The sequence below is a fragment of the Heptranchias perlo genome, chromosome 20 (assembly GCF_035084215.1).
Source record: "Heptranchias perlo isolate sHepPer1 chromosome 20, sHepPer1.hap1, whole genome shotgun sequence".
Taxonomy (NCBI): domain Eukaryota; kingdom Metazoa; phylum Chordata; class Chondrichthyes; order Hexanchiformes; family Hexanchidae; genus Heptranchias; species Heptranchias perlo.
The window spans coordinates 19,140,486-19,284,664 of NC_090344.1; the positions used below are offsets into that span (position 1 = coordinate 19,140,486).

Genomic DNA, 144,179 nt, shown 5'->3' on the forward strand with positions numbered 1-144,179 from the left:
ACAACGGATGTGTTTGTTGCCGCGGTTGCCATGCTGTTTAGAACTATAGTTATTAACTGAGGCAGCTCTTCAGGGTCCTTTAAAAATCTCTCACAAATCAACAAAAACCAGTCGCAATGAGTAGCTTTGAGAGGAGATTTCTGCACAGGCAGGGCAGGAAACTGAAGTGAGGGAGATATATTTTCGGTATCTGTGGAATGTTTGAGTGTGTGCAGAACTGGACAGAGAAAGGAAAACATACCGGTTCTGTATTTTATTCATATTTCACTGCAGAGTGAAATCTTGCGTTTTTTCATATTTATTGATTTTTAGTGGATGACGTTTTGAAAATGTTTCCGCCCGGTTTCGAACCGGGGACCTTTCGCGTGTGAGGCGAACGTGATAACCACTACACTACGGAAACTCTGCTGTGCAAACGGTTATACGAAATGCTCGGAAGATAGTTGCCGTCTTCAAATGTTCTCAGTGCTGGGAGACGGGGCCGGGTCCCATTCAGGGGATTGACTTTTACAAAATAGTTTGTTGTATTAATTTCGCAAAACTCATTAAACTCAGTAAAAAGACGAATAGTTGTTCAAATCGCCATTCCACCTCCTTGAACCGCTGAATTCCGTGTGGTGAAGGTTCTCCCACAGTGCTATTAGGTAGGGAGTTCCAGGATTTTGACCCAGCGACGATGAAGGTACGGCGATATATTTGAAAGACATGGTAGTTTGTGACTTGAAGGGGAACATGCAGGTGGTGTTGTTCCCATGTGCCATATGCCCTTGACTTTCTAGGTGATAGAGGTCGCGGATTTGGGTGGTGCTGTCGATGAAGCCTTGGCGAATTGCCGCAGTGCATCCTGTAGATGGTACACACTGCATCCACGGTGCGCTGCTGGTGGAGGGGGTGAATGTTTAGGGTGGTGGATGGGGTGCCAATCAATTGGGCTGCTTTGTCCTGGATGGTGTCGAGCTTCTTGATTGAAGCTGGAGCTGCACACATCCAGGAAAGTGAAGGGTATTCCATCACACTCCTGACTTGTACATTGTAGATAGCAGAAAGACTTTGGGCAGTCAGGAGATGAGTCACTCGCCGCACAATACCCAGCCTCTGACCTGCTCTTGTAGCCACAGTATTTATGTAGCTGGTCCAGTTAAGTTTTTGGTCAATTGTGACCCCCAGGCTGTTGATGGTGGGGAATTCGACGATGGTGCTGCCGTTGAATGTCAAGGGGAGTTGGTTAGACTCTCTCTTGTTAGAGTTGGTTATTGCCTGGCACATGAATGTTACTTTCCACTCATCAGTCCAAGGCTGAATGTTGTCCAGGTTTTGAGGGGTTGCGAATGGAATTGGACACTGTGCAATCATCAGCGAACATCCCCATTTCTGACCTTATGATGGAGGGAAGGCTATTGATAAAGCAGGTGAAGATGGTTGGGCGTAGGACACCGCCCTGAGGAACTCCTGCAGTGATGTCCTGGGGCGGAGATGATTTGCCTCCAACAACCACTCCCATCTTCCTTGGTGCCAGGTCAGATTCCAGCCACTGGAGAGTTTTCCCCCTGATTCCAATTGACTTCATATTTCCTAGGGCTCCTTGAAGACACATCAGTCAATGGCTGCCTTGATGTCAAGGGCAGTTACTATCACCTCACCTCCGGAATTTAGCTCTTTTGTCCAGGTTTGGACCAAGGCTGTAATGAGGTCTGGAGCCGAGTGGTCCTGGCAAAACCCAAACTGAAATATACACACGTGAAGTACATCTCACTGTATATTGTGCGAGTGCAAGATGTTTTCTGCTAAAATTCGTGCATGTGACTTAAACAATGCCACCATAGCCACACGGGCGACTAGTCAGCAATTTCTCTTGGACAACACTGACATAGAGCATGGCCGAGTTCACTGAGTCCGGTGAGCATCGGTGAGCAGGTTATTGGTGAGTAAGTGCCGCTTGATAGCACTGTCGACGACACCTTCCATCACTTGGATGATGATTGAGTGTAGACTGATGGGGTGGCAATTTGCCGGATTGGCTTTGTCAAGCCTTTTGTGAACAGGACATCCCTGAACAATGTTCCACTTTGTTGGCTTTCCACCTTGGTTACCAAGTGACTGTCCAAACTTTAATGAGTTTGTTGTGTTTTCCCTGTGTTGAATTGTCATCCGTTCTCATTTAAAGGCGGTATTTTGGGACTTGGTTAAAAATGTTCCGTGCTTGTGATGCAATGTATCTGGTGCAGCCTTTGTTAAATCCCCCACCTTGGTAATACAGAAGGGCAACGTCTGCTCCACTCTATCATACAACCCCAACTAGTGTCGCCTCAGTTAAAGTACATTAACTAGTGCCCCCACTCTTGTACAACCTCAAGTGAGTATATACAAAGAGTGTGTGTTTGTTTGACCGTGATGTTTATGCAACAGCAGCCGCCAATCTTTCCGTTGCTTTGGTAAGTATGTTCGAGACGAAAATGGAATTCCACCCTGACAGTCCTGAAGCATCAATGTCCGTGCTCAGTGCACTCGGCCATGCTCTATGTCAGTGTTGTCCAAAAGGAATTGCTGACTAGCCGTAAGTGTGGCTATGGTGGCATTGTTTAAGTCACATGTACGAATTTTAGCAGAAAACATCTTACACACGCACAATATATAGTGAGATGTACTTCACATGTGTATATTTCATAACAAGCATCTACCACCATTCAGTAACCAAGGAAGTAAAGCCCTCACAACGATCAAAAACATTCGCACACTCTGCTTTTCACCATTTTATCAACAACACACAAAATATTTAAAGTCCACATGCGAATATGAGTATTGAGATCATCGGCCGAAAGACTGTGTCCATGACTCATTTTTATTTAATAATCGCAATTGCAATTAGCCACATCTGGATTCCCATTTCGCCAGATGAGGCTCGTGGCAAAGGTATTGGAACAACTGGTCAATGCCACAATGGATTGATTCCACGGGCCGTGTTCTGCTGACCCCAAACACTACACATTCTTACAACCAATAAAAACAAACCTGCCGTGGACGGATGTCGGGTTAGTTTTCTGGAAGCAGCAAATCAACTGGGCAGAAAAATCACCTCCAGCCGAAGGCACAAGAAAGAATTTCGTCCAAGCAAAGGACTGAATGTGAAGATTGAGGATTCAAAACCACACCACCAGGCGAAACTGCGATCTGAATACAGCGCCCTCAACCGCTGGCTCATCCTGACTCCAGAATCTCGAGTTCACTGACCCCGATTTTCTCAGTGAGGCCCAATGGCAGTTTCACACTCTCTGGTTCTCGCTAACTCCTGCTGGAAGGCCGAGTGATCAGAATATAAACTCCCCGGAGTTTCCTCTGCTTGTGCTCGGTGTATGGGGACGTTTGGTCGGGCCGTGGTATCCACTTTCCCAGGGAGGGGCAATAATGCTCGGTCTGAGACTGCATTCGCTGCTTTCCCTCGGCAGCGGGTGATTTGAGAGAGCAGGGCCGGACAGGCGGCCTGAATGGTGCTGCTGTCACGGCCTCACTCACTCCGGTAGCTGGGGAACAACAAAAAACTGATGGGATTGTTGCTGCATCTGAGATGCGGCTTAGAACTGCTGTTGTTAACGGAGGCAGCGCTGCAGGATCCTTTAATGATCCCTCACAAATCAACTGAAACCTGTCGGAATGTGAATACCATTTTACTTTTCCAAAGTCAGAGGAGTGACATTCATTGCGGAAAAATAGGAAACAGTTTGCATCTCGCATCACTGCAGAAATATCCACGTCACAGCGAGACAGCTCTCCGGCAAACAGTGAGTCTCCTCTTCGGACCTGGTCTGTCAAGAAGAATTCTGATCACCTTTAAGCCAATCTCGGATTTTATATTTATTGTTCGTGTGCCTGCTCTCCGACCGCAGGCTTAATGTTGTAATATCAGCCGTGCTCAGCTGGTAGCAGCACTTTAGAAACCCAGCAATGCGAGACAACGAATGTTAAGGTAACAGTTACCCCCTGTGACTGGAATTAAACCACCAACCATTATTATTTAACAGGAACCAATTGCGCTACTGAAACACGACGTTTTGCGCACTGAACCATTAATTCACCGAGCGAAAGCTTCAGATTGCAGTTATCAATGTAACAGCTGTCTGACCATCAGTTTAATGTTCCAAAATAAAGGGTGTGCAGTTTGCACGAGTGAAAATCTGTGCTGTCTTATTTCTGAACTTCAAACTCCCCTTTCCCCTAAATGCCTGTATGTTGGAAGACTCAGTCACCCAGTGATAGACAGCATTGATTTTTCGAGCTGTGATTCACCATCCTCTATTTTAGTAATGTTCAGGTTTTTTTTATTCGTTCATGGGATGTGGGCGTCGCTGGCGAGGCTGGCGTTTATTGCCCATCCGTAATTGCCCTTGAGAAGGTGGTGGTGAGCCGCCTTCTTGAACCGCTGCAGTCCGTGTGGTGACGGTTCTCCCACAGTGCTGTTAGGAAGGGAGTTCCAGGATTTTGACCCAGCGACGATGAAGGAACGTCGATATATTTCCAAGTCGGGATTGTGTGTGACTTGGAGGGGAACGTGCAGGTGGTATTGTTCCCATGTGCCTGTTGCTCTTGTCCTTCGAGGTGGTAGAGGTCGCGGATTTGGGAGGTGCTTTCGAAGAAGCCTTGGCGAGTTGCTGCAGTGCATCCTGTGGATGGTACACACTGCAGCCACAGTGCGCCGGTGGTGAAGGGAGTGAATGTTTAGGGTGGTGGATGGGGTGCCAATCAAGCGGGCTGCTTTATCTTGGATGGTGTCGAGCTTTTTGAGTGTTGTTGGAGCTGCACTCATCCAGGCAAGTGGAGAGTATTCCATCACACTTCTGACTTGTGCCTTGTAGATGGTGGAAAGGCTTTGGGGCGTCAGGGGGTGAGTCACTCGCTGCAGAATACCCAGCCTCTGACCTGCTCTCGTAGGTTTGCTGGAAATGAGATGAGTTGAAATGAGCAAGTCCAACGAGCCGGTGTCTAACACTACGCGGTGTCTGCAAAGTTGTCTCTTGCACTTACAGTGAAACGGACGGCAGTTTTCTCTTTTAAACCAGTGGTTATGATGTTGAGAAAAAAATGTGCCCGAGAAAGACTGGATTTCAGCGGGTGACTCTGGGCCAGAGCAAAGTTCAGTTAAAATTTGTGATTGCCGAGTGGCTGGACGGTGGATTTGGAACTCCTGTGCGGCTGCACTGCGCGCTGTCCAGATCTGCTTGGATCGATATTCCCTTCAACTCATTACTAACAGGGACAGTTCGACTCTAAGTTTCTTTTCCCCGGCGCTTGGTGATATTTCAAAAATTGGATAAGACTCGTGCTCAGCCCAACCTCGTCACTTACACGCTGACAGATACAAAGCGGCCATTCTCTGCTTCAGTGAGATGAAAGCCGAGAGCAGTTTCACGATCAAATGTAATGGCGAACAAAACTCATTCAAAGCAAGTGCAGGTCACTGAGGTGCCTTTAAAGTTCTGATTGTTTGCACTGAACTTCTTCCCAAAGCGTTTGAGATTCACGTGGGGCGATTTGGAGACTTCTTTTCATTTTATGCAAAAGTTTCAACTGCAGTTGAAAAGGTTAAAAGCCCTGGGACCACTATTGTTCACAGTTTATCGATGCTGGGACCACTGCTGATGACAATTTATCGTTGCTGGGACCACTGTTGTTCACAATTTATCGGTGCTGGGATCGTTTTTGCTCACAGTTTATCGGTGCTGGGGCCGTTTTTGTTCACAATTTAACTGGACTGGGACCATTGTTATTCACAATTTATCGGTGTTGGGACCACTGTTGTTCAAAATTTACATTAATGATTTGGACACGGAAATCGGAAGTAGAATTTCAAAATTTGCGGACGACATCGAATTGGGAGCTGTAGTTAATACAAACGCAAAATGCGAAAAATACAGGAAGACATTAGTGAACTTACAGAATGGGCGTGTAAATGGCAGATTAATTTCAATATAGATAAGTGTGAGGGGGTGTATTTTGGTAGGAAGAATAAGTAGGCCACATACTGCTGGATAATAAGAGTCTACATGGAGGAGAGGAGCAAAGGGATTGATGGGTACAGATGGACAAATCATTAAAAGTCACGACACAGGTTAATAAGGCTATGAGAAAGCAAACTAAGCACTGGGGTTCATTTCTAGAGGGATAGTATTGAAAAACTGAGAAGTTATATTAAACTAGTAGAGAACCTAGTTTAGACAACATTTGGAGTATTGGGCACAGTACTGGTCTCCACGTTATAAGAAGGATACAGAGGCATTGGGGAAGGTGCAATAAGATTCACAAGGATGATACCAGGACTGAGAGGATATACTTATCAGGAAAAGCTGAACGGACTAAGACTCTTTTTACTAGAAAAGAGAAGGCCGAGGTGTGACCTGATAGAAGTAATGAAGATAATGAATGGGTTTGATGGGGCAGACGGAGATAAAATCTTTCCACTTGCCTTGTGGGGTTGTCCAAAACTAGTGATCATAAGTATAAGATAGTCACTAATAAATCCAATGGGGAATTCAGGATGAACTTCTTTACCCAGAGTGTGGTCGGAATGTGGAGCACGCTAGCACAAAGAGTAGTTGAGGCAAACAGCACAGATATATTTAAAAGAAAACTAGTTAAACACACGAAGGAGAAAGGATTAGAAGGATATGCTGATCGGGTTAGATGTGGAAGGGTGAGAGAAGGCTCGTGTGGTGCATAAACGCCAGCATTGACAAGTTGGGCCGAATGGCCTGTTTCGGTGCTGTAGACTCTATGCAACAGTCGAGGGCAGAAAGAAAAACCTCCCTGAAACTGGGGAACTCGGGAGACAGACATCAGAGCAGGGTTCTGTATAATTAGAATGAGCAAATAAAACATTCATTCTAGGACATCCAGAATCCGATCAGCTCTAAAAGCAACTGTTAGCCCCGCGTGATTTGAACACGCAGCTTTCCTGTGACACAATGAGCAATGTGGATGGATGCAGGAAGTTGAAAAGTGACGTTGATAGATTAAGAGAGTGGGCCAAACTGCAGCAAATAGAGTTCAATGTGGGAAAGTGCGAGGTCATCCACTTTGGTCCTAAGAAAGATAGATCAGAGTATTTTCTAAATGGCGAGAAGCTAGGAATTGTGGAGGAGTAGACAAATTTTAGGGTCCATGACATAAACCACTGCCAACGAGCGTACAGGTACAAAACATAATTCAAATCAATAACGGAGTATTAGAAAGGGTCGTTAGCTCACCTGGTTAGTCATAATCGCGGGTTTGATCCCCGTACGGGCCATCAGAAGCTCACTGTATTTGTATCCGTTTTTTGCAACTCTTAAAATCCAACATTTACAAGCAAATCCACACTCCGAGTCAAGGGAATTTTCTGGTTTACATCCATTGCATCTTTGCCCCTGGAGCGGAAAAAAACAGATCCTTCTTTTGACTTGTCTTCCTCTGGTTTGCAGATAAACGTTTAACTCGCGGCCTGTTCCCATTAATGGTCAGAAGCAGTAACAGACAGACAGAGGGGGACTGACCGCCCCTATATCTGGAAAAGGCAACAATTTAGGACAAATGCATCAAATCAAATGGTCACCTGGAACCGGGGGAGACAAAACCAAGAGAAAAAGGCAGAGGGGAATAGAAAAATAAAAGCTAAAGGAATATGATCGAACTTTATCCCAAACTTGATTCCTTTCTATTCCATCCCCAATCCTCCAGTGGCGGATTTAAAATTTCACTGTAAATGAACGCAAGAATCGACCCAAATCTGGTTCTGGGGAATGAGGTGGGCCAAGTGGAGCAAATGTCAATGGGGGAACATTAAGGGAACAGCGATCATAGTGTCATAAGGTTTAGAATCCATAAGGTTTATGGAAAAGAAGAAGGAACAATCTGGAGTAAAATTAGTTAATTGAGGAGGGCCAATTTCAGTGGGTTGAGAACGCATCTGGCCAGGGTAAATTGGAATCAAAGATTGACATGGAAAACTGTAATTGAACAATGGGCGGCCTTTAAAGAACTGATGGTTCAGGTACAGTCTAGATACATTCCAACGAGGGTGGAAAGTAGGGCAAATAAAGCCAGAGCTCTCTGGATGACGAAAGAGATAGAGAGTAAAGTGAAACAGAAAAAAAGAGGCGTAGGACAGATGCCAGGTTGATAATACAATTGAGAACCGGGCTGAATGCAGAGAGTTCAGAGGGGAAGTGAAAAGGGAAAAAAGGGGCATGGAGAGAATCTGAGTATAGACTGGCGGCTAACATAAAAGGGCATCCAAAAGTCTTCTTTTTGGCACATGAACAGTAAACGGGTAGGAAGAGGAGGGGTGGGACCGATTAGGGACCAAATGAGTACGTTGCATTTGTCTTTATCAAGGAAGAAGATGCTGCCAAGTTACAGTGAAAGAAGCAGTTGAGATGGGCTATAAATTGATAAAGAGGAGGTATGAGGAAGGCCAGCTGTATTTAAAGTCGATCAGTCACCCCGTCCGGATGGGATGCATCCTAGTTTGCTGAGGGAATTAGGGGTGGAAATTGTGGAGGTACTGGCCATAATCTTCCAATCATCCTTAGTTACGGGGGTGGTGCCAGAGGACTGGAGAATTGCAAATATTGCGCCCTTGTTCAAAAAGGTGTGTATGGATAAACTCGGGAATTACAGGTCAGTCAGTTTAACCTCGGTGAAGGGGAAACTTTTAGAAACGATAATCCGAGACAAAGTTAATCGTCACTTGGACAAGTGTGGATTAATTAAGGAAAGCAGCACGAATTTGTTGAAGGCAAATCGTGTTTAACGAACTTGATTGAGTTTTTTGTTGAGGTAAGAGAGATTCGATGAGGACAATGTGGTTGACATGGTATATCTGGACTACCAAAAGCCGTTTGATAAAGTGTTGCATAATAGGCTTGTCATCAAAGTTGATGCCCATGGAATAAAAGGGGCAGTGGAAGTACGAAATTGGCTAAGTCACTGGAAACAGAGAGCAGTGGTGAATGGTTGTTTATCAGACTGGAGGGAGGTGTACAGTCGTGTTCCCCACGGGTCGGTACTCGGATCACTGCTTTTCTAGATATATATAATGAATTGGACTTTGGTGTAAAGGGCACAATTTCAAAATTTGCCGATGACACAAAGCTTGGAAGTGTAATGAACAGTGAAGAGGATAGTGATAGGACAAGACAGGCTGGTGGAATGGGCGAACACATGGCAGATCAAATTTAACGCGGAGAAAAACGAAGCGATACATTTTGGTAGGAAAAACGAGGAGAGGCGAATTAAACTAAAGGGCTTAATTCTAAAGGAGCTGGAGGAACCGAGAAATCTGGGGGTATGTGTGATCAAATCTTTAAAAGTGGCAGCGCAGATTGAGAAAACGGTTTTAAAAAGCACATGGGATCCTGTGCTTCACAAATTGAGGCAAAGAGAACAAAACACTGCTTTTATAAAACACTGGTTCGGCCACAACTGCAGTATTGTGTCCAGTTGTGGGCACCGCACTTTGGGACGGTTGTGAAGGCCTTAGAGAGGGTGCAGAAAAGATTTATTAGAATTGTTCCAGGGATGAAGGACTTCAGTTACGTGGATAGACTGGAGAAGCTGGGGTTGTTGTCCTTCGAGCAGAGAATGTTGAGAGGAGATTTCATCGATGTATTTAAAATCATGAAGGGTCCAGACAGAGCAGATAGAGAGAAACTGCTCCCATAGGCGGAAGGGTCAAGAACCAGAGGACAAAGATTTATGGTGATTGCAAAAGAATGAAAGTCGACATGAGGAAAAACGCTTTTACACAGCGAGTGGTTAAGATCTGGAATTCACTGCCTGAGTGAGTGCTGGAGGCAGATTCAATCGTGGCTTTCAAAAGGGAATTGGATAAGTACTTGAAGGGAAAAAATGCAGGGCTACGGGTAAACTGCGTGGGAGTGTGACGAGCTGGATTGCTCTAGCAGAGTTCCGGCATGGACTCGATGGGCCGAATGGCCTCCTTCTGTGCTGTAACCATTCTAGGATTGAAAGAAGCAGAAATTAAATAACTCAAACTGCCGAAACCCGAGATCTTTGGACCTTCAGTCAAACGCCCTCCCAAATGAACTATTTCCACCCCACTGTTAATTGATCTTTGTGTCCTTATGTTGGAAGAACATAAAACCCCAGGGGGAATGGCCCCTCCCGGTCATTCCGCACTTCATGTATAAGCATCGCACTCATATATGCACACCCACAGTTCATATATAAACATCGCACTCATATATACACACCCATCGTTCATTTCTAAACATCGCACTCAGATATACTGACCCACCGTTCATATATAAACATCGCACTCATATATACTCACCCATAGTTCATATATAAACATCGCACTCATATACACTCACCCATAGTTCATATATAAACATCACACTCATATATACTCACCCATAGTTCATAAATAAACATCGCACTCATATATACTCACCCATAGTTCATATATAAACATCGCACTCATATATACTCACCCATAGTTCATATATAAACATCGCACTCATATACACTCACCCATAGTTCATATATAAACATCACACTCATATATACTCACCCATAATTCATAAATAAACATCGCACTCATATATACTCACCCATAGTTCATATATAAACATCGCACTCATATATACTCACCCATAGTTCATATATAAACATCGCACTCATATATATACACCCACAGTTCATATATAAACATCACACTCATACCTACACTCCCACAGTTTATAAAAGAACAGCTCATTCCTACTCCACACCCAGTTTATATGTATCCAAAGTCCTGTTTATAGTTCTCACCAAAGTCTGAACACTGAAAGTTTAACTGTTTTCCAGATACTGTACGTCCTACTTTGTATTTTCAGCATCGGATTTCCTGCAGACCGGCAAAGGGAGCGGAATAGCGGTCCTGCCGGTGCATGCTGCTTTTAACGAACGTCTCGGCGTCCAGGAGCGAGCGGGGATTGGAAAGCTCTTGTGTCACACGAAGTGTCTGAACGGCCCGTGGACACCTGAAGATCATCAGCGCGGTGTCTCCACCTCGTGCTGCAATGTTCGTGTGTCTGACATCAAACTGAAAGGCGGCTTGTTGGAAAACGTTGTGGTCACAGTTTATTTTTGTAATTGAACCTAAATCTTTCAAGATGGAATGTTTTCTTTGATGCTTCACCACAAACAATATCTTATTGCGAAATTTGATTCTTCGTTCCCCAGTGTCAGAGATAAAATTGCATGAACCCGAGCCAGGTAGGAGTCGAACCTACAATCTTCTGATTCGTAGTCAGACGCGTTATCCATTGCGCCACTGGCCCATGTGATGACCGTTAGTGTATTTTATTTAATTTTTCATTAAATCTACCGACAGGTTGACACAGAGATGAACACAGCGAAACAGACAAGAGAAATAGAAACGAAACAAACGGCCTCAAACTCCAACACACAGTGGCGAGTATCTGACAGGTATCAGTGAGAGGAGATGGTGATTTTGCAGCTTGATTTGGTTCCGTGGCTTCGCTGCTCAAAGTGCCTGTTTCGTCGGGTCCTTTATTGACTTATGCCTCCGATGTGATATTTGCCCAATTTATGAGTTAAGCAACGAAATAACATTTAAAAAAATAATATTTGTATTCGTTTCGGAGTCAACAAGGAAAGGATTCCAGAACTGCAGTGCGGAAGTGCTCCTTCATTGTACAGACGGACCTGTCATACAATGTCTCCGAAACACGTTTCGAGGATACTGTTCCAGAGGGCTGATTTTACAAACTACTTTAGTTACAACCAGCAACCCATCTCCATTAAAAGTTGCGAAGCGATACTCGTTTCAGAGCAGTTTTCGCTGTTCAGCTTTTGTAAAATTAGTAGAAACTCATTTTGAACACATCTTAGTATTAATGAGAATATCAGGCACATGACAATTGGAATGGAACCGTCTCTTGCAATAAGTACAAAGTATAATCGATTACAAAGTGAAAAAGCCAATCCAATCTCTCAGTCTCTCTCTCTCTCACTTTCTCGGTGAGTGAACCTTAACCAGCAGAAGAAGCTTAAACAAAGAACTGAGCAGTTTTGTTTGTTTCCTTTTCCTTCGGGCGAGTACAGTTGAAGAGAATGATTTATGTTTCCTGCTGGACAAATAACTGGAATGAGCTGTGTATCCGGTTCCCATGGTACCCAATGAAACATCCACGTTTCGATCTCCCATTTACACTGATACCTTCCTTCCTTACGAATTATAGGAAACTTTTGGGAAGGTTCAATCACACTTCAGAAGTCCAGAAGCGCAAAGGAACGTAGACGTCTCATGGTGACGTCACCGACAGTCGAGGGAGGTTTGCAGGTTCACCTGGAGCTGTAATTGTATAAACTCCTTCCAATGTACAAACTCCCCTCACCAACAGCAATTCAATTCTAACTGATCTGAGACTTTGATCATTTATGGTGATTATACTTTGTGGAGTTAAAGCAGCAGTAAAATCCGTTATGTGTTATACACATAGCCGTTCAGTCAATATAAAACATTGTCATCCGACTTACCATGTGCAATGCCACACGGGGTGCCTCCAGCAGTTGTTCTCCCGGTCACACATCCGGCATCACCTCTCGGTCTCACACTTCAGAGTCACTCCTGAATATAAACACATTTCTGCTTCAGACTTTTACCTGAAGGTCAACAAATCACAAGTCAAGATGGAGGGAACAAACAAATCACATATTTAAGATCGTTAACGGATAGAAATTCACCATAAATGACTGAAAAAAATGAAGCAAACGGATCAAGATGAACAATTATCAAAAGGTAACAATTAAAGAAAGGAGAAGTGGAACTGATCAAATCGCTCCAAATAGTTTTTGAAAAATCCTTTTGGTTTTCATCTTAGGTTCTCTGTTAAGTTGGGGACGGACATCTAGAAATATTTTTCGCACCATCATAAAGACAATTAGAATACAAATTTCACAAAGTCGGCCTTAATCTTACTTATACGATCGCATGTTATGTGTTTGTAAAACCTGCAATTATTTTACCATTCTTTAAGTTTAGAGGGATACTCTGAATATATGTTCTACATTGAAACGTAAGTGGATTAATAAAATAAAATGAGGAAATTTGTTTAAGAACATGAAGAGCTGCTTTCCCATGTTGGATATCGAGATATATTTATTTACACAACTGTCATTTGTGAAATGATGGAATGTATTTATTTCTATATCTGTACAGGTAAGGAAATCCCCACTGGATAATTTCCAGGAACCAGCCAAATAATAAATTAGTTTGTCAATTCCAAAGCACCCGTTGGGATTTGCTGATTGAAAATTTGAATGAAAATCGAGACCATCACAAAGCATTGGAACAAATATACCCGCTGAGGTTTCGGGGTTGTAACTTTTTTATTTATATCACTGAGTAACCTATTCTAAACAGGGTGAAGCTACAAATCTAATGATCAGAGTCTGGGTTAGAGAAAGAATAGATGAAAGTATCAAATTTAATTACACTGATTCCACAAACGCTGCACACCACATCACTTAAACATTGTTATCTGTTTCTACATAAAACTGGAGAGGGTGTAAATAGAAAGTAACAGAAAAAAAGCTCATTAATGTCTCAAACTTAATTTTGATATTGTTGCACAAACACTGAACATCCCATCACTAAAACACTGTCCTGATCCAAAATCTATCAGCAGGACCCTGAGCCACAGTGAAAATGATGTGATTTCAAACTGGTTCAAAACACGCAGCCTTCTGATTTGGAGTCAGACGCGACTGTTCTTGCACCAGGACCACAACAAGCGGCTGGAGCCGGATCCATTGGAGGGTGATCCGTGCAGACTGCCGCCGCGGCTCTGGGAATGTGAGAGGCGGAAGGAGGAGCAGCATGACCGCCTCAACCACAGCACAGGATCCCCGCTCTCCCACATAATGCATAACCGACTCTGTGGCGCAATGGATAGCGTGTTGGACTTCTACTTAATAATTGGAGGAGATATTCAAAGGTTGTGGGTTCGAGTCCCACCAGAGTTGAATTTTAGTTTCGGGAGCTGGGAAGTGAAATTTTGCAGCAAAACCGCAACAGGATCATTAATGTCCGTCAAGGATGTGAAACTGCCCCCGACACTTCATCTTACACAAGTGGCTCCAGTCACACCCGAATTTATTATTCTAAATCCACTCTGAGCTGGATTGGCGAAACACTCTCAAGGAGGAGACTCATCCTCTGCTCAGACCGAAAGTCAATCTGCTGGACTTCTGGCTCGATCAGACTGCATGTTCCTTCAGACAGGTTTCTAACTGGACACATGCATCCTGCTGCCGTGCGAGCATTGGTGCTTGAGGAGTAGAATTCTTGTTTGCTGTAATTCTATTCTTGTAAAACTACTCCTGCAGTGCAGGATGGAAAGTATCCTGGCTGAGCGGTCAAAGGTGCTGGTTTGAAGCTCCAGTTTGATCCCAAGATTTATAGATGGATCAAAATCATAGTTTGAGTCTCCAAAACCGCAGCCTCCCTCCTGTAAACAACTTACTTGACTTCGTCCTCACCAATCCACCTGTCGCAAATGCATCTGTCCATGACAGTATTGGTAGGAGTGACCACCGCACAGTCCTTGTGGAGACCAAGTCCCGTCTTCGAACTGAGGAGACCATCCAACATGTTGTGTGGCACTACCACCGTGCTAAATGGGATAGATTCAGAACAGATCTGGCAGCTCAAAGCTGAGCATCCATGAGGCGCTGTGGGCCATCCGCAGCAGCAGATTTGTATTCCAGCACAATCTCTAACCTCATGGCTCGGCATATTCCTCACTCTATCATTACCAACATGCCAGGAGATCAACCTTGGTTCAATGAGGAGTGTAGAAGAGCATGCCAAGAGCAGCACCAGGCGTACCTAAAAATGAGGTGCCAACTTGGTGAAGCTACAACTCAGGACTACATACGTGCTAAACAGCGGAAGCAACATGCTATAGACAGAGCGAAGCGATTCCACAACCAACGGATCAGATCAAAGCTCTGCAGTCCTGCCACATCCAGTCGTGAATGGTGGTGGACAATTAAACAACTAACGGGAGGAGGAGGCTCTGCAAACATCCCCATCCTCAATGATGGCGGAGTCCAGCACGTGAGTGCAAAAGACAAGGCTGAAGCATTTGCAACCATCTTCAGCCAGAAGTGTCAAGTGGTTGATCCATCTCGGCCTCCTCCCGATATCCACACCTTCACGGAAGCCAGTCTTCAGCCAATTCGATTCACTCCACGTGATATCAAGAAACGGCTGAGTGCACTGGATACAGCAAAGGCTATGGGCCCCGACAACATCCCAGCTGTCGTGCTGAAGATTTGTGCTCCAGAACTAGCTGTTCCAGTACAGCTACAACACTGGCATCTAACCGACAATGTGGAAAATTGCCCAGGTATGTCCTGTCCACAAAAAGCAGGACAAATCCAATCCGGTCAATTACCGCCCCATCAGTCTACTCTCAATCATCAGCAAAGTGATGGAATGTGTAGTCGACAGTGCTATCAAGCGGCAATTACTCACCAATAACCTGCTCACCGATGCTCAGTTTGGGTTCCGCCAGGACCACTCGGCTCCAGACCTCATTACAGCCTTGGCCCAAACATGGACAAAAGAGCTGAATTCCAGAGGTGAGGTGAGAGTGACTGCCCTTGACATCACGGCGGCATTTGACCGAGTGTGGCACCAAGGAGCCCGAGTAAAATTGAAGTCAATGGGAATCAGGGGGAAAACTCTCCAGTGGCTGGAGTCATACCTAACGCAAAGGAAGATGGTAGTGGTTTTTGGAGGACAATCATCTCAGCCCCAGGACATTGCTGCAGGAGTTCCTCAAGGCAGTGTCCGAGGGCCAACCATCTTCAGCTGCAACATCAATGACCTTCCCGCCATCATAAGGTCAGAAATGGGGATGTTCGCTGATGATTGCACAGTGTTCACTTCCATTTGCAACCCCTCAAATAATGAAGCAGTCCGTTCCCGCATGCAGCAAGACCTGGACAACATCCAGGCTTGGGCTCAAAACTGGCAAGTAACATTCGCGCCAGACAAATGCCAGGCAATGACCATCTCCAACAAGAGAGAGTCTAAGCACCTCCCCTTGACATTCAACGGCATTACCATCGCCGAATCCCCCACCATCAACATTCTGGGGGTCACCATTGACCAGAAACTTAACTGGACCAGCCATATAAATACTGTGGCTACGAGAGCAGGTCAGAGGCTGGGTATTCTGTGGCGAGTGACTCACCTCCTGACTTCCCAAAGCCTTTCCACCATCTACAAGGCACAAGTCAGGAGTGTGATGGACTACTCTCCACTTGCTTGGATGAGTGCAGCTCCAACAACACTCAAGAAGCTCGACACCATCCAAGATAAAGCAGCCCGCTTGATTGGCACCCCATCCACCACACTTAACATTCACTGCCTTCACCACCGGCGCACTGTGGCTGCAGTGTGTTCCATCCACAGGATGCACTGCATCAACTCGCCAAGGCTTCTTCGACAGCACCTCCCAAACCCGCGACCTCTACCACCTAGAAGGACTACAGCAGCAGGCACATGGGAACAACACCACCTGCACGTTCCCCTCCAAGTCACACACCATCACGACTTGGAAATATATCGCCGTTCCTTCATCGTTGCTGGGTCAAAATCCTGGAACTCCCTTCCTAACAGCACTGTGGGAGACCCGTCACAACACGGACTGCAGCGGTTCAAGAAGGCGGCTCACCACCGCCTTCTCAAGGGCAATTAGGAATTGGCAATAAATGCCGGACTCGCCAGCGACGCCCACATCCCATGAACGAATAAAAAAATACTAAACTTTGCAACAGAGTAGTCCCGAGGAACCACATGTCAATTCATATAAGTAGATGCATTTTGGAGCACACCAATTGTACCTTCAACTCTGGTCGAAATGTTCACAAGCAAAAGGATTGTTTGACTTAGCTGAGACTCGAATTAACAATCTCTCCATTTCCCGATCATGTACTGTTATATAAGGACCGCGCACTGACTGATTGCGCCGCGAGAGTCCGGTCACTTTGATCACCTGTCCCACTCTGCTGGAAAGAATCTTAAGTGTTTGAGGCCCTTCCCTGTGGAAACCTGTCCAGTCACTGTGATCAAACTAATATCTGCACTTTCACTTTCAGCTTTTTTCACATCATCTGCTCCATCGCACTACAAGCGGGTTTTCTGCGAACAGGTCAAAATGAACATTGCCAGAAATTCTATCAGTAGTCGGATTGGAACCCAGCGCCCACGCAGCGATTAGATTTATTGTCTTAAAGCAACGAGCTTTGTTCGCAAATCGCCTTGCCAGTCTTTCACGTTTTGTTTAATGCCCAAATAAATAAATTGGAGCAAATTGACCGCATTCACACCGTGCTGGGGTTGTTCTGCTTAGAACAGAGAAGGTTCAGAGGAGATTTGATAGAAGTGTTCAAAGTCATGAAGGGTTTAGATAAAGTTAATAAAGAGAAGCTGTTCCCATTGACGGAAATGTCGGGAACAAGACGACACAGATTTGAGGTGATTGGCAAACGAACCAAAGGCGACAGGATGAAAATCTTTTTTACGCAGCGAATAGTTATGATCTGGAATGCGCTACCTGAAAGGGTGGTGGAAGCAGATTCAATCGTGGCTTTCAAAAAGAATTTGATAAATACTTGAAGGGGAAAATGCAGGGCCACGGGGAAAGGGACGGAGAATTGGACCAATGGGATTGTTCTTTCAAAAGGCAGGTAAGGAATTGATGGGTCGAATGGCCTCCTTCGGTGGTGTGTTCATTCTATGATCAATATTATTTTACAAACAGTGAATGGACCACCCCTGAAAGACTGCCCCGCGATAAAACAGAGTGACACTGAAACGTTGCGAAAATGCGATGACCCCGACGTGATTCGAACACGCATCCTTCTGATCTGGAGTCAGACGCGCTGCCGTTGCGCCACGAGGTCCACAGCAAGTAGCTGGATCCGGATCCATTGGAGGGAGATCGGTACCGACCGCCACAGGGACTCGAAGAGGCGGAAGCAGCAACAGCAACAGCGCAGGAGCCCCGCTCTCCAATCCAGCCGTTACCAGCGGAGAGCTGCCAGTCCCGGCCTGAGCCCTGTCTGGGAGCCGCCTGCCATTCTTTCTTCACAGAACGGGACCGATCCAGTTTCAGCTCACACACAAGCTCAGGAATCCCACTCCTGACAGATTCACTTATTTTAACCTTTTTTAGATTCATTGAATTTGGATTTAATTCAATCCTCATCTGCCCTCCGCTCTGTCAGTTCAGGACTTTATTTAAACCGATATTGGAGCTCTGTTTTACAGGGTGCCGCCTGTTCATGCATTTCTCAGTCCCACTACAAACACTGATTGCTGCTAACTTCTGCTTAATACAAAGTGCTCAGGAACGAGGGAATTTCTCCTGGGTACTGAGTTCGAGTTAAGGAACAATAGAGGTGCGATTACACTACTTGGTGTATTCTATTGGCCAACAGCTGGTGGGACGGATATCGAGGAACAAATTTGCAGGGAAATTACAGAGAGGTGCAAACGCCATAGAGTATTAATAACCGGGGATTTCCAATATCCTCATGTAGACTGAGATAAAAATAATACAAGGCACAAAGAAGGGGAAGAATTTTTGAAATGTGTTCAGGATAACATTCTCGACCAGTACGTTTCTGGCCCACTGAGGAAGGAGGCATTGCTGGACTTGGTTCAAATGAATGAGGCGGGCCAAGTGGAGCAAGTGTCAGTGGGGGAGCATTTAGGGAGCAGCGATCAGTTTCATAAGGATTAGAATAGCTATGGAAATGGACTCTGTCAACTTTAAGTAAAAATACTCAATTGGAGGAGGGCCAATTTCAGTGGGATGAGAACAGATCTGGCCCCGGTAAATTGGAATCTAACATTGTCTGACAAAACTATAATTGGACAGTGGGCGGCTTTTAAAAAGATGATTCGGGTAGAGAGAAGGTACGTTCCAACGAGGTAGAAAGGTAGTGGAAATAAAGCCAGAGCTCCCTGGATAATAAGAGAGATAGAGAGTAAGATGAAGGGGGAAAAAGTGGCGTATGACAGGTGTCAGGTTGATAACACAAGTACCAACCAGAGATAATAGAGAAAGATCAGAGGGGAAATGAAAAAGGAAATAAGAGGGGCAAAGAGAGAGCAAAAGAAAGCGGAAAACATAAAAGGGAATCAAAAAGTCTTCTACAAACAAGTTAACAGTAAACGGGTAGTAAGAGGAGGGTTGGGGACGATTCGGGACCATCAAGGAGATCGACTCATGGAGGCAGTGGGCATGGCAGAGGTACTAAATGATTACTTTGCATTGGTCTTTACCAAGGAAGAAGATGCTGCCAGATTCTAGGTAAAGTAAGATATCGTTAAGATACTGGATGGGCTAAAAAATGAGAAAGAAGAGGTACTAGAAAGGCTTGCTGTACTTAAAATAGATAAGTCAACTGGTCCGGATGTGATGCAACCTAGGATGCTGAGGGAAGTAAAGGGGAAAATTGCAGAGGTACTGGCCATAATCTTCCAGAAATCCTTATATATGAGGATGGTGCCAGAGGACTGGAGAATTGCAAAGGTTACAACCTTGTTCAAAAAAAGGGTATAAAGATAAACCCAGCAACTATAGGTCAGTCAGTTTAACCTCGGTGATGGGGAAAGTTTTGGAAATGATAATCCGGGACAGAATGAACAGTCATTTGGACGAGTGTGGATTGATTAGGGAATGCCAGCACGGATTTGTTAAAAGCAAATCGTGTTTTACCAACTTGATAAAGTGTTTGATGAGGTAACAGAGAGGGTAGATGAGGTCAATGCAGTTGACGTGGTGTATATGGACTTTCAAAAAGCGTTTGATCAAGTGTCACGTGGTAGGCTATTGATCAAGATTGCAGCCCATGGAACACAGGGGGCAAAAACAATATGGTTACAGAACTGGCTAAATGACAGGAAACAGAGAATTGTGGTGAAAGGTTGTTTTTCGGACTGGAGGGAGGTGGGCAATGGTGTTCCATAGGGGTCGGTGCTGCGATAACGTCTTTTCTTGATATATATTATTTACTTGGGCTTGGGAGTAAATGGTACAATATCAATATTTGCAGATGACACAAAACGTGGACGGGTAGAGAACAGTGAGGTGGATAGACATGAATAGGATATGGACACGCTGGTGACATGGACGGACACGTGGCAGATGAAGTTTAACGCGGAAAAATGCGATATGATGCATTTCGATGTGAAAAAAGAGGAAAGGCAATATAAACTAGAGAGCAGAATTCTAAAAGGGTGAGAGGAACAGAGGGACCTTGGGGTATATGTGCGCAAATCGTTGAAAGTGGCAGGGCTGGTTGAGAAAGCGGTTTAAAAAGCAGTCGGGGTCCTGGGCTTTATAAAGAGGAAGTCATGATGAACCTTTATAAAATACTATTTCGGCCACAAATGGAGTATTGGGTCCAGTTCTGGGCAGTGCACTTTTGGAAGGATGTGAAGGCCTTGAGAGGGCGCAAAGGAGATTTACCAGAATGATTCCAGCGATGAGGGACTTAAATTACATGGATAGACTGAAGAAGCTGGGATTGTTCACCTTGGAACTGAGAAGGCTGAGAGGAGATTTGACAGAGATATTCAAAATCATGAAGGGCCTAGACAGGGTAGATAGAGTGAAACTGTTCCCATTGGCGGAAGGGACATGAACCAAAGGGCATAGATTTAAGGTGATTGGCAAAAGAACCAAAGGTGACATGAGTAAAAACTTGTTTACACAGCGAGTGGTAGGAAGCTTTGATTTTTGTGCTTTGCATGTGATGAAATTTCATCATTTTACAGACTGTATCTTAAGAGTGGGATTAAAAGTTTAGTGTTTACGATGCCCAGAATCTGGTGTAGCTGTTGTTAAATTTATCAAGGCAGGCAATTGTCGCCGTTTATCACAAGAACGACCTAACTGGTTATGCGATCAAGATGAAAATAATGCAAAGATGGACAATTGATACAACACGAAAGGCATCGGGCTATGACAAAAATCCCCACCGTTTTGCTTTTCCAACATAAAGGGTGCGACAATTATTCGCTGAATATAGAAACAGTGTGGTCTCGCTCACTGCAGAAATCTCCATGTCACAGAGAATTAGCCTTTCGGGACCTTGTCAGTCAAGATGAATTGTGATTTCCGTGAAGCCAATGTTCCATTCCTTTATAGGTTTAATGTGCCTGCTTTGCGATCACAAGGTTTTTTTTTAGTCCACATGGTAAATGGTGGAATATTAGCTCTGCTCAACCGGCAATGATCACGGTACATTTTCTTGCAGACAAAACACACATTACCCCTGGAACTTTGAGGCGATGAATCCTCAGGAAAAATAAAATGAGGGCTCGAATCAATCTAACCAATAGCACCATCGAGACAAGTGAAGAGTCCACCTTCTAAACCAGTAATTCACTGAGCTAAACCTTGAGGCTGCAGTGACTAATACAACAGCTGTCTCCTGTCAGTTTACTTTTCCACAATGAATGGTTGAAGCTTGCGGGAGTGAAAATCCAACGAGCCGGTTTTCACTCTTAAACCAGCAACTGTGAAGTTAAGAGAAACGTGCCGTGAAATACTCGATTTCAGCGCGCTGACACTGGGCCAGAATAAAGCTCAGTCAATATGATCGCCGAGTGGCGAGAGGGTGGATTTGGAACTCCTGATCGACCGCACTGCGCATTTTCCTGATCTGCTTGAAGCACCAATCCCTTCAATTCATCACTTACAGGGACAATTCGATTCTCGGTTTCTTTTCCCTGAACTTGACGAGATCTTCAAAATTATAAGCGACCCATATTAGAGCGAACCTCGTCACCGACATGCTCACAGATACAAAGCGGCCAAACTCTGCTTCAGTGAGATGACAGCCCAGAGCGGTTTCAAGGCGGAATGCAATTGCAAAGAAAGCTCGTTCAATGAAAGTGTTGGTCATTGAGGTGCCTTTAAAGTCCAGATTGTTTGAACTGAACTTCTTCCGACAGCGCTTGAGATTCAGGTGGAGTAATTTGTGGACTTCTTTTCCCTCTTTACAAAAGTTTGAACCACACGTCAAGATCAAAATTCGAGGGCTAAATTTGGGTTTCTCCGGGGTATGAAGTTCGAATCGAGAATTATACCCTGACCTCATCGAACCCAGAAATAAATCAAGGGGATTCAATCGAAGTAAAATAATGGTATTGGAGAAAATAATTAGATTAAAGATAGACAAATCTCCAGGACCTGATTGTGACCATCCCAGGGGATTAAAAGGAGTAGGTGAGGAAATTGTACATGTTTCAGTCATGATCGTTCAAACTCTCTTGTTTCAGGAATTGTTCCATGGATTGAAAAATTGCCAATGTCATTCCATTATTTAGGAATGGGAGGAGAGATAAAGTAGGAAATTATAGACCTATTAGTCTGACGTCTATTGTCGGGCAGTTACCAGTATCTGCTATTAGGGAAGAGTGACTGAGCACTTGGATAAATATGAATTGATCAGAGAAGCCGGCATGGATTTGTAAAGGGTAAGTCAAGTGTAACAAAACTAGCTGAACTTCTTGAAGATGTAATAATGTGGTAGATAATGCAGTGTCTATGGGTGTTATATGTATATTGACTTCCAGAGGCAATCGATAAGCGAACACATAAGAGACTGTTAACAGAAATGAGATCACATGGAAATTAAAGCAACCTATTGACATGGGTAGTGAGTTGGTTTGGAGGTAGGAGACAGAGAGTAGGGATAATGGATCTGTGTTCAAATTGACAGGATATGATTAATGGTGTCCCCCAGGGATCTGTACCGGGGCATCAGCGTTTTACTATATGTATAAATGAACCAAATGAAGAAATAGAGAGCCATATATCCAAGTTTGTCGACGACACCAAGTTAGGTGACACAGTGAGTAATGTAGATGGGAGCATAAAGTTGCAAAGCGAAATTGATAGATGAAGTGAGTTGGTAAAACTGTGGCAGATGAAGCTTACATAGAATTACATAGAATTTACATCACAGAAACAGACAATTCGGCCCAACTAGACTATGCCGGTGTTAATGCTGCAGACGAGCCTCCTCCAACCCCTCTTCATCTAACCCAATGAGCAAACTCGAATATTCCTTTCTCCTCCCTGTGTTTATCTCGCTTCCCTGTAAATGCATCCATGCTTTTCGCCTTAATTATTCCTTGTGGTAGTGAGTTGCACATTCCAGCGAGCCTCATTGTAAATATGGTTCTCTTGAATGCCATATTGGATCAAATGTGACGATCTTATATTTATGGCCCCAATTTTGGACTCCACCCCACAAAATTGCAAATACCTCTGACCTCTCAAACCCTTGCATAATCTTAAAGTCCTATTTCATGTCACCCTCAGCCTTCTATTTTCTATGGAAAGTGCCGTAGACTGTTCAATCTTTCAATATGGGAAAGTGTGAGGTCATCCACTTTGGACATAAGCAAGATAGATGAGAATATTTTCCAACTGGTGAGAAACTATGAACTGTAGAGAGGAAAGATGTTTACGGGTCCAAGTGTAGAAATCATGAAAAGTCAGTGGACAGTTACAAAAAAATAATTCAAAAGGCTAATGGAAATTTGGCCTTTATCTTAAGGGAGCTGGAATTCAAAGGGGTGGAGGTTATGTTACAGTTATATAAACTCTGATGAGACCACAGTTCGAGTCCTGCATTCAGTTCTCGGCACCACAACTCAGGGAGGATATAATGGCCTTGGAGGGGGTGCAGCGCAGATTCACCAGAATTATACCGGAGCTAAAATGGTTAAATTATGTGGACAAGTTGAATAGAAAATATTTGTATTTCCTTGTGTACAGAAGATTAAGTGATGATGTATTCGAGTTGTTGAAGGTGATTTAATGAACCAATGATGTGTGTGTGAGCTGTGAAGCAGCTTGAAATCCCAATCCTCTCCACCACTGGGGACTGAGTCTTCCAACATAGATGGATTTTCACTCGTGCAAGTTTCATCCACATTTTCTGCTCTTCATTTCTCCGACCTGCTTGTTGCGCCTTTTCCTTCAATTCAGGACTTACAGGGAAAACTCGATTCTGCGGTCAATCTTCGGGTCACGTGGTGAGATTTCAAATAATTGAAATCGACCCTTTTCAACCTCAATATCGTCACCGACACGTTTGACGAATGCAAAGCGGCTTCTATCACGGTTTTGCTGCACAACTCGATCAAAGATACTGTCGGTAATTGGAGGGTCTTTCAAGTCATGACACGAACATAACAGTTCGCACTGCCGTTTTCCCCAAGACGCTTCAGATTCATGTGGAATGATTTCGGTCTGGCGGTTAAATCCGTTCCCTTTTTACGAATCCGCCTTTGAACCCTGGACTTTAATATTTTGATAACCGATACTAAATCGCTTTGTCCTGTACTGTACATTACTTTTTAAATATTACAGATAAGCGGAGCACTTGAGCTGTCACAGCTGTGACTTTGACTTTTCTCCCTCTCCTCTCGATCTCCTCGGCAACTGCCACGAACCACAATCTTCTGTCACACTTCTCCATCAGAAAGTTCCGAGTCTCGGTTTTCAAATGAAATAACGCCCATCTCTTCAATCAACGACAGCCCAGAGAGAGTTTCTTAGTTTCAGCTCCCAATTTCTCCAATTCCTCAAAGTAGCATGAAAATAATTCTCCTGAAGTTAATAATAATAACAATATAATTAAAAGTTCTGATGGTCTGGGGTTTTGTTTCCGATGCCACGGCTTTTAACGGTCACTGCGGATGTTTAACGAATCGCCTCTTGGCTGGAGGCTTCTGTGTGGGAAAGATCAGGAAGCGATAATTGAGAGACCGAGGATGAAGCTGTTTGATGCGAGCACTGGTGACACAGACCGTGCGCGGCTCCAGTGGCGCAATTGGTCAGCGCGCGTTACTTCCACAATAATTATACGCTCGAGAAATGCTGGGGTTGTGAGCTCCAGCGCCATCGAAAGTAGATGAAACTGCTCAACATTTCGAATGGAGTTCAAGGTACAACCGGTTCATGTCCCCATGTGGGCACTGAGGCTCCTCTGGTCTCCCGTCTTGCCATAGCAGGTGAGAGTTTATTTGTTAAAAGGAGGGACAGGGGGCAATTGGCGACAGCTGAAATGGTAAAGCGGCCGGCACGACATCTTTCAATCGAAAGAACCAAACACACAATTCTTCTTTCAGTGAAGCAGGTATTGATCGGTTTGAAGTGTCGTGTAGGGAAAATTCGGGAGGCAAATCTGCTGCCTGGTGTCACGGTGCAACGGGTGAAATTATTCCGCTTTCAATTGTTGATCGGCTGAAAGGTCGAGAGGCCTTTTCCAGCTCCCGTGTGGAACAAGTTTAGCTTTGGAGCCATTGGGTAAAGTATTTTTTTAATTGCTGCTAACGAATGACAAGACATTTTGTACAAACAAGAAGAATTGCAAAATCACGAGTTCGCTGTCCATGTTTCTTTCATCATATTCAACAGAAACAAGGATTCTCCTCAACACGTTGCTGAAAATTCGATAAAAGGGACACTCCCCCGAATTCGACATCGACAGGGATAATTCAGAGTCCGACCATGAATCTGTATGATGGAAACTAATCCAACAGCGAGCCTGGATAGCTCAGTCGGTAGAGCATCAGACTTTTAAAGAGCAGGTAGTGATCTGAGGGCCCAGGGTTCAAGTCCCTGTTCAGGCGAAAACTTTTAAAAGTTGTGCTTTTCCAGCGGACCAAAATCAGCGAAAGGAGCAAGAGTTGGCCATCCAGTCTTCGCCAATTTGATGAGGTCATCGCTGATTTTCGACCTCAACTCCACTTTCCCGACCTGTCCCAATATCCCTTGAGTTCCTTCGTGTCCAGCATTCTATCTATCTCAGTTTTGAATCTATTCAATGGCTCAGCATCCACAGCCCTCTGGGGTCGAGAATTCCAATAGTTCACAACCTTCTCAGTGAAGAAATTATTCCTCATCTCTGTACTGAATGGCCGGCCCCTTATCTTGAGATTATCACCATTAGCTCTAGACTCTCCAGCAAGGGGAAACAGCATCCCAGCATCTACCCTGTCAAGCCCTCTAATAATTTTATATGTTTCAATGAGATCACCTGATTATTGAAAACTGCAGAGAATATTGGCCCATTCTACTCAATCTCTCCTCACAAGACAACCCTCTCATCCCAGGAATCAATCGAGTGAACCTTTGTTGCATCCACTCTAAGGCAAGTGTATCGTTCCGCAGGTAAGGAGATCAAAACTGTACACAGTACTCCAGATGTGGTCTTACCAAACCCGATATAATTACAGCAAGGCTTCCTTATCTTTGTACTCCAACCACCTCGCAATAAAGGGCAACATACCATTTGCTTTTCTAATTGCTTGCTGCATCTGCATGTTAACTTTCTGTGATCCGTGTGCAAGAGCACACAAATCCCTCTGAATACCAACATTTCGCAGTCTCTCACCTTTGAAAAGATATTCTGCTTTTCAATTCTTCCCACCAAAGTGAATAACCTCACATTTCCCCACGTTATAATTCATCTGCCAACTTCTCGCCCACTCACTTCACCTGTCTGTATCACTTTGCATCCTCTTTGCGTCCTCCTCACAGCTTACTTTCCCACCGAGTTTTGTATCGTCAGCAAACTTGGATACATTACACTCGGTCCCCTCATCTAAGTCATTAATATCGATTGTAAATATCTGAGGCCCAAGCACTGATATTCACGGCACCCCACTAGTTACAACCTGCCAACCCGAAAATGACCTGTTTATTCCGACTTTCTATTTTATGTACATCAACAAATCCTCAATCCATGTTAATATATTACCCACTATCCCATGAGCCCTATTCTTGTCTAACAAACTTTTGTGTGGCACCTTATCGATTGCCTTTTGAAAATCCAAATATTCTATATCCACTCGTTCTCCCTTATCTACCCTGCTATCTGCACCCTCATAACCTCTAACAGAGTTGTCAAACACGATTTCCCTTTCACAAAACCGTGTTGCATGTGCCTAATCATGTTATGATTTTCTAAGTGTCCTGTTATCAAGTCCCTCGTCATAGATTCGAACATTTTCCCTCCTACTATTGTCAGGCTAAATAGCTTGTAGTTCCCTGTTTCCTCTCTCCCTCCTTTCTTGAATAGCGGGGTTACTTTTGGTACCTTCCAATCCATGGGGACCTTTCTAGAATCATGGGAACTCTGGAAGATAAAACCAATGCATCCACTATCTCTGCAGCCACCTCTTTTAAAACCCTGGATGTAGGCCACCAGGGCCAATGAATTTGTCAGCTTTTAGTCCCATTAATTCCTCCAGTACTTTTTCATTACTAATCTTAATTGCTTTAGGTTCCTCACTCTCATTCGAACCTTGGTTCCCCAATAGTTCTGGTATGATTTTTGTAACTTCTACTATGACGACAGATACAAAATACTTGTTTAACGTCTCTGCCATTTCCTTATTCTCCAATATAAATTCTCCTGTCTCTGTCTCCAAGGACCCATGTTTACATACGCTAATCTCTTCCTTTAAACATTCTTAAGAACATAATAACATAAGAAATAGGAGCAGGAGTAGGCCAATCGGCCCCTTGAGCCTGCTCCGCCATTCAATAAGATCATGGCTGATCTGATCCTAACCTCAAATCTAAATTCATGTCCAATTTCCTGCCCGCTCCCCGTAACCCCTAATTCCCTTGTAGAAGTTCTTACATTTCATTTTTACATTTCCTGCTGGTTTATCCTCTTTCTATATTCTCCCATTTTAGCAATTTCTTGGTCATCCTTTGCTGATTTCCAAAACCCTCCTAATCCTCAGGCTTACTACTCTTTTTGGGAAGAATATAAGCCTCTTTTACCCGAATTCTATCATTAATTGCTCCACTTTTCCGGTGGTGTTTATAATCCTCAAGCAAATGTAATTTTGTTGAGAAATTATGAATTATTTCTTTAAATGTTCGCCATTGATTATCTACCATCATATTTTTAATCTAATTTCACAAACCATCTCAGCCAACTCACCCCTCATAACTCCGTTATTGGTTTTGTTTAAATTTAAGACCCTAGTTTCGGACTTAACGACATCATTCTCAAACTCAATCTGAAATTCTATCATATTCTGATCATTCTTCCCCAGAGGATCATTTACTTTCAGATTACTAATTATTCCAGTCTCATTACACAATATTAGATCTAAAATAGCTTGTTCCCTTGTTGGTTCCTCGACATATTGATCCAGAAAACTGGCTCGAATGCATTCCATCAACATAAGACAGCTTATCTTGAGTTGCTAACATGATGTCAGCACGATGGCACGTATTATGACTGGAAGACAAGGCCAGATCTGCCAGGTGAATTAGATGTTTGCTGCAAACACGGAGAATTAATGAAACCAAGACTTCCCTGCAGAGCAAGGAGTTGGAAATAAAGATGCTGGGCATTGAGAGGCGAAGGATTTTGTAGATAGCAGGATGAATGGACAAACGGATCTCAACTCCCTGCTTCTTTTCTACTCTGATAAATCTCGACAAAAATCTAATCTCCGTGCTTCTTACAGATAATGAATGTCTTAATGCTCAAGAGATCGCTGATCCAAGCCAATTATCTCCACTCGCACTCTCCTTCCAATCTTGCACACGTTGCTTAGCTTTGAAATTATGCATTTTTTCACACTGGGATTCAATTTGAAGAAAACGATGCTGTGATCAGCTGGTGTTGTTCCGGAAATAGAGTAAAAGAAGATACATCAAAGGCGAATGATAACAGTGACTGTTCGAACACTGTGAGCTACATTTAAAGGTTCTTCATCATTTAAAGTGTCAGGCAGCAGATCTTTTCCAAATCATGACAGAAATGGCACGAAAATTTCATGCAGACTTTGATCAACGACACGACTTTCGAACAGGAGGCATTTTACAGAAGGCAAGAAAGTGCATTGTGTATCGCTCTTATGGGTTGTAAAATTGAAGAATGATGGGCTGCTGGCTGTTCAGGCAGGAGCGGTGAAATTACTCATGTTGATCAGGAGCGAGCTTTGTGCTCAGTCGGGGGAATTTGGTTGGTGCTATTTTGAACCACACCAGGAAAGTCAAGTTCCCTGATCGGGAATCAAACATGGTACCGCGGCGGCGAGAGCGCCGAATCCTCAGCACTAAACCACCAGCGAATCCGCTGCAATTTTCATTAAAGCAAACAGACCAACGTTGCCTTTCCGACTTGTCCCTTTGAAACTCACGTCACTTTCGCCCAGACAAGTTGCTCGCACAAAATGGAATTTACTGTTAGAACATGAAAGCCTTTTTCTGACAACGACAGCACCAAGTGCGGGTCGGCAGGTACATGAAATGGACAGTGAGGGGAAATATTACCACAAGCTGCTGGTGCAACTGTTTCCATTTCCAAAACGCACGCACCGAATCAGTGAAACTCCACGGAAATTTACAAGGCAACGCAGGGCTGTCATGTCTCACATGAAGCAACTGACACACACAAGATTCTGCCATCACCTGCCATCTCCTTCTGTTTCTGTCACTACTTTATCTCGAGCTTCCTCTGCACCTCCACATGCCGGTGAAGTAGATGTTCAAAGTAAATACAGAGACTTAACGAGAAAAAAACCTCAACTGGAAATGAGGAGAGGGGAAGAATGGTGCTGGGCATTGAGAGACGATGGATTTTGCAGATACCAGGATAAATTGACACAACGACCTCATCTCCCTGCTTCTTCGGATACAGAATATCTTAATGCTCAAGAGATGTTCACACTGCCCCAGGCCCGTTATCTCCAGTCGCATCTCCCACCAATCTTGCAGATGTTGCTTCGCTCTGAAATTGTGCATTTTTTTACACTAGGATTCCATTTGAAGAAAACATTGCTGTGATCAGCTTGTTTTGTTAAGGAGATGGAGCACAAGAAGATACATAAAAGTCCAATGATAACAGGGACTGTTCAGACACTGTGAGTTACAGTTAAAGGTCGGCAACATTTAAAGTGTCAGGTAACAGATCTTTTCCAAATCTTGACAGAAATGGCAAGAAAAAGGAACGCGGACTTTGATCAATGTCACGACTTTCAAATAGCAGACATTTTATACAAGGCAAGAAAGATTTGCAAGGATGTTGCCTGGACTGTAGAATTTTAGCCAAGAGGAAAGATTGGATAGGCTGGGGATATTTTCTTTGGAACAGAAGAGGCTGAATGCAGATTTAATTGAGTTGTACAAAACTATGAGGGGCCTAGTGTGGATTGGAAGGACCCATTTCCCTTCACAGAGAGGATAGTAACCAGGGGCATAGATTTAAAGTGATTGGTAGGAGGATTAGTGTGGAGCTGAGGAGAAATTCTTTCGCCCAAGGGTTGTGGGGTCTGCAACTCACTGCCTGAAAGGATGGTAGAGGCGGACACCCTCATCGCATTTGAAGAGTACGTGGGTATGTACTTGAAGCGCTGTAAACTATAAGGCGACAGACCAAGAGCTGGAAAGTGGGATTAAGCTGGACAGCTCTTTTTCGGCTGGCACAGACACGATGGGCCGAACGGTCTCTTTCTGTGCCGTAAATTCCTATGATTCTATGATTCTAATTAACAGTAAGCAGGATAGTTTCGGGGTCATGAGAACGCTACTGAAGAAAAATAACTGCTGGGAACCAAGCAATGTGTCCCTGTAAACCACAGACTCGGGAAGCTCCAGCTCCAGTGACAGGGATGGGTCACAACAGTGTATAAAAGTGAGCGGATACTGATGTAAGGGGCAGTCGGGACTGGAGACACCGGAGATCAAGCTCAGGGCGCCTGAGGTTCCATCCAGAGGGATCATCTCGTGTACACGGGGGACTTGCATGTTTACTCTGGTACGGTAGAGGAAAGAGAATTTGCTCATATATTTCTTGATAAGGTATTAAAGTTGCTGACTCTCAGACTTGTTAATTAATAAGACAATGCATTGGTTAGAACCTTCCTCCCCTAAGGCTCCCTGCTCCTCTACTTTAAAACTTTGACCATTTAGTTTACATTTCATCTCATTTTTCTTCCTCTCAAAATGTATCACGTCACATTTCTCTCCATTAAACTTCAGCTGCCTGTTTCCGAACCTGTGAACGTCACAATGAAGTCACTGACTCCTCTTCACAGTTCCCCACGCTGCCAATTTTGGCGTCATCTAGAGATTTTCACCTTGTGTCCCACATACCCAAGCTCAGATCATTCTCTGTATTGAGAAGAGCAATGGTCCCAACACTGACCCTGGGGGACACCAATGTTTACATCCCTCCAGTCTGAAGAACATCCATTAACCACTACGCTCTGTTTTCTGCCCTTTACACAACTTCCTATCCACACTGCCACATTCATTTTAATACCGTGAGTATTAATTTTATCAACAAGCCTCCTGTCCGGCATCTTATCAAACACCTTTTCACAATCCATCTACACAACATCCACTACATTCCCTTTAACGGTAGACTCGAGTTATCTCAAATAATCCATGTTGGCTATTCTTAATTAATGTGTTTATCCAACAAATGTTGAAATGTTTGCTCCACCACATCTGGTTTCATCTGTTTCAAGCCACAACAGAAAGGTCGAGTTTGCTCCTGGAGCTTAAGATAAATTATTTTTTTAAATGATGCTTCAGACAATGGGGTCATCTGGGCTCAGACCCGCCCATTCAGTGCCGCAACTCACGCCCCTCACACACTCCGATTGGTTGGAGGACCAACTGTTCTCTCATCCCTGCAGTCAATTTACCATAAGACCATAAGATCATAAGAGATAGGAGCAGGAGTAGGCCATTCGGCCCCTCGAGCCTGCTCCGCCATTTAATGAGATCATGGCTGATCTGATGTTTACCTCAACTCCACTTACCCGCCCTTTCCCCAAATCCTTTGACTCCCTCGCGAATCAAAAATTTGTCGAACTCAGCCTTGAATGTATTCAATGACTCAGCCTCCACAGCTTTTTGGGGTAAAGAATTCCAAAGATTCACAACCCTCTGGGAGAAGAAATTACTCCTCATTTCCGTCTTAAACGGGCGACCACTTATTCTGAGACTATGCCTCCTAGTTTTAGATTCCCAATGAGGGGTAAAAACCTCTCAGTATCTACCCTGTCGAGTCCCATCAGAATCTTGTATGTTTCAATAAGATCTCCTCTAATTCTTCTAAATTCCAATGAGTATCGACCCAACCTGTTCAATCTTTCCTCATAAGACAGCCCTTCCACACCCGGAATCAACCGAGTGAACCTTCTCTGAACTGCCTCCAATGCAAGTATGCCCTTCCTTAAATAAGGTCACCAGAACTGTACGCAGTACTCCAGATGTGGTCTCACCAGCACCCTGTACAGTTGTAGCATGACTTCCCTGCTTTAACACTCCAACCCCCTCGAAATAAAGGCCAATATTCCATTTGCCTTCCGGATTACCTGCTGCACTTGTCTGTTGACTTTTTATGTTTCATGTACGAGGACACCCAGATTCCTCTGTACCGCAGCATTTTGTAGTATTTCTCCATTCAAATAATATTTTGCTTGTTTATTTTTCCTCCCAAAGTGCATGACTTCATATTTTCCCACGTTATATTCCATCTACCAAATTTTTGCCCATCCGCTTAACCTGTCAATATCTCTTTACAGTCACTTTGTGTCCTTATCGCAACTTGCTTTTCCACCTATCTTTGTATCATCAACAAATTTGGCCACAAGACACTCTGTTCCTTCATCCAAGCCATTATTATATACTGTAAAAAGTTGAGGCCCCAGCACTGATCGCTGTGGCACCCCACTCGTTACAGGAAATTGCAATAAATTCCTGCTGCTCCTTTTGGGCCGGATATCTCGTTAATCACCATGGCGGGATTAATGGAGAAACTGACGGTTCTGAGGTGCAGTTGGAAAATAAACATTAATTGAACCCGTCAGTTGCAACAATTAATAAAACGAAATTAATACAAGTTACCGAATAAAATATTTTCTGGAGTTCACCAAAGTGTGTGTGGGGGGGGGAGGGGGGGGGCTTCTATGCCGTGTGTTTGTGCCGGTTTAAATGGCACGAAGGGCTGGGCTTTCAGTTTATTTCATTATCCTTGATCCAAACGCGCTCTCCCTGCTTCAAATGTTTTTGCTTATCGTACAGTACGATAAGCGATGGCGGCTGTAGCACCCAGCATGCAGCGCGGTAGAGATTGTGCCCTATCTGAATCAGAGGAGCACAGTGCGCAGGCGCAATAGTGACTCATGATCAGGCAGTGTGTCCTGAGCATGCGCGGTGAGTGGAGGCTGCGGGAGGAGCGCGTTCGGTGCAGGTGAGAGGATCGGAGCAAGAGGATCAATAAACCCCGGGGCCCGGGTCCGGGCTCAGGCCCAGGCTCAGGCTTCACAAACCCCGAGTGCGGCCCCAGACCCGAATATAAAACAGTGAACATTATCCCCCCTCACTACCCGCCGGTTTCCGGTTTCTCCCGTTTCGCTCCGGACCAACTCTCAACAAAAGGACGCGGCCCTGCGCCTGCGCGGTGTGAACTGGGAACTCTCAGGGAGCGTCTGTAAATGAAGGAGAAATTGTGATCGGTCAGGGAGCGTCTGTAAATGAAGGAGAAATGGTGATCGGTCAGGGAGCGTCCGTAAATGAAGGAGAAATGGTGATCGGTCAGGGAGTGTCTGCATATGAAGGAGAAATGGTGATCGGTCAGGGAGCGTCTGTAAATGAAGGAGGAATGGTGATCTGTCAGGGAGCGTCTGTAAATGAAGGAAAAATAATGATCGGTCAGGGAGCGTCTAAAAATGAAGGAGAAATAGTGATCGGTCAGGGAGCGTCTGTAAATGAAAGAGAAATGCTGATCCGTCAGGGAGTGTCTATAAATGAAGGAGAAATGATGGTGGGTCAGGGAGCGTCCGTAAATGAAGGAGAAATGGTGATCGGTCAAGGAGCGTCTGTAAATGAAGGAGAAATTGTGATCGGTCAGGGAGCGTCTAAAAATGAAGGAGAAATAGTGATCGGTCAGGGAGTGTCTGTAAATGAAGGAGAAATGTTGATCGGTCAGGGAGCGTCTGTAAATGAGTGAAGAATAACGATCTCTGCACCTTTATTCATCCAAGGATCTCGAGCTTTGGAGGCCGTTCCTTTCCTCCTCGTTGGAATCTTTCTGCTCTGTACTCAAACCAACTCCTCCTTCAAGGCCTCCCATTGTTCAATTACTGTTTTGTTGCCAATTTTTTATTCCAATCCACCTGGACAAGATCCCTTTTTAACTCATGAAATTAGCCGTCCTCCAGTTACGAATTTTCACATTTGACTGTCCCTTGTCCTTTTCCATAACTGTTCTAAACCCAATGAGATTATGATCACTGCTGCCCCACTGAAACATGATCCACCTGCCCCACTTCATTCTACACACCGAGCCCACTGCTGTACTCACATTCACTCTCTCACGCTCACTCTCTCACGCTCACTCTCTCACGCTCACTCTCTCACGCTCACTCTCTCACGCTCACTCTCTCACCCTTTCACTCATGGTTTAGCACCACTGAAAGATGATGCGATGGGTTTGGATTTCAGCACAGGGAGGAGGGAGAGTGTGTGGGATGGGGATTTATAGCTTTGAGGAACAAGAGAGGAAAGAATGTTCCATAGAAACTAGAATTGTCTGTTCTAAATTTGTTTCCTGTACTTACAGTGATAACTTTTGTAAACTCCTTTTACAGGGTATTTGAAGGGGTGGATTTGCAGACAGGAAACTCAAACCAAAGACCACGTCAAGATCTGACAGAGTCACTCGATTAATCAGGACCTGAATATCATTGGCCTTTGAATGTGGAAGGAGAAATGTTTGTCTGTTCTGTCTTTGGGAAAAGATTTGAAACATCAGTGTGAGTGGAAAAGCACCGAGACACACACACCCGAGTGAGAGTGTTCCAGTGCACTGACTGTGGAAAGAGCTTTAACCAGTTCCAAAGCCTGAAAAAACATTGCACCATTCAAAGCAGGGAGACACCGTACACGTGTTCTGTGTGTGGACGAGGCTTCAACTGATCGTCCAACCTGGAGAGACACAAGGACACCCGGACCACGGAGAAACCGTGGAAATGTGGGGACTGTGGGAAGGGATTCAATTACCCGTCACAGCTGGAAATTCATCGACGCAGTCACACTGGGGAGAGGCCGTTCACCTGCTCCGTGTGTCAGAAGGGATTCACTGAGTCATCCCACCTGCTGACACACCAACGAGTTCACTCTGATAAGATACCTTTTACATGCTCTGACTGTGGGACGAGCTTTAAAAGCAGAAACATACTTCTGAGCCATCAGCACAGTGACACTGGGGAGAGGCCGTTCATCTGCTCTGTGTGTAAGAAGAGATTTACTCGTTCATCCACCCTGCTGAGACACCAGCGAATTCACACTGGGGAGAGGCCATTCTCCTGTTCCGTGTGTAAGAAGAGATTCACTCAGTCATCCAACCTGCTGAAACACCAGCGAGTTCACACTGGGGAGAGGCCATTCTCCTGCTCAGTGTGTAAGAAGAGATTCACTCAGTCATCCACCCTGCTGATACACCAGCGAGTTCACACTGGGGAGAGGCCGTTCTCCTGCTCTGTGTGTGGGAAGAGATTCACTCAGTCATCCAACCTGCTGACACACCAGCGAGTTCACACTGATGAGAAACCTTTTAAATGTTCTGACTGTGAGAAGAGATATAAAATCAAAAGGAATCTGCTGACACACCAACGTACTCACACTGGGGAGAGACTTTTAAAATGTTCTGACTGTGAGAAGGGCTTTAAAAGCACAAATGATCTCCTGAAACACCAACGCACTCACACTGGGGAGAGACTGTTCACCTGCTCCGTGTGTGGGAAGGGATTCACTAATTCATTCCTCCTTCTGAGACATCAACTTGTTCACACTATTGAGTGACCTTTAAACTCAGTGACCGTGAGAAGAGCTTCAAAAGCAGAAATGAACTGCTGACACATCAACTCACACCTATTGGGGAGAGACTGTTCACCTGCTCCGTGTGTGGGAAGGGATTCACTCAGTCATCACACGTGCTGAGACACCAGCGAGTTCACATATGACTGCAGGGGTTGGATTCTGCTGTTAATCCCATCCTGGACTGAACCATGTTCATTCTGACTGTTGGGGTTTGTTTCTGCTGATGTTAATAACCCCTATAACTGGGCTGGAGTTTAATATTCTGGATATCTGTTAAATAAATTAGCTTTGTTTTAAACACTTAATTGTTGATTTTGTTCTTTCCCACCTGAGTGTTTAGCATCACCTGGCTGGATCCCAGAAAGGACAATCTGGGGGGAGGATCGTCCGGTGAGAACTGAACTTCAGCCTGGACACAGTCCTTCAGGGCCACACTGAGAGGGGCAAACGGCACTTTGGTCTTTCTCGTCTCTCTTCACTGACAGTAAAGTCGCCGTGCGGGTTCATCTTGCGTGTAAGAAATGTGTCCCAGCCGCTCTCTTTCATGGTTCAGATCTCCTCGGCACGGCACAGAAGGGTCCATTCCAATGGAGTCAAGAAGGACAATGGTGAATGCTGGAAAAGTGCTGTCAAATCAGAGATTGGTGTAAAACTGTGATCGATTCCTGACTGGAAGTGAAACGGCAGGTTTAAGTCTCCAGTCTAAAAATAACTGGTAATTATTCTATGAAGATTTAAATTGTTTGTGTGACAGTCCTGAGTCCACCATTTAAGGCAGGCGAAAATAAACCCATTTAAAATCAGTGGGTTAAAGCGTGCAATAAAATAGCAGAAGAGGTAATTCACATGAGCCTGTTAACTGCTGGTACAATTATACAACAGTCATTTGATCTGTCGGTAAAGAAGGACCTGCAGTGTGTTTCCAGAATTCCCTGTTTTATTGATGTCTTTGTGTTAGACACCAGGATAACGAAAGATACTCGACCCGGACCATCCACAGGGTGGGGGCGATCCCGACAGTTACTCTGGGATCACTCCTGCTGCGGAACTCTACCACTGACCCTGCTGAAGGTTGCAGGCTCAGGGAGTGGGGCCTCCAGGAGTGGACTGTAAGAAAGCTGGGTTTCAGTATCCTGACAAATATATGCCGAGGAACCAGAGGAATCCTTACTAAGGAACCGTCTGGGGTTTTACCTGTCAGTGGAGGTCTTGTGGTGAATGATTCCTGACTCCCCGAACTGTCTTACATTTAACTCAGGTCAGGCCAGGATGAATTCAGTTCACAGGAGAATTGGGACAAATATCACCCACAATCAAGGGAGACAAAAGCAGCCATTAGCGAAGCTCAGAGATCTTTGGAAAAGAAGATGGTGCACAATTTTAATAATAGTAAAAGCTTTTCCAGCTGCGTCAGGAGTCAGAAGACCATTAAAGATGGTTTCGGGCCACTGAAAGACAGTTCAGGACAGATTCCCGGACCATGGCAGAGCTGTTAAATGACTATTTCTCATCAGCCTACACTCCTGTGGATGATGCTCAGATTCCAGCTGTGGGATGTGCTGTCGACAATAGCATCATAAATATTAAAATGGAAAGGGATGTGATCTTGGATAAAATATGTAATCTCAAAATACTTTGTGCTCCAGGTCCAGATAATATCCACCCCCGGGTGTTTAAAGAGATGGGACGGGTGCTCTGTGAGCCCCTTGGCTGTATCTTCAACTGCTCAATAGAGTCAGGGATTGTTCCCTGAGATTGGAAGGTAGCTCACGTACTTCCCATTTTCATTAACGGGGACAAATCATAGCCAGGGAATGACAGGCCCATCAGTGTGACCTCGATCAGAGGGAAGATGCTTGAAGGGATCCTAAGAGATGCTGTTTATGATCACGGGGAAAAAGAAGGAGCCATTAGAGATACTCAACACGGCTTCCGGGAAAGAAGGTCGTGTCTCACAAACTTGCTTGAGTTTTTTGAAGAAGTTACCGGATTAGTGGATGAGGGTAATCCGGTTCACATTGTCTATCTGAGTCTCAACTGTAGAAATACAGGGGCCTGTCAGTGCGGAGAGCACGGTGTGAGGACAACACAGTGTGCTGAGAGTTCGGTACGTGTGGGAGTTTGGTAAAGTGGGGGAAGGAGGTGCTGCTTTGCCTTGCTTTTCCTGCAGAGCGGTAGTGGACCTGAGAGCGGTGAGCGGCGGGAGAGAGCGAGACCAGAGCGGGGATAAAAACAGCGCGGAGAGAGCGAGAGTCCAGTCGGTGAGCGGCGGTAAAGAGCGAGACCAGATCGGAGATATAAACAGCGCGGAGAGAGCGAGAGTCCAGTCGGTGAGCGGCGGGAGAGAGCGAGACCAGAGCGGGGATAAAAACAGCGTGGAGAGAGCGAGAGTCCAGTCGGTGAGCGGCGGTAAAGAGCGAGACCAGAGCGGAGATATAAACAGCGCGGAGAGAGCGAGAGTCCAGTCGGTGAGCAGCGGGAGAGAGCGAGACCAGAGCGGGGATATAAACAGCGCGGAGAGAGCGAGAGTCCAGTCGGTGAGCGGCGGGAGAGAGCGAGACCAGAGCGGGGATATAAACAGCGCGGAGAGAGCGAGAGTCCAGTCGGTGAGCGGCGGAAGAGAGCGAGACCAGAGCGGAGATATAAACAGCGCGGAGAGAGCGAGAGTCCAGTCGGTGAGCGGCGGAAGAGAGCGAGACCAGAGCGGAGATATAAACAGCGCGGAGAGAGCGAGAGTCCAGTCGGTGAGCGGCGGGAGAGAGCGAGACCAGAGCGGGGATATAAACAGCGCGGAGAGAGCGAGAGTCCAGTCGGTGAGCGGCGGGAGAGAGCGAGACCAGAGCGGGGATAAAAACAGCGCGGAGAGAGCGAGAGTCCAGTCGGTGAGCGGCGGGAGAGAGCGAGACCAGAGCGGGGATAAAAACAGCGCGGAGAGAGCGAGAGTCCAGTCGGTGAGCGGCGGGAGAGAGCGAGACCAGAGCGGGGATATAAACAGCGCGGAGAGAGCGAGAGTTCAGTCGGTGAGCGGCGGGAGAGAGCGAGACCAGAGCGGGGATATAAACAGCGCGGAGAGAGCGAGAGTCCAGTCGGTGAGCGGCGGGAGAGAGCGAGACCAGAGCGGGGATATAAACAGCGCGGAGAGAGCGAGACCAGAGCGGGGATATAAACAGTGTGGAGAGAGTGAGACCAGAGCGGAGATATAAACAGCGCGGAGAGAGCGAGACCAGAGCGGAGATATAAACAGTGCGGAGAGAGCGAGACCAGAGCGGGGATATAAACAGTGCGGAGAGAGCGAGACCAGAGCGGGGATATAAACAGCGCGGAGAGAGCGAGAGTCCAGTCGGTGAGCGGCGGGAGAGAGCGAGACCAGAGCGGGGATATAAACAGCGCGGAGAGAGCGAGAGTCCAGTCGGTGAGCGGCGGGAGAGAGCGAGACCAGAGCGGGGATAAAAACAGCGCGGAGAGAGCGAGAGTCCAGTCGGTGAGCGGCGGGAGAGAGCGAGACCAGAGCGGGGATATAAACAGCGCGGAGAGAGCGAGAGTTCAGTCGGTGAGCGGCGGGAGAGAGCGAGACCAGAGCGGGGATATAAACAGCGCGGAGAGAGCGAGAGTCCAGTCGGTGAGCGGCGGGAGAGAGCGAGACCAGAGCGGGGATATAAACAGCGCGGAGAGAGCGAGACCAGAGCGGGGATATAAACAGTGCGGAGAGAGTGAGACCAGAGCGGAGATATAAACAGCGCGGAGAGAGCGAGACCAGAGCGGAGATATAAACAGTGCGGAGAGAGCGAGACCAGAGCGGGGATATAAACAGTGCGGAGAGAGCGAGACCAGAGCGGGGATATAAACAGCGCGGAGAGAGCGAGACCAGAGCGGGGATATAAACAGCGCGGAGAGAGTGAGACCAGAGCGGGGATATAAACAGCGCGGAGAGAGCGAGACCAGAGCGGGCATATAAACAGCGCGGAGAGAGTGAGACCGGAGCGGGGATATAAACAGCGCGGAGAGAGTGAGACCAGAGCGGGGATATAAACAGCGGGGAGAGAGCGAGACCAGAGCGGGGATATAAACAGCGCAGAGAGAGCGAGACCAGAGCGGGGATATAAACAGCGCGGAGAGAGTGAGACCAGAGCGGGGATATAAACAGCGCGGAGAGAGTGAGACCAGAGCGGGGATATAAACAGCGCGGAGAGAGGGAGACCAGAGCGGGGATATAAACAGCGCGGAGAGAGTGAGACCAGAGCGGGGATATAAACAGCGCGGAGAGAGTGAGACCAGAGCGGAGATATAAACAGCGCGGAGAGAGTGAGACCGGAGCGGGGATATAAACAGCGCGGAGAGAGTGAGACCAGAGCGGGGATATAAACAGCGCGGAGAGAGTGAGACCAGAGCTTACTCTGAGAGCGAGACTCTGAGACCAGCGGCAGAGTTCGGGGTGACGTCACCAGTCAGAAAGTGACGCGGCACAGGGGAGGCAGCTGATTGGTGAGTAGGTTCAGGTGAGTATTTCTACCATTTTACTGTAAGTAAAGTGATAAGAAAGGGAAGATCTGCAGGTTTTATAGCAGATAGTGTTTTTTTTTAGTGAACCTAGGTCCCTAGTATAGTTAACATTTTCTAATTTCAACGTAATTTAAAAGGGGTAACTCAGCTAAGGCAAATCATGGCAGCAGACCTCGCACCCGTGATATGCTCCTCCTGCAAGATGTGGGAAGTCATGGACACTACCAGTGTCCCTGCCGACCATGTGTGCGGGAAGTGTGTCCACCTGCAGCTACTGACCGATCGTATCTCGGAGCTGGAGCTGCGGGTGGACTCACTGTGGAGCATTCGCGATGCAGAGAAACTCGTGGATAGCACGTTTAGCGAGTTGGTCACACCGCAGGTAAAGGGTATACAGGCAGGAAGTGAATGAGTGACCACCAGGAAGAGTAAGAGGTGCAGGCAGGTAGTGCAGGGGTCCCCTGTGGCCATCCCCCTCTCAAACAGATATGCCACTTTGGATGCTGTTGTGGGGGATGACTTATCAGGGGAAGGCAGCAGCAGCCAACTTCCTGGCACCACGGGTAGCTATGCTGCACAACCGCTTGCTTCCTGCTACTCAGCCAATTTTGGATTCAACTTGCCAATGTCCTTTGGATCCAATGGGCTTTTACATTTTTGACAAATCTGCCCTGTCGGACTTTGTCAAAAGCCTCGTTAAAATCCATGTTGACTACATCAATCGCGCTACCCTCATCGATCCTCCTTGATACCTCCTCAAATAATTCAATTCAAACGACCATCCCTCAACAAATCCACGCTGACTGTCCTTGATTAATCCGTGCCTTTCTAAATGACGATTCATACTTCAGCTCGAGTTCAGGCCGACTGGCCTGTATTTACTCGATCGATCCCTGTCTCCCTTTTTCAACAATGGTACAACGTTAGCAATCATCAAATCCTCCTGCACGACACCTTTTGCCAGGGTGGATTGGAAAATGATGGTCAGAGCCTCCGCTATTTCATTCCTTGCTTCTGTTAACATCCTGGGATATATTTCATCTGGGTCTGCAGATTCAGGTCGAGCGATTTGAGGACTTCTTTTTCCTCTTTGCAAACGTTTGTCCCGCAGGTCAAGATCACAAGTCTTGGTCCAAATTAGGATGTCTTCCGGCTTTGAACCTCAAATCGTGAATTATACCCCGATCCCAACGAGCCTAGAAACAAGAACGTGTCCTGAAATTAACGTGTTACAGACACATTCTCTGAGAGGTCTGTCTGTGGAATGAAAGGGCGTTTTTGAACAGTCATTCTGTTATCCGTTTCCTCCTGAAACCTGAACAAATCCGAACACCACATTGTTATTTTGTCGCTTTAGTCCATAAATTAGGTAAAATAACGAGCTGCACAAGGCACTGCTGGGAGTTGAACCCAGGATCTCCTGTTTACCAGACAGATGCTTTAACCAACTAAGCCATAGCACCAATTGATGACATGGTGCCCCACCTCCTCACTAATATCTATCAGCGACACTTCAATGTTGGGGGTTCAGGCCGTTTTGTCTCTGTCCATTTCGCTTGTCCGTTCACCTGTGCATCCCGACACTGACTGCATTGCTCGCTGAGTTTATCTTTGTGTATCCTTCAGTGCGTTGATACATGGATGATTATGTGTGATTGTATTTGTGACATTAAATAAATCAGGGCTTCAGACAATTCTCGCTCTGACATTGGAGAACTATTGAGCCGAACTTTACAGCGGAGTGTTGTTTATTGTGGTGCTGAAACTAAAAAAATCGTAAGAGGAGCAAAAAGGGAAAAGGAGACAAACTTATGAGGGGAAATGAGGACAACTCTCAAGGTTTTTACGAGTATATTAAGAGAAAGAAGGGAGGCTGAGAGTAATGTGGGCTGCTGAAAGACAGATGGAGGTGATATTGTAATTGGAAATCAGGAAATGGCATAGTTGCTAAATTTTTACTTTGCATCGGTCGTCACAGAAATGGATGACGCTAACATACCAGAGACACGAGGAAAACTGTTAATAAATCAAGGGGATTCAGTCCAAGTAAAATGATGGCAATGGAGAAAATGAGGAGGCGAAAGATAGACAAATCTCCAGGAGCTGATGGTTTCCACCCCAGGGGATGAAATGGAACAGGTGACGAAATTGTACATGCTTTAGTCATGATCGATCAAAACTCTCTTGATTTAGGAATTGTTATTTAACGAAGCGCATCCTGATTGGAGGCTTGTGTTTGAGAAAGATCTCGAAGTGATAATTGAGAACAATTTTACAACACCAAGTTATAGTCCAACAAATTTATTTTAAATTTGGAATTTAAAATAAATTTATTGGACTATAACTTGGTGTTGTAAAATTGTTTAGAATTGTCAACCCCAGTCCATCACCGGCATCACCACATCATAATAATTGAGAGACCGAAAATAAAGCTGTTTGGCAGGAGCGCTGATGCTGTCGGTTGTTCGCTGCTCTCGTGTTGCACAATTGTTAAGCGTGCGTTACTTATTTATAGCAGTATGGGCTCCAGAAATGACCAGGTTGTGAGTTCGAGCGTCTTCTAAAACAACCAAACCTTTTACTCCGAACATTTTGATCGGAGTTCAAGGTAGAAATGGTATCTTCCATAACGCAACTTGTTAACAACCAGTCGTTTTTACAATACGCTCTTGTGGAACAAACGTATGGAGGTCAACAATCGACTTCTTAGTTTTCCCATGTGGGAATTTGGGTTCCTCTGGCCTACCGTCTTTCAATAGCAAGTGCCAGTTTACTTGTTCACATGGGGAGAGGGGGCTTTTAGCGGCAGCTCATATGGCAAAGGGGCCGGTACAAGATCTTTAAATCTAAAGAACCAAACACACAATTCTTCTTTTCTTTAAACCGATATTCATCGGTTGGAAGTTTCGTGTTGGGAAAATTTGGAAGAGAAATATGCTGCCTGGTTTCACTGTTTCACGGGTGAAATTATTCAACTCACAGATGTTAATACGCTGAAAGGTCGAGAGGCCTTTTCCAACTCCCGTGTGGGACAAGTTCAGCTTTTGAGCCGCTGGGTAAAGTGCTATTTTAATTGCTCCTAACGAATGACACGACATTTGGCACAAACAAGAAGAATTGTAAACTCACGAGTTCACTGTCCATGTTTCTTACATCTTGTTCAACAGAAACAAGGATTCTCCTCAACACGTTACTGAGAATTTTATCAAACGGACCTCACCCTCGTTCGACAACTGCAGGGATAATTCAGAGACCTCCCATGAATATGTACGATGGGAGCTTATGTAGTATCGAGCCTGGGTAGCTCAGTCGGTAGAGTATCAGACTTTTAAAGTGGGCAGTGAGCTCAAGGTCCAGCGTTTAACTCCCTGTCCAGGCTCCAAATTTCGGAACAGCTGGCAAGCTGTGACTTTGTAGGGGGACCTGAGATGTGTTGTCAAAGTTTCGATAGTATCTTGTTTCCCAGGGATGGGCAGTAATGCGCCGTCTGAGGCGGTTCCCGATCAGGAATTCAACTTTACTGTATTAGTTCACTGTATTAATTTCGCAAAACTCATTCAACTCTGTAAAAAAGACGAATACTTGTTCAAATCGCCATTGATCAACCAGTTACTTTCTGTTTCCGGCTGAAAGAAATGCTGACTTTTTTTATGCGTTAATTCACCAGGCCGAATTTAGGGAGTTCAGAGGAGAAGTGAAAAAGGAAATGAGAGGCAAAGAGAAATATGACTATAGACTGACGGCCAACATAAAAGGGAATCCAAAAGACTTCGACAGGCATGCAAACAGTAAACGGGTAGTCAGAGGAGGGGTGAGGCCGATTCGGTACGAAAAAGGAGGTCGACTCATGGAGGCAGAGGGGATGGCCTGGGTACCAAATGAGTACTTTGCATTTATCTTTACCAAGAAGCTGCTGCCAGAGTCTCAGCAAAGGAAGTTATCGTTGAGATACTGGATGGTCTAAAAATTGATAAGGAAGAGGCACTTGAACGGCTGGCTGTACTTAAAGTAGATAAGCCTCCCGGTCCGGATGGAATGCATGCTCAGTTGCTGAGGGAAGTAAGGGTGGAAATTGCGGAGGTACTGGTCATAATCTACCAACATCCTTAGATATGTGGGTGGTGCCAGAGGACTGGAAAATTGCAAAGGTTACACCCTTGTCCAAAAAAGGTTGTACGGCTAAACCCAGCAATTATAGGCCAGTCAGTTTAACCTCAGTGGTGGGGAAACGTTCAGAAACGATAACCCGGGACAGAATTAACAGCCACTTGGACGAGGGTGGATTGATTAGGGAAAGGCAGCACGGATTTGTTAAAGGCAAATCGTGGTTAACTGACCTGTTAGAGTTTTTTGATGAGGTAACAGAGAGGATAGATGAGGGCAATTTAGTTGATGTGGTGTATAAGGACTTTCAAAAGGTGTTTGCTGAAGTGCCGCATGGTGGGCTTCTCATCAAGATTGCGGCCCATGGAATAAACGGGGCAGAAACAACATAAATGCAGAATTGACGAACAGAAGGAAACAGATTACTGGTGAACTGTTGTTTTTCGAACTGGAGAGAGGTGTACAGTGGTGTTCCCGAGGGATCAGTGCTGGGACCACTGCTTTTCTTGATATATATTAATGACTTGGACTCGAGTGCACAGAGCACAATTTCAAAATTTGCAGATGAAACAAAACTTGGAAGGGTAGTAAACAGTGATAAGGATAGTGATAGACTTCAAAGGATATAGACAGGCTGGTGGCATGGGCGGAGACGGGGCAGATGAAATTTAACGCAAAAAAATGCGAAGTGATACATTTCGGTCGGAAAAACGAGGAGAGGCAAAATAAACTCCAGGGCACAAATGTAAAAGCGGTAGAGGAACAAAGAGGGGTTTATGTGTACAAATCGTTGAATGTGGCAGGGCAGGTTGAGAAAGCGGTTAAAAAGCATACGGCATCTTGGGCTTTAGAAATAGATGCATAGAGTACAAAAGTATAAAAGTATAGAAGTCAGGATGAAACTTTATAACACACTGGTTCGAACACAACTGAAACTTTGTGTGGGGTTCTGGACACCGCACTTCAGGAAAGATGTGAAGGCCTTCGAGGGGGTGCAGAAAAAAAATACTATCATAATTCCAGGGATAAGGGACTTTACTTACGTGGATAGACCGGAGAATCTGAGGTTGTTCTCCTTGGAACAGAGACGGTTTTGTCGAGATTTGATAGAGGTATTCAAAATCATGAAGGATCTAGGCATGGAAGATGGAGAGAAACTGTTCCCATTGGCGGAAGGGTCAAGAACCAGAGGACATGGATTTAAAGTGATTGGAAAAATAACCAAAGGTGACATGAGGAAAAACTTTTTTACACAGCGAGAGGTTCGGATCTCGAATGCACTGCCCGAGGGTGTGATGGAGGTGAGAATCCCTACGTGGTCAGTTTTCGGTAAAATATTAAGATGCCTACGTGGCAAAGAAGCAGAATGCAAAATGGTTAGAAAGGGTTAATGAGTTAGTAACTGAGATTGGTACAGGTGGCCTGGCCTCCTGCTGGGCCATATGTTTGTGTCGTCAGCAGGCCTGCATTGTCTTATCAATGATAGGTCTTTGATGTGAGTCAAGGACTGGTCTGAATGTCTCCATGTTTATGGCAGATCAATATAGGTCACGAGCTTAGCCAAAGTTGAAAGACATTCCAGGTTGGGAGATAAGGAACAGAAGGGACAGGGAAGAACATTCCAAGTTGGAAAGTGAGGAAGTATCCCCTTTGATGTCGAACAGCAGCATGATCAGCACATGGACGATTTATGATTGACCGGAAATAATGTAACCTCACATGGCAACCTATGCCCGGCTTATGATTGGTGTTGACCCTCGTTAAGTATGTTCCAACCCTATTGATTTGTATAAAAACGTGTGGATTTCTGTATGTTTTTGTTCTTGCTCTGCCAGCATAGAGGGACTCTATCAGGAGTCCAAATCAATGCTGCAGACTAAGAACCCTGCTTTTAAAGTTGTGCTGAACTTTAAAATGTATTCGACTTCAGTTATTACTGAACCAGACTGAGGGGAAAGAATCCGGATCGTCAGAGGCAGATTCAATCATGGCCTTCAAAGGGGAGCTCGATAATTACTTGAAAGGAAACAAAATGCAGGGCTTCGGGGAAAGGCAGGGGAGTGGTTCTAGCTGGATTGCTCTTGCAGAGATCTCGCACGGACTCGATGGCGCAAATGGCCTCATTCCGTGCTGTAAGCTTTCTATGATTCAATTCTATGTGTAGGTTGCAATGCAAAGGGAACAGAGCGTGCCAGAAATCGATACGACTCTGAGTATCCTCACAAGCAATGTATTTTAAGAGCAACTAATTCTGAAACGTCTTACTTGATAACTCAAGTCGTGCACTTGAAAGCAATTTGGTAAAGGGAGACTAATATTGGTGAATGGAAATAGTTGGTGCACAACTTGATATTGCTGTCCACCCGAACAGAAAACGAGATTGAATGGATCGAAGTGGTCTGAAAGGATGGTCGATCGGCTGTGAGACGCAACCAACTTTTACACTGGCTGCACAGCTAAAGTAACAGCGGCTCGTTGGTCTAGGGGTATGATTCTCGCTTAGGGAGTTTCATTGAGTGATATGCGAGAGGTCCCGGGTTCAAGTCCCGGACGAGCCCGCATGTGTTTCTCCTTTTAGTGAAAAGTCACCAATTGTCTTCTCACATCTTTTCAGTTTTGCTGTTGGTGGAACTGAAATATATCCGGAGGATGTTTGAGCTCTCGTGGACTGAATGCCGAAGTTTCGTCGACGCAATACACATGAAGCAAATAAAATGTCTCAAGATGATGAGGAGATTGAAACTGAATTTGGATTTTTCCCAATTCAGGCGGATATTAGATGACGGGATAGAAAGCCACATATCCAAGTTTGCCGATGACACCAAGATGGGCAGCATTGTAAGCAGTGCAGATGAAAGCATAAAATTACAGAGAGGCATTAATATGATAAATGAATGTGCAAAATTGTGGCAAATCGATATGAATTTCGTCAAGTGTGAGGTCATCCACTTTGGACCTAAAAGGATAAATCAGAGTACTTTCTAAATGGTGAAAAGCTCGAAACAGTGGAGGTCCAAAAAGACTTTGGGGTCCATGAACATACATCATTAAAATGTCATGGACAGGTACAAAAAATAATCAAAAAGGTAAATGGAATGTTGGTCTTTATATCCAGAGGACTAGATTCAAGGGTATAGGCATTATGATACAGTTATACAAAGCTCTGGTTGGACCACACCTGGAGTATTGCCTTCAGTTCTGGGCAACGCACATTAGGAAGGATATATTGGCTATGAAGGGAGTGCAGCGTCTATTTACTAGAATGTTGCCTGGACTCCACAGTTTAAATTACGCGGAGAGATTACATAAACTCGGGTTTGCCTCGAATTCAGTCGATTAAGTGCTGATTTGATCGAACATTTCAAAATATTAAGGGGAACTGATGGGGTAAATAGAAAAAAAAAAGATTTCCGCCCGTTAGCGTGTCTCGGACTCGGGGACGCAGCCTAAATATTGGGGTCAGGACTTTCAGGAGTGAAGTTGGGAAACACCTCTGCAAGCAAAGGGAGGGAGAAGTTTGGAATTCTCTTCCACAAACGGCAGTTGATGCGAGCTCAATTGTTAATTTTAAAACTGAAATTGATAGATTTTTGTTAACCAAAGGCATTAAGGGACATGGGGCTAAGGCGATAATATGCAGTTAAGTTACATGTCAACCAGGATCTCACTGAATTGCGCATAAGGCTCGAGGGGCGAAATCGTATACTTTTGCTCTTCAGTTCCTCATTGTTCCAGAATGATCCTGCATTGTATCGGGGATCGAACCAAGGTCTCCAGTGTAACAAGTAAGAATTCGACCCCAAGCACCATCAATGCGCGCGTTTGTAACAGCAGCATGTGTCCATTTGGAATCCGATCTGAATGAACATGCCGTTTACAGCTGCGGTGGCCGAGTGTTTAAAGCGTTGGACTCAAAATTCAATTGAGGTTTTCCTGCCCAGGTTTGAATTCTGCTCGCAGAGCTACTGTTTAAAGATCCCTTCAGTGCTGAAATAGATTAATTGGAGTTAATTGACCGCATTTATCTCCCTCCCAGAATGAGAGATTCTACAGCGAGGCCGGTGCTTTTAACTTGTGTCCAATCTTCTCTTGCAAGATTTCAAGACCCAAGAAGGAATCTCTCCCAATCTGTAACTTAAATTCTGCTAGTTTGCAAAACCTGACATTTATACTCTTTATTTTCTTTGCCTGCATCTCTCCATCTCTCCACGTCTCCGTCTCTTGTCTCTCTGTGTTGTCCCCAATGGACTTCTCAGGCTTCCTTGAACGGCGATGGCTGATCTAACTTGCAACAATAACAGAGAAGGGTAAAGAAAAAAAAGATTGAGACAGCAGGAAAAGGAAAGGTACAATCCAGCTGATAAATTCGTAGCTAATGTCTCCACATTCATGGCTCTTCACTCTCATAGTGAATGAAAGCAGCAATTTGAGTAAAGTTTACTTATGGTCGAGTGTAAACGACAATGTCGTTTCAGAGTAATTCATTCTGTAAAGTGTTACTTGATAATACAAGTCGTACATTCAAAACAAATTTGATAAAGAGAGACTAATATTGTTGATATGAAATAATTAGAACCTGATATTGCTCTACATCGTATATCGTACAAGAAAGCGAGATTGGATGGCCATAGTGTGCTGAATGGATGGCGGATCGGCAGCGTGGCAGCGAAATTTTACAGGGGCTGCACGGCTCTGTTGCCAGTTGATCTTTGTGTCTGATTCCCGCTCAGGGAGTTTTACTGGCTCAAATCCCGGATGAGCCCCGTTGTGTCCCCGTTTTTGGTCAGAAATCGCCAATTAGCTTCTCACATCTTTTCAGCGATGTAAAAGGCAGGTTTGACTAATCTCCAGCAGAGCTTGTTTGAGCACCAGAGGACAGAATGCAGAGGGTTTTTTCACGAAACACACGTGGACGAAATGAAGATAATCTTTCAAGAAGTTGTACAGATTGAACCCGGAACATGAATTTATCCCAATTCAGGCGATCTCATGGGTACAGAATACAAAAAGGTGAAGGAAGCTGCATTGGCCTGGAACCAACCCCTGGTTTCCCGCCGGCAGGCGAGGATTCCACACTGAGCCACCAATGCACACACGGCTGTCGGCTGCACGTGTAGCGTTGGATACGTGTCTGGAACATGCAGTTTGAAAAAGTTCCTGTGATAAGCCTGCGCAGTCTGCTCGACAGCCGCGTGCTACCTGTGGGTGACCAAACGAGTGGGTCAAGCATGGCCTTGAAATTCACTGGGGGTTCGAAATCGGCTCACACCGCCACTGTGAAATGGTTAAATAAATAAGAGCTGTAGTTACCAGGCAGTGTTTACTTTTTTCAGAAATAAATTTATAATCCAGCCCTATGTACACGTCTAAGATTTCACGACATACGACGAATTTCCTTTAAGCTGCAGCTTAAATTCTGCTCAATCACAGAATTGGAGATTTATACTATTTTTCTTTGCATGTATCTCTCTATCTCTGTCTGTGTTTCTTCACTTTCGGTGTTGCTCCCTAATGGACTTATCAGGCTTCCTTCAACAGCCAGGTCTGGAAATCCGGGATGGGAAAAGTCTATCGGTTCTTCGTCCAATTGTTGGATTTCGACGGGATGAGTTTTGCTATTTTCCGTCTCCGTTTTCGGAAAATATAAACCCAGATGGGATTTCCCCTGCTCGGGTCCCGTCACCTTCGGGTAATGGGAATGAACCCGATCTATCACTCGGTCTAAATATCTGTATTCTCATTGGTTAACAATAAAATTACTGGGTTACAGTTATTTTCAGGACACATTTTAGAAATTAACACATAACAGACTTATTCGAAAACTAGAAGCACGTGGGATTAAAGGGCCGGTGGTAACGTGGGCAAGTAATTGGCTAAGTGATAGGAGGAAGAGATTAGTGGTGAACGGATGTTTTTCTGACTGGTGAGAAATATGCAGTGGAATCCCCCAGTGGTCGGTATTAGGACTATTGCTTTTCTTGTTATATTTCAATGATTTGGATGTGGGAAAAGGGAGTACAATTTCGAAGTTTGCGGATGATACAAAACTTGGCAACGTAGTAAATAATGAGCAAGATAATGGCAGACTTCAGGAGGACATGGACAGACTGATGAAATGGGCGGTCACGTGACAGATTTAACGCCGATCAGTGTGAAGTGATGCATTTTTGGCAGAAGAACATGGAGAGGCAGTATAATCTAAACGGAACAATTTATGGGGGGTTCCAAGAGCAGAGGGACCTGGGGGTTTATATTCATAAAACAGGGCAAGTTGATAAGGCGGTTAAGAAAGCGTATGAGATACGTGGCTTTGTAGACAGGGGCATTGAATACAAAAAAAAGGAAATCATACTAATCCTTACAAATCAGTGGTTAGGCCTCAGCTGAAGTATATTTTACAGATCTGGGCAACACACTTTAGGATAAAAAGGCATTGAAGAGGATTCAGAACAGGTTGACCTGAATGATACCAGTGATGAGGGACTTCAGTTATTTGGAGAGATTGGTGAAGCTGGGATTATTCTCCTTACAGCAGAGATGGTTAACGGGAGACCTAATAGAGATATTCAAAATAATGAGGGGTTTTGAAAGAGCAAGTCGGGAGAAACTGTTTCCTCTGACAAGTGGGTCGGTAAACAGAGGTCATAGATTTAAAATAATTGGCAAAAGAACTAGAGGGGAATTGAGGAGAATTTTTTTCACACAGAGGGTTGTTAAGATCAGGAACGGACTTCCTGAAAGGATGGTGGAAGCAGATTCCATAGGGTCGCTCAAGAGGCAATTGGACATAATTGAAGAGGACTAATTTGCAGGGTTATGGGGAATAATCTGGGGTGTGGGTCTAATTTGGACAAGTCTTCGAAAAAGCCGACACTGGCACGACGGCCGAATGGCCTCCTTCTGTGCTGTAAGATTCTATGATTCTATGATTACCTTCTGAATCATTGCGATTGAAGCTATTCATTGTTGAGCAACCAAGAAAATTATAACGGTGATATTCGGCTTCTCCATTCCCTTATGAATATCGCAGATTATAATGTCCAGGCGGGGGTGGGTCTGAATGGGGGATAGAGTGCGGAGATTGCAATGGATGCCCAGCAGAATGAACTTGGTCTCATCAGTTTTTGATATTTTTCCCACCAGTTGCCCGAAACAGGCGGTGAACCTTCTTCTCGAAAGAGGATCGTCATTTCAGTTCAGAAGGAAAAAGGTATCAAGAAAATCGGGTACAACGCACACAGAATGATCCGGGAATTACAGCACACCCCTTTTAAACAGACACAGATACGAAATAATCCGGGACTTCCAGGACGTCCCTTTTAAACAGACACAGACACGGAATGATCCGGACATAAATCATAATTATGGTACATAATTTTCTCTTATGTTGACCATAAGATTTACTCTTTTTACAATGACACCAATGTACAATCTGATACTTCGCGACTTTACAATCTCAACACCTTCTTGGAAGGAACTGTTGCTCATTTCAGCAAACAATGCAAAACCCTCCGTCTGCCGTTTCGAGAAGGACGGGACTTCAACCAGACCAACTGGGTGGACTGAATGAGAGAAACAAAACTTAAACACAATGACGACGAGGATGGGATTCGAACGCACGCGTGCAGAGCACAATGGATTAGCAGTCCATCACCTTAACCTCTCGGCCACCTCGTCGCATGCGAAGATACGCGAAAGCCCCTTTATTCAAAATGAAAATACTGAAACAAAAACTGCAAATGTGTTTTTCCTCAGCAGGTCTTTATACATGGAGACAGAGCTAACGTTTCAGGTCGATGACCATCACATGAAACTCCAACTCACTCAACTTGCGCCTTGTCGATGGTTGAACGGCTTCAGGGAATTAGAAGGTGAGTCGCTTGGCGCAGAATATCCAGCCTTTGACCTGCACTTATACAACAGTACAACTTTCGCAGTCCACCAATCCTTCGGCATATCACCTGTAACCAGGGAGGATTGGAAAACTATGGTCAGAGCCTCCGTTAATTCCTTCCTTGCTTCTGTTAACAGCCTGGGATATATTTAATCGGGGTCTGAAGATTCAGGTTGAGTGATTTGAGGACTTAATTTTCCTCTTTGCAAAGATTTTCACCGCAGGTCTAGATCAAAAGTCTCGGTCCAAATTAGGACTACTTCCGCGTGTGAACCTCAAATCGTGAATTCCACCCTGACCCCAGAAACAAGAACGTGTCTTTCAGTTAACCCGTTGCAGACACATTCTATGAGAGGTCTGACTGAACAATGAAAGGGCGTTTTCGAAGAGTCAATTTGATATCCGTTTCCTCCTCAAACCTGAACAAATACCAATTCCAAAGTGTCATTTTGTCGCTTCATTCCACAAATTAGTTAAAAGTAACTAGTTATGCAAGGCACTGCTGGGAGTTGAGCCCAGGATCTCCTGTTTACAAGACAGATGCTTTAACCAACTAAGCCACAGCGCCCATTCATAACAACTGACCCCCCACTCCTCTCACTAATATCTATCAGCGATCCGTCACTGTCTGTTTGGGGTTCAGACCGTTTCATCTTTGTCTGTTTCGCTTGTCCGTTCACCTGTGCATCCCGATGCTGCCTGCATATCTCGTTGCGTTCATCTTTGTGTGTCCATCAATGCGTTGATATACGGATGAGTATGTGTACTTATGTTTGTTACATTAAATAAATTACCAGTTTAGACAATTCTCGCTCTGAAAGTGAAGAACTATCGAGACGAACTTTACAGCAAAGTATTGTTTATTGCGGTGCTGAAAACTAAAAACCGTAAGAGGTCCAAACAGGGAAAAGGAGAAAATCCTGTTGGAAAATGAGGACAACAGTCAAGATTTTTACCAGTATATTAAGTGAAAGAAGGGAGGCTTAGAGTAATGTGGGCCGCTTAAAGACAGATGGAGGTGATATTGTAATTGAAAATCATGAAATGTAGAGTTGCTAAATATTTACTTTGCTTCGTTCTTCACAGAAATAAATGAGGATATCATATCAGAGATATGAGGAAAACTGTAAATAAATTAAGGGGATTCAGTATAAGTACAATAATGGCAATGGAGAAAATAATTAGATTAAAGATAGACAAATCTCCAGGACCAGATGGTGACCATCCCAGGGGACTGAGAGGACTAGGTGAGGAAATTGTACATGCTTTAGTCATGATCGTTCAAACTCTCTTGATTCAGGAATTGTTCCTTTGATGGAAACAATTTCAATGTCACTCCATTATTTGGGATGGATAGCAGAGATGATGTTGGAAATTATAGTCCCATTAGTCTGACATCCGTTGCGGGGAAGTTGCCAGTATCCGTTATCAGGGAAAGAAAGATTGAGCACTTGGATAAACATGAATTGATCAGAGAGAGCCAGCATGGATTTGTAAAGGGTAATTCAAGTCTAACAAAACTAGTTGAACTTTATGAAGATGTAACTAACGTGGTAGATAATGGAGTGTCCATGGTTGTTATATGATATTGACTTCCAGAGGTATTCGATAAGGTACCATATAAGAGACTGTTAACGACAATGACGGTGCGTAGAATTTAAGGCACCCTAATGAAATTGGTAGGGAGTTGGTTAGAAGGTGGGATACAGAGACCCTGCATATAAATGATGTAGACAAAGGAATAGAGAGCCGTATATCCACGTGTGTCGCTGACACCAAGATAGGTGTCACAGTGAGTCGTGTAGATGGAAGCATAAAGTTGCCAATGGAAACTGATAGATTAAGTGAGTTGGCAAAACTGTGGCAGATGGAGTAACATAGAATTACAGAGAATGTACATCACGGAAACAGGCAATTCGGCCCAACTAGACACTGCCGGTGTTCATGCTGCAAACACGCCTCCGCCAACCCCTCTTCATCTAACCCTATGAGCAAACCCTTATATTCCTTTCTCCCCCATTTGTTTTTCTAGCTTCGCTGTAAACGAATCCATGCTATTCGCCTAAACTACTCTTTGTGGGAGCGAATTGCACATTCTAACTACTCTCTGGGTAAATGTGTTCCTCTTGAATGTCATGTTGAATTAAATAGTGACTACCTTATATTATTTGCCCCAATGATTTGGAGTCCCCACCTCCACAAATGCAAACACCTTATCTACGTCTAACCTATCAAACCCTTGCATAATCTTAAAGTCCTGTATCAGGTCACCCCTCAGCCTTCTCTTTTCTATACAGAAGAGTTCCAGTCTGTTCAACCTTTCAATATGGAGAAGTGTGAGTTCATCTACTTTGGACTGAAGCAAGATAGATCAGAGTATTCTCTAAATGGTGATAAGCTAGGAACTGTGGAGGAGCAGAGAGGTTTAGGGGTCCAAGTACAGAAATCGCTCATAGCCAATGGAATGGTAGAAAAATTAATTTAAATGTCTCATGGCATGTTGACCTTTATCTCAAGGAAGCTGGTATTCAAGGGGGCGGGGGGGGAGAAGGTTACAGATAGAAATCTCTGCTGAGACCCCATTTAAAGTACTGCATTCAGCTCTGGGCACCACACATCAGGAAGGAAATATTGGCCTTGGAGTGGGTTCAGCGCCGAATGACCAGAATGATACCGGGGCTAAAATGGTTAAATTATGAAGACAGGTTATGCGGATGTCGGTCCTCATTTTTCTCTTATGGATCCGGCCCCGTCCGTTTACTGTGGACGGGAGCGCGTCTGATGCTAAGTCAGTCAGAATCGGATGCAAATCACATAACAGGCACAGCGGCTCTGGAACTGGCGACTGGTTTTACATTGAGTCTGTTTTATGGGATAGGCTGTGCATTGTTTGTATAATAATAATAAGTTGGATACAATGAAGGTTTTCTTCAGTTATTTCCCATTTCCACCCTCACCAGTTTTATATAGTAACAGGTAACAATGTTTAAGGGATGTGATGTCCAGTGTTGGTGGAATCAGTGTAATTTAACTTGATACATTGACGAATCTCTTGTCTATCCCACGCTCTTACCTCAGGTTTAGATCCTCACCTAGTTTAAAACCAGTCACTCACTGATATAAATAAACCAGTAACAACCCCGAAACCTCAGCGGGTATATTTGTTCCGATACTAAGTGACGGTCCCAATTTCCACTGAAATTCTCGATCAGCAAATAGCAGAGGCTGTTTTCGGTTTGACAAACTGTGAAACCGATTGTTTTAAAAGCCGGGAAGAGGGGAAAAATGGTGATTGATATAAAGTGTTCTATTTTAACTGTTTCTGTTTCCGATTTACTATTTATCTTTGTGTGTTGCTGACAGGAGCGGCTATAACGGAGCCCGGTTACTGGGTAACGAGCTGTACTGAATCATTGTCCTGTGTTACAGACCGGCTCGTTAGACCTGTTCATTTCGTCTCATCTCATTGTCAGCAAACAGGAAATTACTGAAGTTAAGGCTGGTGAATAACAGCTCGAAATATCAATCCTCTCCACCACTGGGGTCAGAGTCTTCCGAAAAACAGGGATTTTCACTCGTGCAAATTTCATCCACATTTTCTGCTCTTCATTTCTCTGATCTGTTTGATGCGGCTTTCCCTTCAATTCACGACTTACAGGAAAAACCCGATTTTATAGTCGATTTTCGGGTCAAGAGGTATGGTGAGATTTCAAATAATTGAAATCGACCCTTATTAACGCCAATATCGTCACCTACACGTTTGACAAATGCAAAGCGGCTTCAATCGCGGTTTTGTTGCACAACTCGTTCAAAGATACTGTCGGTAATTGGAGGGTCTTTGAAGTGATGACACGAACATCACAGTTCGCGCTGCCGTTTTTTTCAAGACGCTTCAGATTCATGTGGAATGATTACGGTCTGGCGGTTAAATCCGTTCCCTTTTCACAAATCCCCCTTTGAACCTGTATCCTTCAGTATTTTTGATAACCGATACTAAATCGGTTTGCCCTGTACTGTACATTACTTTTAAAATATTACAGATAAGCAGAGCACTTGAGCTGTCACGGCTGTGACTTTGACCTTTCTCCCTCTCCTCCAGATCGCCTGGACAACTGCCACTAACCACAATCTTCTGTCACACATCTCCATCAGAAAGTTCCGAGCCTCGGTTTTCAAATGAAATAACTCCCATCTCTTCAATCAACGACAGCTCAGAGAGAGTTTCTCAGTTTCATTTCACACTTTATCCAAATCCTCCTTAAAGTACCATCAAAAATTGTCCTTTAGTTAATAATAATATAAATAAAAGTTCTTATCTTCTGGGGTTTTGTTTCAGATTCCTCGACTTTTAACGGTCACTGCGGATATTTATCGAAGCGCATCTTGATTGGAGGCTTCTTGGAGAAATTGGAGAAAGATCACAAAGCGAGAATTGGGAGTCGGAAAATGAAGCTGTTTGACGGGAGCACAGATGTTACCGATTGTGCGCTGCTCTTGTGGCGCAAACGGTCAGCGTGCTGTACTCTTACGATGCTCCAAAACTGCCCAGGTTGTGAGTTTTAGCTTCACCTAGAACAGTGGAACATTTTGACCGGAGTTCAAGGTACAACTGGTATGTTCCATAACGCATCTACTTCTTAGTGTTCCCACGTGAGCACTTGGGTTCCTCTGGCCTCCCGTCTTGCAATAGCAGGTGTGAGTTTACTTGTTTCCAGGGGGAGAGGGGACCATTAGCGGCAGCTGATATGGCAAAGGGGCCGGTACCAGATCTTTAAATCTAAAGAACCAAACAAACAATTCTTCCTTTCGTTTAGCGGATATTCATCGGTTGGAAGTTTCGTGTGGGGAAAATTTGGAAGGGAAATCTGCTGCCTGGTGTCACTGTGTAACGGATGAAATTATTCAGTTTACAGATGTTAATACGCTGAAAGTTCGTGAGGTTTTTTCCAACTCCCGTGTGGGACAAGTTCAGCTTTTGAGCCATTGGGTAAAGTGTTATTTTAATTGGTGCGAACGAATGACAGGACATTTGGCACAAACAAGAAGAATTGTAACCTCACGAGTTCGCTCTCCACGTTTCTCACATCATGTTCAACAGAAACAAGGATTCTCCTCAACACGTCACTGAGAATTTTCAAAAAGGGATCCTCATCATGGTTCGACGTCAACGAGGGATAATTCCGAGCACAGGAATCTGCATAATGGAAACTTTTCAAATCGCGAGTCCGGGTAGCTCAGTCGGGAGAACATCGGACTTTTAAAACCGATAATGATCTGAAGGTTCAAAGTCTGGTTCAGGCTGTAAATTTTGAAACAGCTGGCAAATTCTGTCTTTGCAGCGGAGCAACAACTGCGGGACAGGCGATGCTGCGATGTGCTGTCAAAGCTTCGGTGGTATCTTATTTCCCAGGGATGGACAGAAATGCGCTTTCTTCGGCGGCATTCGCTGCTTTCCGCCAGCAACGTGTGATTGGAGAGAGCGGGGCCGGACAGGCGGCCTGAATGTTATCGCTGTCATGGCCTCACTCAATCCGGGAGCTGGGGAACATCGAAATCGAAAAACTGATGGATGCAGTGCTGTTTAGAACTGTAGGTATTAACCGAGGCAGCGCTGCAGGATTCTTTAATGATCTCTCACAAATCAACTGAAAACAGTCGCAATTTGCAGCTTTGAGAGGGGCTTTCTGCACCGTTAGGGCAGGAAAAGGGAGTGAGGGAGAGACACTGTCGGTATCTCTGTAATGCTTGAGTTTGTGTAGAACTGTGCAGAGGTTCCATGAGGTGCTGTATTTTATTCATATTTAACTACAGAGTGAATTCTTGCTTTATTTATATTTATTAAATGTTAGTGGATCACATTTTCAAAATATTTCCGCTCGGTTTCGAACCAGGGTTATTTAGTGTGTTAGACGAACGTGATAATTAATAGACAACGAAAAGTCAACTGTGTAAATGCATATCGGCTTAACTCAGGAGATACATGCCGTCTGCAAATGCTCTCAGTGCGAGAGCCGGGTCAGATTCCCGTTCAGGGAATTAACTTTTACATAATAGTTTATTGTATTAATTTAGCAAAAATCATTAAACTCTGTAAAAAGATGAATACTCGTTTTAATCGCCATTAATCAACCAGCAACATTCTGTTTCAGACTGAAGGAAATCCTAACATTTTTTAAATCATTCATGGGATTTCAGCGTCGGTGGAAAGGCCAGCACTGATTGCCCAATCCTAATTGCCCTTGAGAAGATGGTGGTGATCCGCCTTCTTGAACCGCTGCTCTCCGTGTGGTGAAGGTTCTCCCACAGTGCTGCGAGGTCGGGAGTTCCAGGATTTTGACCCAGCGACGATGAAGGAACGGCGATATATTTCCAAGTAACGATGATGTGTGATTTGAAGGGGGGCGTGCAGGTTGTGGTGTTCATATGCGCCTTCAGCACTTATCCTTCCAGGTGGGAGAGGTCGCGGGTTTGGGAAGTGCATCTTGTGGATGGTACACACTGCAGCCACGGTGCGCTGGTGGTGAAGGGAGTGAATGTTTAGGGTGGTGGATGAGGTGCCAATCAAGTGGGCTGCTTTTTCCTGGGTTGTGTCGAGCCTCTTGAGTGTTGTTGGAGCTGCACTCATCCAGGCAAGTGGAGAGCATTCCATCACACTCCTGACTTATGCCTTGTAGATGTTAGAAAGGTTTTGGGGAGTCACGAGTCTCCAGTGCAATCACATCTTTCCTGTCATGTGATGACCACAACTGCACGCAGTACTCAAGTTGTGGCCTAACTAATGTTATATACAGTTCCAGCATAACCTCACTGCTGTTACAGTCTATGCCTCGGCTAATTAAGGAAAGTATCCTGCATGCCTTTTAACCACCTTATCTACCTGTCCATCTACCTTCAGGGATCTGTGGATATACACTCCAAGATCCCTCTGTTCATCTACACCTCTCAGTATCCTCCCAAGCAAGGTAGTTTCAGAACAACTAATTGTGAAACGTCTTACTTGATAATACAGGTCGTACAGTCAAAACCATTTGATAAAGGGAGACTAATATTGGTGACTGGAAATAGTTAGTGTGCAAGTTGATATTGCTGTACACCTGAATAGAAAACGAGATGGGATGGACAGAAGCGGTCTGAAAGATGGCTGATCGGCTGTGGGAGACAGCGGATATTTATACTGGCTGCACGACGTCAGCTACAGTGGTTTGTTGTTCTCGGGGTATGATTCTCACTTTGGAGATTTTAATGATTAATGATACGAATGATGCCGGGTTCGAATCCACGACGACCCTTACAACCACAAGGCTTTTTGTGAAAAGTCACCAATTGGCTTCTGATACCATTTCAGTGTTGCTGTTGGTCGAATTGAATTATATCCAGAGCAATTTTAAGATCCAGAGGAGAGAGTACGGAACTTTCCAAGGCGAAACACATGTGAAGTAAATAAATGTCTCAAGCTGATGAGGAGATTGAAGCTCGATGTGAATTTACCTTCAGGCGGCCTCATTGATATTAGATGACAGGATAGAAAGCCACATATCCAAATTAGCAGATAACACCAAGATGGGCAGCATTGTACGCAGTGCAGATGGAAGAACAATATTACAGAGAGACATTAATATAATAAATGAATGGGCAAAACTGTGACAAATGGATTTCAATTTAGTCCAGTGTGAGGTCATCCACTTTGGACCTAAAGATAATATTTCAGAATACTTTCTAAATGATGAAATGCAGGAAACTGGTCCAAAGGGACTTCGGGGTGCAGCTACATAGTCATTAGAATGTCATGGACAGGTGCAGAAAATAATCAAAAAGGTTAATGTAATGCTGGCCTTTATATTTAGAGGAATAGAATACTAGAGAATAGACATTATGCTACAGCTATTCAAAGCTCTGGTTAGATCACACCTGGAGTACTGTGTTCAGTTCTGGGCACCGCACCTGAGGGAGGATATATTGGCTGTGGAGGGAGTGCAGTGTAGATTTACTAGAATGATACCTGGACTCCAAGGGTTAAATTCCGACGAGAGATTACACAAACTAGGGTTGTTTACCCTGGAATTTGGGAGGTTAAGGGCTGATTTTATCGAAGTTTTCAAGATATTAAGGGAATTGTTGGGGTAGATAGAGAGAAACTATTTCTGCTCGTTGGGTGCCTGGGACGAGGGGACAAAGCATCAATATTAGAGTCAGCAATTGCAGGAGTGAAGTTGGGAAACACTTCCACAAGAAAAGGGAGGTAGAAGTTTGGAACTCTCTGTCGCAAACAGCAGTTGATGCGAGCTTAATTGTTAATTTTAAACCTGAGTTTGACAGGTTTTTGTGAACCAAAGGAATTAAGGTGTATGTTGCTCAGGCGGTTTTCTGGATGTTGGTCACAGATCAGCCATAATCTCATTGAATTGCGGAACAGTCTCGAGGGGCAAAATGGCCGTTGCCAGTTCCCAAGTTGCAGAAAACAAAGCGATCCTGCATTGGCCGGGAATCGAACCCGAGTCCCTCGCGTGGGAAGCGAGAATTCTACCACTGAACCACCAATGCTGGTACATCTATTAACTGCAAATGTCCACTTACGTCTCTTCGCTCTCATAGTGAATGAAAGTAGCAATTTGAGTAAAGTTTACTTCCGGTCGAGTGTATATTGTGACGATACCGAGACAGACGATAATGTCGTTTCAGCGCAGTTCATTCTGTTAAGTGTTACTTGATATTACAAGTCGTACATTCAAAACGAATTTGATAAAGAGAGACTAATATTGTTGATATGAAATAATTGGTGTAGAACCTGATATTGCTCTACATCGTACATGGTCCAAGAAAGCGAGATTGGATGGACAGAGCGTTCTGAAAGGATGGCGGATCGGGTATATGGGAGCGGAATTTTACCCTGGCTGAACGTCTCCGTTGCCTTTGGGTCTGATTCTCGCTCAGGGAGTTTCACTGGTTCAAACCGGATGAACCCCGTTGTGTCCCCATTTTTAATCAAAATCACCAATTGGTTTCTCACATCTTTTCAGCGGTGCAGAAGGCAGGTTTGACTTATCTCCAGCAGAGCATGTTTGAGCACCAGAGGACAGAATGCAGAGTGTTTGTCCACGTAACACACAGAGACGAAATGAAGATAATCTTTCAAGAAGTTTTACAGATTGAAGCCGGCACGTGAATTTATCACAATTCAGGCGATCTCATGTGTGCAGAATGAAAAGATAAAGGATGCTGCATTGGCCTGGAACCAAACCCCTGGTTTCCCACCGGCAGGCGAGGGTTCCACCACTGAACCGCTAATGTACACACAGCTGCAGGTTTCACGTGTAGCGTTGGATATATGTCTTGAATACGCAGTCTGCAAAGCTCCTGTGCAGCCTGTTTTTACAGCCGCGCGGTACCTGTGGGTTAACTGAGCGAATGAGGCAAGGCATGGACTTCAAAATTCACTGGGCGTTCGAAACCAACTCACACTCATAGTGCGAAATGCTCAAATAAATAACCGCTGTAATGACCAGGCACTGCTTCTCTCAGAGATAAAGAGATAATCCAGCCAAATGTTTGCTTATAAGATTTCACGATATGGGGTTTAATTTAAGCTGCACCTTAAATTCAGCTTAATCACCGAATGTGGAGATTTATACTATTATTTTCTTTGCGTGCTTCTCTATCTCTGTCTGCATTTCTTCTCTCTCTCTGTGTTTTCCCCTGATGGACTTATCAGGCTTCCTTGAACGGCAGGTCTGGATGGAATATGGCTGACGGATCTTCAGTCAAATGTTGTATTTCGACGGGATGATCTTTGCGATTTTCCGTCTCCGTTTTCGGAAAATATAAACCCAGATGTGATTTCCCCTCCTCACGTCCCGTCACCTGCGGGTAATGGGAATGAACCTGATCTATCACTCGGTCTTAATATCTGTATTCTCATTGCTCAAGAATAAGATAACGGGGTTACAGCTATTCTCAGGTCACATTTTAGAAATTAATACACAACAGATTTATTCGAAAACTAGACGCACGCGGGGTTAAACGACCAGTGGTAATGCGGGCACGTAATTGGCTAAGGGATAGGATGCAGAGAGTAGTGGTTAACGGATGTTTTTCTGACTGGAGCGAAACATGCAGTGGGATCCCACAGGGGTCGGTACTAGGACTATTGCTTTTCTTGTTATATATAAATGACTTGGATGTGGGAATAGGGAGTACAGTTTCGAAGTTTGCGGATATTACAAAACTTGATAAAATAGTAAGTAGTGAGGAAGATAGTCGCAGACTTCAGGAGGACATGGACAGAATGGTGAAATGAGCAGTCCCGTGACAGATTTAATGCAGATCAGTGTGAAGTGATGCACTTTTGGAAGAAGAACATGGAGAGGCAGTATAATCTAAATGGAACAATTTATAGGGGGGTTGGGGCGGGGTTGTGAAAGAGCAGAGGAACCTGGGGGTGCATATTCAAAAAACACGGCAAGTTGATAAGGCGGATTAGAAAGCATAAGGGATACTTTGCTTTGTAAATAGGGGCAGTGAATACAAAAAAAGGAAGTCATATTAATCCTTACAAATCAGTGGTTAGGCCTCAGCTGGAGTATATTGTACGGTTCTGGGCACCACACTTTTGGATGAAAAGGCATTGAAGGGGATTCAGAGCAGGTTGACCTGGATGATACCATCCCACGTACTCCCCGCGTGGGAGACTTCTACTGCCTCCTAAAGATACACAAAGCCAACACACCCGGACGTCCTATCGTATCAGGCAATGGAACCCTGTGTGAGAACCTCTCTGCATACGTCGAGGGCATCCTGAAACCCATTGTACAGGGAACCCCCAGCTTCTGTCGCGACACTACAGACTTCCTACAAAAACTCAGCACCCACGGACCAGTTGAACCAGGAACACTTCTCACCACGATGGACGTCTCGGCACTCTACACCAGTATCCCCCACGATGACGGCATCGCTGCAACAGCCTCAGTACTCAACACCAACAACACCCAATCTCCAGACGCCATCCTACAACTCATCCGCTTCATCCTGGATCACAATGTCTTCACCTTCAATAACCAGTTCTTTACCCAAACACACGGAACAGCCATGGGGACCAAATTCGCACCCCAATACGCCAACATTTTCATGCACAAGTTCGAGCAGGACTTCTTCACTACACAAGACCTCCAACCAACACTATACACCAGATACATCGACGACATTTTCTTTCTATGGACCCACGGTGAGGAATCACTGAAGAGACTACACGATAACATCAACAAGTTCCATCCCACCATCAAACTCACCATGGACTACTCCTCAGAATCGGTTTCTTTCTTGGACACACAAATCTCCATCAAAGACGGGCACCTCAGCACCTCACTCTACCGCAAGCCCACGGACAACCTCACGATGCTCCACTTTTCCAGCTTCCACCCTAACCACGTCAAAGAGGCCATCCCCTATGGACAGGCCCTACGAATACACAGGATCTGCTCAGACGAGGAGGAACGCGATGGACACCTACAGACGCTGAAAGACGCCCTCGTAAGAACGGGATATGACGCTCGACTTGTCGATCGACAGTTCCGACGGGCCACAGCGAAGAATCGCATAGACCTCCTCAGAAGACTAACACGGGACGCAACCAACAGAGTACCCTTTGTCGTCCAGTACCTCCCCGGAGCGGAGAAACTACGCCATGTTCTCCGGAGCCTTCAACATGTCATCGATGACGACGAACACCTCGCTATGGCCATCCCCACACCTCCACTACTCGCCTTTAAACAGCCACCCAACCTCAAACAGACCATCGTTCGCAGCAAGTTACCCAGTTTTCAGGAGAACAGCGTCCACGACACCACACAACCCTGCCACGGCAACCTCTGCAAGACATGCCAGATCATCGACACGGATACCACCATCACACGAGAGGACACCACCCACCAGGTGCATGGTTCATACTCCTGTGACTCGGCCAACGTTGTCTACCTCATACGTTGCAGGAAAGGATGCCCCAGAGCATGGTACATTGGCGAGACCATGCAGACGCTGCGACAACGGATGAACGGACACCGCGCAACAATCGCCAAACAGGAGGGTTCCCTCCCAGTCGGGGAACACTTTAGCAGTCAAGGACATTCAGCCACCGATCTTCGGGTAAGCGTACTCCAAGGCGGCCTTCGAGACACACGACAACGCAAAATCGTCGAGCAGAAGTTGATAGCCAAGTTCCGCACCCATGAGGACGGCCTCAACCGGGATCTTGGGTTCATGTCACGCTACACGTAACCCCACCAGCAAAAAGGGGGAAAAAATTTATATGTTTTTTAAAATTCTCTCTCTCTCTCTGCCATTTTAAGTTTCTTTCTGCCTGCCTGTGTAAAAGACACAATGTATATCGAGTGTACTGGGACGTGCTGTTCTCCGTGACTGGCCTGTTTGAATAACTACGACACCTTTTGATTGGTGTGATGCTGTCCCAACATCGTATAAGATATGCGATTTGAGAACCTTTTCATTCAATCATCTGACGAAGGAGATAATCTCCGAAAGCTTGTGATTTTAAAATAAATTTGTTGGACTATAACCTGGTGTTGTAAGATTCCTTACATTTGTCCACCCCAGTCCATCACCGGCATCTCCACATCATGGATGATACCAGTGATGAGGGACTTCAGTTATGTGGAGAGATTGGAGAAGCTGGGATTGTTCTCCTTACAGCAGAGAAGGTTAAGTGGAGACCTAATAGAGATATTTAAAATAATGAGGGGTTTTGAAAGTACAAGTAGGGAGAAATTGTTTCCTCTGGCAAGTCGGTCGGTAACCAGAAGTCATAGATTTAAAATAATTGGAAAAGAAGGAGACCGGAATTGAGGAGAATTTTTTCACACTGAGGGTTTGTTAAGATCTGGAACGCACTTCCTGAAAGGATGGTGGAAGCAGGTTCCGTAGAATCATTCCAGAGGGAATTGGACATGTACTTGAAGAGGACTAATTTGCAGGGAAAAATGTGAGGTGTGGGTCTAATTTGACAAGTCTTGGAAAGATCCAGCACAGGTATCACGGCGGAATGGGCTCCTTCTGTGCTGTAAGATTCTATGATTCTATGATTACCTTCTGAATCATTACAATTGATGCTATTCAGTGTTGAGGAACCACGAAATTTACAACCATGATATTCGTCTTCTCCATTCCCTTATGAATATCGCAGATTATAATGTCCAGGCGGGGGTGGGACTGAATGGGGGATAGAGTGCGGAGATTGGAATAGAAGCCCAGCGGAATGAACTTGGTCTCATCAGTTTTTTCTCATCAACATTTACCTGACGAAGGAGGAAGCATCCGAAAGCTTGTGAATTTAAAATAAAATTGCTGGACTATAACTTGGTGTTGTAAAATTGTTTACAATCATCAGTTTTTGTTATTTTTCCTACCAGTTACCCGAAGCAGGCGGTGAACCTTCTTCTCGAGGGAGGAACGTCATTTCAGCTCAGAAGGAAAAAGGTATCAAGAAAATCGGGTGAAACGCACATGGAATGATCCGGGACTTACAGCACATCCCTTTTAAACAGACACAGACACGGAATGATCCGGGACTTACAGCACATCCCTTTTGAACAGACACAGACACGGAATGATCCTGGATACAAAACACAATTTTGGTCGATAAGTTTCTCTGACGTTGACCACAAGATGGACCCTTTTTACCAGGATTACCGCTGTACGTTGGTTGCGTCGCGATCTTCTCAATCTCAACACCTTCGTGGAAAGAACTGTTGCTGATTGCAGCAAACAACGCAAAAACCTCCGTCTGCCGTTTCGAGAAGCATTGGACTTGCAACCACACCTTCTGGATGGAATGAATGAGAGAAACAAGACTTGAACACAACACCGCATAAGATGGGATGCGAAGCGAACCTGCACGTGCAGATCACAATAGATTAACAAACCATTGCCTTAACCTCTCGGCCACCACATCACATAAGCAGAACTTGGAAAGCCCTTTTAATCAAAATGAAAATACTGGCTCTGTTGCCAATCTGAAATAATAACAGTCGATGCTGGAAATCGTCAGCAGGTCAGACAGAATCTTGAGATAGAGAAAGAGAGTAAATGTTTCAGGTCGATGACCTTTCGTCTGAGCTGAGTCAGAATAAAAGCGCTTTTATTTTCTTTTTTTGAATGCAAAGCCCTGGACTCTGAGGACATAAAGTCTGACCATACAATATGACCTGCCCATGCACCTAAATCGAGAATGTTGAAAATATCCAGTCAGCAGAAAACTTCGGTGGAAGAACAGATTTAGTCACTGCTTGCAGCATGCTGGAAGGACCAAAGATTTATGGTGAGCGTAGGGAATTGCCAGGATACCAAGCATTAGGATTAACTCGATATTTTGGCAGAGAGTCCGTTGATGAATTTCAGATGGAACCGCAACATATTGAAATCCAGTCGGTGTGTGAAAGAAAGCGAGTACTGATGGAAGGGGCAGGGAGTTCAGCAGTGTGGGGCCGTGTGCCGAACCACAGCAGTTAAATCCGATTCCCAATTAGTGAACCCATCCAAAAGTTCTGTTTGTTTGGTTGAGGGTTTTTTAAATTCGTTCATGGGATGTGACCGTCGCTGGCGAGGCCGGCATTTATTGCCTATCCCTAATTGCCCTTGAGAAGGTGGTGGTGAGCCGCCTTCTTGAACCGGGGCAGTCTGTGTGGTGAAGGTTCTCCCACAGTGCTGTTCGGTCGTGAGTTCCAGGATTTTAACCCAGCGACGATGAAAGAACTGCGATATATTTCCAATCAGGATGGTGTGTGACTTGGAGGGGAATGTGCAGGTGGTATTGTTCCCATGTGTCTGCTGTCCTTGTCCTGCTAGGTGGTAGAGATCGTGGGTTTGGGAGGTGCTGTCGAAGAAGCCTTGGCGAGTTGCTGCAGTGCATCCTGTGGATGGTACACACTGCAGCCATTGTGCGCCGGTGGTGATGGGAGTGAATGTTTAGGGTGGTAGATTGGGTGCCAATCAAGCGGGCTGCTTTGTTCTGGATGGTGTCGAGCTTCTTGAGTGTTGTTGGAGCTGCACTAATCCAGGCAAGTGGAGATTATTCCATCACACTCCTCACTAGTGCCTTGTAAATGGTGGAAAGGCTGTGGGGAGTCAGGAGAATATCCAGCGTCTGACCTGCTCTTGTAGCCACAGTATTTATGTGGCTGGTCCAGTTAAGTTTCTGGTCAATGTGACCCCAATGATGTTGATGGTTGGGGATTCGGCGATGGTATTGCAGTTGAATGTCAAGAGGACATGGTTAGATTCTCTTTTGTTGGAGACTGTCATTGCCTGGCACTTGTCTGGCGCGAATGTTACTTGCCACTTATCAGCCCAAGCCTGGATGTTGTCCAGGTCTTGCTGCATGCGGGCACGGACTGCTTCTTTATCTGAGTGGTTGCGAATGGAACTGAACACCGTGCAATCATCAGCGAACATCCCCGTTTCTGACTTTATGATGGAGGGAAGGTCATTGAAGAAGCAGCTGAAGATGGTTGGGCCGAGGACACTGCCATGTACTGTACATTACGTTTTAAATATTACAGCTAAGCAGAGCACTTGAGCAGTCGCAGCTGTGACTTTGACTTTTCACCCTCTCCTCTGGATCTCCCCGGCAACTGCCACGAGCCACAATCTTCTGTAAAACTTCTCCATCAGAAAGTTCCTCGCCTCAGTTTTCAATTGAAATAACGTCCATCTCTTCAGTCACGGACAGCCCAGAGAGAGTTTCTGAGTTTCAGGTCCCACTTTGCCTAAATCGTCCTTAAAGTATTATGGAAAAATGTCCTTCAGTTAATAATAATATAAATAAAAGTTCTTATCTTTTGGGGTTTTGTTCAGATTCCACGGCTTTCAAAGATCATTGCGGATATTTGACGAAGCGCCTCTTGATTGGCGGCTTCTCTTTGATTAAGATCCCGAAGCGATCATTGAGAGACCGAAAATCAAGCTGTTTGACCGAAACACTGATACTTCGGTACTCATATCAGCAGTCTGGGCTCTGGAAATGCATAGGTTGTGAGTTCGAGTCTCACTTTCAACAATCAAACATTTCACTGCGAGCATTTTAACCGGAGTTCAAAGTACAACTGGTAAGTTCCATGATGCATCGACTTCTTAATGTTCCCGTGTGGGCACTTGGGTTCCTCTGGCCTTCCGTCTTGCTTGAGCAGATGCGAGTTTCGTTGTTTTCGAGGGAGAGGGGGATCTCAGCGTCAGCTGTCATGGCAAAGGGGCCGTGATGAGATCTTAAAATCGAAGGAACCAAACATCCGATTATTCTGTTCGTCAAGCGGATATTCATCGGTTGCAATTTTCGTGTGGGGCAAATTTGGAAGGGAAATCTGCTGCCTGGTGTCCCTGTATAACGGGTGAAATTCTTCAGCTTTCAGATGTTAATAGACTGAAAGGTCGAGAGGCCTTTTCCAGCTCCCGTGTGGGACAAGTTCAGCTTTTGGGCCAATGGGTAAAGTGTTATTTTAATTGGAGCTAACGAATGACAAGACATTTGGCACAAACAAGAGTTCGCTGTCCATGTTTCTCAGATCATGTTCAATAAAATCAAGGATTCCCCTCAACACGTGACTGAGAATTTTATAACAGGGACCCTCCCCCCTGTTCGACGTCTTCGAGGGATAATTCAGAGTCCTCTTATGAATATTTAAGATAGGAACTTAACGACTAGCGAGCCTGGGGAGATCACTCGTTAAAGCATCAAACTTTTAAAGCGGGTACTGATATCAGGGTCCAGTGTTCAAGCTATAAATTTTGAAACAGCTGGTAAGTTCTGCCTTTGTTGCTGAGCAACAGCTCCGGGACAGATGATGCCTGCGATGTGTCGTCAAAGCTTCGGTGGTGTCTTGTTTCCAGGGATGGGCAGTAATGCGCTGTCTGTAGCGGGAATTGCAGCTTCCCGCCAGCAACGTGTGATTGGAGAGAGCGGGGCCGAAAGAGGGGCTTAATGTTGTTTCTGTCGTGGCCTCAATCAATCCGGGAGCTGGGGAAGATCAAACATCGAAAAACTGATGTTTGTTGCCGCGGCCGCAATGCTGTCTATAACTGTAGTTATTAACCGAAGCTGGACTGCAGGAGCCTTCAATGATCTCTCACAAATCAGCTTAAATTATTCGCAATGTGCAGCTTTGAGAGGGGCTTTCTGCACCGTCAGTGCAGGAAACGTGAGTGAGTGTGAAACACTGTCTGTATATGTGTAGAGTTTGAGTTTGTATTGAACTATACAGAGAATGGAAAATATACCTGTTCTGTGAGGTGTGGTATTTTATTCACATTTCACCACAGACTGAATTCTTGCTTTTTTCACACCGATTGATTTTTGGTGGGTAACGTTTTCAAAATGTTTCTGCCCGGTTTCGAACCGGGGACCTTTCGCGTGTTAGGCGAACGTGATAACCACTACACTACAGAAACGCTGTTGCACACGATCTTATAGGAAACCCTCAGAAGATAGCTGCCGTCTGCAAATGCTCTCAGTGTGGGAGACGGGTCCCTTTCCCGTTCAGAGGATTAACTTCTACAAAATAGTTCACTGTATTAATTTCGCAATACTCATTAAACTCTGAAAAAAGACGAATAGTTGTTCAAATCGCCATTAATCAACTGATAACTTTTTGTTTCAGGCTGACGGAAATCCTAACTTTTTTTTTTATGTATTCATTTACCAGGCAGAATATAGAAAGTTCAGAGGGGATGTGAAAGAGGAAATAAGAGGGTCAAAGAGAGAGTATAAGAATAGACTGGAGGCCTACATAAAAGGGAATCCAAAAGACTTCCACAGGCATGTAAACATTAAACGGGTAGTCAGAGCGCTACTCTGATCATGGACCATAAAGGAGATCTGCACATGGAGGCAGAGGGGTTGGCACTAAATGAATACTCTGCATATGTCTTTACCAAGGATGAAGATGCTGCCTGAGTCTCAGTATAGGAAGATATATTTGAGATACCAGATGGGCTAAACATTGATAAAGAAGAGGTACTTGAAAGGCTATCTGCACTTAAAGTAGATACGTCACCCGATCCGGATGGGATGCATCTTAGGTTGCTGATATAAGTAAGAGGGGAAATTGCAGAGGTACTGGCCATAATCATCCAAATATCCAAAGATACGGCGGTGGTGCAGAGGAGCGGAGAATTGCAAATGTTACACCCTTGTTCAAGAAAGAGTGCAAGGGTGAACCCAGCAACAAGAGGCCAGTCAGGTAACCTCAGTGTTGGGGAAACTTTTAGAAACGATAATCCGGGACAGAATTAACAGTCACTTGCACGAGTGTGGATTGATCAGGGAAAGCCAGCGCGGATTAGTTCAAGGCAAAACGAGTTTAACTAACCTGATGGAATATTTTGATGAGATAACAGAGAGGGTAGATGAAGGCAATGCAGTTGATACGGTGTATATGGACTTTAAAAAGGCATTTAATAAAGTGCCCCACTGTAGGATTATCAGTAAGATTGCGGCCCATGGATAAAGGGGGCAATAGAAACATGGATACAGAATTGGCTAAGGGACAGGAAACAGAAAGTAGTGGTGAGCGGTTGTTTTGTGGACTGGAGGGAGGTGTACAGTGTTGTTCCCCAGGGGTTTGTGATGGGACCACTGCTTTTCTTCATATATATTAATGACTTGGACTTGGGTGTACTGGCACAACTTCAAAATTTGCAGATGAAACAATATTTGGAATGGCGGTAAACACCGTGAAGGATAGTGATACACCTCAAGAGGTGATAGACAGACTGGCTGCATGGCGGACACATGGCAGATGAAATTTAACGCAGAAACATGCATAGTGATACATTTCGGTAGGAAGAACCAGGAGAGGCAATATAAACTAGAGGGCACAAATCGAAAAGGGGCACAGGTTCAGAGAGTTCTGGGGGTTTATGTGCACAAATCTTTGAAGGTGGCAGAGCAGGTTGAGAAAGCCGTTAAAAATCATACGGGATCCTGGGCTTTATAAATAGAGGCATAGAGTAAAAAAGCATGGACGTTATGATGAACCTTTATCAAACACTGATTCGGCCACAACTGGAGTATTGTGTCCAGTTCTGTGCACCGCACTTTAGGAAAAATGTGAAGGCCTTCGAGAGGGTGCAGAAGAGATTTACTGGAATGATTGCAGGGATGAGGGACTTCAGTTAATTGGATAGACTGGAGAAGTTGCGTTGTTCTCCTTGGAACAGAGACGGTTGCGAGGAGAATTAATCAAGGTATTCAAAATGATGATGGGTCCAGACAGAATAGATGGAGAGAAACTGTTCTCATTGGCAGAAGAGTCAAGAAACAGAGGACATAGATTTCAGGTGACTGGCAAAAGAACCAAAGGTGACATCAGGAAAATCTTCTTTACACAGCGAATGGTTAGGACCTGGAATGCACTGCCCGAGGGGGTGGTGGAGGCAGATTCAATCATGGCCTTCAAAAGGGAATTGGATAATTACTTGAAAGGAAAAGAATTGCACGGCTACGGGGAAACGGTAGGGGAGTGGGACGAGCTGGATTGCTGTTATATAGAGCCGAATGGCCTCCTTCCGTGCTGCAACCTTTCTCCGAAATCTATGATTTCATGGGATTTGACCGTCGCTGACAATGCCAGAATTTATTGTGTATCCCTAATTTGCCTTGAGAAGGTGGCGGTGAGCCGTCTTCATGAACCGCTGAAGCCCGTGTGCTGAAGGTTCTCCCACAGTGCTGTTAGGCAGGGAGTTCTAGGATTTTGACCCAGCGCCAAGTCGGCATTGTTTGTGACTTGGAGGGGAACGTGCAGGTGGTGTTGTTCCCATGCGCCTGCTGCTCTTGTCCTTCTAGCTGGTAGAGGTCGCGGGTTTGGGTGGTGCTGTTGAAGAAGCCTTGGCGAATTGCATTGCTACAGTGCATCTTGTAGATGGTACACACTGCAGCCACGGTGCGCTGGAGGGAGTGAATGTTAAAGATGGTGGATGGGGTGCCAATTAAATGGGCTGCTTTGTCCTGGATGGTGCCGAGCTTCTTGATTGTTGTTGAAGATGCATTCTTTCAGACGTGTGGAGGGTATTACATCACACGCCTGACTTGTGCCTTGCAGATGGTAGAATTATTTTGGAGAGTCATGAGGTGAGTCACTCGCCGTAGAATGCCCAGCCTCTGACCTGCTATTGTAGCCACAGTATTTAAGTTTTTTTACATATATTCGTTCATGGGATGTGGGCGTCGCTGGCAAGGCCAGCATTTATTGCCCAGCCCTAAACGCCCTTGAGTGGTGGTAGTGGTGAGCCGCTTTCTTGAACCGCTGCAGTCCGTGTGGTGAAGGTTCTCCCACAGTGCTGTTCGGTAGGGAGTTCCAATATTTTCACCCAGCAGTGATGAAGGAACGGAGATATATTGCCAAGACGGGATGGTGTGTGACTTGGAGGGGAATTTGCAGGTGTCATTGTTCCCATGTGCCTGCTGCCATTGTCATTCTTGGTGGAAAAGGTCACAGGTTTGGGAGGTGCAATCGAAGAAGCCTTGGCGAATTGCTGCAGTGCATCCCAAAGATTGTACACACTGCAGCCACTGTGGGTCGGTGGTGAAGGGAGTGAATGTTTCGGGTGGTGGATGGGTGCCAATCAAGCGGGCGGCTTTGTCCTGGATGGTGTCGAGCTTCTTGAGTGTTGTTGGAGCTCCACTCATCCAGGCCAGTGGACAGTATTCCATCACACTCCTGACTTGTGCCTTGTAGATGGTGGAAAGGCTTTGGGGAGTCAGGAGGTGAGTCACTCGCCACAGAATACCCAGCCTCTGACTTGCTCACACTATTTATATGGCTGGTCCAGTTAAGTTTCTGATCAATGGAGAACCCAGGATGTTGATGATGGGGGATTCGGCGATGGTAATGCCGTTTAAAGTAAAGGGGAGGTGTTTTGACTCTCTCTTGTTGGAGACAGTCATTGCCTGGCACTTGTCTGGCGCCAATGTTACTTTGCACTTATCAGCCCAAGTCTGGATGTTGTCGAGGTCTTGTTGAATGCGAGCTCGGACTGCTTCATTATTTGAGGGATTGCGACCTAGTGCACTGCCCTGAAGAACTCCTGCAGCAATGCCCTGGGACTGAGATGATTGGCCTCCAACAACCACTACCATCTTCCTTTGTGCTCGGTATAAATCCAGCCACTGGAGAGTTTTCCCCTTGATTCCCATTGACTTCAATTTTACGAGTGCTCCTTGGTGCTACACTCGGTCAAATGCTGCCTTGATATCAAGGGTCTGTAACTCTCACCTCACCTCTGGAATTCAGCTCTTTTGTCCATGTTTGGACCAAGGCTGTAATGAGGTCTGGAGCTGAGTGGTCCTGGCGGAACCCAAACTGAGCATCGGTGAGCAGGTTATTGGTGAGTAAGTGCCGCTTGATAGCACTGTCGACGACACCTTCCATCACTTTGCTGATGATTGAGAGTAGACTGATGGGGCGGTAACTGGCCGGATTGGATTTGTCCTGCTTTTTTGGACAGGACATACCTGGGCAATTTTCCATATTGTCGGGTAGATGCCAGTGTTGCAGCTGTACTGGAAAAGCTTGGCGAAAGGGGCGGCTAGTTCTGGAGCACAAGACTTCAGCACGACAGTCGGGATGTTGTCCGGGCCCATCGCCTTTGCTGTATCCAGTGCACTCCAGCCGTTTATTGATATCACATGGATTGAATGGAGTTGGCTGAAGATTGGCTTCTGTGATTTTGGGGATATCCGAAGGAGGCCCAGATGGATCATCCACACGGCACTTCTGGCCGAAGATGGTTGCAAACGCTTCAGCCTTGTCTTTTGCACTCATGTGCTGGGCTCTGCCATCATTGAGGATGGGAAGGTTTACAGAGCCTCCTCCTCCCATTACTTGTTTAATTATCCACCACCATTCACGACTGGATGTGGCAGGACTGCAGAGCTTTGATCTGATCCGTTGGTTGTGGAATCGCTTAGCTCTGTATATAGCATGTTGCTTCCGCTGTTTATCATGCATGTAGTCCTGAGTTGTAGCTTCACCAGGTTGACACCTCATTATTTGGACGCCTGGTGTTGCTCCTGGCATGCTCTTCTACACTCCTCATTGAACCAGGGTTGATCCACTGGCTTGTTGGTAATGGTAGAGTGAGGGATATGCCGATCCATGAGATTACAGATTGTGCTGCTGCTGATGGCCCACAGCAACTCATGGATGCCCAGTTTTGAGCTGCTAGATCTTTTCTGCATCTATCCCATTTCGCACGATGGTAGGGTCACACAACACGTTGGATGATATCCTCAGTGCGAAGACGGGACCTTGTCTCCATGAGGACTGTGCAGTGGTGTCATGGAACAGATGCATTTGCGACAGGTAGATTGGTGAGGACAAGTAAGCGTTTCCCTCGTGTTGGTTCGCTCAACACCGAATGCAGGCCCAGTCTCGCAGCTATATCCTTCAGGACTCGACCAGCTCGGTCAGTGGTGGACATTGAAGTCTCCCACCCAGGGTACATTCTGTGCCCTTGCTACCCTCAGTGCTTCCTCCAAGTGGTGCTCAACATGGAGGAAGACTGATATCATCAGCTGAGGGAGGACGGTCGCTGCTCATGAGCAGGAGGTTTCCTTGCCCATGTTTGACCTTATGCCATGAGTTTTCATGGGGTCCAGAGTCAATGTTGAGGACGACCCAGGGCCACTCTCTCCTGACTGTATATCACTGTACCGCCACCTCTGGTCGGATCTGTCCTGCCGGTGGGACAGGACATCCCCAGGGATGGTGATGGAAGAGTCTGGGACGTTGGCTGAAAAGCATGATTCTGTGAGCATGGCTATGTCAGGCTGTTGCTTGACTCGTCTGTGGGACAGCTCCCCCAATTTTGGCACAAGTCTCCAGATGTTAGTGAGGAGGACATTGCGGGGTCAACTGGGCTTGTTTTGACCTTTGTCGTATCCCGTGCCGAGTGGTCCGTCCGGTTTTATTCTTATTATGACTTTTTTTTCAGCGAGATTTATACAACTGAGTTGCTTGCTCGGCCATTTCAGAGGGCAATTAAGAATCAACCACATTGCTGTGGGTCTGGAGTCACATGTAGGCCAGACCGGGTAAGGACGGCAGGTTTCCTTCTTTGAAGGATATTCGTGAAGCAGATGGGTTTTCACGACAATCCGGTCGTTTCATGGCAACCCATTACTGATACCAGTATTTTAATTCCAGATTTTATTTAATTAATTGAAATTAAATTCCTCAGCTACCGTGGCGGGATTTGAACTTATGACTTGGAGATTATTCAGCCAGGCCTGCTGGATTACTATTTCAGTAACATAACCACTCTGCTACCGTACCGTATCTGGACAATGACATATTGATTTCACTCTGTTTATTAATTAGTTTTAAAAAACCCGCATTCCCAACGGTCACACGGAGATGGGGCCTATTTTTAATAAAATATTAAAGGTGACGTTGGGTCTAAAAAATAAAGGTGATTAAAAAAGCAAAAAAAGAACAAATAATGCGGTTTGGTTGTGATGAAGAAATCGAGGTGTCGTTGGACCCAGTCTCACCTTTATTCTGCCATTGAAAACAGGCCCATCCGTGTGAGCCGTGCGAATGCGGGTTGATGTTCGGGAGCTCGTGGGCCACGGACTCTGCCTCAGGCTGATTGGGACATTCCGTTACTGCGGGTTAAACAGCGCTGCTATAAAAAGGGGAAGTCGGTTTTCCGTTATCACTTACTTAGAAGAGTTCGCTTGTTATAATGGAGGGGTTGGGGATTCTTGTTTTGTTATTTGTTGTAATCTGTTCAGCTCAGCCGCCCTCTCTTCTTTTCCCCGCCGATAAATGTTGGTTGTCTCCTAAAAACCGCAAAGACTGCGGATTTCCGGGAATTGAAGCGAGTGAGTGTTTGCAGAGAGGCTGCTGCTTCGATGCGGGGAATCGGGATGCGCCGCCGTGTTTCTATTCACTGGACAATCTGCCAGGTGGGTGTATTCTTGGTCTGTCTATATTCTGGGCCAGGACTTTCCAGGGTCACCCGCAATCCAGCTGCACGCGGTTTCCCTGGACAGTTTCACACCTCTCCTTCCTGTCCTACAACGCCAGTTGGAAATTCAAACGTTTCCAGTCCGGAGAGTGGAACCGGTGGTGGGATTGGGAGCTTCCAATCCCGCAGAGTAGATTTGATGGTGGGATTGGGGGGCTGTTAATCAGATACAGAAAGGGCAATAGTTAATCGCCCTTTGACCCAATATCTGCAGTTCGAATCATTCTACTGTTGCTCGATAACTTGGGAGTCACACTGAGGAAGGGCAGAGTGAACGAGCTCCGGCCCCTGCTGCCACTGACCATTTGGATTTGATATTTGATTTCTATCGGAGATGCGGGCAATTTAAGTCCAAGCAGCGCGGTGATGAGCTGTAGTTGGTCCACTGGTCTCCATTAGACAGATAATGGGGTGGGATAGAAACTGAAACATTGATGGGGTTTGTCCCCCTCCCGGTAACGGTTCCCTTGACCCTCCCCGTGGGGCAACTAACCGCCTTCCATTGCCTCTCTTGCAGTCTGCACCAAGGATGGGCGGGTCCTGATCGCGATCTCCAAGGATTTGACGCTGCCTCCTGTAAACCTAACAACCCTCCATCTGAAGGATGGAGACGGAGCTGAGTGCAGTCCAACCGTGGCCTCTGCAGACACTGTGCTCTTTCAGTTCGCAGTCACTGAATGTGGCGCTACTCAGCGGGTAGGTATTGCGGGCTGGGAGTCCCGTCAATGGCTCAGTTCGGGACTGATGGTCTTCTGTCTCTTGTAGCTGGACGGCGTGAACATCCTGTATGAAACGGATGTGTTGGGTGAGTTTGAGATCTTGGATGGCGCTTTGGGATCGGTGACCCGGGACAGCCCTTTCAGGTGAGAATAGGAGCACATTCAGCGGGTAGAGACAGTGAGGAGCTGAATTCTCCAGCCGTGTCCGTTCTCTTGCAGGCTCCATGTTCAGTGCAGTTACAAGGGAAGCCAGGAGTCTGATCTGCTGGTGAAGCCCAGAGTTTACACCCTTTCTCCGCCACTGCCAGCTACTGAGGCCGGGATCCTGCTTCTGGAGCTGAGAATAGCGTGAGGTAACGAGTGCTCGCTGATAGTAGTGTCCAAATTCAGTCTCTCTCCAAATAGTGCCCGCCCTTCATCTTTCTCTTTCCAGATGGTGGCAACCGGAGCTGGTACGTGGCCAGTGACTACCCGATCCTGAGTGTGCTCCGGGACCCCGTGTTTGTGGAGGTTCGTGTTCTGAACCGGAACGATCCGTCCCTTGTGCTGGTGCTCAATGACTGCTGGGCGACCCCCACCCCCGAGCCGTATTCGGGGCTCCGATGGGACCTCCTGGTGGGCAGGTAAGGGAGCGAGTGAGGGGGCTTGTGGCAGTGTGGGGATTGGTGAGGGGGCGACATGGGCGGGGATTAATACAGAAATCATTACTTCAGTCCGGGTTAGTGATTGGGGAAATATTCCTTCGAAGGTGACATTTTGGTCCATTCTCCGGAATAATTGGGTTGATGTAAACCTATAACCGTGTGGCCATCTATTGGAGGTCTCCTCTCCCCGTGACGCCTCTCTGCCTCTGTTCCAGGTGCCCCTTTGCTGGTGATAACTACAAAACCCGCCTCCTACCAGTAAACGCTGCTTCCCATTTGCGGTTCCCAACTCACCATAATCGTTTTGTAGTCAGCACGTTCGCTTTCTGGGACCGAGTTTCGGGCCGGGCTCTGACCGGAGAGGTGGGTTTCCTTCAGTGCTTCTTTCCCAGTCACTTGGTATCACTTGTTCCCTGGCTCTTAATAAGTGAGCAGGCCTCTGTTGGTCGGTTGACTGTAGAAGCATTAATCTGACTGTAACCTGTGGGATTGACCATACCGCACTGTCCCTTTGCAGGTTTATTTCCACTTTAGTGCTGAGGTTTGCGACCCTTCCACCCGAGAGAACTGCACGGCTCCCTGCAGCTCCAGTAAGTACCTGTGATCTGACTAGAAACGAATCCCTGATTGGGAGGGGTGGGTGTGGGACATCTGGACATGGGGCTCCCTCACCCTGTGCCCAGTGCTCGGCCACTTGCTGAGTGTCCCGGATCTGGGAACTTGTCCCGTTCCATTCGGTGCCGGTTTCCATTAGACTAGCAATCTCGGTCAGCGGGTCTGAGCACATCTTGCACCAGGTCAGTCATGGTGAAGGATGCTCTAATCCTTGAGCTGGGATGAATGAAGTATTTTTGGTTCCTTGCTACTTGCCCGGATGCTGAGCTGTCCTAATTGCCGATCCCTGAGGAGCAGAATCCCCGTTGTTGGCACGGGTGTGTTCCACATCCGGTTCGGAAGAGTCCACCCTTGGCCTTGGAGAACATTTAACCAGCATCTAACTATCATCATTCGAACACTGGGAATTCAGGGTGGAACCGAACGGATGTCCCGGGGCCGGACACCTGGCCAATTGTCAAAGTCTCATGAAACTGCGGGTCAAAGTAATGCATCAAACAGTGTCTCTTCACCAGGAGACCAGACTGGCCATTGTGGCGGCAGCAATTGCAAACTCTGCTCAGATGCCGCGTCCTTCTGAGAATCGGTTTGGTGAGAACCAGATGCAATTATAGCCGGAACTCTTAACTCAGTCCGGTACCCAGGGCCTTGATGTTTTTTACATGAGGCCATCTGGTTCAGGATTTGCAGAGAGCTGAAGATTTAATCATTCACCATAAACTGTCTCTTGTTCTCCTTGTCCCCCAGAAAGGCGAAGAAGCGCCGATGACCGGTCTGGGGTTTTGGTGACCGCTAATGGACCCATCCTTTTCCTGGAAGGTGAAGCGAGGTTGGCTGCTCGAATCCACCAGGACGAGAAAGGTAAGCAGTAAGCTCCACTTGTGTCGAGTGATGGAGTATCTGGTGCCCATCTAACCCTGGATTCTCCCCACAGATGCTGCTGTTGATTCACCCTCCCGTGTTCCTGGATTGGCGATTGGGGTGGCGCTGCTCTCCGTGGCCCTGTTGGTCGGGACTGTTGCTATGTGGAAAATGGAGCCTGGCCGCAGGGTGGGCTCCGAGTGCAGCTCTATGGAACTGTAGATGTCTGTTGGATAATAAACTCCTGTTATAGATGATTGCAGGTCTCGTGTTATCTTCCAAATGCTCGCTGGATTTTACTCTCTTCAGTGAGTTAACTTGGTGCCTGGTTTGAGAATTGTTTGTGCAGCATCCGACGGCTGCAGCCAACAATTACCCCTGCCCCCACCCCCACCATTCGGATTGAGATCCGGGGCAAAGTTGCGGTGGGTTTGTCGTAAAATGGTGTCGGGCAGGAATGACTGGTTCATTTGCCTCTAACTCTGATCCTGTGGGTTGGTCCTGGGCCCATGTCTCTGGAATTACCTATTCCCTGAGGGCATCGATTGACCACTTTGCCAAGCCTGAAGTGTTGGGCTCTCCTCGCATGCCTGCTGGCTGCTGGTCTCTCCGGCTTTTGGAACAGGAGAATGGACCAGATGAATATGTGGCTGCAGGGATGGTGTGCGAGGGATTTAAGTTCCTGAGACATTGGGACCGGTTCTGCGGAAGGTGGGACCTGTACAAGTGGGATGGGCTACCCAGGACCAGGACCAGGACCGATGTCCTCGTGAAGGTGTTTGCTAGTGCTGTTGGGGATGGGAATTTGAGCAGGGAGGCAGAGGAGGTTGAAACAAGACAGAACGGGAAGAAGCAATAGTGGAAGGCAGAAAAAACAAATAGGCTCATAGTGTAAAACAATACTAAGATGCCTAGCAATCTTCAAAACCAGTCTAAAGGCGTTGTCTTAATGTGCAGAGCATTCGCAATAAGGTAGATGTATTAAATGCAGATCGATATTAACGGGTATAATGTAGTTGCGATTATGGAGACATAGTTGCAGGGTGACCAAGGATGGGTCCTGAACATCCACGGGTATTTAATATTTAGGAACGACAGGCAAAAAGGGGAAAGGAGGTGGGGTAGCGTTGCTAGTCAAGGAGGAAATCAATGCAATAGTAAGGAAGGATATTTCCTCCGAAAATCAGGATGTGGAATCTCTATGGGTGGAGCTAAAACACCGAGGGGCAGAAAGCGTCGGTGGGGGTTGTCTATTGCCCCCTCCCCCCCAAATTGTAGGGGAGGGCATTAAACAGAAAATTAGGGACGCATGCAGGAAGGGTACAACTATAATCATGGGTGACTTTAATTTACACATCGATTGGTCAAACTAAATTAGCAATAATACTGTGGGGGAGGAATTCCTGGAGTGTGTACGTGATGGATTTCTAGACCAATATGTTAAGGAACCAACTAGAGAACAAGCGATCCTAGACTGGGTATTGTGCACTGAGAAAGGATTAATTAACAATCTTGTTGTGCGGGCACCCTGAAGGAAGAGCAACCATAACTTGATAGAATTCCTCATTAAGATGGAGAGTGAAGTAGTTGAATCCGAAACTAGGGTCCTGAATCTAAATAAATGAAATTACGAAAGTATGAGGTGTGAGTTGGCCAGGATAGATTGGGGAACTTTACTAAAAGGGATGACGGTCTGGAGGCAATGGCTAATATTTAAAGAACGTGTGCAGGAATTACAACAATTATTCATTCCTGTCTGGCGCAAAAATAAAACAGGAAAGATGGCTCAACCGTGGCTTGCTAAAGAAATTAGGGATAGTATTAGATCCGAAGAGGAGACATATAAAATTGCCAGAAAAAGCCGCAAGCCTGAGGATTGGGAGCAGTTTAGAATTCCGCAAAGGAGGACAGAGATTGATTAAGAGGGGAAAGATAGAGTAAACTAGCAGGGAATACAAAAACTGACTGTAAAAGCTTCTATAAAAATATGTCAAGAGAAAAAGATTAGTGAAGACAAATGTAGGTTCCTTACAGTCAGAAATGGGAAGTTATAATTGGGAACAAAGCAATGGCAGAACAATTAAACACATACTTTTTGTTCTGTCTTCACAAAGTAGGATACAAATAACCTTCCAGAAATGTTAGGGAACCAAGGGCCTAGTGAGGGACAAACTGAAGGAAACAAGTATTAGTTCAAAAAAAAATAGTGCTCGGCAAATTAATGGGGCGAAAGGCTGAAAAATCCCCAGGGCCTGCTAATCCCCAACCCAGAGTGCAAAACGAAGTGGCCCTGGAAATAGTGGATGCATTCGTGATCATCTACCAAAATTCTATAGAATCCTGAACGGTTCCTACAGATTGGAAGGTGGCAAATGTAACTCCACTATTTAAAAAAGGAGGGAGAGAAGAAACAGGGAATTACGACCAGTTAGCCTAACATCAGTCGTGGGGAAAATGCTCGTCTATTTAAAAAGATGTGATAACAGAACGATTGGAAGGCTTCAATGGGATTAGAAAAAGTCAGCATAGGTTTGTGAAAGGGAAATCATGCTTAACAAATCTACTGGAGTTTTTTGAGGATGTAACTAGTAGAATAGATAGGGGAGAACCAGTAGATGTGGTGTACTTGGATTTTCAGAAGGCTTTTGATAAGGTCCCACACAAGATGTCGCGTGGGATTGGGGGGAATAGACTGGCATGGATTGAGAATTGGTTGACAGACAGGAAACAGAGTAGGAATGAACGGGTCTTTTTCCGGGTGGCAGGCAGTGACCAGTGGGGTACCGCAGGGATCACTGCTTGTGCCCCAGCTATTCACAATATATATCAGTCTGGTAAACCTTCGTTGCACTCCCTCCATGGCAAGGACATCCTTCCTCACATAAGGAGACCAAAACTGCACACAATACTCCAGATATTGGTGTGGCCTCACCAAGGCCCTGTATCAATGCAGTAAGACGTCCCTGTTCCTGTACTCAAATCCTCTTGCAATGAAGGCCAACATACCATTCACCTTCCTAACTGCTTGCTGAACCTGAATGCTCGCTTTCAGCGACTGGTGTCCAAGGACACCCAGGTCTCGTTGCACTTCCCAATCTATCACCATTCAGATAACAATCTCTCTTTATTTTTACAACCAAAGTGGATAACCTCACATTAATCCACGTTATACTGCATCTGCCATGTTCTTGCCCACTCATCCAACTTGTCGAAATCACATTGAACAATATATGATATGGATGAGGGAACGGAATGTAACATTTCCAAGTTTGAAGACGACACAAAGCTGGGGTGAAATGTGAGCTGTGAGGAGGATGCAAAGAGGGTCCAATGTGTCGTTGTGGACAATGCAAGGACAAATCAAGTTTGAAAATACTCAACTGGGAAGACCGAATTTCAGCGAGTTGAAAAGGGATCGGGTCCAGGTGGATTGGAATCAAAGATTGGCAAGTAAAACAGTAAATGAGCAATGGGAGGCTTTGAGTGAGGAGATAGTTCGGGTACAGACTGGACACATTCTTACTCGGGGAAAGGTCGGGCATGAAAAACTAGAGCTCCCTGGATGACAACAAAGTATTTGAGACAGCATTTTGTACATTCTGAATACCAATGTCCGGACAGGTGTGCCCGCGGTTATCAACCACAACCTCGTCACCTGCACGCTGACAGATAAAAAGCGGCCACATTCTGCTTCAGTGAGATGAAATCCGAGAGCGGTTTCAAGGTCAATTGCAATTGCAAGTAGAATGCATTCAGAGGGCGTGAGATCAATGAGATACCTCCAAACACCCTGCCAGTTTGAACAGCAGCTCAAGATCAAAAGTCTGGGGGGGGGAAAATGAGGGCTCGTCCGGGATTTGAACCCGGGATCTCTCACATATTTCAAGTAACAAACCCGAAGCGAGAATCATACCCCTGGACCAAAGAGCCCGCTGGAAAAAAAAACAACAAGCAGTAATTTCTGACTATCAGCGGCCACTTTCCCCAAATTTCCCTGAAAAGACCGGAAATAAAAATGTGTCCGCACATTAGTGAAGAATCATAAAGCCAATGTCTTCACTGTTGGGTTTTGTTTAGGTCTCCCGACGCTGATAAAGAGGATTAGGGACAATTGATGAGTTAATGGTTGTAACGGTGCAGATACTCCGGTGCAACGGTGCAGATACACCAGTGTGAGGGTGCAGATACTCCGGTGTGAGGGTGCAGATACTCTGCTGCAAAGGTGCAGATGCTCGGATTTAAAGGTGCAGATACTCCGGTGTAATGGTGCAGATATTCTGGTGTAAGGGTGCAAATACTCGGATTTCAGGGTGCAGATACTCGGAAGTAGCGATTTGTTGCCGCGACTGAAATGCGGCTTTGAACTGTTGTTATTATCCAAGGCAGCGCTGCAGGATCCTTTCATGATCTCTCACAAATCAACTGAAACCCATCGGAATGTGAATACAGTTTTGCGTTTCCAAAATAAAAGGGAGTGACATTCATTGTGGAAACAGTCTGGTGTCGCTCACTGCAGAAATATCCATGTCAGAGTGAAGCGGCTCTCCTGCAACCTTCGGACCTTGTCTGTCAAGAAGAATTCTGATTTCCGCGAAGCCAATCACAGGTTAAATGATGGAAGATCGGCCGGACTCAGCTGGCCATCGAAACCGGGCATTTGTTTTGCAGCCAAAACAAATATCAGAAACCAGGAAATGCGACACCATGAAGATAAAAGTTACCCTACCGTCCCTGGGTGGGATCGACAGTTTAAAGTGGCATCTCCTGCTGCATCTGTGGGGAGTGAGAGAGAGGCACTGTCGGTATTTGCGTAAAGTTTGATTTTGCACAGAACTGCACAGAGAAACAGCAAATATACCGGGGCTGTGAGATGTTCTATATTATTCATATTTAGCCACTGGAATATCCGCAGTCAGAAGCTGAAAAGAAGGAGAGATAAGAGGCCTGAGAATAAACACAGAGCTGAATGAATTATGAAAGAGCGAAAGAAAAAATAATGTCATCAGTTCCACTTTGTCTCGTGCGCAATCTTGGGAGCTCCCCAATGGCCTGGTGGTGCGAATTCGGTACTCTCACCGCCGCGAGGTTCGATTCCCAGTCAGGGAATTAACTTTAAAAAGAGTTATGAACTTATTAAATTAATTACATAAAGCTAATTGAATCCTGTTCGTAGTTGAATCCCTGTTTTAATCACCATGAATCAATCGATAACTTTCTATTTCAGACTGATGGCGATGTTGACGTGGTTACCGAGAGACAGTCAAAACTTTAATAAGATTTTTATGCTTTGAATGTGATGATTTTTTTTCATTTTAAAGACTGCATCTTAAGAGTGGGATTAAAAACGCAGTGGAGTCGTTGTTAAATTTAACATTAACTGGCAATTGTCGCTCTTTATCACAGGAACGCCCGAACTGGTTCTCCGATCAAGATGAAAGTAACGCAACGAGGAACATCTGATACAACACGAAAGGCATCGGGCTATGACAAAAATCCCCACCGTTTTGCTTTTCCAAAATAAAGGGTGTGAAATTTATTCTCTGAACATTGGAACAGTCTGGTCTCACTCACTACAGACATCTCCATGTCACAGCGAACCAGCTCTCCTGCTGCGAATGCGGCCTCCCTTCGGGCCTTTCGGGGGCTTGTCTGTCAAGGAGAATTGTAATTACCGTGAAGCCAATGTTCCATTCCTTTATATGATTCATGTGCCTGATTCCCGACCGTAGGGTAAATGGTAGAATATCAGCCCTGCTCAGCTGGCAATGATTCCGGTAGATTTTCTTGATTCCAAAATATGCGCTGAAACCCTGGAACTTTGAGGCGATGAATCCTGAGGATAAAATAAAATAAGGGCTCGAACCATCAAACTTTCACGCTAACGGATAACACCACCGAGAACAGGTGAAGAGGTCACCTGCTAAACCAATAATTCACTGGGCTAAACTTTGAGATTGTAGCGACCAATATAACAACTGTCCACAGTCAGTGAAAAATGAATGGTTGAAACTTGCAGGAGTGAAAATCCAACAAGCCGGTCTTCACTCTTAAACCAGCAACTATGAAGAAAAACACGCCGCACAAATACTCGATTTCAGTGCGGTGACACTGGGCCAGAGTAAAGCTCAGTTAATATAATTGCCGAGTGGCTGGAGGGTGGATTTGGAACTCCTGATCGACCGCACTGTGCATTTTCCAGATCTGCTTGGAGCACCAATCCCTTCACTTCATCACTTACAGGGACAATTCGATTCTCGGTTTCTTTTCCCTGACGATTGATGAAATTTTACAAATTGGAAGCGATTAATATCAAAGCTAAACACGCGACCGACATGCTCACAGATACAAAGCGGCCACACTCTGCTTCAGTGAGATGAACGTCAAGGGCGATTTCATGGTCGAATGTAATGGCTAACAAAATTCATTCAACGAAAGTTCAGGTCGTTGAGGTGCCTTAAAAGTCTTGATTGTTTCCATTGAACTTCTTCCCAACGCGTTTGAGATTCATGTGGGACGATTTCGGGACGTTATTTCCTTTTATGCAAAAGTTTCAACTGCAGTTCAAGATCACAATACCGAGGACCACAGTTGTTCACAATTTATCAGTGCTGGGACCACTGTTCACAATTTATCGGTGCTGGGACCACTGCTGTTCACAATTTATCGGTGCTGGGACCACTGTGCACAATTTATCGGTGCTGGGACCACTGTTGTTCAAAATTTACATTCATGATTTGGACACGGGAATCGGAAGTACAATTTCAAAATTTAGGGACGACACCTAATTGCGAGCTGTAGTTAATACAAAGGAAAAATGCGAAAAATAAAGGAAGACATTAGTAAAATTGCAGAATGGGAGTGTCAATGGCAAATTAATTACAATATTTGTTGTGTACTCCCTTGCCTTTTTGCCCCCCCCCCCCCGACTAAATGCATTACCTCACACTTCTTCAGATTGAATTGCATTTGCCACTTTTCTTTCCACCTGTCTGCTCTATGGATATCTTCCTGCAGTCGACAGCTTTCCTCCTCACTATCAACCACAGGGCCAATTTTTGTATCATCTGTACATTTCTTAATCATGCCTCCTACATTTAAGTCCAAATCAATGATCTATACCATGAAAAGCAGGGACCTAGTACGAAGCCGCATGGAACCCCACTCGAAACAGCCTTCCAGTCTCAAAAGCACCCGTCGACCACAACCGCTTGATTCCTGCTACTCAGCCAATTTTGGATTCAACTTGCCAATGTCCCTTGGATCCTATGGGCTTTTACATTTTTGACCAATCTGCCCTGTAGGACTTTGCCAAAAGCCTCGCTAAAATCCATATAGACTACATCAATCGCGCTACCCTCATCGATCCTCCTTGATACTTCCTCAAATAATTCAATTCAAAAGACCTTCCCTTCACAAATCCACACTGACTGTCCTTGATTAATCCTTGCCTTTCGAAATGACGATTCATACTTTCCGTCAGAATTGTGCTCAATAATTTACCCACCATCGAGTTTAGGCTGACTGGCCTGTATTTACTCGATCTGTCCCTTTTTCCCTTTTCAAACAATGTTACAAGGTTAGCAATCCTCAAATCCTCCAGCACGACACCTTTTGCCAGGGTGGATTGGAAAATGATGGTCAGAGCCTCCGCTTTTTCCTTCCTTGCTTCTGTTAACATCCTGGGATATATTTCATCTGGGCCTGGAGATTCAGGTGGAGCGATTTGAGGACTTATTTTTCCTATTTGCAAACGTTTGTACCGCAGGTCAAGATCACAATTCGAGGTCCAAATTTGGACGAGTTCCGACTTTGAACCTCAAATCGTGAATTATGGCCCCACCCCAACGAGCCCAGAAACAAGAACGTGTCCTTAAATTAACGTGTGGCAGGCACATTCTATGAGAGGTCTGTCTGGACAATGAAAGGGCGTTTTTGAACAGTTATCTTGCTATCCGTTTCCTCCTGAAACCTGAAAAAAGACAAACACCACAGTGTTATTTTGTCGCTTAATTCCACAAATTACGTAAAATAATAAGCTGCACAAGGCACTGCTGGGAGTTGAACCCAGGATCTCCTGTTTACTCGACAGATGCTTTAACCAGCTAAGCCACAGCGCCAATTGATGATGCAGTAGTCCCACCTCCTCTCACTAATATCTATCAGCGACACTTCACTATTGGGGGTTCAGGCCGTTTCATCTCTGTCCATTTCGCTTGTCCGTTTACCTGTGCATTCCGACACTGACTGGATTTCTCGCTGTGTTTATCTTTGTGTATCCATCAGTGCGTTGATACACGGATGATTATGTGTGATTGTATTTGTTACATTACATAAATTAGGGCTTCAGACAATTCTCGCTCTGACATTGGAGAACTATTGAGCCGAACTTTACAGCGAAGTGTTGTTTGTTGTGGTGCTGAAACGAAAACATCGTAAGAGGAGCAAAAAGGGAAAAGGAGAAAAACTTGTGAGGGAAAATGAGGACAACTCTCAACGTTTTACAAGTATATTAAGAGAAAGAAAGGAGGCTTAGAGTAACTTGGGCCGCTTAAAAACAGATGGAGGTGATATTGTAATTGAAAATCAGGAAATGGCATTTGCTCAATTTTTACTTTGCACCAGTTGTCACAGAAATGGATGAGGATAACATCCCAGAGACACGAGGGAAACTGTTAATAAATCACGGGGATTCGTATCAGTAAAATAACGGCAATGGAGAAAATAATTGGGCTAAAGATAGACAAATCTCCAGGACCTGATTGTCACCATCCCAGGGATTAAAAGGAACAGGTGAGGAAATTGTACATGCTTTAGTAATGATCGATGAAAACTCTCTTGATTCGGGAATTGTTATTTAACGAAGAGCATCTGGATTGGAGGCTTCTGTTTGAGAAAGATCTCGAAGTGATAATTGAGAGACCGAAAATGAAGCTGTTTGGCAGGAGCGCTGATGCTGTCGGTTTTGCGCTTCTCTCGTGTTGCACAATTGTTAAGCGTGCGTTACTTATTTATAGCAGTGTGGGCTCCTGACATGACCAGGTTGTGAGTTCGAGCGTCTTCCAAAACAATCAAACCTTTTACTCCGAACATTTTGACTGGAGTTCAAGGTACAACTGGTATGTTCCATAACGCATCTACTTCTCAGTGTTCCCATGTGGGCTCTTGGGTTCCTCTGGTCTACCGTCTTGCAATAGGAGGTGCCAGTTTATTTGTTCATCGGGAGAGAGGGGGCTTTTAGCGGCAGCTCCTATGGCAAAGGGGCCGGTACAAGATCTTTAAATCTAAAGAACCAAAGAAACAATTCTTCTTTTCGTTAAGCCGATATTCATCGGTTGGAAGTGTCGTGTGGGGAAAATTTGGAAGGGAAATATTCTGCCTGGTGTCACTGTGTCACGGGTGAAATTATTCAGCTTACATATGTTAATACGCTGAAAGTTCGAGAGGCCTTTTGCAGCTCCCGTGTGGGACAAGTTCAGCTTTTGAGCCAATTGGTAAAGTGTGATTTTAATTGCTGCTAACGAATGACAAGACATTTGGCACAAACAAGAAGAATTATAAACTCACGAGTTCACTGCCCATGTTTCTTACATCATGTTTAACAGGAACAAGGATTCTCCTCAACACAATACTGAGAATTGTATCAAACGGACCTCACTCTTGCTCGACGGCTGCAGGGATAATTCAGAGACCTCCCATGAATACGTACGATGGGAGCTTATGTAGTATCGAGCCTGGGTAGCTCAGTCGGTGGAGTATCAGACTAAAGTGGGTAGTGAGATGATGGTTCAGCGTTTAACTCCCTATCCAGGTTCCAAATTGCTGAACAGCTGGCAAGCTGTGTCTTTGCAGCGGGACCTGCGATGTGTTGTCAAAGCTTCGGTAGTATCTTGTATCCCAGGGATGGGCAGTAATGCGCTGTCTGAGGCGGTTCCCGATCAGGAATTCAACTTTTACAAAATACTTTTCTGTATTAGTTCACTGTATTAACTTGTCAAAACTGATTAAACACTGTAAAAAAGACGAATACTTGTTCAAATCGCCATTTATCAACCAGTAACTTTCTGTTTCCGGCTGAAAGAAATGCTAACTTTTTTTTATGCACTCATTCACCAGGCCGAATTTAAGGAGTTCAGAGGGGAAGTGAAAAAGGAAATGAGAGGCACAGAGAAATATGACTATAGGCTGACGGCCAACATAAAAGGGAATCCAAATGTTTTCGACAGGCATGTAAACATTAAACGGGTAGTAAGGAGAGGGGAGAGGCCGAGTAGGCCCGATAAAGGAGATCTACTCATGGAGGCAGAGGGGATGGCCCAGGTACCAAATGAATACTTTGCATCTGTCTTTACCAAGAAGATGCTGCCAGAGCCTCAGCAAAAGAAGGTATAGTTAAGATACTGGATGGTCTAAAAATTGAAAAAGAAGAGGCACTTGAACGGCTGGCTGTACTTGAAGTGGATAAACCACCAGGTCCGGATGGGATGCATGCTAGGATGCTGAGGGATTTAAAGATGTTAATTGCGGAGGTACTGGCCATAATCTACAAACATCCTGAGATATGTGGGTGGTGCCAGAGGACTGGAGAATTGGAAAGATTACACCCTTGCCCAAAAAAGGGTGTACGAATAAACCCAGCAACTATAGGCCAGTCAGTTTAACCTCAGTGGTGGGGAAACGTTTAGAAACGATAACCCGGGATAGAATTAACAGTCACCTGGACGAGGGTGGAATGATTAGGGACAGCCAGCACGGATTTGTTAAAGTCAAATCGTGGTTAACTAACCTGTAAGAGTTTTTTGATGAGGTAACAGAGAGGATAGATGAGGGCAATTCAGTTGATGTGGTGTATGTGGACTTTCAAAAGGCGTTTGATAAAGTGCCGCATGGTAGGCTTATCATCAAGATTGCGGCCCATGGAATAAAGGGGGCAGTAACAACATGAATGCAGAATTGACTAAGAGCAGGAAACAGAGATTACTGGTGAACGGTTGTTTTTCGAACTGGCGAGAGGTGTACAGTGGCGTTCCCCAGGGATCAGTGCTGGGACCACTGCTTTTCTTGATATATATTAATGACTTGGACTTGAGTGCACAGAGCACAATTTAAAATTTGCAGGTGAAACAAACCTTGGAATGGTCGTAAACAGTGATTAGATTAGTGATAGTCTTCAAAGGATATCGGTAGGCTGGTGGCATGGGCGGCGACGTGGCAGATGAAATTTAATGCAGAAAAATGAGAAGTCATACATTTCGGTTGGAAGAACGAGGAGAGGCAATATAAACTCCAGGGTACAAATGTAAAAGCGGTACAGGAACAAAGAGGGGTTTATGTGTACAAATCGTTGAATGTGGCAGGGCAGATTGAGAAAGCGGTTAAAAAGCATACGGGATCCTGGGCTTTATAAATAGATGTATAGAGTACAAAAGTATAGCTGTCATGATGAAATTTTATAACACACTGGTTTGAACACAACTGAATTATTGTGTCCGGTTCTGGACATGGCACTTCAGGAAAGATGTGAAGGCCTTAGAGGGGTGCAGATAAAAAATACTAGCCTAATTCCATGGACGAGGGAATTTAGTAACGTGGATAGGCAAGATAATCTGGGGTTGTTCTCCTCGAAACAGAGACGGTTTTGTAGAGATTTGATAGAGGTATTCAAAATCATGAAGTGTCTGGACAGAGGAGATGGAGAGAAACTGTACCTATTAGCGGAAGGATCAAGAACCAGAGGACATAGATTTAAGGTGATTGTCAAAATAACCAAAGGTGACATGAGGAAAAACTTTGTTACACAGCGAGAGGTTCGGATCTGGACTGCCCGAGGGTGCAATGGAGGCAGATTCAATCATGGCCTTCAAAGTGGAACTGGATAATTACTTGAAAGGAAAAATAATGCAGGTCTTCGAGGATAGGTTCTAGCTGGATTGCTCTTGCAGAGAGCTGGCACGGACTCGATAGCGCGAATGGCCTCTTTCCGTGCTGTAACATTTCTATGATTCAATTCTATGTGTAGGATGTGATGCAAAGGGAACAGAGCGTGCCACAAATCGACACGACTCTCAGTATCCTCCCAAGCAATGTAGTTTAAGAGCAGCTAATTCTGAAACGTCTTACTTGATAACTCAAGTCGTGCACTCGAAAGCAATTTGGTAAAGGGAGACTAATATTGGTGAATGGAAATAGTTGGTGCACAACTTGATATTGCTGTCCACCCGAATAGAAAACGAGAGTGAATGGATCGAAGTGATCTGAAAGGATGGCCGATCGGCTGTGAGACGCAACGAACATTTACACTGGCTTCACAACTAAACTAACAGCGGCTCGTTGGTCTAGGGGTATGATTCTCGCTTGGGGAGTTTCATTGAGTGATATGCGAGATGTCCCGGGTTCAAATCCCGGACGAGCCCTCATGTGTTGTTTCTTTCAGTGAAGCGTTCCCAATTGGCTTCTCACATCTTTTCAGTTTTGTTGTTGGGAGAACTGAATTGTGGCCAGAGGATGTTTGAGCTCCAGTGGACTGAATGTCGAAGTTTCGTCGGCGCAAAACACATGAAGCAAATAAAATGTCTCAAGATGATGAGGAGATTGAAACTGAATTTGGATTTTTCCCAATTCAGGCGGATATTAGATGACGAGATAGAAAGGCACATATCCAAGTTTGCCGATGACACCAAGATGGGCAGCATTGTAAGCAGTGCAGATGAAAGCATAAAATTACAGAGAGTCATTAATATAATTAATGAATGGGCAAAATTGTGGCAAATGGTTCTGAATTTCGTCAAGTGTGAGGTCATCTACTTTCGACCTAAAAGGATAAATCAGAGTACTTTCTAAATGGTGAAAAGCTCGAAACAGTGGAGGTCCAAAAAGACTTAGGGGCCCGTGTACATCGATCATTAAAATGTCATGGACAGGTAGAAAAATAATCAAAAAGATTAATGGAATGTTGGTCTTTATATCTAGACGACTAGAATACAAGGAGATAGGCATTATGATACAGCTGTACAAAGATCTGTTTAGACCACACCTGGAGTATTGTCTTCAGTTCTGGGCAACGCACCTTAGGAAGGATATATTGACTATGAAGGGAGTGCAGCGTCGATTTACGAGAGTGCTACCTGGGCTCCAAAGTTTAAATTACGCGGAGAGATTACATAAACTCGGGTTTGCCTCGAAATAAGTACATTAAGTGCTGATTTGATCGAACATTTCAAAATATTAAGGGGAACTGATGGGGTAAACAGAAAAAAAATATTTTCGCCCGTTAGCGTGTCTCGGACTCGGGGACAGAGCATAAACATTTGGGTCAGGACTTTCAGGAGTGAAGTTGGGAAACACCTCTGCAAGCAAAGGGAGGTAAAAGTTTGGAACTCTCTTCCGCAAACGGCAGTTGATGCGAGCTCAATTGTCAATTTTAAGACTGAAATTGATAGATTTTTGTTGACCAAAGGCATTAAGGGACATGGGGCTAAGGCGATAATATGCAGTTAGGTTACATATCAACCAGGATCTCATTGAATTGCGCAACAGGCTCGAGGGGCGAAATGGTATACTTTTGCTCCTCAGCTCCTCATTGTTACAGAATGATCCTGCATTATATTGGGAATCGAACCAAGGTCTCCAGCACAACAGGTAAGAATTCGACCCATGCACAACCAATGCGCGCGTTTGTAACAGCAGCATGTGTCCATTTGGAATCCGATCTGAATGAATATGCCGTTTACAGCTGCGGTGGCCGAGTGTTTAAAGCGTTGGACTCAAAATTCAATTGAGGTTTTCCTGCCCAGGTTTGAATCCTGCTCGCAGAGCTCCTGTTTAAAGATCACTTCAGTGCTGAAATAGATTAATTGGAGTTAATTGACCGCATTTATCTCTCTCCCAGAATGAGAGATTCTCCAGCGAGGCCGATGATTTTAAACAATGAGAATACAGACATTAAGACCGAACGATAGATCGGGTTCATTCCCATTACCCGAAGGTGTCGGGACCCGAGGAGGTGAAAACCCATCTGGGTTTATATTTCCCGAAAACGGAGACTGAAAATAGCAAAACTCATCCCATTGAAATCCAACAATTGGACGAAGAACCGACAGCCTTTTCCCATCCCGGGTTTCCAGACCTGGCCGTTGAAGGAAGCCTGATAAGTCCATTAGGGAGTAACACCGAAAGTGAAGAAACGCAGACAGAGATAGAGAGATACATGTAAAGAAAAATAGTCCAAATCTCCAATTCTGTGATTGAGCAGACTTTAAGCTGCACCTTAAAGGAAATTCGTCTCATGTCGTGAGATGCACATCGGGCTGGATTATAACTTTATTTCTGAGAGAAGTAAACATTGCTTGGTAACTACAGCTGTTATTTATTTAACCATTTTACAGTGGCGGTGTGAAGTGATTTCGAATCTCAGTCAATTTCAAGACCATGCTTGACCCACTCGTTTGGTCACCCACAGGTAGCACCCGGCTGTAGAGCAGACTGCGCAGGCTCATCACAGGAACTCTACCAGACTGCATGTTCCAGACTTTTATCCAAAGCTACACGTGCAAACTGCAGCCATGCGTGCATTGGTGGTTCAGTGTCGAACCCTCGCCTGCCGGTGGGAAACCAGGGGTTTGGTTGCAGTCCAATGCAGCATCCGTTACCTTTTTTATCTGTACCCATGAGATCGCCTGAATTGGGATAAATTCATGTGCCGGGTTCAATCTGTACAACTTCTTGAAAGATTGTCTTCATTTCATCCACGTGTCTTTCGTGAACAAACCCTCTGCATTCTGTCCTCTGGTGCTCAAACATGCTCCGCTGGAGATAAGTCAAACCTGCCTTCTGCACCGCTGAAAGGAAATGAGAAGCCAATTGGTGATCTTTGACTAAAAATGGGGACACAACTGGGCTCATCCGGGATTTGAACCAATGAAACTCCCTGAGAGAAAATCAGACCCAAAGATCAACTGGCAACAGAGCCGTGCAGTCACTGTAAAATTTCGCTGCCACGCAGCCGATCCGCCATCCTTTCAGAACACCATGTCCATACAATCCCGCTTTCTTGTACGATATACGATGTGGAACAATGGCAGGTTCTGCACTAATTATATCATTTCAACAATATCAAATTTGTTTTGAATGTATGACTTGTATTATCAAGTAACACTTTACAGAATGAATTACTCTGAAACTACATTGTCGTCTGTCTCGGCATCGTCATAGTTTACACTCCACCATAAGTACACTTTACTCAAATTGTTGCTTTCATTCACTATGAGAACGAAGATCCATGAATGTGGACACATTAGCGACGAATTTATCAGCTGGGTTGCACCTTTACTTTTCCTACTGTCTCCGTCTTTTTTTTCTTTCACATTCTCTGATATTATTGCCGGTTAGATCAGCTCTCGCCGTTCAACGAAGCCTGAGAAGTCCATCGGGGACAACACAGAGAGACAAAAGACAGAGACAGGGCGAGATGGAGAGATGCAGGCAAAGAAAATGAAGAGTGGAAATGTCAGGTTTTGCAAACGAGCAGAATTTAAGTTCCTGATTGGGAGAGATTCCTGGTCTGGTCTTGAAATCTTGCAAGAGAAGATCTGACACTAATTAAAAGCACCGGCCACGCTGTCGAATCTCTCATTCTGGGAGAGAGATAAATGAGATCAATTAACTCCAATTAATCTATTTCAGCACTGAAGTGATCTTTAAACAGTTGCTCTGCGAGCAGAATTCAAACCTGCGCAGGAAAACCTCAATTGAATTTTGAGTCCAACGCTTTAAACACTCGGCCACCGCAGCTGTAAACAGCATGTTCATTCAGATCGGATTCCAAATGGACACTTGCCGCTATTAAGAACGCGCGCATTGGTTGTGCAGGGGTCGAATTCTCACCTCTTATGCGGGAGACTTTGGTTCGATTTCCGGCCAATGCAGAATCATTCTCACCAATGAGGAGCTGAGGAATATAAGTATGCCATTTCTCCCCTCGAGCTTGTTCCGCAATTCAAACAGATCATGGCTGATATGTGACCGAACTCCAGATAATCGCTTTAGCCCCGGATCGCTTAATAACTTCAGTTAACAAAAATCGATCAATCTCAGGTTTAAAATTAACAATTGAGCTCGCATCAACTGCCGTTTGCGGAAGAGAGTTCCAAACTTCTACCTCCCTTTGCTTGCAGAGGTGTTTCCCAACTTCACTCCTGAAAGTCCTGACCCTAATATTTAGGCTATGTCCCTTAGTCCGAGACACCACAACCGGCGGAAATAGTTTTTCTCTATCTACTCCATCAGTTCCCCTTAATATTTTGAAAAGTTCGATCAAATCAGCCCTTAATCGACTAAATTCGAGGTAAACCCTAGTTTGTGTAATCTCTCCGCGTATTTTAACCCTTGGGGTCCAGGTAACATTCTAGTAAATCGACGCTGCACTCACTCCACAGCCAATTTATCCTTTCAAAGGTGCGTTACCCAGAACTGAATACATTACTTCAGGTGTGGTCTAACCAGGGCTTTGTATAGCTGTCGCATAATGCCTATCCCCTTGTATTCTCGTCCTCTAGATATAAAGACCAACATTCCATTAACATTTTTGATTATTTTTTGTACCTGTCCATGACATTTTAATGATGTATGTAGATGGACACATCAGTCTTTTTGGACCTCCACTGTTTCGAGCTTTTCACCATTTACAAAGTATTCTAATCTATCCTTTTTGGTCCAAAGTGGATGACCTCACACTTGACTAAATTGATATCGATTTGCCACAATTTTACCCATTCATTTATTATATTAATGCCTCTCTGTAATTTTATGTTTCCATCTGCACTGCTTACAATGCTGCCCATCTTGGTGTCATCGGCAAACTTGGATATGTGACTTTCTATCCCGTCATCTAATATCCGCCTGAATTGGGAAAAATCCAAATTCAGCTTCAATCTCCTCATCATCTTGAGACATTTTATTTCCTTCACGTGTGTTGCGCCGACGAAACTTCGGCATTGAGTCCAATGGAGCTCAAACATGCTCTGGATTTCATTCAGTTCAACCAACAGCAACACTGAAAAGATGTCAGAAGCCAATTGGTGACTTTTCACGAAAAGGAGGGCTGGTCTGGGATTTGAACCCGGGACCTCTCGCATATCACTCAATGAAACGCCCTAAGCGAGAATCATACCCCTAGACCAACGAGCCGCTATTGTTTCAGTTATGCAGCCAGTGTAAAAGTTCGTTGCCTCCCACAGCCGATCGGCCATCCTTTCAGACCACGTCTGTGCATCCAATCTCGTTTTCTGCTCCGGTGTCCATCAATATCAAGTTGCACACTAAATACTTCCAATCACCAATATTAGTCTCCCTTTACCAAATTGGTTTCGAGTGTACGACTTGAGTTGTCAAGTGAGACGTTTCAGAATTATTTGCTCTTAAACTACATTGCTTGGGAGGATACTGAGAGGTGTGTCGATTTGCGGCACGCTCTGTTCCCTTTGCATCGCCTCATGCACATTGAGTTGAATCATGGAAAGGCTACAACACGGAAAGAGGCCATTCGGCCCATCGAGTCCGTGCTCGCTCTCTGCAAGAGCAATCCAGCTAGAAACACTCCCCCGCCTTTCCCCGAAGCCCTGCATTTTTTTTCCTTTCAAGTACTTATCCAGTTCCCTTTTGAAGGCCATGATTGAATCTGCCTCCATCACACCCTCGGGCAGTGCATTCCAGATCCGAACCTCTTGCTGTGTGAAAAAGTTTTTCCTCATGTCACCTTTGGTTATTTTGCCAATCACCTTAAACCGATGTCCTCTGGTTCTTGACCCTTCCGCCAATGGGAACAGTTTCTCTCCATCTTCTATGTCGAGATTCTTCATGATTTTGAATACCTCTATCAAATCTCCACAGAACCGTCTCTTTTCCGAGGAGAACAATCTCAGATTCTCCAGTCTAACCACGTAACTAAAGTCCCTCATCCCTGCAATTATGCTGGTAATTTTTTTCTGCTCCCCCTCCAAGGCCTTCACATCTTTCCTGAAGTGCGGTGTCCCGAACCGGACACAATACTTCAGTTGTGTTCGAACCAGTGTGTTATAATGTTTCATCCTGACTTCTATACTTTTGCACTCGAAACATCTATTTATAAAGCCCAGGACCCCGAATGCTTTTAACCGCTTTCTCAACCTGCCCTGCCACATTCAACTATTTGTACACATGAACCTCTCTTTGTTCCTGGATCGCTTTCACATTTGTGCCCTGGAGTTTATATTGCCTCTCCTCGTTCTTCCAACCGAAATGTATCACTTCGCATTTTTCAGCGTTAAATTTCAGCTGCCACGTCTCCGCCCATGCCACCAGCCTGTCTATGTCATTTGAAGTCTATCACTGTCCTTAACACTGTTTACTACCCTTCCAAGGTTTGTTTCATCTGCAAATTTTGAAATTGTGCCCTGTGCACTAAAGTCCAAGTCATTGATATATATCAAGAAAAGCAGTGGTCCGAGCACTGATCCCTGGGGAACACCACTGTACAACTCTCTCCAGTTCGAAAAAGAACCGTTCCCCAGTAATCTCTGTTTCCTGTCCCTTTCTTGATGATAAGCCTACCATGCGCCACTTTATCAAAGACCTTTTGAAAGTCTACATACACCGCATCAACTGAATTGCCCTCATCTATCCTCTCTGTTACCTCATCAAAAACTCTTACAGGTTAGTTAAGCACGATTTGTATTTAACAAATCCGTGCTGGCTTTCCCTAATCAATTCACCCTCGACCAAGTGACTGTTAATTCTGTCCCGGATTATCGTTTCTAAAAGTTTCCCCACCACTGAGGTTAAACTGACTGGCCTATATTTGCTGGGTTTATCCGTGCACCCATTTCTGAACAATGGTGCAACCTTTGCAATTCTCCAGTCCTCTGGCACCACCCACATATCTAAGGATGTTGATAGATTATGGCCAGTACCTCTGCAATTTCCACCCTTACTTCCCTCAGCAACCTCGCATGTATCCCATCCGGAACAGGTGATTTACCTACTTTAAGTACAGCCAACCGTTCAAGTGCCTCTTCTTTATCAATTTTTAGACCATCCAGGATCTCAACTATAACTTCCTTTGCTGAGACTCTGGCAGCATCTTCTTCCTTGGTAAAGGCAGATGCAAAGTACTCATTTGGTACCTCTGCCTCCATGAGTAGATCTCCTTGATCGGGCCGAATCCGCCTCTCGCCTACGCTTACTACCCGTTTACTGTTTACATGCCTGCAGAAGTCTTTTGGATTCCCTTTTATGTTGGCCGTCAGTCCATAGTCATATTTCTCTTTGCCTCTCATTTCCTTTTTCTCTTCCCCTCTGAACTCCCTAATTTCGGCCTGGTGAATGAGAGCATAAAAAAGTTAGCATTTCATTCAGTCGGAAACAGAAAGTTACTGGTTGATTAATGGCGATTTGAACAAGCATTCGTCTTTTTTACAGAGTTTAATGAGTGTTGCGAAATTAATATAGTGAACTAGAATTCCTGATGGGGAACCGCTTCAGACAACACATTACTGCCCACACTGGGAAAAAGGATACTTCCGAAACTTTGACAACACATAGCAGGTCCCGCTGCAAAGTGACAGCTTGCCAGCTCTTCCGAAATTTGGAGCCTGGACAGGGAGTTAAACGCTGGGCCTTCAGCTCACTGCCCACTTTAAAAGTCTGATACTCTACCGACTGAGCTACCCAGGCTCGATACTACATAAGCTCCCATCGTGCATATTCATGGGAGGCCTCTGAATCATCCCTGCAGCCGGCGAGCAAGGGTGAGGTCCGTTTTATAAAATTCTCAGCAACGTGTTGAGGAGAATCCTTGTTCCTGTTGAACATGATGTAAGAAACATGGACAGTGAACTCGTGAGTTTACAATTCTTCTTGTTTGTGCCAAATGTCTTGTCATTCGTTAGCACCAATTAAAATAACACTTTACCCAGCGGCACAAAAGCTGAACTTGTCCCACACGGGAGCTGGAAAAGGCCTCTCGATCTTTCAGCGTATTAACATCTATAAGCTGAATAATTTCACCCGTTGCACAGTGACACCAGGCAGCATATTTCCCTTCAAAATTTTGCCAACACGAAACTTCCAACCGATGAATATCGGCTTAACGAAAAGAAGAATTGTTTGTTTGGTTCTTTAGATTTAAAGATCTCGTACCGGCCCCTTTGCCATATGAGCTGCCGCTAAAAGCCCCCTCTCCCGCTATGAACAAGTAAACTGGCAGCTGCTATTGCAAGACGGCAGGCCGGAGGAACCCAAGAGCTCCCATGGGAACACTAAGAAGTAGACGCGTTATGGAACATACCAGTTGTACCTTGAACTCCAGTCAAAATGTTCGGAGTAAAAGGTTTGATTGTTTTAGAAGACGCTCGAACTCGCAACCTGGTCATTTCTGGAGCCCACACTGCTGTAAATAAGTAACGCACGCTCAATAATTGTGCAACACGAGAGCAGCGAACAACCGACAGCATCAGCGCTCCTGCCAAACAGCTTCATTTTCGGTCTCTCAATTATCACTTCGAGATCTTTCTCAAACAGAAGCCTCCAATCAAGATCCGCTTCATTAAATAACAATTCTTAAATCAAGAGAGTTTTGATCGATCATGACGAAAGCATGTACAATTTCCTCACTTGCTCCTTTCAATCCCCTGGGATGGTAAACATCAGGTCGTGGAGATTTGTCTATCTTTAGCCTAATTATTTTCTCCATTGCCATTATTTTACTAAAACGAAACCCCTCGTGTCTCTGCTTTTAGCCTCATCCATTTCTGTGACGACCGATGCAAAGTAAAAATTTAGCAACTCTGCCATTTCCTGATTTTCAATTACAATATCACCTCCATCTGTCTTCAAGCGGCCCACATTACTCCAAGCCTCCCTTCGTTCTCTTAATATATTTGGAAAAACCTTGAGAGTTGTCCTCATTTTCCCTCACAAGTTTTTCTCCTTTTCCCTTTTTGCTCCTCTCACGCTTTTTTTTAGTTTCAGCACTACAATAAACAACACTTCGCTGTAAAGTTCGGCTCAATAGTTCTCCAATGTCAGAGCGAGAATTGTCTGATCCCCGAATTTATTTAATGTAACAAATACAATCACACATAATCATCCGTGTATCAACGCACTGATGGATACACAAAGAGAAACACAGCGAGAAATCCAGTCAGTGTCGGAATGCACAGGTAAACGGACAAGCGAAACAGACAAAGATAAAACGGCCTGAACCCCCAATAGTGAAGTGTCGCTGATAGATATTAATGAGAGGAGGTGGGGGCAAAGTGTCATCAATTGGCGCTGTGGCTTAGTTGGTTAAAGCGTCTGTCTAGTAAACAGAAGATCCTGGGTTCAACTCCCAGCAGTGCCTTGTGCAGCTCGTTATTTTACCTAATTTGTGGAATTGAGCGACAAAATAACACTGTGGTGTTTGTTCAGGAGGAAACGGATAACCGAATGACAGTTCAAAAACGCCCTTTCATTGCACAGACAGACCTCTCATGGAATGTGTCTGCAACACGTTAATTTAAAGACACTTTCTTGTTTCTGTGCTCGTTGGGGTCGGGGTATATTTCGCGATTTGAGGTTCAAACCCGGAAGTAGTCCTAATTTGGACCAAGACTTGTGATCTTGACCTGCGGTGCAAACGTTTGCAAAGAGGGAAAGGAAGTCCCCAAATCACTCCACCTGAATCGCCAGGCCCGGATGAAATACATCACAGGCTGTTAACAGAAGCAAGGAAGGAAATATCGGAGGCTCTGACCATCATTTTCCAATCCTCCCTGGCTGCAGGTGTGATGTCGGAGGATTGGAGGACTGCTGAAGTTGTACCGTTGTTTAAAAAGGGAGAAAGGAATAGATCGAATCATTGCAGGCCAGTCAGCCTAACCTCGGTATTGAGCACAATTCTGGGGGAAAGTATTAATCTTCATTTAGAAAGGGACGGATTAATGAAGGGCAGTCAGCTTGGATTTGTTAAGGGAAGGTCGTTTGAATTGAATTTTTTTGGAGGTATCAATGAAGGTGGATGAGGGTAGTGCGTTTTTTGTAGTCTACATAGATTTTCGCGAGGCTTTTGACAAATTCCTACATGGCAGATTGGTCAAAAGTGTAAAAGCCCATTGGATCCAAGGGAAATTGGCAAGTTGATCCAAAATTGACTGACTGGCAGGAAGCAATGGTCGACGGGTGTTTTTGTGACTGCAAGGCTGTCTCGAGTGGGGTTCCGCAGGGATCCGTACTAGGTCGCTGCTTTTCGAGGCACAGATCATTGATTTGGATTTAAATGTACGGAGTATTATTAACAATTTTGCAGAAGATGCAAAAATTGATCGTGTGGTTGATGGTGAGGAGGGAAGCTGTGGACTGCAGGAAGATATCAGTGGACTGGACAGGTGGATAGAATAGTGGCAAATGCAATTCAATCTGGAGAATGAGGTAATGCATTTAGGGAGGGCAAACAAGGCAAGGGAATACACAATAAATATTGAAACTAATTTGCCATTTACACGGCCATTTTGCAAGTTTACTGACGTCTTCCTGTATTTTTCGCATTTTTCCTTTGTATTAACTACAGCTCCCAATTATGTGCTGTCTGTCAATTTTGAAATTGTATTTCCGATTCCTATGACTAAATCATGAATGTAAATTGTGAACAACAGTGGTCCCATCACCGATAAATTGTGAACAACAGTGGTCCCAGCACCGATAAATTGTGAACAACAGTTGTCCCAGCACCGATAAATTGTGAACAACAGTGGTCCCAGCACCGATAAATTGTGAACAACAGTGGCCCCAGCGCCGATAAATTGTGAACAACAGTGGCCCCAGCGCCGATAAACTGTGAACAACAGTGGCGCCAGCACCGATAATCTGTGAACAACAGTGGTCCCAGCACCGACAAATTGAGAACAACAGTGGTACCAGCACCGATAAATTGAGAACAACAGTGGTCCCAGCACCGATAAATTGAGAACAACAGTGGTCCCAGCACCGATAAACTGTGAACAACAGTGGACCCAGCACCGATAAATTGTGAACAACAGTGGACCCAGCACCGACAAATTGAGAACAACAGTGGTCCGAGCACCGATAAATTGTGAACAACTGTGAACCCAGCACCGATAAATTGTGAACAACCGTGAACCTGACGATACCGGATTTCTTTACCATTAGTCTGGTTCAGCAATAACTGATGAGAATAACACTTGAAAGTTTAACACAATTTATTAGCTGCAGCTGACCTTATCTATAGAATTGATTTCTACTCTTGACAGAGTCTGGTCAATCTCATAGAGCAGGCAAAATTACATAGGCAGATCCACACAATTATACATTTTCAGAGTGGGGAGGGACATGAGTAGCAAGGGGTTAAAACCAATCATAAGCTGAGTCTTGGCAAGCCATGCTAACTGACATAATGACCGACCACTCACAGGTAATACTTGTTCATGCGTATGCCAAGGAAAAGGGAGGCGACCTTATCTCTGGCTTGGGATGTTTTTTGACCTTGCCTGCAAAGGGAGATCCATTCATTAATGCAGCTGCATGACAACTCCTTATACTAGAATTCAACTTTATCATATCTCTTTGCTTGATTAACACAAGGCAGGCTTATACATAAAGAAAATTAATAACGTAAACAGGTGGTCAAAGAAGAAGCTCATTGTTTCTAATTCTAGCTGGCAAAATGGGCTACCTATATTAACCATTGGTTCACCACACTGCTACTTCGCTATGGAGGTATCTCACTATAAACCACTAAAAGCTTACCCCATATGCATTTTTATTAAAAGGGCGCCCCGTATGCATTCTCAAACCCAGCACTGATAAATTGTGAACAACAGTAATCCCAGCACCGATAAATTGTGAACAACAATGGTCCCAGCACCGATAAATTGTGAACAACAATGGTCCCAGCACCGATAAATTGTGAACAACAGTGATCCCAGAACCGATAAATTGTGAACAACAATGGTCGCAGCACCGACAAATTGTGAACAACAGTGGTCCCAACATCGATAAATTGTGAACAACAGTGATCCCAGCACCGATAAATTGTGAACAACAATGGTCGCAGAACCGACAAATTGTGAACAACAGTGATCCCAGCACCGATAAATTGTGAACAACAGTGGTCCCAACACCGATAAATTGCGAACAACAGTGGTCCCAGCACCGGTGAATTGTGAACAACAGTGGTCCCAGCACCGATAAATTGTGAACAACAATGGTCGCAGCGCCGACAAATTGTAAACAACAGTGGTCCCAACACCGATAAATTGCGAACAACAGTGGTCCCAGCACCGGTAAATTGTGAACAACAGTGGTCCCAGCACCGATAAATTGCGAACAACAGTGGTCCCAGCACCGGTAAATTGTGAACAACAGTGGTCCCAGAACCGATAAATTGCGAACAACAATGGTCGCAGCACCGACAAATTGTAAACAACAGTGGTCCCAACACCGATAAATTGCGAACAACAGTGGTCCCAGCACCGGTAAATTGTGAACAACAGTGGTCCCAGGACTTTTGACCTTGAACTGCATTTGAAACTTCTGCATAAAATGAAATGAAGTCCCCAAATCGCCCCACGTGGCTCTCAAACGCAATTTGAAGAAGTTCAATGCGAACAATCAGGAATTTAAAGGCAACTCAACGACCTGCACTTTCTTTGAATAAGTTTTGTTAGCCATTATATTTGACCGTGAAATCGCTCTCGGCTTTCATCTTGCTGAAGCAGAGTGTTGCCGCTTTGTATCTGCGAGCATGTCGGTGACGTGGTTAGCTTTGACACTGATCGCTTCCAATTTGTAAAATTTCACCAAGCGTCAGCGAAATGAAACCGAGAATCGAATTGTAAGTGATGAATTGAAGGGATTGGTGATCCAAGCAGATCTGGAAAATGCACAGTGCAATCGGTCAGGAGTTCGAAATCCACCCTCCAGCCACTCACCAATCATATTAACTGAGCTTTACTCTGGCCCAGTGTCACCGCACTGAAAGCGAGTATTTCTCCGGCATGTTTTTCTTCATAGTTGCTGGTTTAAGAGTGAAGACCGGCTGTTTGGATTTTCACTCCTACAAGCTTCAACCATTCATTTTGGACTGACTGTAGACATTGGTCGCTGCAAACTCAAAGTTTAGCCCAATTAATTATTGGTTTAGCAGGTGACCTCTTCGCCTGTCTGGTTGGTTCTGTCGGTTTGCACGGAAGTTTGATGGTTCGAGCTCTTATTTGATTTTTCCTCAGGATTCTTCGCCTCAAAGTTCCAGGGTTTCAATGTATTTTTTGGAAGCAAGAAAATTACAATTCTCCTTGGCAGACAAGCCGAAGGGAGGCCGCACTCGCTGCAGGAGAGCTGTTTCGCTGTGACATGGAGATTTCTGTAGTGAGCGAGACCAGACTGTTTCTATGTTCAGAAAATAAATGTCACACCCTTTTTGTTGGAAAAGCAAAACGGTGGGGATTTTTGTATTAGATGTTCCTCGTTGCGTTACTTTCATCTTGATCGTAGAACCGGTTCGGGCGTTCTTGTAATAAAAGGCGACAATTTCCTATTCATTTTAAATTTAACAACAGCTGCACTGAGCTTTTAATCATACCCTTAAGATACAGTCTATAAAATGATGAAATTTGTTCACCTGCAAAGCATAAAAATCTGATTAAAGTTTTGACTGTCTCTCGGTAACCACGTCAACATCTCCTTCAGTATGAAATAGAAAGTTATCGTTTGATTAATGGTGAATAAAACAGTCATTCATCTACCAACAGGGTTTAATTAGTTTCATGTAATTAATTTAATAACTTTTGCTAAAGTTAATTCGCTGACTTGGAATCGAACTCATGCGTTGGTGGGAGCATTAAATTCTCACCATCAGTCCATCGGGGAGCGTCCAAGATTGCGCACGGAACACAGCAGAACTGGTAAGATTTACTTTTCTTTCACTCTTCCGTGATTCATTCAGCTCTGTGTTTATTTTCAGGCCTCTTATCTCTCCCTTCTTTTCAGCTTCTGACTGCGGATATTCTTGTGGTTAAATATGAATAATATAGAATATCTCACAGCCCCAGTATATGTGCTCCTTCTCTGTACAGTTCTGTACAAAATCAAACTGTACGTTTATAACGACGGTGTCTCTCCTTCACCCCCGACAGAAGCAGGAGGAGATGCCACTTTAAACTGCCAGTTGCTTCAAATGATTCATGATGGACCTGCGTGGCCTTGCAGTTTTCCCAGGAGCTGCATTCAGGTTCGTGAATTTTGGAAATGGAAACATGTCCATCAGCAGCTTGTGGTAGTATTTTACCTCACTTTCCATTTCATGTACATGACTAGTTGCACTTGGTGCTGTCATTGCCTGAACATCACCTTCTGTCGCGATAGTAGTTTGAACAGAAAATGCCATTTTTTTGCGAGCAGCTTGTCTCGCACGATAATGACCTGAATTACAAAGAGGCAAGTAGGAAAGGCCGCGTTGGGCTGCTTGTTCGCATCAAATAATTTTCAGCGTTTCTTTGTGGTCCAGTGTTTAGATTCGATCATCACCATGGCAACGGTTCGATTGGTGTCTGTCTCAACACTCGCATTTAAACACTCTACCATAAGTGCACTGTATTCAAATTGCTGGTTTTTTTCACTGTGAGGTCGAAGAGACATAAATGTGTGGACAATAGCTCCGAATACATCAACTGGGTTGCACCTTTGCTTCTCCCCCCGTCTCAGTCTTTCCATCTTTACCCTTCTCTGCTGGTGTTGCAGGTTCGATCATCCTTGGCCGTTCAAGAAAACCTGAGAAGTCCATCAGGGGAAAATTCAGAGAGTCAAGAGACAGGGACAGGGAGAGATTAAAGTATAGAAACAAATCGGATAAATATCAAGCTTTGCGAACGAGCAGAATTTAAGATGGAGCTTGGTGGAGATTCTTTCACGTGCCGTGCAACTCTGCAAGAGACCATTGGCTCCGAATTAAAAGCATTTGCCTCGCTGGATCATCTCTCTGAGGGAGGGAACACGGTCCGTCAACTCCAGTCCTTATTTGTTTGATCATTGAACAAATCTATAAGAAATAGCGCTACGAGGAGGATTCGAACCTGCGCAGGAAAACCCCATTAGATTTCGAGTCCAACGCCTTAACCACTCGGCCATCGCAGCTTTTCAAAAACAGAACAGCTACTGCTACCAAAAGGGTGCAACCAGTGCAGAATTCGGTGCAACCCATCGCCGATCGGCCATCCTGCGATCCATCCAATCACTTTTTCTATTCCGATGCACAGCAATGTGAAGTTGTTCACTAACTATTTCATATCAACAATATTAGCCTCTCTTTACCACATTCGTTTTGAATGTGCGACTTGTCATGCCAAGTGAGACTTTTCAGAATTAATTTCTCGAAAGTTACATTGTTGTCTCCCTCGGCATCCGCAGATTATCCACTCGACCACAAGTATAACAGTGACTACACTTCAAAAATACCTCATTGGCTGTATAGCGCTTTGGGAGGTCTTGAGGTCTTGAAAAGCGCTTTATAAAGACAAGACTTTCTTTCTTTTTATACTGGAATAAAATTACTGATGTTTTCACTATGAGGACGAAGAGACATTAATGTGTAGATATTATTTGCGAGTTCATCATCTGGGTTGGATTTTTAGTTTTCCTCCCGTCTCAGTCTTTCCATCTTTACCCTTCTCTGCTGGTGTCGCAGGTTCGATCAGCTTTTGCCGTTCAAGGCTGCCTGAGAAGTCCATCAGGGAGAAACACAGAGAGACAAAGACAGAGATAGAGAGATAAAAGTATCGAAAAAACCTAACGTCAAGTTAGCAGCATTTACGATGGAGATTGGGAGATATAGAATCATAGAATCGTCACTGCACAGAAGGAGGCCATTCGGCCCATCGAGCCTGTGCCAGCTCTCTTTAAGTGCAATCCAGATCGTCCCATTCCCCCGTTCTTTCCCCGGATACCTGCAAATATTTTCCCTTCAAATACTTATCCAATTCCTCTTACAAACAAGGATTAAATCTGCTTCCACCACCCTTTCAGGCGATGCATTCCAGATTATATCCACTCGCTAGTTTAAGAAGTTTTTCCTTTTCTCGCCTTTGGTTCTTTTGTCAACCACCGTAAATCTGCGTCCTCTGGTTCTCGACCCTTCCGCCAACGGGAGCAGTTTTTTTTTAATTTACTTTATCTAAACCCGTCATGATTTTGAACACTTCTATCAAATCTCCACTCAACTTTCTCTGCTCGAAGGGAACAACTCCAGCTTCTCCAGTCTACCCACGTAACTGATGACCTCATCCCTGGAACCATTCCAGTAAATATTTCTGCACCCTGTCTGACGCCTTCACATCCTTTATAAAGTGCGGTGCCCAGTTTTGGACAGTTGTGGAATATTGTGAAGTTCCCTTCACGTATCTTGATATTTTGCAAGTGACCACTGGGCTCCCAGTTAAAATGATCTGCCGCGGTGGAGTATCTCTCTGAGGGAAGGAATTGCAGCCCGTTATCTCCAGTTCATATTTATTTGAGCATTGAACAAAACTTTACACAATAGCGCCGATAGCACGATTCCAACTTCTGCCGGAATACCCCATTGGGTTTCAGATCTAACGTCTGAACCACGCGACTACCGCAGCTGCGAGCGCCTTTGATGCACGGCTGTAAATCAGAATGAACAGGGTACTCACAGGAGATTTGTGAGACTATATGTTCTTTCAGACAGGTTTCCAACTGGACACATGCAGCCGCGACCGTCCGGACGTTGCTGTTTCACTGGTAGAATTCTCACCTGCCACCCTAGGAGACGGGGATTGATTCCCGGCCGATGAAGGAGCATTTTCTTTCTGCACCCCTGAAAAGAGATAGATTCACATTCAGCTTCAATCTGCACACCACGTTGAGACATTTTCCTTTCCCTATGTGGTGTTGCGTCGACAAACCCTCTGCATTCGAGCCACGAAACGTCAAACATGCTCTGGAATTAAGTCAATCCTGTATTCCGCAACGCTGAAAAGATGTGAAAAATAAATGAATGAATTTCCACTGAAAATAGTGACACAGGAGGGCTCGTCCAGGAATTTGAACCCCGGACCTCTCACATATCAATTAGTGAAACGCCCAAAGTGAAAACCATAATCCGAGACCAACGAGCCGTCAGTAACACAGCCGTGCAACCAGTCGAAAGTTTCCCTGCTCCCCACAACCGATCGCCTATCCTATTAGACCGCTCTGTCCATCCAATCATCGAATCATAGAATGGTTAAAGCACAGAAGGAAGTCAATTCGGCCCATCCAGACCGTGCCATCCCTTTGTAAGAGCAATCCAGTTAGTCCCATTCCCCCGCTCTTTCCACGTGGCCCTGCAATTTTTTCCCTTCAAGTATTTATCCCATTCCTTTGTGAAAGCCACGATTAAATCTGCTTCCACCGTTTCAGGCAGCACCTTCCAGATCATAACCACTCGCTGCGTAAAAAAGTTTTACTCATTTCGCCTTTGGTTTCTTTTGCCAATCACCTTAAATCTATGTCGTCTGGTTCTCGACCTTTCTGCCAATGGGAACAGCTTCTCTTTATTTACTTTTTCTAAATCCTTCATGATTTTGAACACTTCTATCAAATCTCCTCTCAACCGACTCTGCTCGAAGAACAATCCCAACTTCTCCAGTCTGTCCACATAACTGAAGTCCCTCATCCCTGGAACCATTCTAGTAAATCTTATCTGCATGCTCTCTAAGGCCTTCTCGTCCTTCCTAAAATGCGGTGCCCAGAATTGGACAGAATACTCTGGTTGTCGCCGAACCAGTGTTTTATAAAGGTTCAACATAACTTTCTTGAGTTTGTACTCTATGCCTATATTTATAAAGCCCAGGACCACGTTCTCAGCCTGTCCTGCCACCTTCAAAGATGTGTGCACATATGCCCCCAGGACTCTCTATTCCCGCACCTCATTTGTATCATTTAGTTTATATTGCCTCTCCTCATTCTTCCTGCCAAAATATATCACTTCGCACTTCTCTGCATTAAATGTTATCTGCCATGTGTCCGCCCATTCCACCAGCCCGTCTGTGTACTCTTGAAGACTATTATTATCCTCTTCACTATTTACTACAATTCCTAGTTTTGTGTTATCTGTGAATTTTGAAATTGTTCCTGTCCGGACAAGTCCAATTTATTAATATATATCAAAAAGCAGTGGTCGTAGTCCCGACCCCTGGGAAACAACACTGTCTACCTTCCTCCAGTCCGAAAAAAAATACCTTCACCACGACTGTCTGTTTCCTGTCATTTATCCAATTTAGTATCCATGCTTTTATTCCATGGACTTCGATTTTGCTGAGAAGCATATTATGTGGCACTTTACTTCATCGAAAAACTCAATCAAGTTAGTTAAACAAGATTTGCCTTTAACAAATTCGTGCTGGCTTTCCTTTATTAATCTACACTTGTCGAACTGGCTGTTATTTTTATCCCGTATTTATCGTTTCCAAAAGCTTCTCTACCACCGAGGTTTAACTGACTGGCCTGTAGTTGCTGGGTTTATCCTTGCACACGTTTTTAAAAAGGGAGTAACATTTGAGATTTTCCAGTCGTCTGGCACCACCCCCATATCTAAGGACGATTGGAGATTATGGCCAGCAACTCTGAAATTTTCACCCTTACTTCCCTCAGAAACCAAGGATGCATCCCATCCGGACCGTGTGACTGACCCACTTTAAGTACAGCCAGCCTTTCTCGTACCTTTTCTTTATCAATTTTTATCCCATCCAGCATCTCCATGACCTCCTCTTTTGTTGGCTTTGGCAGTTTCTTCTTCCTTTGTAAAGACAGATACAAAGTACACATTTAATACTTCAGCCTTGTCCTCTGCCTCCGTTCATATGTTTGTCCCCGAACCTTAATTTGGATTCTGATGTGGTGCAATGTCAAGTAGTACACTAACTATTTCAAGTCAACAATATTAGTCACTTTTCATCAAATTCATTTATGGTGCATTTTCTTACAGTGAAAACACGCATTGAAATCCGGGATATTGTGTCGTCCCTTGGCGGGGGGTGGGGGGGTCATCAAACCACCAACTTTTCGGTTAAGAGCCGAACGCGCTAAATGATTGTGCCAGAGAAAAACATCACATCGCATGATTAACAACATTAATATTTCACCGAGCTAAAGCTTGCGGTTGCAGTGACCAATGAACGTTATTAAATTAATTAATGAAACTAATGAAAGTCTGTGGAAGATGAATAATTGTTTTAACCGATAACTTTCTGCTGCATTTCAAGAGTCTGGTTAAAAAATATTGAGAGTTTATGACACCAGGAATTTGATACAGCTGTTGTTAAAGTTAACAGGAAGACTCAATAATTGTCCCTTCTCTAAGCACAGGTTGTCGCTTGGAGGTTTTTCCGAAGCAAGTTCCTCAAATCAATGTTTTTACGCTGGACCTGAAATGGAGCTTTTTTGCGTATCAGGCGAATATGATAACCACAACACGACGGAAACCTCAATCCAGGGCTTTCGCAGTACCTCAGGGTCCTGCCTACTGGTTTTACAGCGGGGCAGTGTTTTAGGCATGGGCTCTTCACGGTTCAGACCATAATAATTACCAGAATTAAATTTGTCATGTTAAAATGCTCATTATCTGTTAATTTCGATTTACACGCTCGCCAGTTTTATGCAGAAACAAGTAACAATGTTTAAGGGAAGCAGTTTGTTCAATGTTTTTGCAATAACCCTGTTCCCCAGTGTGAAAACAAACTGCCAACGCGTGCCCCAAGCCCATGACCGTAAAAAATGTAATGCCGGTTAGCTCAGTTGGTTAAAACTTGGGCCTAATCACGCTAAGGTCGCGGGCTCGTTCCCTGTACTAGCCATTAAATTGTTATGGTAACTTTTAAAACCCAGATTTTACAAACAAGCAAATCCACACAAAATGTCACGGGGAATAATTTTGATAATTTTCATTACAATGTTTGAAAAAATGTTCCCCTGGGGCGGAGAAACACATCTTTCTTTATATTTTACTTTCATCCTTCTTTTCTCATTCATCTTTCTGTGTCTCCATCTCTTTCCATCTGACTCTTTTCTCTCCTTTTCTATCTCTCTATTTCTTTCCATTTCTGAAACCATTTTTTCCGGGTATGTTTACTGATACACATTACAATCTGTGTCACTCAGTATCCGGGTATGTTTACTGATACACATTACAATCTGTGTCACTCAGTATCCGGGTATGTTTACTGATACACATTACAATCTGTGTCACTCAGTATCTGGGTATGTTTACTGATACACATTACAACCTGTGTCACTCAGTTTCCGGGTATGTTTACTGACACAAATTACAATCTGTGTCACTCAGTGTCCGGGTATGTTTACTGATACACATTACAACCTGTGTCACTCAGTTTCCGGGTATGTTTACTGACACAAATTACAATCTGTGTCACTCAGTGTCCGGGTATGTTTACTGACACACATTACAATCTGTGTCACTCAGTGTCCGGGTATGTTTACTGACACACATTACAATCTGTGTCACTCAGTATCCTGGTATGTTTACTGATACACATAACAATCTGTGTCACTCAGTATCCGGGTATCTTTACTGATACACATTACAATCTGTGTCACTCAGTATCCGGGTATGTTTACTGATACACATTACAATCTGTGTCACTCAGTATCTGGGTATGTTTACTGATACACATTACAACCTGTGTCACTCAGTTTCCGGGTATGTTTACTGACACAAATTACAATCTGTGTCACTCAGTGTCCGGGTATGTTTACTGATACACATTACAACCTGTGTCACTCAGTTTCCGGGTATGTTTACTGACACAAATTACAATCTGTGTCACTCAGTGTCCGGGTATGTTTACTGACACACATTACAATCTGTGTCACTCAGTGTCCGGGTATGTTTACTGACACACATTACAATCTGTGTCACTCAGTATCCTGGTATGTTTACTGATACACATAACAATCTGTGTCACTCAGTATCCGGGTATCTTTACTGATACACATTACAATCTGTGTCACTCAGTATCCGGGTATGTTTACTGACACAAATTACAACCTGTATTACTCAGTATCCAGGTATGTTTACTGATACACATTACAATCTGTGTCACTCAGTATCTGGGTATGTTTACTGACACACATTACAACCTGTGTCACTCAGTATCCAGGTATGTTTACTGACACACATTACAATCTGTGTCACTCAGTATCCGGGTATGTTTACTGATCATCCAGGACAAAGCAGCCCGCTTGATTGGCACCCCATCCACCACCCTAAACATTCACTCCCTTCATCATCGGCGCACAGTGGCTGCAGTGTGTACCATCCACAGGATGCATTGCAGCAACTCGCCAAGGCTTCTTCGACAGCACGTCAAAACCCGAGATCTCTTCCACCTGGAAGGACAAGCGCAGCAGGTACATAGCAACAACACCACCTGCACATTCCCCTCCGAGTCGCACACCATCCTGAATTGGAAATATATCGCCGTTCTTTCATCGTCGCTGGGTCAAAATCATGGAAGTCCCTTCCTAACAGCATTGTGGGAGAATCTTCACCAGACGGACTGCAGCGGTTCAAGAAGGGGGCTCACCACCACCTTCTCAAGGGCAATTAGGGATGGGCAATAAATGCCGGCCTCACCAGCGACGCCCACATCCCATGAACGAATCAAAAAAACACATTACAAGCTCTGTCACTCAATATCCGGGTATGTTTACTGATACACCTTACAACCTGTGTCACTCAGTATCTGTGCAAGTTTACTGACACACATTACAACCTGTGTCACTCAGTATCTGGGTAAGTTTACTGACACACATTACAATCTGTGTCACTCAGTATCCGGGTAAGTTTACTGACACACATTACAATCTGTGCCATGCAGTATCCGGGTATGTTTACTGACACACATTACAATCTGTGTCACTCAGTATCCGGGTATGTTTACTGACACACATTACAACCTGTGTCACTCAGTATCCGGGTATGTTTACTGACACACATTACAACCTGTGTCACTCAGTATCCGGGTATGTTTACTGACACACATTACAATCTGTGTCACTCAGTATCCGGGTATGATTACTGACACACATGACAATCTGTGTCACTCAGTATCCGGGCATGATTACTGACACACATTACAACCTGTGTCACTCAGTATCCGGGTATGATTACTGACACACATTACAATCTGTATCACTCAGTATCAGGATATGTTTACTGACACACATTCCAATCTGTGACACTCAGTATCCGGGTATTTTACTGAAACACATTACAACCTGTGTCACTCAGTATCCGGGTATGTTTACTGACACACATTACAATCTGTGTCACTCAGTATCCGGCTATTTTACTGAAACACATTGCAATCTGTGTCACTCAGTATCCGGGTATGTTTGCAAACACACATTACAATCTGTGTCACTCAGTATCCGGGTATGTTTACTGACACACATTACAGCCTGTGTCACTCAGTGTGTAACAACGAGAGTCAACGAGTTTTATTCCCGCTGTGTTTTCTCTCTGTCGGTTTGCTGATGAACGTGTAACTCGGGGCCTGTTCCCGTAAATGGCCACAAGTGCTAACAAAAACAGACAGAGCGCGTCTGACCACCCCAAGATCTGGAAAAGGCATCAGTTTAGGAATCAAATGCTTCAAATCAAATGTTCGCTCGGCACAGAGGCAAAAAAAGAGAAAAATTCAGAAGGGAATAGAGAAATAAAGCTAAATAAAGATGCTACCAATATTTCTTATCCTTGATGTCTCTCCATTCCTTCCCCAAGCCTCCAATGAGAGATTCGACCGAAGGAACGTGAGCAGAACAACCAAACATTGCTGAAATTCGGAACTGAACCAGGGAGTTTTACATCTTCAGACTCCCAACTGAGTTTTTTCGGCTCCATCGCCAGTTGGACTGTGTGGCTTCGCCTTGGAAGAAAATATAAACCGAGTGGAATTGCCTCTCCCGCTCATTCCTTACTTCGGGGGAATGGGACCGACCAGATCTCGGAGCTCAGGTTGTGTTCATGTTCTGCTGATGATATCTGAATATTATCTTGTGTTTGGGCCACTTTTAACCAGGTTCGTGGTCACATTCTTCAATCATCCCGTCCCCCACATCGCGCCTCTCTCATTCATTCTTTCCTCCATTCAATCCATCAGGGAGCGGGAATCAGAGCTCACCCTCAAACCCCCTACACACAAACCCCCGGTCAATAATTTACACTCTTTATAAACACTAAATACTCATACACTAGGGGAGACCTCACAGTGTTGGACTCGGAGTGAAATACAAGGAAAAGTTTTAAACACAGAAAGCTGACACTCCGGGGGAGAGCTTAAAATGTTGGACACGGAGTGAAAATCACTGAAGTGTTTATGAAAATTTATAGAACACGTTATTTGTGTAAAATTCTGCGTTCTTTTCTAGGTACTGATGGGTTGTGAAGGGAGAGACGGGCCCGAGCTCCCACTGATGGGCTGTGAAGGGAGAGACGGCCCTGAAGACCCTCTGATCCGCACTGACGCCGAGATGCAGCGAAGATGAAATCAAGTTCAATCTGTAGCGGCGAGCGGTTGGAGAGAGATCAAAGTCCAGAATCAAGCCCTTGAATCTGATTTATATCAAATACTCCTTGAACTCTCTTCCGGGGGAATTTAGAACTGGGGATCGCTTGTGAAATCAGCCGAAGAATTAAAACACAAACCACCCGAAGTGGGACTCGAACCCACGACCCTGAGAACAGCTAACTCCGCAGAGGCCTGAGACTGAACCTTGGCATTTCCTACTCTGTGGGGCTCAGTACCACTCCGGGTGAGATTAGGTTATGCACCCCAGACCGGAAACTGCCCTTTTCCTGTTCTGTGTGGAGCAGGTGAACGGCCTCTCCCCAGTGTGACTGCGTCGATGAGTTTCAAGCTCAGACGGTGAATTGAATCCCTTCCCACAGTCCCCACATTTCCACGGTTTCTCCGTGGTCCGGGTGTCCTTGTGTCTCTCCAGGTTGGACGATCAGTTGAAGCCTTGTCCACACACACAACACGTGTACGGTTTCTCCCCGCTGTGAATGGTGTAATGTTCTTTCAGGCTGTATAACTGGTTAAAGCTCTTTCCCCAGTCAGTGCACTGGAACACTCTCACTCGGGTGTGTGTGTCTCGGTGCTTTTCAACTCACACTGATGTTTGAAATCTTTTCCCAAAGACAGAACAGACAAACATTTCTCCTTCCACGTTCAAAGGTCGATGATATTCAGGTCCTGATGAATCGAGTAACTCTATCAGATTTGACATGATTCTTGATTTGAATTTCCCATCAGCAAATCCTCCCCTACTAACACCCTGTAAAAGGAGTTTACGAAGTCATCACTGTAAATACAGGATCGAAATTCAGAACAGGCTATTTTAGTTTCTATGGAAAATTCTTTCCTCTCTTGTTCCTCCAAAGCTGTAAATCCCCGTCCCACACACTCTCCCTCCTCCCTGTGCTGAAATCCAAACCCATCGCACTGTCTCCAATATTTCTTCCCTCCACCCCCAGTTTTCTCCCTCCCTCTCCTCAGATTGGGTTCAGTTCTAAACCCGCTGTGGGCAGAGTGAGAATAAAATAAATGAGGCACTGGGACCCTGAAGCCCCGCCCACTCTTTGTTCCCGGTCACTGGGACCCTGAAACCCCGCCCACTCTTTGTTCCCGGTCACTGGGACCCTGAAGCCCCGCCCACTCTTTGTTCCCGGTCACTGGGACCCTGAAGCCCCGCCCACTCTTTGTTCCCGGTCACTGGGACCCTGAAGCCCCGCCCACTCTTTGTTCCCGATCACTGGGACCCTGAAGCCCCGCCCACTGTTTGTTCCTGGTCACTGGGACCCTGAAGCCCCGCCCACTCTTTGTTCCTGGTCACTGGGGCCCTGAAGCCCCGCCCACTCTTTGTTCCCGGTCACTGGGACCCTGAAGCCCCGCCCACTCTTTGCACCTGGTCACTGGGACCCTGAAGCCCCGCCCACTCTTTGTTCCTGGTCACTGTGACCCTGAAACCCCGCCCACTCTTTGTTCCTGGTCACTGGGACCCTGAAGCCCCGCCCACTCTTTGTTCCTGGTCACTGGGACCCTGAAGCCCCGCCCACTATTTGTTCACGGTCACTGGGACCCTGAAACCCCGCCCACTCTTTGTTCCCGGTCACTGGGACCCTGAAACCCCGCCCACTCTTTGTTCCTGGTCACTGGGACCCTGAAGCCCCGCCCACTCTTTGTTCCTGGTCACTGGGACCCTGAAGCCCCGCCCACTATTTGTTCACGGTCACTGGGACCCTGAAACCCCGCCCACTCTTTGTTCCCGGTCACTGGGACCCTGAAACCCCGCCCACTCTTTGTTCACGGTCACTGGGACCCTGAAACCCCGCCCACTCTTTGTTCCCGGTCACTGGGACCCTGAAACCCCGCCCACTCTTTGTTCCTGGTCACTGGGACCCTGAAGCCCCGCCCACTCTTTGTTCACGGTCACTGGGACCCTGAAACCCCGCCCACTCTTTGTACCTGGTCATTCGGACCCTGAAGCTCCGCCCACTCCTTTTTCCTGTACCAAGATGGGCACGCATGCTTTAAATCCACCATGATTTCCTCTCCTAAGATGGAGCCCAGTCACACTGCTCATCCGGGCGGGCCTGTCACCAATGTTTTTTTTTATTATTCGTTCACGGGATGTGGGCGTCGCTGGCAAGGCCGGCATTTATTGCCCATCCCTAATTGCCCTCGAGAAGGTGGTGCTGAGCCGCCTTCTTGAACCGCTGCAGTCCGTGTGGTGACGGTTCTCCCACAGTGCTGTTAGGAAGGGAGTTCCAGGATTTTGACCCAGCGACGATGAAGGAACGGCGATATATTTCCAAGTCGGGATGGTGTGTGACTTGGAGGGGAATGTGCAGGTGGTGTTGTTCCCATGCGCCTGCTGCTCTTGTCCTTCTAGGTGGTAGAGGTCGCGGGTTTGGGAGGTGCTGTCGAAGAAGCCTTGGCGAGTTGCTGCAGTGCATCCTGTGGATGGTACACACTGCAGCCACAGTGCGCCGGTGGTGAAGGGAGTGAATGTTTAGGGTGGTGGATGGGGTGCCAATCAAGCGGGCTGCTTTATCTTGGATGGTGTCAAGCTTCTTGAGTGTTGTTGGAGCTGCACTCATCCAGGCAAGTGGAGAGTATTCCATCACACTCCTGACTTGTGCCTTGTAGATGGTGGAAAGGCTTTGGGGAGTCAGGAGGTGAGTCACTCGCCGCAGAATACCCAGCCTCTGACCTGCTCTTGTAGCCACAGTATTTATATGGCTGGTCCAGTTAAGTTTCTGGTCAATGGTGACCCCCAGGATGTTGATGGTGGGGGATTCGGCGATGGTAATGCCGTTGAATGTCAAGGGGAGGTGGTTAGACTCTCTCTTGTTGGAGATGGTCATTGCCTGGCACTTATCTGGCGCGAATGTTACTTGCCACTTATCAGCCCAAGCCTGGATGTTGTCCAGGTCTTGCTGCATGCAGGCTCGGACTGCTTCATTATCTGAGGGGTTGCGAATGGAACTGAACACTGTGCAGTCATCAGCGAACATCCCCATTTCTGACCTCATGATGGAGGGAAGGTCATTGATGAAGCAGCTGAAGATGGTTGGGCCGAGGACACTGCCCTGAGGAACTCCTGCAGCAATGCCCTGGGGCTGAGATGATTGGCCTCCAACAACCACGACCATCTTCCTTTGTGCTAGGTATGACTCCAGCCACTGGAGAGTTTTCCCCCTGATTCCCATTGACTTCAATTTTACTAGGGCTCCTTGGTGCCACACTCGGTCAAATGCTGCCTTGATGTCAAGGGCAGTCACTCTCACCTCACCTCTGGAATTCAGCTCTTTTGTCCATGTTTGGACCAAGGCTGTAATGAGGTCTGGAGCCGAGTGGTCCTGGCGGAACCCAAACTGAGCATCGGTGAGCAGGTTATTGGTGAGTAAGTGCCACTTGACAGCACTGTCGACGACACCTTCCATCACTTTGCTGATGATTGAGAGTAGACTGATGGGGCGGTAATTGGCCGGATTGGATTTGTCCTGCTTTTTGTGGACAGGACATACCTGGGCAATTTTCCACATTGTCGGGTGGATGCCAGTGTTGTAGCTGTACTGGAACAGCTTGGCTAGAGGTGCAGCTAGTTCTGGAGCACAAGTCTTCAGCACGACAGCTGGGATGTTGTCAGGGCCCATAGCCTTTGCTGTATCCAGTGCACTCAGCCGTTTCTTGATATCACGTGGAGTGAATCGAATTGGCTGAGGACTGGCTTCCGTGATGGTGGGGATATCGGGAGGAGGCTGAGATGGATCATCCACTCGGCACTTCCGGCTGAAGATGGTTGCAAACGCTTCAGCCTTGTCTTTTGCACTCACGTGCTGAACTCCACCATCATTGAGAATGGGGATGTTTGCAGAGCCTCCTCCTCCCATTAGTTGTTTAATTGTCCACCACCATTCACGACTGGATGACACCAATGTGCAAACACAGGACCTTTTTTCTCTTATTTGTTGCCTCAAGCCGCCCCCAGGTGTTTGTGAAACTTCCTCGCCCACCCACAGTTCCAATTCCTGCCCGGTCTCCCACCGGCCTCCGACTCGCCTGTTGCTCCTCAGTCCCTCGCCACCACTCGCACTGCGCATGATCAGAGCACAGTCCCGTCCTGCGCCTGCGCAATAGTCTCCTGCTATCATTGATCGGGCACTTTCTGAACCGCGGGGAATTCTGGGGAAATACTCCGCCATTGCAAGCTGGAATTGCTGAACAGAATATTATTTATTGCCATCCCATCGAGGTTGGTGCCAGTGGGTCAACAAACAAAATAAATAAATAAATTATACAGAATCCCGAGTTCTCGGTCTCTCCCCCATGGTGCAAAATAACTGGCCGCCACTTTTCCGTTACTAAGTCACACCCCAGGCCCGCCCCGTCCAGCCTGGTTTAATTGCTAAATGTTCTTTAATTCGAACCTTTCGTTCTCAGGGAAACTTACAAGGTCTCATTTTTTCTGTGTCCTACCCGAGAGCTAGTTAATGGCATTAATAAGATAGCACCGATTTTTTTATGGGTGGAAAGAGGAGAAAAATGCCACGAGCGATGTCTCAAAACACACGGGACCACTTACACTGCGACACCAGATCAAGGGTCACTTACACTGAGACACCAAATCCAGGGACAACTTAGATTCGGACACCAAATCCAGGGACCACTTACACTGGGAGGCCAAATCCAGGGACCACTTACACTGGGACACCAAATCCACGGACGACTTACACTGGGACACCAAATCCAGGGACCACTGACACAGACACCAAATCCAGGGACCACTTACACTGGGACACCAAATCCAGGGACCACTTACTCTGGGACACCAAATCCAGGGACCACTTACACTGGGACACCAAATCCAGGGACGACTTACTCTGGGACACCAAATCCAGGGACCAGTTACACTGGGACACCAAATCCAGGGACCACTTACACTGGGAGGCCAAATCCAGGGACCACTTACACTGGGACACCAAATCCAGGGACCACTGACACAGACACTAAATCCAGTGACCACTTACTCTGGGACACCAAATCCAGGGACCACTTACACTGGGACACCAAATCCAGGGACGACTTACTCTGGGACACCAAATCCCGGGACCACTTACACTGGGACACCAAATCCAGGGACCACTGACACAGACACTAAATCCAGTGACCACTTACTCTGGGACACCAAATCCAGGGACCACTGACACAGACACTAAATCCAGTGACCACTTACTCTGGGACACCAAATCCAGGGACCACTTACACTGGGACACCAAATCCAGGGACGACTTACTCTGGGACACCAAATCCCGGGACCACTTACACTGGGACACCAAATCCAGGGACCACTGACACAGACACTAAATCCAGTGACCACTTACACTGGGACACCAAATCCAGGGACGACTTACTCTGGGACACCAAATCCTGGGACCACTTACTCTGGGACACCAAATCCAGGGAGGACTTACTCTGGGACACCAAATCCAGGGACCAGTTACACTGGGACACCAAATCCAGGGACCACTTATCTGGTGACATCCTTTGGAATTCATTTTTGCACCTTCTCCAGTATCTCTATATCCTTCTTATAATATGGAGATCAGAACTGTGCACGGTACTCCAAGTGTGGTCAAATCAAGGTTCGAAACAAGTTTAAAATAACTTCTCTGCTTTACAATTCTATCCCTCCAGAAATGAACCCCAGTGCTTGGTTTGCTTTTTTATGACCTTTTTAACCTGCGTCAGTACTTTTAGCAGATAGTGTTTTTTTTTTAGTGAACCTAGGTCCCTAGTATAGTTAACATTTTCTAATTTCAACGTAATTTAAAAGGGGTAACTCAGCTAAGGCAAGTCATGGCAGCAGACCTCGCACCCGTGATATGCTCCTCCTGCAAGATGTGGGAAGTCATGGACACTACCAGTGTCCCTGCCGACCATGTGTGCGGGAAGTGTGTCCACCTGCAGCTACTGACCGATCGTATCTCGGAGCTGGAGCTGCGGGTGGACTCACTGTGGAGCATCCGCGATGCAGAGAAACTCGTGGATAGCACGTTTAGCGAGTTGGTCACACCGCAGGTAAAGGGTATACAGGCAGGAAGTGAATGGGTGACCACCAGGAAGAGTAAGAGATGCAGGCAGGTAGTGCAGGGGTCCCCTGTGGCCATCCCCCTCTCAAACAGATATGCCACTTTGGATGCTGTTGGGGGGGATGACTTATCAGGGGAAGGCAGCAGCAGCCAACTTCCTGGCACCACGGGTAGCTCTGCTGCACAGGCTGGGAGGAAAAAGAGTGGCAGAGCTATAGTGATAGGGGACTCAATTGTAAGGGGAATAGACAGGCGTTTCTGCGGCCGCAACCGAGACTCCAGGATGGTGTGTTGCCTCCCTGGTGCAAGGATCAAGGATGTCTCGGAGCGGCTACAGAACATTTTGGAGGGGGAGGGCGAACAGCCAGCTGTCGTGGTGCACATAGGCACCAACGATATAGGTAAAAAAGGGGATGAGGTCCTAAAAGCAGAATATAGGGAGTTAGGAGGTAAATTAAAAAATAGGACCTCAAAGGTAGTAATCTCAGGATTGCTGCCAGTGCCACGTGCTAGTCAGAGTAGAAATAGGAGGATATTTCAAATGAATACGTGGCTAGAGGAATGGTGCAAGGGGGAGGGATTCAAATTCCTGGGACACTGGAAACGGTTCTGGGGGAGGTGGGACCAGTACAAACCGGACGGTCTGCACCTGGGCAAGGCCGGGACCGCTGTCCTAGGAGGAGTGTTTGCTAGTGCTGTTGGGGAGGGTTTAAACTAAAGTGGCAGGGGGTTGGGAACCTGAGCAGGGAGAGAGAGGAAAGCGTAACAGGAAGGGACAGAAGGTATGGAGTAATAGGTAAAGTGTTAAAAAAGGAAAAAGCAGGAACTAAGCGTCACAAAACAGATTTAAAAGTTCTTTATCTGAATGCACGTAGCATTCGTAATAAAATGGACGAGTTAACGGCACAAATAACTACGTATGGGTATGATCTTGTGGCCATTACAGAAACATGGCTGCAGGGTGACAACGACTGGGAATTAAATATGCCAGGGTATTTAACAGTCAGGAAGGACAGGCAGGAAGGAAGGGGAGGTGGGGTGGCTATGTTAATAAAGGAAGGAATCACTGTAATACAGAGAAATGATATTGGGACAAAGCATCAAGATAATGAAACAGTTTGGGTGGAGATAAGGAATAATAAGGGAAAAAAAACATTAGTGGGCGTAGTATATAGGCCTCCTAATAGTTGCAACTCTGCTGGAAGAAGTATTAATCAGGAGATAGTCGGGGCATGTAATAAGGGAACAGCCATAATTATGGGGGATTTTAATTATCATATTAACTGGACAAATCAAATTGGGCAGAGCAGCCTTGAGGACGAGTTCATTGAGTGCATCAGGGATGGATTTCTTGAGCAGTATGTAACTGATCCTACAAGGGGGCAGGCAACCTTGGACCTGGTCCTGTGTAATGAGTCAGGATTAATTAATAATGTCCTAGTTAAGGATCCCCTTGGAACGAGCGACCACAACATGGTTGAATTCCATATCCAATTAGAGGGTGAGAAGGTTGATTCTCAAACAAGCGTACTGAGCTTGAATAAAGGAGACTATGATGGTATGAGAGCGGAATTGATTAAAGTGGACTGGGAAAATAGATTAAAGGGTAAGACGGTACATGAGCAGTGGTGTTCATTTAGGGAGTTATTTTACAACTTTCAAAATAAATATATTCCACTGAGGAAAAAAGGGTGTAAAAGAAATGACAGCCACCCGTGGCTACGTAAAGAAATCAAGGATAGTATCCGACTAAAAACAAGGACATATAAAGTAGCCAAACTTAGTGGGAGGATAGAAGATTGGGAATTCTTCAAAAGACAGCAAAAAGTAACTAAAGGATTGATTAAGAAAGGGAAGTTAGATTATGAAAAGAAATTAGCAAAAAATATAAAAACAGATAGCAAGAGTTTCTATAGTTATATAAAAAGAAAAAGGGTGGCTAAGGCAAACATAGGTCCCTTAGAGGATGAGACCGGGAAATTAATGGTGGGAAACATGGAGATGGCAAAAATGCTGAACAAATATTTTGTTTCAGTCTTTACAGTAGAGGACACTAAGAATATACCAACACTGGACAAACAGGGGACTCTCGGGAGGGAGGAGCTAAATACGATTAAAATCACTCAAGAGATGGTACTCAGTAAAATAATGGGACTCAAGGCGGATAAATCCCCTGGACCTGATGGCTTCCATCCTAGGGTCTTGAGGGAAGTGGCAGTAAGGATTGTGGATGCTTTGGTGATAGTTTTCCAAAATTCCCTGGACTCAGGAGAGGTCCCGGCAGATTGGAAAACTGCTAATGTAACACCGTTATTTAAAAAGGGTAGTAGGCAGAAGGCTGGAAATTATAGGCCAGTTAGCTTAACATCTGTGGTGGGTAAAATTTTGGAGTCTATTATTAAGGAGACAGTAACGGAACATTTAGATAAGCATAATTTAATCGGACAAAGTCAGCATGGCTTTATGAAGGGGAAGTCATGTCTGACAAATTTGCTTGAGTTCTTCGAGGATATAACGTATAGGGTGGATAAAGGGGAACCAGTGGACGTAGTGTATTTAGACTTCCAGAAGGCATTCGACAAGGTGCCACATAAAAGATTATTACTTAAGATAAAAAATCACGGGATTGGGGGTAATATTCTGGCATGGGTGGAGGATTGGTTATCGAACAGGAAGCAGAGAGTTGGGATAAATGGTTCATTTTCGGACTGGCAACCAGTAACCAGTGGTGTTCCACAGGGGTCGGTGCTGGGTCCCCAACTCTTTACAATATATATTAACGATTTGGAGGAGGGGACCGAGTGCAACATATCAAAATTTGCAGATGATACAAAGATGGGAGGGAAAGTAGAGAGTGAGGAGGACATAAAAAACCTGCAAGGGGATATAGACAGGCTGGGTGAGTGGGCGGAGATTTGGCAGATGCAATATAATATTGGAAAATGTGAGGTTATGCACTTTGGCAGGAAAAATCAGAGAGCAAGTTATTTTCTTAATGGCGAGAGACTGGAAAGTACTGCAGTACAAAGGGATCTGGGGGTCCCAGTGCAAGAAAATCAAAAAGTTGGTATGCAGGTGCAGCAGGTGATCAAGAAAGCCAACGGAATGTTGGCTTTTATTGCTAGGGGGATAGAATATAAAAACAAGGAGGTATTGCTGCAGTTATATAAGGTATTGGTGAGACCGCACCTGGAATACTGCATACAGTTTTGGTCTCCATACTTAAGAAAAGACATACTTGCTCTCGAGGCAGTACAAAGAAGGTTCACTCGGTTAATCCCGGGGATGAGGGGGCGGACATATGAGGAGAGGTTGAGTAGATTGGGACTCTACTCATTGGAGTTCAGAAGAATGAGAGGCGATCTTATTGAAACATATAAGATTGTGAAGGGTCTTGATCGGGTGGATGCGGTAAGGATGTTCCCAAAGATGGGTGAAACTAGAACTAGGGGGCATCATCTTAGAATAAGGGGCTGCTCTTTCAAAACTGAGATGAGGAGAAACTTCTTCACTCAGAGGGTGGTAGGTCTGTGGAATTTGCTGCCCCAGGAAGCTGTGGAAGCTACATCATTAGATAAATTTAAAACAGAAATAGACAGTTTCCTAGAAGTAAAGGGAATTAGGGGTTATGGGGAGCGGGCAGGAAATTGGACATGAAGCTGAGTTCGGATCGGTCAATGCCCTGTGGGTGGCGGAGAGGGCCCAGGGGCTATGTGGCCGGGTCCTGCTCCGACTTCTTGTGTTCTTTAGATTTGTGGTTGGGATCAGATCAGCCATGATCTTATTGAATGGCGGAGCAGGCTCGAGGGGCCGATTGGCCTACTCCTGCTCCAATTTCTTATGTTCTTATGTTTAGTGATTTGTGTATCTGTGTCCCTGGATCCCTCGACTCCTCTACGACATTTAGACTCTTATTGTCCAAGCAGTCTGTGGCCTCCTTGTTCTTGCTACCAAAATGCTCCACTTCACCCTCATCTTTATTAAAATTCATTTTGCTAATTACACCCCCATTCTGCAAGTTTATTCATGTCTTCTTGTATTTTCTCGTAGTCTTCATCAGTATTAACAAACACCGCCCTGCCCCCATTCCCAATACGGTGTCATCTGTAAATTTTGAAATTGTACATCGATTCCCGAGTCCAAATCGTTTATGTAAATTGTGAACAGCGGTCCCAGCACCGATCATTGTGGAACTCCATTTTCCACCTTTTAGCAGTCTCAGTAGCGACCTTTAACTCCACTCTCTGTTTTAGAGCAGTGATCAAGAGAAACTTGTTTACGTAGAGAGTTGTGAGACTGTGAAATTCACTTCCACGGTTAGTGTTTGGGGCACACAGTTCTGTAATGACAAGTGGTCCTCATGTTTTTATCCAAGACAGGCCTCAGCCCACTCATTGACTCCAAATGTTGATGCAATGGTTCAAGCGAAGAGGTGCCAGGTATCAGGAGCAGCAGTAGCTGTAAATAAAATCTAAATGTAAGTAAGTACCAATAAAGTTCATCTTCATCTGTTTCGAGTTTAATAACTTTTGCTCAATGTGGCTCAGGCCAAGTGCCAGGATATCGGGTCAGGTTCACCATAGAAAATGAGTTTGACACCCCTGAGATAGACAATGTGAACCGGATTACCCTCATCCACTGACCCAGCAACTTCTTCAAAAAACTCAAGCAAGTTTGTAAGACTCGATCTTCTTTCCCAGAAGCCATGTTGAGTATCTCTAATGGCCCCTTCTCTTTCCCCGTGATCATAAACAGCATCTCTTAGGATCCATTCAAGCATCTTCCCTCAGATCGAGGTCACAATGATCGGCCTGTCATTCTCTGGCTCTGATTTGTCCCCTTTAATGAATATGGGAACGACATGAGCTACCTTCCAATCTCAGGGGACTATCGCTGACTCTATTGAGCTGTTGAAGATACAGGCAAGGGGCTCACAGTGCACCCGTCCCATCTCTTTAAACACCCGTGGGTGGATATCATCTGGACCTGGAACACAATCTATTTTGAGATTTCATATTTTATCCAAGATGACATCCCTTTCTATTTTAATATTTATAATGTTATTGTTGACAGCACATCCCACAGCTGGAATCTGAGCATCATCCACACGAGTGTAGGCTGATGAGAAATAGTCATTTAACAACTCTGCCATAGCCCGGGAATCTGTCCTGAACTGTCTTTCAGTGGCCCTAAACCATCTTAAATTGTCTTGACTCCTGACGTTGCTGGAAAGACGTTTGCTATTATTCCCACAATTGTGCACCATCTTCTTTTCCAAAGATCTCTGAGCTTCTCGAATGGCTGCTTTTGTCTCCCTCGATTGTGGGTGATATTTGTCCCAATTCTCCTGCAAACTGAATTCATCCTGATCCGATCTGGGTTAAATGTAAGACAGTTCAGGGAGTCAGGAATCATTCACCGCTAGACCCACACTGACAGGTAAAATCCCAGACGGTTCCTCAGTAAGGATTCCTCTGGTTCCTCGGCATATATTTATCAGGATACTGAAACCCAGCTTTCTCACAATCCACTCCTGGAGGCCCCACTCCCTGAGCCTGCAACCTTCAGCAGGCTCAGTGGTGGAGTTCCGCAGTGGGAATGATCCCAGAGTAAATGTCGGGATCGCCCCCACCCTGTGGATGGTCCGGGTCGTGTATTTTTAGTGATCCTGGTGTCTAACACGCACACATCAATAAAACCATGAATTCTGGAAACACACTGCAGGTCCTTCTTTATCTGGAGATCGAATGACTGTTGTATAATTGTACCAGCAGTTAACAGGCTCCTGTGAACTCCTCCCTCTGCTATTTTGATGCAGACTTTAACTCATTTATTTTTAACGGATTTATTTTAAATGAGTTCACGCCTGCCTTAAATGGTAGACTCAGGACTGTCACTCAAACAGGTTAAATCTTCATAGAATAATTACCACAGTCATTTTTAGACTGGATGCCTCACGGCCACCTTGCTGTCAGTGAAGAGAGATGAGAAAGACCAAAGTGCCGTTTGCCCCTCTCAGTGTGGCCCTGAAGGACTGTGTCCAGGCTGAAGTTCTGTTCCCACCGGACGATCCTCCCCCCAGATTGTCCTTTCTGAGCTCCAGTCAGGTGATGCTAAACACTCAGGTGGGAAAGACCAAAATCTACAACAAGGGTTTAAAATAAAGCTGATTTATTTAACAGATATCCAGAATATTAAACTCCAGCCCAGTTATAGGGATTATTAACATCAGCAGAAACAAACCCCAACTGTCAGAATGAACATGGTTCATTCCTGGATGGGATTAACGGCAGAATCCAACCCCTGCAGTCATATGTGAACTCGCTGGTGTCTCAGCACGTGTGATGACTGAGTGAATCCCTTCCCACACACGGAGCAGGTGAACAGTCTCTCCCCAGTGTGAGTGCGTTGGTGTTTCAGCAGATCATTTGTGCTTTTGAAACACTTCTCACAGACAGAACATTTAAAGGTCTCTCCCCAGGGTGAGTACGTTGGTGTGACAGAAGGTGGGATGACCGAATGAATCTCTTCTTACACACGGAGCAGATGAACGGCCTCTCCCCAGTGTGAGTGCGTTGGTGTCTCAGCAGTTCGTTTCTGCTTTTAAACCTCTTCTCACAGTCAGAACATTTAAAAGGTCTCTCATCAGAGTGAACTCGCTGGTGTGACAGAAGGTGGGATGACCGAGTGAATCTCTTCCCACACACAGAGCAGATGAACGGCCTCTCCCCAGTGTGAGTGCGTTGGTGTCTCAGCAGTTCGTTTCTGCTTTTAAACCTCTTCTCACAGTCAGAACATTTAAAAGGTCTCTCTTCAGAGTGAACTAGCTGGTGTGACAGAAGGTGGGATGACCGAGTGAATCTCTTCTTACACACGGAGCAGGTGAACGGCCTCTCCCCAGTGTGAGTGCGTCGATGTCTCAGCAGTTCGTTTCTGCTTTTAAAGCTTTTCTCACAGTCAGAACATTTAAAAGGTCTCTCATCAGAGTGAACTCGCTGGTGTGTCAGCAGGGTGGATGACCGAGTGAATCTCTTCCCAAACACGGAGCAGGTGAACGGCCTCTCCCCAGTGTGAGTACATGGGTGTGTCAGCAGATTAATTTTACTTTTAAACCTCTTCTCACAGTCAGAACATTTAAAAGGTCTCTCATCAGTGTGAACTCTCTGGTGTCTCAGTTGGTGGGATGACCGAGTGAATCTCTTCCCAAACACGGAGCAGGTGAACGGACTCTCCCAGGTGTGAGCTCGCTGGTGTGACAGAAGGTGTGATGACCGAGTGAATCTCTTCTTCCGCTTCGAGCAGGTGAACGGTCTCTCCCCAGTGTGAGTGAGTTGGTGTCTCAGTAGTTCGTTTCTGATTTTAAATCTCTTCCCACAGTCAGAACATTGAAAAGGTCTCTCATCAGTGTGAACTCGCTGGTGTCTCAGTAGGTGGGATGACCAAGTGAATCCCTTCCCACACACGGAGCAGGTGAACGGCCTCTCCCCAGTGTGAGTGCGTTGGTGTCTCCACAGTTCGTTTCTGCATTTAAAGCTTTTCTTACAGTCAGAACATTTAAATGGTCTTTCTTCAGAGTGAACTCGCTGGTGTGTCAGCAGGGTGGATGACTGAGTGAATCTCTTCCCACACACAGAGCAGGTGAACGGCCTCTCCCCAGGATGAGTGTGTTGGTGTGTCAGCAGATTCCTTTTGCTTTTAAACCTCTTCTCACAGTCAGAACATTGAAAAGGTCTCTCATCAGAGTGAACTCGCTGGTGTGACAGAAGATGGGATGACCGAGTGAATCTCTTCTTACACACGGAGCAGGTGAATGGCCTCTCCCCAGTGTGAGTGCGTCGATGTCTCAGCAGTTCGTTTCTGCTTTTAAAGCTTTTCTCACAGTCAGAACATTTAAAAGGTCTCTCATCAGAGTGAACTCGCTGGTGTGTCAGCAGGGTGGATGACCGAGTGAATCTCTTTCCAAACACGGAGCAGGTGAACGGCCTCTCCCCAGTGTGAATACATTGGTGTGTCAGCAGATTAATTTTACTTTTAAACCTCTTCTCACAGTCAGAACATTGAAAAGGTCTCTCCCCAGTGTGAACTCGCTGGTGCGACAGCAGTTCAGATGAAATAGTGAATCCCTTACCACACACAGAGCAGGTGAACGGCCTCTCCCCAGTGTGAGTGCGTTGGTGTTTCAGCAGATTACTTTTGCTTTGAAACCTCTTCTCACAGTCAGAACATTTAAAAGGTCTCTCCCCAGTGTGAACTCGCTGGTGTGACAGAAGGTTGGATGACTGAGTGAATCTCTTCTTACATACGGAGCAGGTGAACGGCCTCTCCCCAGTATGAACTCGCTGGTGTGACAGAAGGCTGGATGACTGAGTGAATCTCTTCTTACATACGGAGCAGGTGAACGGCCTCTCCCCAGTATGAACTCGCTGGTGTGACAGAAGGTGGGATGACTGAGTGAATCTCTTCTGACACACGGAGCAGGTGAACAGCCTCTCCCCAGAGTGAACTCGCTGGTGTGACAGAAGGTGGGATAACTGAGTGAATCTCTTCTTGCATACGGAGCAGGTGAACGGCCTCTCCCCAGTGTGAACTCGCTGGTGTGTCAGAAGGTTGGATGACCGAGTGAATCCCTTCCCACACACGGAGCAGGAGAACGGCCTCTCCCCAGTGTGAACTCGCTGGTGTGTCAGCAGGGTGGATGACTGAGTGAATCTCTTCCCACACACGGAGCAGGTGAACGGCCTCTCCCCAGTGTGACTGCGTCGATGAATTTCCAGCTGTGACGGGTAATTGAATCCCTTCCCACAGTCCCCACATTTCTCCGTGTTCCGGGTGTCCTTGTGTCTCTCCAGGTTGGATAATCAGTTGAAGCCTCGTCCACACACAGAACACGTGAACGGTTTCTCCCCGCTGTGAATGGTGTAATGTTTTTTCAGGCTGTGTCACTGGTTAAAGCTCTTTCCACAGTCAGTGCATTGGAACACTCTCACTCGGGTGTTTGAAATCTTCTCCCAGAGACAGAACAGACGAACATTTCTCCTTCCACATACAAAGGCCGATGATATTCAGGTCCTGATGATTCGAATGACTCCGTCAGATCTTGACATGAAGAGGTTTAAAAGTCATCACTGGAAATACAGGATCGAAATTCAGAACAGGCTATGTTAGTTTCCACGGAACATTCTTTCCTCTCTTGCTCCCTCAAAGCTGTAAATCCCCCATCCCGCACTCTCCCTCCTCCCTGTGCTGAAATCCAAACCTATCGCATCATCTTTCAGTGGTCCGAAACCATGAGTGAAAGGGTGAGAGAGTGAATGTGAGAGAGTGAATGTGAGAGGGTGAATGTGAGAGAGTGAATGTGAGAGGGCGAATGTGAGAGAGTGAATGTGAGAGGGTGAATGTGAGAGAGTGAATGTGAGAGAGTGAATGTGAGAGGGCGAGTGTGAGAGAGTGAATGTGAGAGAGTGAATGTGAGAGGGCGAGTGTGAGAGAGTGAATGTGAGAGGGTGAATGTGAGAGGGTGAATGTGACAGAGTGAATGTGAGAGGGTGAATGTGAGAGAGTGAATGTGAGAGCGGGAATGTGAGAGGGTGAATGTGAGCGAGCGAATGTGAGAGGGTGAATGTGAGAGGGTGAATGTGAGAGGGCGAATGTGAGAGAGCGAATGTGAGAGGGTGAATGTGAGAGGGTGAATGTGAGAGAGTGAATGTGAGAGATCGAAAGTTAGAGGGCGAATGTGAGAGGGCGAATGTGAGAGGGCGAATGTGAGAGAGTGAATGTGAGAGAGCAAAAGTGAAAGAGGGAATGTGAGAGAGCGAATGTGAAAGAGCGAAAGTTAGAGGGTGAATGTGAGAGAGTGAATGTGAGAGGGCGAATGTGAGAGGGCGAATGTGAGAGAGTGAATGTGAGAGAGTGAATTTGAGAGGGTGAATGTGAGAGAGTGAATGTGAGAGAGTGAATGTGAGAGGGTGAATGTGAGAGAGTGAATGTGAGAGGGTGAATGTGAGAGGGTGAATGTGAGAGGGTGAATGTGAGAGGGTGAATGTGAGAGGGTGAATGTGAGAGGGTTAATGTGAGAGGGTGAATGTGAGAGAGTGAATGTGAGAGAGTGAATGTGAGAGATCGAAAGTTAGAGGGCGAATGTGAGAGGGCGAATGTGAGAGAGTGAATGTGAGAGAGCGAATGTGAGAGAGTGAATGTGAGAGAGCAAAAGTGAAAGAGGGAATGTGAGAGAGCGAATGTGAAAGAGCGAAAGTTAGAGGGTGAATGTGAGAGAGTGAATGTGAGAGAGTGAATGTGAGAGAGGGAATGTGAGAGAGGGAATGTGAGAGAGGGAATGTGAGAGAGGGAATGTGAGAGTGAATGTGAGAGAGTGAATTTGAGAGTGAATGTGAGAGAGTGAATGTGAGAGGGTGAATGTGAGAGAGTGAATGTGAGAGGGTGAATGTGAGAGGGTGAATGTGAGAGAGCGAATGTGAGAGGGTGAATGTGAGAGAGCGAATGTGAGAGAGGGAATGTGAGAGGGTGAATGTGAGAGGGTGAATGTGAGAGGGCGAATGTGAGAGGGCGAATGTGAGAGAGTGAATGTGAGAGAGTGAATGTGAGAGGGTGAATGTGAGAGAGCGAATGTGAGAGAAGAAATGTGAGAGAGGGAATGTGAGAGAGCGAATGTGAGAGAGCGAATGTGAGAGAGCGAAAGTTAGAGGGTGAATGTGAGAGAGGGAATGTGAGAGGGTGAATGCGAGAGAGTGAATATGAGAGAGTGAATGTGAGTGGGTGAATGTGAGAGAGCGAATGTGAGAGAGGGAATGTGAGAGAGCGAATGTGAGAGGGTGAATGTGAGAGGGTGAATGTGAGAGGGCGAATGTGAGAGGGCGAATGTGAGAGAGTGAATGTGAGAGAGCGAATGTGAGAGAGGGAATGTGAGAGAGGGAATGTGAGAGAGGGAATGTGAGAGAGCGAATGTGAGAGAGCGAAAGTTAGAGGGTGAATGTGAGAGAGGGAATGTGAGAGGGCGAATGTGAGAGAGGGAATGTGAGAGAGGGAATGTGAAACCGCGAATGCGAGAGAGCGAATGTGAGAGGGCGAATGTGAGAGAGCGAAAGTGAGAGAGCGAATGTGAGAGAGGGAATGTGAAACCGCGAATGCGAGAGAGCGAATGTGAGAGGGCGAATGTGAGAGGGCGAATGTGAGAGAGCGAAAGTGAGAGAGCGAATGTGAGAGAGCGAATGTGAGAGAGGGAATGTGAAACCGCGAATGCGAGAGAGCGAATGTGAGAGGGCGAATGTGAGGGAGCGAATGTGAGGGAGCGAGTGCAAGAGGGCGAATGTGAGAGGGCGAATGTGAGAGAGCGAAAGTGAGAGAGCGAATGTGAGAGAGGGAATGTGAGAGAGGGAATGCGAAAGCGCGAATGCGAGAGGGCGAATGTGAGAGGGCGAATGTGAGAGGGCGAATGTGAGAGAGTGAATGTGAGAGGGCGAATGTGAGAGGGCGAATGTGAGAGGGCGAATGTGAGAGGGTGAATGTGAGAGAGGGAATGTGAGAGAGTGAATGTGAGAGGGCGAATGTGAGAGGGCGAATGTGAGAGGGTGAATGTGAGAGAGCGAATGTGAGAGAGGGAATGTGAGAGAGTGAATGTGAGAGAGTGAATGTGAGAGGGTGAATGTGAGAGGGCGAATGTGAGAGAGCGAATGTGAGAGAGCGAATGTGAGAGGGTGAATGTGAGAGGGTGAATGTGAGAGAGTGAATGTGAGAGAGTGAATGTGAGAGGGTGAATGTGAGAGAGTGAATGTGAGAAAGGGAATGTGAAAGGGCGAATGTGAGAGGGCGAATGTGAGAGAGAGAATGTGAGAGGGCGAATGTGAGAGGGCGAATGTGAGAGAGCGAATGTGAGAGAGTGAATGTGAGAGGGCGAATGTGAGAGGGCGAATGTGAGAGAGGGAATGTGAGAGGGTGAATGTGAGAGAGCGAATGTGAGAGAGCAAAAGTGAAAGAGCGAATGTGAGAGAGCGAAAGTTAGAGGGTGAATGTGAGAGAGTGAATGTGAGAGGGTGAATGTGAGAGGGCGAATGTGAGAGGGCGAATGTGAGAGAGCGAATGTGAGAGGGCGAATGTGAGAGAGTGAATGTGAGAGGGCGAATGTGAGAGAGCGAATGTGAGAGGGTGAATGTGAGAGGGTGAATGTGAGAGAGTGAGTGTGAGAGATCAAAAGTTAGAGGGCGAATGTGAGAGGGCGAATGTGAGAGACCGAAAGTGAGAGAGTGAATGTGAGAGAGCGAATGTGAGAGAGTGAATGTGAGAGGGCGAATGTGAGAGAGCAAATGTGAGAGAGCAAATGTGAGAGAGCGAAAGTGAGAGAGCGAATGTGAGAGAGGGAATGTGAGAGAGGGAATGCGAAAGCGCGAATGCGAGAGAGCGAATGTGAGAGGGCGAATGTGAGAGGGCGAATGTGAGAGAGCGAATGTGAGAGAGCGAGTGTGAGAGGGCGAGTGTGAGAGGGCGAGTGTGAGAGGGCGAGTGTGAGAGGGCGAGTGTGAGAGGGCGAATGTGAAAGGGCGAATGTGAGAGAGTGAATGTGAGAGAGCGAAAGTGAGACAGCGAATGTGAGAGAGGGAATGTGAGAGAGGGAATGCGAAAGCGCGAATGCGAGAGAGCGAATGTGAGAGGGCGAATGTGAGAGGGTGAATGTGAGAGTGAATGAGAGAGAGTGAATGTGAGAGGGCGAATGTGAGAGAGTGAATGTGAGAGGGCGAATGTGAGAGGGCAAATGTGAGAGGGCGAATGTGAGAGGGTGAATATGAGAGAGCGAAAGTGAGAGAGCGAATGTGAGAGTGAATGTGAGAGGGGGAATGTGAGAGAGTGAATGTGAGAGGGCGAATATGAGAGGGCGAATGTGAGAGGGCGAATGTGAGAGGGTGAATGTGAGAGGGTGAATGTGAGAGGGTGAATGTGAGAGGGTGAATGTGAGAGAGCAAAAGGGAAGAGGGAATGTGAGAGAGTGAATGTGAGAGGGTGAATTAGAGAGGGCGAATGTGAGAGGGCGAATGTCAGAGGGCGAATGTGAGAGGGCGAATGTGAGAGAGGGAATGTGAGAGAGGGAATGTGAGAGAGGGAATGTGAGAGAGGGAATATGAGAGAGGGAATGTGAGAGGGTGAATGTGAGAGAGGGAATGTGAGAGGGTGAATGTGAGAGAGCGAATGTGAGAGGGTGAATGTGAGAGGGTGAATGTGAGAGAGCGAATGTGAGAGGGTGAATGTGAGAGAGCGAATGTGAGAGGGTGAATGTGAGAGAGCGAATGTGAGAGGGCGAATGTGAGAGGGCGAATGTGAGAGGGTGAATGTGAGAGAGGGAATGTGAGAGGGTAAATGTGAGAGAGGGAATGTGAGAGAGGGAATATGAGAGAGGGAATGTGAGAGGGTGAATGTGAGAGAGTGAATGTGAGAGGGCGAATGTGAGAGGGTGAATGTGAGAGGGTGAATGTGAGAGAGTGAATGTGAGGGAGTGAATATGAGAGGGTGAATGTGAGAGAGTGAATGTGAGAGAGCGAATGTGAGAGGGTGAATGTGAGAGGGTGAATGTGAGAGAGTGAATGTGAGAGAGTGAATGTGAGAGGGCGAATGTGAGAGAGCGAATGTGGGAGGGTGAATGTGAGAGGGTGAATGTGAGAGGGTGAATGTGAGAGAGGGAATGTGAGAGAGCGAATGTGAGAGAGCGAATGTGGGAGGGTGAATGTGAGAGAGGGAATGTGAGAGAGCGAATGTGAGAGAGCGAATGTGAGAGGGCGAATGTGAGAGAGCGAATGTGAGAGAGCAAATGTGAGAAAGGGAATGTGAGAGGGTGAATGTGAGAGAGTGAATGTGAGAGAGCGAATGTGAGAGGGCGAATGTGAGAGGGTGAATGTGAGAGAGTGAATGTGAGAGGGAATATGAGAGAGGGAATGTGAGAGAGGGAATGTGAGAGAGTGAATGTGAGAGAGTGAATGTGAGAGGGTGAGTGTAAGAGGGTGAATGTGAGAGAGGGAATGTGAGAGAGGGAATATGAGAGAGCGAATGTGAGAGAGCGAATGTGAGAGAGTGAATGTGAGAGAGTGAATGTGAGAGAGCGAATGTGAGAGAGCAAATGTGAGAGAGCGAAAGTGAGAGAGGGAATGTGAGAGAGGGAATGTGAGAGAGGGAATGTGAGAGGGCGAATGTGAGAGAGCGAATGTGAGAGAGCAAATGTGAGAGAGCGAAAGTGAGAGAGTGAATGTGAGAGAGCGAATGTGAGAGAGTGAATGTGAGAGGGCGAATGTGAGAGAGCAAATGTGAGAGAGCGAAAGTGAGAGAGCGAATGTGAGAGAGGGAATGTGAGAGAGGGAATGCGAGAGGGCGAATGTGAGAGAGCGAATGTGAGAGAGCAAATGTGAGAGAGCGAAAGTGAGAGAGCGAATGTGAGAGAGTGAATGTGAGAGGGCGAATGTGAGAGAGCAAATGTGAGAGAGCAAATGTGAGAGAGCGAAAGTGAGAGAGCGAATGTGAGAGAGGGAATGTGAGAGAGGGAATGCGAGAGGGCGAATGTGAGAGAGCGAATGTGAGAGAGCAAATGTGAGAGAGCGAAAGTGAGAGAGTGAATGTGAGAGAGCGAATGTGAGAGAGTGAATGTGAGAGGGCGAATGTGAGAGGGCGAATGTGAGAGAGCAAATGTGAGAGAGCGAAAGGGAGAGAGCGAATGTGAGAGAGGGAATGTGAGAGAGCGAATGCGAGAGAGCGAATGTGAGAGGGCGAATGTGAGAGGGCGAATGTGAGAGAGCGAAAGTGAGAGAGCGAATGTGAGAGAGGGAATGTGAGAGAGGGAATGTGAAAGCGCGAATGCGAGAGAGCGAATGTGAGAGGGCGAATGTGAGAGGGCGAATGTGAGAGAGCGAATGTGAGAGAGCGAGTGTGAGAGGGCGAGTGTGAGAGGGCGAGTGTGAGAGGGCGAATGTGAAAGGGCGAATGTGAGAGAGTGAATGTGAGAGGGCGAATGTGAGAGGGCGAATGTGAGAGGGTGAATGTGAGAGAGCGAATGTGAGAGAGCGAATGTGAGAGTGAATGTGAGAGGGTGAATGTGAGAGAGTGAATGTGAGAGGGCGAATGTGAGAGGGCGAATGTGAGAGGGCGAATGTGAGAGGGTGAATGTGAGAGGGTGAATGTGAGAGGGTGAATGTGAGAGAGCAAAAGGGAAGAGGGAATGTGAGAGAGCGAATGTGTGAGAGCAAAAGTGAGAGGGCGAATGTGAGAGGGCGAATGTGAGAGGGCGAATGTGAGAGAGTGAATGTGAGAGAGGGAATGTGAGAGAGGGAATATGAGAGAGGGAATGTGAGAGAGGGAATGTGAGAGAGGGAATGTGAGAGGGTGAATGTGAGAGGGTGAATGTGAGAGAGCGAATGTGAGAGGGTGAATGTGAGAGAGCGAATGTGAGAGAGCGAATGTGAGAGGGCGAATGTGAGAGGGTGAATGTGAGAGAGCGAATGTGAGAGGGTGAATGTGAGAGAGCGAATGTGAGAGGGTGAATGTGAGAGAGGGAATGTGAGAGGGTGAATGTGAGAGAGGGAATGTGAGAGAGGGAATATGAGAGAGGGAATGTGAGAGAGGGAATGTGAGAGGGTGAATGTGAGAGAGTGAATGTGAGAGGGCGAATGTGAGAGGGTGAATGTGAGAGGGTGAATGTGAGAGGGTGAATGTGAGAGGATAATTTGTGAGAGGGTGAATGTGAGAGAGTGAATGTGAGAGAGCGAATGTGAGAGAGCGAATGTGAGAGGGTGAATGTGAGGGAGTGAATGTGAGAGGGTGAATGTGAGAGGGTGAATGTGAGAGAGGGAATGTGAGAGAGCGAATGTGAGAGGGCGAATGTGAGAGGGTGAATGTGAGAGGGTGAATGTGAGAGGGTGAATGTGAGAGGGCGTGAGAGAGCGAAAGTGAGAGGGCGAATGTGAGGGGGTGAATGTGAGAGAGAGTAAATGTGGGAGGGTGAATGTGAGAGGGTGAATGTGAGAGGGTGAATGTGAGAGGGTGAATGTGAGAGGGTGAATGTGAGAGGGTGAATGTGAGAGGGCGTGAGAGAGCGAAAGTGAGAGGGCGAATGTGACAGGGCGAATGTGAGAGGGCGAATGTGAGAGGGCGTGAGAGAGCGAAAGTGAGAGGGCGAATGTGAGAGGGCGAATGTGAGAGGGCGAATGTGAGAGGGCGAATGTGAGAGGGTGAATGTGAGAGGGTGAATGTGAGAGGGTGAATGTGAGAGGGTGAATGTGAGAGGGTGAATGTGAGAGGGTGAATGTGAGAGGGTGAATGTGAGAGAGGGAATGTGAGAGAGTGAATGTGAGAGAGTGAATGTGAGAGAGCGAATGTGAGAGGGTGAATGTGAGAGAGCGAATGTGAGAGGGTGAATGTGAGAGAGGGAATGTGAGAGAGGGAATGTGAGAGGGTGAATGTGAGGGTGTGAATGTGAGAGGGTGAATGTGAGAGAGCAAAAGGGAAGAGGGAATGTGAGAGAGCGAATGTGTGAGAGCAAAAGTGAAAGAGGGAATGTGAGAGGGCGAATGTGAGAGGGCGAATGTGAGAGGGCGAATGTGAGAGGGCGAATGTGAGAGAGGGAATGTGAGAGAGGGAATATGAGAGAGGGAATGTGAGAGAGGGAATGTGAGAGAGGGAATGTGAGAGGGTGAATGTGAGAGAGGGAATGTGAGAGGGTGAATGTGAGAGAGCGAATGTGAGAGGGTGAATGTGAGAGAGCGAATGTGAGAGGGCGAATGTGAGAGGGTGAATGTGAGAGAGCGAATGTGAGAGGGTGAATGTGAGAGAGGGAATGTGAGAGGGTGAATGTGAGAGAGGGAATGTGAGAGAGGGAATATGAGAGAGGGAATGTGAGAGAGGGAATGTGAGAGGGTGAATGTGAGAGAGTGAATGTGAGAGGGCGAATGTGAGAGGGTGAATGTGAGAGGGTGAATGTGAGAGAGTGAATGTGAGAGAGCGAATGTGAGAGAGCGAATGTGAGAGAGCGAATGTGGGAGGGTGAATGTGAGAGGGTGAATGTGAGGGAGTGAATGTGAGAGGGTGAATGTGAGAGGGTGAATGTGAGAGAGGGAATGTGAGAGGGCGAATGTGAGAGGGCGAATGTGAGAGGGCGAATGTGAGAGGGTGAATGTGAGAGGGTGAATGTGGGAGGGTGAATGTGAGAGGGTGAATGTGAGAGAGTGAATGTGAGAGAGTGAATGTGGGAGGGTGAATGTGAGAGGGTGAATGTGAGAGGGCGTGAGAGAGCGAAAGTGAGAGGGCGAATGTGAGGGGGTGAATGTGGGAGGGTGAATGTGAGGGGGTGAATGTGAGAGAGTGAATGTGGGAGGGTGAATGTGAGAGGGTGAATGTGAGAGGGTGAATGTGAGAGGGTGAATGTGAGAGGGTGAATGTGAGAGGGTGAATGTGAGAGGGTGAATGTGAGAGGGCGTGAGAGAGCGAAAGTGAGAGGGCGAATGTGACAGGGCGAATGTGAGAGGGCGAATGTGAGAGGGCGTGAGAGAGCGAAAGTGAGAGGGCGAATGTGAGAGAGCGAATGTGAGAGGGTGAATGTGAGAGGGTGAATGTGAGAGGGTGAATGTGAGAGGGTGAATGTGAGAGAGGGAATGTGAGAGGGTGAATGTGAGAGGGTGAATGTGAGAGGGTGAATGTGAGAGGGTGAATGTGAGAGGGTGAATGTGAGAGGGTGAATGTGAGAGGGTGAATGTGAGAGAGGGAATGTGAGAGAGTGAATGTGAGAGAGGGAATGTGAGAGAGTGAATGTGAGAGAGGGAATGTGAGAGGGTGAATGTGAGAGAGTGAATGTGAGAGAGTGAATGTGAGAGAGCGAAAGTGAGAGGGCGAATGTGACAGGGCGAATGTGAGAGGGCGAATGTGAGAGGGCGTGAGAGAGCGAAAGTGAGAGGGCGAATGTGAGAGGGCGAATGTGAGAGGGCGAATGTGAGAGAGCGAATGTGAGAGGGCGAATGTGAGAGAGCGAATGTGAGAGGGCGAATGTGAGAGGGTGAATGTGAGAGGGTGAATGTGAGAGGGTGAATGTGAGAGAGTGAATGTGAGAGAGGGAATGTGAGAGAGGGAATGTGAGAGGGTGAATGTGAGAGAGGGAATGTGAGAGAGGGAATGTGAGAGGGTCAATGTGAGAGAGCGAATGTTCGAGGGGCAATGTGAGAGAGTGAATGCGAGAGGGCGAATGTCAGTGGGTGAATGTGAGAGAGTGAATGCGAGAGAGTGAATGTGAGAGAGTGAATGTGAGAGGGCGAATGTGAGAGGGCGAATGTGAGAGAGCGAAAGTGAGAGAGCGAATGTGAGAGAGGGAATGTGAGAGAGGGAATGCGAGAGAGCGAATGTGAGAGAGCAAATGTGAGAGAGCGAAAGTGAGAGAGCGAATGTGAGAGAGGGAATGTGAGAGAGGGAATGCGAGAGAGCGAATGTGAGAGGGCGAATGTGAGAGGGCGAATGTGAGAGGGCGAATGTGAGAGAGCGAAAGTGAGAGAGCGAATGTGAGAGAGGGAATGTGAGAGAGGGAATGTGAAAGCGCGAATGCGAGAGAGCGAATGTGAGAGGGCGAATGTGAGAGGGCGAATGTGAGAGAGCGAATGTGAGAGAGCGAGTGTGAGAGAGTGAATGTGAGAGAGCGAAAGTGAGAGAGCGAATGTGAGAGAGGGAATGTGAGAGAGGGAATGCGAAAGCGCGAATGCGAGAGAGCGAATGTGAGAGTGAATGAGAGAGTGTGAATGTGAGAGGGCGAATGTGAGAGAGTGAATGTGAGAGGGCGAATGTGAGAGGGCGAATGTGAGAGGGTGAATGTGAGAGAGCGAATGTGAGAGAGCGAATGTGAGAGTGAATGTGAGAGGGTGAATGTGAGCGAGTGAATGTGAGAGGGCGAATGTGAGAGGGCGAATGTGAGAGGGTGAATGTGAGAGGGTGAATGTGAGAGGGTGAATGTGAGAGAGCAAAAGGGAAGAGGGAATGTGAGAGAGCGAATGTGTGAGAGCAAAAGTGAGAGGGTGAATGTGAGAGGGCGAATGTGAGAGGGCGAATGTGAGAGGGCGAATGTGAGAGGGCGAATGTGAGAGGGCGAATGTGAGAGAGTGAATGTGAGAGAGGGAATGTGAGAGAGGGAATATGAGAGAGGGAATGTGAGAGAGGGAATGTGAGAGAGGGAATGTGAGAGGGTGAATGTGAGAGAGGGAATGTGAGAGGGTGAATGTGAGAGAGCGAATGTGAGAGGGTGAATGTGAGAGAGCGAATGTGAGAGAGCGAATGTGAGAGGGCGAATGTGAGAGGGTGAATGTGAGAGAGCGAATGTGAGAGGGTGAATGTGAGAGAGCGAATGTGAGAGGGTGAATGTGAGAGAGGGAATGTGAGAGGGTGAATGTGAGAGAGGGAATGTGAGAGAGGGAATATGAGAGAGGGAATGTGAGAGAGGGAATGTGAGAGGGTGAATGTGAGAGAGCGAATGTGAGAGGGTGAATGTGAGAGGGTGAATGTGAGAGAGCGAATGTGAGAGGGTGAATGTGAGAGGGTGAATGTGAGGGAGTGAATGTGAGAGGGTGAATGTGAGAGAGTGAATGTGAGAGAGCGAATGTGAGAGAGCGAATGTGGGAGGGTGAATGTGAGAGGGTGAATGTGAGGGAGTGAATGTGAGAGGGTGAATGTGAGAGGGTGAATGTGAGAGAGGGAATGTGAGAGAGCGAATGTGAGAGGGCGAATGTGAGAGGGTGAATGTGAGAGGGTGAATGTGGGAGGGTGAATGTGAGAGGGTGAATGTGAGAGGGCGTGAGAGAGCGAAATTGAGAGGGCGAATGTGAGAGGGCGAATGTGAGAGGGCGTGAGAGAGCGAAAGTGAGAGGGCGAATGTGAGAGGGCGAATGTGAGAGGGCGAATGTGAGAGAGCGAATGTGAGAGGGCGAATGTGAGAGGGTGAATGTGAGAGGGTGAATGTGAGAGGGTGAATGTGAGAGGGTGAATGTGAGAGGGTGAATGTGAGATAGGAATGTGAGAGGGTGAATGTGAGAGGGTGAATGTGAGAGGGTGAATGTGAGAGGGTGAATGTGAGAGAGGGAATGTGAGAGAGTGAATGTGAGAGAGGGAATGTGAGAGAGCGAATGTGAGAGGGTGAATGTGAGAGAGCGAATGTGAGAGGGTGAATGTGAGAGAGGGAATGTGAGAGAGGGAATGTGAGAGGGTGAATGTGAGCGTGTGAATGTGAGAGGGTGAATGTGAGAGAGCAAAAGGGAAGAGGGAATGTGAGAGAGCGAATGTGTGAGAGCAAAAGTGAAAGAGGGAATGTGAGAGGGTGAATGTGAGAGGGCGAATGTGAGAGGGCGAATGTGAGAGGGCGAATGTGAGAGGGCGAATGTGAGAGGGCGAATGTGAGAGGGCGAATGTGAGAGGGCGAATGTGAGAGAGGGAATGTGAGAGAGGGAATGTGAGAGAGGGAATGTGAGAGAGGGAATGTGAGAGAGGGAATGTGAGAGGGTGAATGTGAGAGAGGGAATGTGAGAGGGTGAATGTGAGAGAGCGAATGTGAGAGGGTGAATGTGAGAGAGCGAATGTGAGAGGGCGAATGTGAGAGGGTGAATGTGAGAGAGCGAATGTGAGAGGGTGAATGTGAGAGAGGGAATGTGAGAGGGTGAATGTGAGAGAGGGAATGTGAGAGAGGGAATATGAGAGAGGGAATGTGAGAGAGGGAATGTGAGAGGGTGAATGTGAGAGAGTGAATGTGAGAGGGCGAATGTGAGAGGGTGAATGTGAGAGGGTGAATGTGAGAGAGTGAATGTGAGAGGGTGAATGTGAGAGGGTGAATGTGAGGGAGTGAATGTGAGAGGGTGAATGTGAGAGAGCGAATGTGAGAGAGCGAATGTGAGAGAGCGAATGTGGGAGGGTGAATGTGAGAGGGTGAATGTGAGGGAGTGAATGTGAGAGGGTGAATGTGAGAGGGTGAATGTGAGAGAGGGAATGTGAGAGAGCGAATGTGAGAGGGCGAATGTGAGAGGGTGAATGTGAGAGGGTGAATGTGGGAGGGTGAATGTGAGAGGGTGAATGTGAGAGAGTGAATGTGAGAGAGTGAATGTGGGAGGGTGAATGTGAGAGGGTGAATGTGAGAGGGCGTGAGAGAGCGAAAGTGAGAGGGCGAATGTGAGGGGGTGAATGTGGGAGGGTGAATGTGAGAGGGTGAATGTGAGAGGGCGTGAGAGAGCGAAAGTGAGAGGGCGAATGTGAGGGGGTGAATGTGAGAGAGTGAATGTGGGAGGGTGAATGTGAGAGGGTGAATGTGAGAGGGTGAATGTGAGAGGGTGAATGTGAGAGGGTGAATGTGAGAGGGTGAATGTGAGAGGGCGTGAGAGAGCGAAAGTGAGAGGGCGAATGTGACAGGGCGAATGTGAGAGGGCGTGAGAGAGCGAAAGTGAGAGGGCGAATGTGAGAGGGCGAATGTGAGAGGGCGAATGTGAGAGAGCGAATGTGAGAGGGCGAATATGAGAGGGTGAATGTGAGAGGGTGAATGTGAGAGGGTGAATGTGAGAGAGGGAATGTGAGAGGGTGAATGTGAGAGGGTGAATGTGAGAGAGGGAATGTGAGAGGGTGAATGTGAGAGAGTGAATGTGAGAGAGGGAATGTGAGAGGGTGAATGTGAGAGGGTGAATGTGAGAGGGTGAATGTGAGAGGGGGAATGTGAGAGAGTGAATGTGAGAGAGGGAATGTGAGAGAGTGAATGTGAGAGAGGGAATGTGAGAGGGTGAATGTGAGAGAGTGAATGTGAGAGAGTGAATGTGAGAGAGCGAAAGTGAGAGGGCGAATGTGACAGGGCGAATGTGAGAGGGCGAATGTGAGAGGGCGTGAGAGAGCGAAAGTGAGAGAGCGAAAGTGAGAGGGCGAATGTGAGAGGGCGAATGTGAGAGAGCGAATGTGAGAGGGCGAATGTGAGAGGGCGAATGTGAGAGGGTGAATGTGAGAGGGTGAATGTGAGAGAGTGAATGTGAGAGAGGGAATGTGAGAGAGGGAATGTGAGAGAGGGAATGTGAGAGGGTGAATGTGAGAGAGGGAATGTGAGAGAGGGAATGTGAGAGGGTCAATGTGAGAGAGCGAATGTTCGAGGGGCAATGTGAGAGAGTGAATGCGAGAGGGCGAATGTCAGTGGGTGAATGTGAGAGAGTGAATGCGAGAGAGTGAATGTGAGAGAGCGAATGTGAGAGGGCGAATGTGAGAGGGTGAAAGTGAGAGAGCGAATGTGAAAGGGGGAATGCGAGAGGGCGAATGTGAGAGGGCGAATGTGAGAGGGTGAATGTGAGAGAGCGAATGTGAAAGGGGGAATGCGAGAGGGGGAATGTGAGAGAGGGTGAATGTGAGAGAGTGAATGTGAGAGGGCGAATGTGAGAGAGGGTGAATGTCAGAGAGCGAATGTGAGAGGGTGAATGTGAGAGGGCGAATGTGAGAGAGCGAATGTGAGAGGGCGAATGTGAGGGGGTGAATGAGAGAGGGTGAATGTGAGAGGGTGAATGTGAGAGGGTGAATGTGAGAGAGTGAATGTGAGAGAGGGTGAATGTGAGAGGGTGAATGTGAGAGGGCGTGAGAGAGCGAAAGTGAGAGGGCGAATGTGAGAGGGCGAATGTGAGAGGGCGAATGTGAGAGGGCGAATGTGAGAGGGCGAATGTGAGAGGGTGAATGTGAGAGAGCGAAAGTGAGAGGGCGAATGTGAGAGGGCGAATGTGAGAGAGCGAAAGTGAGAGGGCGAATGTGAGAGGGCGAATGTGAGAGGGCGAATGTGAGAGGGTGAATGTGAGAGGGTGAATGTGAGAGAATGAATGTGAGAGAGGGAATGTGAGAGGGTGAATGTGAGAGAGGGAATGTGAGAGAGGGAATGTGAGAGAGCGAATGTTCGAGGGGGAATGTGAGATAGTGAATGTGAGAGAGGGAATGCGAGAGGGCGAATGTGAGAGAGTGAATGTGAGAGAGCGAATGTGAGAGGGTGAATGTGAGAGGGTGAATGCGAGAGAGTGAATGTGAGAGGGCGAATGTGAGAGAGCGAAAGTGAGAGAGCGAATGTGAGAGAGGGAATGTGAGAGAGGGAATGCGAGAGAGCGAATGTGAGAGAGCAAATGTGAGAGAGCGAAA

General features: G+C 45.8%; 1 protein-coding gene, 1 long non-coding RNA gene and 15 other non-coding genes across 17 annotated transcripts; 6 read left to right on the plus strand and 11 right to left on the minus strand.

Annotated features, from left to right (window-relative positions):
• Positions 1-330: 330 nt before the first annotated feature.
• On the minus strand, positions 331-403 carry trnav-cac (transfer RNA valine (anticodon CAC)). Its single transcript has one exon. It is a non-coding gene; the product is annotated as a tRNA-Val (tRNA).
• A 10,836-nt stretch (positions 404-11,239) lies between these two features.
• Positions 11,240-11,312, minus strand: trnar-acg (transfer RNA arginine (anticodon ACG)). The gene has a single exon. It is a non-coding gene; the product is annotated as a tRNA-Arg (tRNA).
• Positions 11,313-13,930: 2,618 nt separating this feature from the next.
• trnar-ucu (transfer RNA arginine (anticodon UCU)) lies at positions 13,931-14,022 on the plus strand. Its single transcript is given in 2 exon segments — positions 13,931-13,967; positions 13,987-14,022. It is a non-coding gene; the product is annotated as a tRNA-Arg (tRNA).
• A 3,882-nt stretch (positions 14,023-17,904) lies between these two features.
• Positions 17,905-17,976, minus strand: trnaw-cca (transfer RNA tryptophan (anticodon CCA)). Its single transcript has one exon. It is a non-coding gene; the product is annotated as a tRNA-Trp (tRNA).
• Positions 17,977-25,651: 7,675 nt separating this feature from the next.
• Positions 25,652-25,738, plus strand: trnak-uuu (transfer RNA lysine (anticodon UUU)). Its single transcript is given in 2 exon segments — positions 25,652-25,688; positions 25,703-25,738. It is a non-coding gene; the product is annotated as a tRNA-Lys (tRNA).
• A 16,123-nt stretch (positions 25,739-41,861) lies between these two features.
• On the minus strand, positions 41,862-41,935 carry trnat-ggu (transfer RNA threonine (anticodon GGU)). The gene has a single exon. It is a non-coding gene; the product is annotated as a tRNA-Thr (tRNA).
• Positions 41,936-47,045: 5,110 nt separating this feature from the next.
• Positions 47,046-47,134, plus strand: trnap-agg (transfer RNA proline (anticodon AGG)). Its single transcript is given in 2 exon segments — positions 47,046-47,081; positions 47,099-47,134. It is a non-coding gene; the product is annotated as a tRNA-Pro (tRNA).
• Positions 47,135-52,171: 5,037 nt separating this feature from the next.
• On the minus strand, positions 52,172-52,253 carry trnas-gcu (transfer RNA serine (anticodon GCU)). The gene has a single exon. It is a non-coding gene; the product is annotated as a tRNA-Ser (tRNA).
• Positions 52,254-52,964: 711 nt separating this feature from the next.
• trnat-ugu (transfer RNA threonine (anticodon UGU)) lies at positions 52,965-53,038 on the minus strand. Its single transcript has one exon. It is a non-coding gene; the product is annotated as a tRNA-Thr (tRNA).
• Positions 53,039-60,940: 7,902 nt separating this feature from the next.
• trnag-ccc (transfer RNA glycine (anticodon CCC)) lies at positions 60,941-61,011 on the minus strand. Its single transcript has one exon. It is a non-coding gene; the product is annotated as a tRNA-Gly (tRNA).
• Positions 61,012-69,842: 8,831 nt separating this feature from the next.
• Positions 69,843-69,915, minus strand: trnav-aac (transfer RNA valine (anticodon AAC)). Its single transcript has one exon. It is a non-coding gene; the product is annotated as a tRNA-Val (tRNA).
• Positions 69,916-77,012: 7,097 nt separating this feature from the next.
• LOC137335648 (uncharacterized) lies at positions 77,013-77,533 on the plus strand. Its single transcript, XR_010966468.1, has 3 exons — positions 77,013-77,193; positions 77,263-77,360; positions 77,436-77,533. It is a non-coding gene; the product is annotated as an uncharacterized lncRNA (long non-coding RNA).
• Positions 77,534-87,379: 9,846 nt separating this feature from the next.
• trnat-agu (transfer RNA threonine (anticodon AGU)) lies at positions 87,380-87,453 on the minus strand. The gene has a single exon. It is a non-coding gene; the product is annotated as a tRNA-Thr (tRNA).
• Positions 87,454-91,657: 4,204 nt separating this feature from the next.
• trnap-ggg (transfer RNA proline (anticodon GGG)) lies at positions 91,658-91,746 on the plus strand. The gene is given in 2 exon segments: positions 91,658-91,693; positions 91,711-91,746. It is a non-coding gene; the product is annotated as a tRNA-Pro (tRNA).
• An 8,889-nt stretch (positions 91,747-100,635) lies between these two features.
• On the plus strand, positions 100,636-100,709 carry trnat-agu (transfer RNA threonine (anticodon AGU)). The gene has a single exon. It is a non-coding gene; the product is annotated as a tRNA-Thr (tRNA).
• A 5,704-nt stretch (positions 100,710-106,413) lies between these two features.
• Positions 106,414-106,495, minus strand: trnas-cga (transfer RNA serine (anticodon CGA)). Its single transcript has one exon. It is a non-coding gene; the product is annotated as a tRNA-Ser (tRNA).
• Positions 106,496-127,888: 21,393 nt separating this feature from the next.
• Positions 127,889-129,895, minus strand: LOC137335645 (zinc finger protein 850-like; the record flags this gene model as incomplete). Its single annotated transcript, XM_068000938.1, has 1 exon — positions 127,889-129,895. A coding segment is annotated over one exon (2,007 nt), but the record flags the coding sequence as incomplete, so codon positions are not given.
• Between the last annotated feature and the right edge of the window lie 14,284 nt (positions 129,896-144,179).